General features: G+C 40.3%; 2 protein-coding genes, 1 long non-coding RNA gene and 3 other non-coding genes across 8 annotated transcripts; 4 read left to right on the top strand and 2 right to left on the bottom strand.

The window, feature by feature from the left end:
- Positions 1 to 16,917: 16,917 nt before the first annotated feature.
- Positions 16,918 to 35,479, bottom strand: si:ch211-51c14.1 (protein kinase C and casein kinase substrate in neurons protein 3). 3 transcript variants are annotated; one of them, XM_039825867.1, is made up of 11 exons: positions 34,911 to 35,479; positions 34,436 to 34,535; positions 32,563 to 32,630; positions 26,714 to 26,870; positions 26,281 to 26,516; positions 24,832 to 24,987; positions 22,275 to 22,450; positions 20,127 to 20,247; positions 19,924 to 19,994; positions 19,698 to 19,777; positions 16,918 to 19,196 (listed from the first exon to the last, which is right to left on the bottom strand). In XM_039825867.1, exons 3-11 carry the CDS (start codon positions 32,620 to 32,622, stop codon positions 19,087 to 19,089), a joined length of 1,167 nt encoding a protein of 388 aa, XP_039681801.1. In that variant the 5' UTR covers positions 32,623 to 32,630; positions 34,436 to 34,535; positions 34,911 to 35,479; the 3' UTR covers positions 16,918 to 19,086. The 3 variants fall into 3 exon arrangements, with proteins under 3 accessions (XP_039681801.1, XP_039681800.1, XP_039681803.1); XM_039825866.1 differs by lacking the exon at positions 34,436 to 34,535; XM_039825869.1 differs by lacking the exon at positions 34,911 to 35,479 and having other exon boundaries at positions 34,443 to 34,802.
- A 2,528-nt stretch (positions 35,480 to 38,007) lies between these two features.
- On the top strand, positions 38,008 to 39,857 carry LOC120574672. The gene is made up of 4 exons (XR_005641882.1): positions 38,008 to 38,139; positions 38,847 to 38,890; positions 39,504 to 39,543; positions 39,754 to 39,857. It is a non-coding gene; the product is annotated as an uncharacterized LOC120574672 (long non-coding RNA).
- On the top strand, positions 38,673 to 38,764 carry LOC120575515. Its single transcript, XR_005642006.1, has one exon. It is a non-coding gene; the product is annotated as a small nucleolar RNA SNORD88 (small nucleolar RNA).
- LOC120575514 lies at positions 39,345 to 39,436 on the top strand. The gene has a single exon (XR_005642005.1). It is a non-coding gene; the product is annotated as a small nucleolar RNA SNORD88 (small nucleolar RNA).
- On the top strand, positions 39,590 to 39,679 carry LOC120575516. Its single transcript, XR_005642007.1, has one exon. It is a non-coding gene; the product is annotated as a small nucleolar RNA SNORD88 (small nucleolar RNA).
- A 781-nt stretch (positions 39,858 to 40,638) lies between the features above and the next one.
- shank1 (SH3 and multiple ankyrin repeat domains 1) lies at positions 40,639 to 103,678 on the bottom strand. Its single transcript, XM_039825017.1, has 28 exons — positions 103,663 to 103,678; positions 99,694 to 100,284; positions 87,540 to 87,743; positions 86,688 to 86,759; positions 86,289 to 86,397; positions 83,462 to 83,616; positions 82,497 to 82,664; positions 80,805 to 80,921; positions 80,100 to 80,177; positions 79,375 to 79,441; positions 78,911 to 79,080; positions 77,332 to 77,453; positions 74,641 to 74,789; positions 73,079 to 73,192; positions 72,201 to 72,276; positions 62,334 to 62,416; positions 62,086 to 62,210; positions 61,361 to 61,496; positions 61,161 to 61,241; positions 58,215 to 58,223; positions 57,880 to 57,906; positions 57,716 to 57,772; positions 57,416 to 57,531; positions 56,688 to 56,811; positions 52,570 to 56,077; positions 52,300 to 52,311; positions 51,093 to 51,989; positions 40,639 to 44,208 (listed from the first exon to the last, which is right to left on the bottom strand). Exons 2-28 carry the CDS (start codon positions 100,231 to 100,233, stop codon positions 44,121 to 44,123), a joined length of 7,404 nt encoding a protein of 2,467 aa, XP_039680951.1. The 5' UTR covers positions 100,234 to 100,284; positions 103,663 to 103,678; the 3' UTR covers positions 40,639 to 44,120.
- Between the last annotated feature and the right edge of the window lie 13,515 nt (positions 103,679 to 117,193).

Here is a 117,193-nt window from a genome sequence, read left to right as displayed (position 1 = left end):
AAACTACTTGTTTGCATATCCTGTTGTTCAAATGCACTGAAAAAAAGAGTCAGTGGTTATGTGGTTAAACAGGAAGCTTGTGAATTAATCACTTTAGTCCAGAAGGACGTCCTCATACTGTGAGTTCTGTTGTCAAGATAGAGGCAGGCACCTTCACTTCATTTAAAGACAGTACGCTGATGAATTAATCATTCCCACAGACTGTGCCCAAACAAGACCTAATGGGGCACACAGCACAGAGAACATTCACGTCTTATTCTAAACTTTGGTATGGAAATTCAACATGCATTTGCCTCAAAAACATTTCTAAGTGCACGCTTTGTAAAAAATAGCTCTGATTAAACTTTTATTTATTCATAAAAATGCTAATTACGGCAATCAGATGGGTTTGGAAAATAAGGGTGGAGGGGCACTTGAATTACCTCAGCTTAAGTGAATCCAAATTTGATTATGTGCTTTTTACTATGATAATGGAGGGCAACGATTAAGACTGACAAGATTTAGAAAAAACGTTTGGAATCCACATCTAAAAAGGGTCACATTAAGAGAGCATTCAAGACTATTGTTCCTGCTAAGCATTTAGTGATCTCCATCAGAGATTTTATCACACTGACATAGTAATAAGATCTTGTCACTCCTTATATCTACCAATTTACCAAATGGACAAAATCATAATTCTCAAGAGTTTATTACACTGACCACATAATAATGTATTCCCAGCCCCATAATAACTTGTCACACTGACAAAAATAATATATTGTCAGTCATCACATATTTCCCTGAGAAATAATATAAAATAAAAAAACATATCCTACATAGTGTTATGAATTAACTCCAGATAAGTATTTGTCATTGTCTTTGTCACTGTTCTGGAAACAGTGATGGTAAAAGAATTATGGAGGATGGAAAAATAGCTGTGTTTGGAACCCTGCAGCTGGTTATGATTGACTGATAAATGAGAGTAAACAGTGACCTCTGTTAACTGTCACAGCGGAGCACAGAGAGAGGCTGAGACACATAACAGAAGAGGACAGGGATGCAAATAGAGGAAGGAGAGGAGAGGAGAGGAGGAGAGGAGAGGAGAGGAGAGGAGAGGAGAGGAGAGGAGAGGAGAGGAGAGAGTTAAACAAATGGGATTGAGAGAAGAGAGAACTCAAAGCTCGGCCGGCGGCAGAAGCTACTGTCAGACCAGAGACCTTGTTTTCTCTGAAACAGGCGCTGGCATTACAATATATCTTGTATATGGGGCAAATTATCCGCTCTTGCAAGTGCACACAAAACACACTGAGGCACTTGCTTTCACACATGCATACTATAAAGCACTTTGAGTAGCTACATGCATCTAAACATAACACATGTGCAGACATATTAAATAAAGTAGATCGAGAAATGCTGGAGGGGAGAAGAGCCCACAGAGTGAGATTAAGAGTGACTAACCATGGGTGTTAACTTGATAAGGCAAAATGAGTCAACATCTTAATTTAATGTTTTTAAGAATAACATTAGGAGCCAAAAGCCACATAATTTGTTAGAAGTTTATTTGCAAGAAAAATAGTGCCAAGAAAGCCACTGTTTCCACCAAGCTGTACCTAAAAATGAATCACATTGATAGCATAATAACATATTTTAATATGTTGTTGATAAAAGCAGGTTTGACAGTTTCTGGTTACAAATTATATTTATATATTTTAATTGCCAGAGCAGGGTGCCAGATAATTGCCAGAACTCATGCTGACATCGATTAAAGACCTCAAGCAGGTTTTGAAGTGGGATCGTGGGAGGACAGGTCTGTGTTATATAGTGTTATGGCCTCTTGTGTCCTGAACTTCCTCTTGCAGATAAATAGACCCGAAAACAGAGGACCAGGTTAAGGTACCAATGGTCAACAACCAACAAGTCTCTCAACAACACTTGTGAATTGTATAGTAATTACAATGGCTCTTCTAATGCATTGGATTGTTCAAATCACAGTTTTTCAATACTAAACAGAAGTACCAGTAAAGGTTTACTAATTTTGCATTTCCATTGCCTGATGGATGCACTGCCTTAAACGCTAAAGTCAGGATAAAAAAATTATTATGTGCCATACTGTACACTGGAACCCTAACACCACAGAACTGCTTTCTGAAGCAGCAGAAAGCCACAGACTATGGAAAAAATACAGAAGGGGACTGCCTAGGTCAGTTATGCTTCTCCAACTTCCACTGGTCTCTGCTGTGAGTCATCTCAAGGGGATTGCCTCTGAGTTTCAAGAAGTGTATTCCATAGTGACAACGATTGGTGTCTTTTAGTTGTTTGGTGTTGTTGCACTAAGAGGTTTCTGTAAAGATCCTTGACAGCTCAAGCTGACACCTGTTGTTATCTTAAAGGAGCTGGTTTTCTGTTTTTCTTTTGCAGTATAAGTAGGGTGAAAAATGCATCGTTGAAAAAAAGGTTGAGACATCATGATGAGCTTATGGGTGATATCAGCCCAGGGACTCACTGTATTACCTCACCTCATCAGGGTCAGTGCAGACAGGTTCGTCAGCCTGTGTGCACTGGAGCCTGGCTGTTTCTACTCTTCATCTTCTCTTACTCTTCTTTCACTTCCAACTCTTCTGTTGAGCAATACAAATGTTGTTTTTTTCACTGATTGACATAATAGAGATACAGTAGATTCTACATGGAGATCCATGACAAACCATTGTAACATAAGGGATGAATGCAACCAAGATGAATCCATGCATTGAAAACCAAGAGATTTTTATAATGTGAGCTCCAGGTGCTATGGGTAAACCTAATAAGTTCTCCAAAGCCTTCACATTTTGAGCAGCTACCACCTATATCAACCCAACATGCAGGTCAGGATTTACCCTTTTTATACCTTGGTAGGTACTGATAGCCTCTTGTGCATTGAGACCTGCTTTCTGTTCCACAATCACTAGCAATAGAGACAGAACATTAGTCCACTAATCCTCTCTGACTTCACTCTTTTGCAGGTTTGTCATCTGTGTCGTCATTTGGAACTGCTATGTACTTCCATTATCGCCAGGAGATTAATAACCCGTTGAGGCTGACTACAAACCGTTTAATATTTTCAACCAGTTGCCTCTTTTGTTGGGGTACATTTTCATACCTTTCTGCATAGTTTTCTCCTATAATTCAGCCATGTGCTCAACACATACTCATACTCAACACTATTTCTCTCACCAGAGGAAGCGGGGGGTTGTCCCTCTTGGCAAGGCAAGACAGAGGAGACAGACACAGACATCACTAAAGAAGCAGTATCTCTGTCTGTCTGTCTGTCTGTCTGCTCTGTCTTGTCTTGTCTTGCCAAAAGGGACAGACATTCAAAGTTGCCCATAGCTCACTATTTTTTACTTCCTCAGCAGCACCAACTTCTGCTTCTACATAGGTAGTAATAATTTAACTTCTTCCAAACAAAGTCCTGTGGCAAAACAATAGGACAAGGTGCTGTCCAACAAAGCGTTAAGGCCAAGTAACAATTTACTTCTGACTAACTGAGTTTTACTTTAGTAACTCTGGCCATCGTTTCTATAGGTTAGATAGCACTGGACGATACTGGACCGCTAAAGTCTTATTTACAATGGTGACCTGGCAAAAGGCAACGCCCCTTAAGGGAAGGTGGTAGGGGCTAAAAGAGAAATGTCAGAAGTTTAAAATTCAGCAGCAGACATCCATTTCCAACACATCCACTACTTACATACACTCATACCAAACATTATGTGTGACAACAAATATTACCAAGCAGTAAGATAAACAGGCAAAGCAAAATAGCAGCAGCAAAAGAATACACATATGCATAAGACAACAGTAAGCAGCAAACAGATAAAGGTTAGGGAATATTAGTCGGTCGGTAAACAGCTGCATGTTTCACAAAGAGACAGCTAGAGAAAACAAGCTGCCAGATCAGCTACCTTGCTATGTTTGGTTGTGGCACGCAACCACATCCTTGTCCCATCTTTTCGTCCTCCTTTTGCAAGTGTGTGTGAAGGGTTTGTCTTATCATGGGGTCCAAAAGTGACGAAATAGTTGGTGTCCAAGTTGCAAGTGCATGGGAAACAAGCATACTTGCTTATTTAATATCATTAATGCATTCATTATATTAATGTAATGTCAAGGAGGCAGTGTTGGTGAGAAATGTTTCAGGATTGTGGAATTTTGTGTATGGCATCCACGACATACAGGAATTTAGTGCGCGAAAATGGCTGCACTGACAAGAGCTCTGAGTCAACTCAGCAAACTTGAGTGGATTTACTTTTTACTTTTTTTTACTTGCTTTTGTTACTTTATCATATAATTGTCACTTTAATGTATGTATTATTTTGATTTCATCCTATTTGATCTTTTATGCTTTTTATTGCTGAGCTGACCCATTCTCTTGCTAAAAACATTTCATTGTAGGGTTGACCGTGCGTTAATCTAACATATGACAAATAAAACCTGAAACTTGAAACTTAATGGATCTTGCCTCGTAGTTCGTAAAATGTAAAAAGTGAATTTTGGTGGGATTGCGCCATGCCAAGTGGGACTGTGAGGTATGAGGAGTCACAGGTGGCAAAAATGAAGCAAACACAAACAAAATATACCATAAAGTTCTACTAAGCAGAACATACGGTAACTCAGGCTATGCTAAAATAACATAATGAACAAAACTGAACGGACCAAACTAACAAACTGAACACAAAGAGGAACATACTATATAATGGGTGGTCAGACAATTTTTTTGAATCAATGGAGGTCACAAAGACAAACCAGTACCACCTAAACTACAAATAAAATAGCAGTACAGTTAGTTCATCGGTATAGCACTTAACCCCAAACAAAAGCACAAACAAACTAATATAGTCTGAAGAAATAAACAAAAACTCTAAACTAGACATCCCAATCCCCCTATGATGTGGTGGGCACTTGGTACATTCTGATTGGCCACTACCTGTATTTAAAAGTTATACTTTAGGGGCTGCATGTTTTACTCTGGCCTGACAAGATGTCCCTCCAGCAGTGGCACCCACAGCACTGGTAACCTAAAGAAATAGAAATTAGAAAGACTCAAGACAAACTTATCTGAAAACAAACTAAAGTGTGACTGTACAGAAGTTACCTAGCAGTGTATTTCTACGAAGAGAAACCAACGTACTGCCAGCAATACTAAATTAACTATGACTACGATGTATAAAACAAAAGCTATGTGTCATCATGTATCTGTTTGTTTGCTTTTGTATGTGCAATGTGCAAAGTTCAAAAGGTCAAACGCAAAGAGGAGAATATGAACTATTAAGTGTAAACTATAAAAACTAAGGCGTGTGTGCAGGAGGGTTAGCGGGATTTAATCAGTGTGGCAGCAGGTGTGGGGAGTGTTGAGAAAGGCATTCTGCTCACACTATGGACACTGCATGCAACCTGTAGGCCTGCCTCTATTTAAGACAAAATATGTTTACTAATGTAATGTTTGATTTTGCAATAAAGAGTAGCACAAAGAGCCCACTTAATGAAACCGTTGATTATTTAATGAAACAATATTTCCCAGGAGAGGTGATTAGCTGTACTTCAGCTTAATCCAAAGTAAATTAAATAGTGGTTTGTTAAATCTAAAGTTTAAAACTTAACTCTAAAACTTTACTTTTGAATTAGTTCCCATCACACGTCGCCAACTCTGACGTAGTACTGTCCTGTATTGGCATTTCATGTCTGATGTAATTATGTATCATCTGTATGTATTTGCATTTTCTTGCCAAAAGTCTTTCCTGATCATTCACAACCTCATCATGATCACTTGTTACCATGACAACTCTCTCATAGGACCAATCGCCCACCTCTCTTTCTCTCTCTTTCTCTCTTTTCCTCTTTCTAGCTGTCTCTCTGTCTTTCTTCTACTGCTCTTCATTGTCTTCATCATGACAACCCCCTCACCCATCAGCCACTGGCATCACCCACTTTAATTTCTCATTATTCCATTTGCTCCTTTTACCTAATTTATTATTATTATTATTTTTCTTTTCTTTCTCCTGACAGATACCTTCAGTGGAGGAAGACTCGGTAGCCTCTCCTCTCTGTAGCATCACCCCTCCAGCAAACTCAACGAGATCAGTCCAGTCTCTCGGCCACGCTCTTTGGGGGGTTTTCCAACCTCCCTGCCCTTAGCCTGGAGCAGTTTGGACCGGCCCCCGTATGCAGTATGTGTTAAGGTCAGGAACCTCAAAGTCCTCTGGTGAACCCCAGTGGCAGCAGCTAGTGTCCGAGGTTTTAAGAAGACACTTACACAAGCTGCTACTTTCAGGTCAAGGGGGGCTGCAGTTGTGGAGCAACCAACTGCTTCCTGGCATAGCTGAGTGTGAGACAGCGTACTCTTTCTTAGAACTGTCAAAACTGGATTTTCTGTGTGATGAGTAAAGAGAGAGGCTTGCATTTTTGAAATTTTCTGAAAGTTGGACATTTGGTGAAGCAGCATTGTGTTCCTAAAAATGTTGGAACAGCCTCAATAATCTGAAGAGAGCTGAAAAGCTTGAACATAGACTCACAATGTACCTTTTATCCTGGAATTTCAAGCATTTCTATAATTTGTGTATTCTTTTGTATATTTTGTACCCCTATTTGTTCTATTTATTTCAGCATTTCATCTGAAAATGGCTAAAATGTTTTTTTTTGTTTTTTTATGTTATCAGTGGAATACATGAGTGCTTGCATATGAAAGGGGTTTATCATAGCAATGAGCCCACAGGCATTTATCACCCAACTTTGCATTTCCTCTTAGCTCTACAGAGCTTTATAAAAAAATTTAGCTCTTTAGCACTGTTTTGGTTTTTTGGCCCACAACTTTATTGTTTTGGCTCGCTCTCACCACTCTTAGTGTGTCAGCTGTTCTCAGTGAAAAGACTGTACACTACCTGCTGAGCACTACACCGTAAACGGACAGAGATAGAGCATTTAGGAGCTAAAAAGACAGATATTTGTCTCAGGAGTTGGTTGAAAGAAAAACAGAGCTAACAGGAGAGTGAATATTGCATTCACATTTGCCAGAAACCCACTCCCAAATGAATGCTGTTGCTCTGGAACCGCTGGATGTGTAAATAAACCAGTTTGCTAGCAAGTTTGTTTTGCTGCCCCCAAGTGGCCAAAAAAACTCAGTTAATGCATGCACATTAAGGGCCCTATCTTGCTATCTTGACTTTGTACACCGACGCATGTATCATTCTTATTTTGCACCCGACGCAGAGCGGACTTTTCCCTCCACAGTCTCAAGTCTGTAAATTAGGGAATGAACTTGCGCTCCCAGGAGCAGTTCAGCAAAAATAGGAGGCGTGTTCCGGTGTGCCAGTTTAGCTGGTGATCATGTCAACTGGTGATATTTGCATGAAATCAGTGAATATTCAACAAGGGCCTTCGTTCTGCTCTGCCTCCGCCCCTCGAGTGCCAGAGGTTCACATTTTCACAAAGTGTTTGCAAGTGAGACCAAATAATGGATATCACTGAAAACATCACCAGTTGATGTGTAATACATGTCCATTTAAGCATTATCCACACAAATACGACACATACTGTATAAACGAAAAAAAAAAAATTAGCTTCTACATCATCTATACCACTACACTACACACCACTGAAAGGGTGTTGTGATTTCTATCTATGTATTGGACTTTTAGTCTAAATTAACACAGGTTAACATAGTAGGGAAATATTCGCCCATGTTAACTGTTGATATTACAATTTAACATGGGCAAATGCAAACCTCCAAACAGTAAAGTAGGTTCATCTTTGCCTCACATACCGAAACCTAACTAATGTACAACAAACAGGCATGACCCCACTTAACACTTTATTCTGTTTTGGGGGTAAAAATTAGACTCATTAGACTCATATTAGGGTATGTCTGTGTCGACCCTAAATCGCGATTTTTGTCTTATGGTAGCCTATACACTATTGTTATGACCATCAGCCATTGAATATTTTGCAGCAAGGTGCTGATCCTCATTTTCTCTCGGGCAACTTAGTGTTATCTTAGTCTCGGTTAAGTTATGAAGTGAGTTGCAGCAAAAGTCTAGTGATCTGAAGTGAAGAACATATGAAGCTTATTTTCTCAGTTTGACTTTTATTTATCCCACACATCATTTGTTGGCCTACTTTGACGACACAAAATGGTCATTATGGTATATGATTACAAAACTTTGATGTACTGAGAGAGTTTGATAACATTCAGATGTTGCTGTTTCAGATTCCTAATATAGGTCTAATGAAATTAAACACAACTATAATCAGTTGACTTGTGGCACAGGTTGAAAGAGACTGTTTGTGCTGAGGTAGGCCTACACATTCTTTGTATGAGATGGCCCACACTAACAATGATAAATGATCACGTTGTGCATGACTGACATGTTTCATTTTTACCCCCAAAAAGTGTTAAGTGGGGTCATGCCTGTTTGTTGTACATCAGTTAGGTTTCAGTATGTGAGGCAAAGATGAACCTACTTTACTGTTTGGAGGCTTGCATTTGCCCATGTTAAATTGTGATATCACCAGTTAACATGGGCGTATATTTCTCTACTATGTTAACTTGTGTTAATTTAGACTAAAAGACCAAAATATAGATAGAAATCAGAAGATAATTTCAGTGGTGAGTAGTGTAGTAGTATAGATGATGTAGAAGTTAATCTGTCAACTTTTTTGTCCATGACATCCAAGGTTCGAATCCCAGCTAGATCTGTAGTGCATTTTTTTTTTCTTCAGTTTATACAGTATGTGTCGTATTTGTGTGGATAATGCTGAAATAGACATGTATTACACATCAACTGGTGATGTTTTCAGTGATATTCATTATTTGGTCTCACTTGCAAACACTTGAAAATGTGAACCTCTGGCACTCGAGGGGCGGAGGCAGAGCAGAACGCAGGGCAGGGCCTTGTTGAATATTCACTGATTTCATGCAAATATCACCAATTGACATGATCAGCAGCTAAACTGGCACACCAGCGCAAACATTCCCTAGTGCTATTTTGCAGTTTCTGAAAACAATTCCGCCACTGACCAGGGAGCCCAGTCGGGTTGGACCAGGAAAAACCTGGTCTTAAGTCAGTGGCGCGTTATTCAGATGCTATTTTAAGGGCACATGCTTGGCCGTTATGTAGAGTGTGCACACCGCGCATATACTTTGCTTCTCTCATCTCACGGACCCAGCAGTTCCCATTTTTGCAAACCATACATAAATACAAGGAAAAATATTACCTTGTTTTACACAACATTTCCATGAATCATGGATGTGTTGTTGACATAAATGAGGAAATATTAGAGGACTTAAGGAGACGTGATGTTGAATTGCATGTGCCGATGCCACTTAACCCAAATGCCCCAGCAGCAGTACGGGAGAGGAGAGACAGAAGAGCTGCATCGTAGTGAGGTAATCCCGGTCTAATGTTAGACTGAAAAAATATCACCATGCATTCATAACCTCGTGATTCAGTGAGAGTGAGACCAAAACATCGGAAAGTATGTTTTTGTGACATTTCTTTATTTACATTTTGTCAAAAAGAAAAATCAATAGCAAACGTCGGTCTCCTCGGCTGTGGACCGCTCCTGGCGTGCGCCCATGAAGAGCGTGCGCCTAGCAAATCCGCCGTTATAATAGCCATCCGCCATGGAACAAGCGCGCCTGCTTTTAAAGGGAATGTGAGATAACGCTCTGATTGGTTTATTGCAAACCACACCTATGAGTAATGCAGCTACTTCATATCAACCCATTTTAGATTTGCGTTCATTTATTCCGCCGGTATAATAGCAACAACGCCCGAGATCCTCCCACAATTGATAATTGCGTTTCAGATCGTTAAAATAGGGCCCTAACTCTTTTTTTATAACAGATTTTCGGGCCATTTGGGGACAGAGGTCGAACAGTCGATTATTTACAATTCCAGCAGTTCCAGAGCAACCTTATCATTCATTTGGAGTCATGATTGTGTCCACCTGATTAATCTAAATCCAATATTCACTCTCTTGTAGGTCTGTTTTCAGTCTAATTAACTCCTGAGGGAAATATCTGGCTCTTTAGCTGTGGCTAACTAGCTAGTCTTTCGAGCTTTTCCAATGGAACAGCCACCTGCTGTGGTCGAAAACAACACTGAGAGCAGTGAGAGTGAACCAAAACAGTAAAGTTGTGGGCCGGACACCTAAAGAATGAGCTGAAACTCACTCTAAACTGCCGTAAAGCCAAGTGGCGCTGCAGATTTGATAATTCTGGAGTCAGGCGTTCACAAACAGGACTCTGTAGGTTCATCAATACGAGCAATCCCTTTCACCCTGTCATTTGATACCTTATTATAAAAATAGCAATGTATAGCTGCTTTAAAGTCTGGGTGCATAAGCCTACCTTCTGTGTCAAATGTTTGTCAAACTTGCATTTACTTACTGAATTTAACTACTCAATTTTTACAAAAGATGCTCCTGTCCTTTATTTATTTAATTTAATTGATGATTAATTTAGTGGACCTTTCAGAGCAAGGAGAGATCTCTGCATGCCTTTTATTCTCTGACTGGATGATTATTTTTGTCTCAGTTATGAATATTTGGGGGGCTGCAAATATCAGTTGGTATGGTGGGAAAAAAGGGTCTGACTAACTGGTGGGGGTTGGTGAAGCAGATTTTAGTGATATTTTGAGATGTACACGTCTTCCTTTTTTGTCTTAACATATTTACTTGCGTTGTGTCTCTAACGTTCGTAATGTCTCATCCCATCCTGTCTTTGGCGCTACAGGAGCCAAGCAGCCAGGAGACTAATCTAATCATTTAGGGCCTGCTCCTGAGTAGTAAATAATTTTCTTGGCAAATCACACGGTTTGCTAGTGGGCATGTGTGTGTGTCTGTCTGTGTACGTGTGTGAATTTACAAGTGTTGCGTAATTCTCCTCACTCTTTCCAGCGTTTTTCACCACAGTCGTCCACATCCTCCGAGGACAGCAGCAGCTCTAGACCAATTTCTGTTCTTTTTATTGTTCTACAGTGACACACTATGGTCTATATTTCACGTCTCTCTGACTAAACTGCTCTGCTGTTGAGATGTCCACTTTAAAGCTTGATGCTCTCCTTGTGTATGGATTTGGCTGCCATGCCAGCAAAGCACTTTGCCTTGAGAAAGGAATTAAACCCCTGAGGTTTTTCTGAGATAGATTAAATAGGGAGGGGAGCTGAGAAGGCTGGGCTTATGGGAGGGGCACTACCCAAATATAGAGAATCTGCCAAATGCCAACGGTTGTGGGCGAGGAGGCTGGCCTTTCTGATGTGTGTCTGCACATGTGGGTGGGTGTTTGTGTGCATTATGAGGATGTTTATGATGTGTGACATATGCCTTTTCCTGTGTGTATGTGTATGAGCTTGTGTGCACATTATATGCAGGAAAAGAAGGCACAGTGGCAAAAAACAGTTTGACATTAAATAGACAGACATTTTGTTGAGTTTCAATTTTATTTATACCATGCCATCATAAAATGTGAAGATTTTGTGTTTGGCATTGAACTTCCTCATCTCTGCCTTTTAAATGTTTTTGCAGTGCAGGGTGAGTGAAGCGACAAATGGAAAGATGAAACGGCAAACAAAGACAGGTAATGTGCAGAAAGTCACAGGGGAGTGAGGGGGGGGGGGGGAGGAAGATGACTTGGAATGGGAATTGCAAAAACACAGCGCAGAGCCAAATGAGAGCCAGAAGAAAGTTTTGTTTCCCACGTCTCACATGTTTGGTTACACAAGCTAATGAGCAGCAATTAGACAGCAGCCAATTAACTCTGGCCATCAGACTGAGACCGAGGGAAATGAAAAGAGGAGGAGCGAGGAAGTGAGAGAAGGGGAAAAGAGTTGAGGAAGAGGGAGGGAGGGGAGATAGATGGGAAATTACCTGGGAATCTGTTATCTGCTAGAGAGTCATGTGTGCGTTTGCATGCAAATGAGGTGTGTGTGTGTGTGTGTGTCTGTGTGTGTGTGTGTGTGTGTGTGTGTGTGTGTGTGTGTGTGTGTGTGTGTGTGTGTGTGTGTGTGTGTGTGTGTGTGTGTGTGTGTGTGTGAGAGCCAGCAGGGGGAGCTGTGTAGGACCTTGTCACTGTAAGTGCTCTACATGACCATCTGGCTCTCACTGTCAGACTGGATGCCTGAACTTACACTTAACTCTTTAACTGCCAGCTGCTCCTTCACATCCATACGAAAAAGAACAAAATGAACAGTACCACATTTGACAGTTAGAGATAAGAACACCGATAAGTATTAATATATGAACTCAATAACTGAACAATTCAGACCACAGAGTTATGAATCACTGATGATAGATTGATGGAGACACTGTGTGATTGTGCATCTTCTCTGGCAGCCAGTATGCTGACCAGATTGTGTATCTGCTTCAGGCTGTGGAGGGAAGAAAGCAAATGGTTAATTTCTCATTCTGACTGCTGATGCAGTGTTTCAGCTAAACCCCTTGGAGAGTCTCTCTCTCTCTCTCTCTCTCTCTCTCTCTCTCTCTCTCTCTTTGTACACACACATACACCTACAAATACACACTGTAGTGCTTGCCATTCTTCTGAGTAGCCCGCTGCCCTCTCTTTAATTAGGCTAATTGAAATGCGAGAATAACCATTTTCTTGATTGCTCATTATTTTTGGGCTGTTTAGAATGAAAAGCATGCATTTACATTCAGAGGCCAAATGAGGGGGTCTTACCTGTCTCCTGGGTTGACCTAGTTGCCTGGGGCAAATAAGTCTGGCCCCTGCAGGATGGGGCCTGAGGGCCGCAACCCTGGCCCAGGGCAGTCTGTGGTGTGGCCTTAAGTCTGCTTACTCTCTGTACCCAGCTCTTCTCTTCTGCACCTTTGGCATTCTAACCGCTACCTTGCGTCTCAATTTCCAGGGGGAGCCTTAGTGTTGTTTAAGCAAAAGAGTTTTCCAGACATCCTTGAGACAAAGTGTGGGAGACGGTTTGTGCTTAAGTGCTCTTGGCAGGTCTACAGGTGGTTGGGCAGCTTTTCATGTGTTCTTGACCCCTGGGCAGACCCACTGTTGGCCCTAAGCTGCGACAGGAGCCTCCCCAGGGCAGCTTATAGAGAGCAAGAGGAAACAGACGGACAGAAAGAGAGAGAAGATTTGAGTAAAAGAGAGAGAGAGAGAGAGAGACGTCAAAGTACATCTGGAGCAAGGAGCTGGAGAGTATCCTTTATGATTGTGTATGACAACCTGAGAAAATGTTCATATGTTTTGTGTCTCCCTGACAAGGAGGTGAATCATTCCCTCAACAGACTCAAACACACACACACACACACACACACACCACACACCACACACACACACACACATACACACTTACACACACACTCACACATACAGCTCTCGGCTAGACTGCACGGGGGCAGATCACATGCTCATCACTAGCCCTGCAGAACCAGCTGCAGCAGTGTACAGTAATATTCACCTCATGATGTGACTTCAAACATTCATCACATGTACACATTATACACATAGGGAGTCATTTGCCTTCGAGGAGCTATGTGATTTCCTCATTAACTTCTCGAAATGTAATGAGTCATTGAACCAAGTTCTGTGGCTCTGTTAATTATGGCCCCGTTTCAGCAGCTCTCTCCATGGCAACCTTAAGTTCTGCCTGTCACCATATGAGAGATGAGGGAATAAAGACATTTTCCCATTATGCTGCCACCCCAGCGTGCATATTTCTCCTCAAGACAGGCCTGCTGAGGGTTGTGCTGCTGATCGTTTAGCTCCCTCTGCTGGAGAACAAGATAACACCAAGCTAGTTTTCTTCTGTACCAGAAAGCAAAAAATGTGATGTGTAAGTGTTGACCATTATCAGTAAAGAGCGATGTCATGAACAATCAGGAAGTCTTATGTGATAAATTAACAAGTTTAAGGGGTCAGCACTCTTGCACTAAGAGTGTGGGTCCACATGTCGACCACGCTGATCAATAAAACTGTTGAGCAGTTGGTATTTGAAAGCTCAGTGGCTTAAAATTGAATATCATGAGGCTATTAGCATGCAAATGAGCCTTTTTCGCTCATCATTGTTGTGACAAACAAGCGTCTGTTTATGGGTGTGTGTTCATTGCACCTACAGTATAAATGAGCTTTAGCTAATGGATGTAAATAAGCGTAAGAGTTCAGAGTAGAGTTTGGTGAGAAGCGAACAATTTGTTCTAAAAACTGAATGGAAGAGGGGAATGTCAAAATGTCAACAGAGCATTTCAAAACTAAAAGAAGTTGGGTACATGATGTAAATGGCAAAAGTCTCCTTTTTGCAGTATTGCTCTCATCTTTTCATTGTTCCCTTGTAAAACTGCTGAAGCATAAAAACAACTTGCTACCCTTCAGCTCTTCCTCTAATGTGACAGAAAAAGACATTGCGCCCTGGACGCCGATCAAATTTTTTGCACTACCAATTACAAGCTTCTGTGTTGTGTCTAAAGTGGCCCACAGGTTAAGCTGCCAAATAAAATGTCTAGAGGCAGCTCATAACTTTCACATCATTTGTTTCTTATGTGTTGTTTACATTAATTTGACGTATGAATGAGGGGTCAGTTTCATCATGAAAGGCTTAACAACACACAGGCAAAAAAAAGACTTATTTGAAGATAAGTGTCAGTGTATTTGTTGATAATAACCTTTTTTTTGGTGGACCATCGCCAAAACAAAATATAGTATACACCATAATACAGCTGGCACACCACTCCACTGCAGGAAACAAGCTCTCAGGTCAATGACTCGGTTTGTCATTCCCCATAAATGAAGTCTTCAGCTTGATGAAAACAAGATGACAGATGACTCATGACAAAGTGACTTTTTTCCGACTTGCCAGTCGACCACTGCCTGTGGCCTTCGTGCCACTCCTCTCACTGAAGTGCATTTTTAGGTGTCATGAGGCGTTTAGTCATTGGCGAACGTTTTTGACGGATTATTCTGGGCGACACTGCCAGTTCTTTCCTTACATTGGCCAACTATCGCTCAATGTATTCAGGGCATGCTGAAATGAAACATTGGACCAGGGGTGATCTATAAAGATATATAAAGAACACTGTCTGTTATTTTCATTTCACTTTCAAGTGGCTATGAATTTATAATTGATATCTGATATATAATTTATATTTCTATTATAACACTGACAAATGACAATGGAAATGTGACAATGTAAAAGGGGTTTCTCATAGTGATGATTCTACAGAGAAATCTACAGCTGTCCTCAGCTTTACGGTGGATTATAATGAGTTTCAGCTCATTGTTTAGCTGTCCAGTGGTGACTTCACTGTTTTGGTTCACACTCACCGCTCTCACACTTGCGGAATCCTTTCATCAGTAATGATGTCATCTTTGTCAATTTTACAGCATAGTGTATGTATAGGAGAAGTTGTCTTTCAGGGCTTTCTGACAGAAATCTATTAGGTATAGGCAACAAAACTACTTTGTTAAGTTTAAGAATATATAGTAATTTGGGTTAAAATAAACCCTTTCTGATAGTAAACTCTGAAGGCTAACTTTTCCCTTGTGCTAATGTACATAGGTTACATTACATAGCACATAGTTTGCAGGGTGCCATTTTTTTTAGATGTGTTTGTGTGTGTGTGTGTGTGCGTGTGCGTGTGCGTGTGCGTGTGCGTGTGCGTGTGTGTGTGTGTGTGTGTGTGTGAGAGTGAGAGTGAGAGTGAGTGTGTCGCTTTCTGTCAACATGCAGAGAGGACAGATAAGCTTGCGCTTATGTGCTCTCAGGTACCGAAATTTGGCACCGTTTGATTTAACGTGAATCGGTCCTCGGTAGTACCGACGTAATTCGGTCAGTACCCAAAAAAGTACAAAGTTTCGTACCCAACCCTAGGTACCAAAAAAAAGTACCAGGTACTATCCACAACTTATGCTAATGAAAACCAAGAAAGAGTGATTTGAGTTAAGTAGAGCTGTGCCATGCAGTAGAAATGTAGCATTAGAGATTAGCTGGTGAACATAGTGGAGAATTTTCGCAGCTAAAGAGCCAGATATTTCCCTCAGGAGATGGTGGATATGGCTCTAAATGGCCAGAAGATTGGTTATTTTAGGTTTAACTAAAATTATAATTGCAGGACTTAACTTGTGATGGGGTATTTTTACGTAGTATTGTTATTTTTACTACATTAAAACATCTGTTTTCAGTATGATTTATATTCTCCATCTTTTGAAGGTTTTCCAGTACTGTCTGAAATGTTATAGGCAGCAGAGGGACGTGTGTCAGAGCTCAGCTGAGACCATCTTTGTGATTACAGATCAGTCACAGCTGCTACCAGCATGAAATCTGTTGTCAGGTGAGGAAATTCCTTCCAGGGTGACATCATTATTTCCATTACTCCTGTGGAAACACACATTCCTGTCATACATCTCATACATACTCCTTTCTGCTTGTATTTACTACAAAACTGAGTGAGTGTGTGTGTTTGTGTAGAGTGTAACAATATACCAGGATTTATGACTGCACTACTAGCTATCGGCTGACTCAAAAATAAACAATGGTGAGGGACAGTTTGCTTGGCTGATGGCCATGTGTTGATGTCAGGCTGCATCTGACTCTGTGGTGGCATCATCACGATAAAGAGCAGCATTTGACCTGGACTTTAGTCTATGTGACACTGACACAAGGCTTAAAAGTGACTGAGTGAGTGTGTGTGTGTGTGTGTGTGTGTGTGTGTGTGTGTGTGTGTGTGTGTGTGTGTGTGTGTGTGTGTGTGTGTGTGTGTGTGTGTGTGTGTGTGTGTGTGTGTGACAGCTGACAGCTCTGCACTTGTAATAACATCCAGGACCTCAGGACTTCCAGAGGATGATGGCATATATAGTGATTCACACACTCAAAAACACACATACAACAATGTTTCTCTCTCACACACACACACATTCATTCTTTTATCCTAAATTCAATAACATTTATTTCGTTTCTTTAACAGTTTCAAATTTTATTTCCAAAAGGCAGGCAGTTTGAAAAAAAGTATTGTTGGGGGCAAATGCATAGTTTTTACATGACAAATAAAGACACACAGCACATACACAAATAATGTAGAAGGCTAAAGACAAGGGGAAGGCAATCCCAGCAGTTTCTGGAAGCCGTTTCTTTACTTTGGTAAAGATGCTCTTCGTGATAAGCGTCATACATACAGTATAGCAACAGATGATTACAGACAGACAGGAAAACGATGTTCCCCAGTACATATTTATCTTAAAGGAACAGTCTGACATGCTCAGAAATATGAATGCTTGGCGTCAAACTGAGAATGTGATGAAGAAGAGCAATATCAGTTTCATCTCTGAACACGCTGTGCAGAAATCGCTTTATGTCTGGGACATGTTAAGACCTGGGCCCTGTTTGGCAAAAACATCTTGATGCTAACATGAGCCCAAAATAAGATAATTTTGGCCATCATCATTTTGGATCGTTTTAAAATGTTCGTAGATAATAGGTCCTGGCTTTGTGCAAAGACCGGAAACAGGGAGAAGCTACTAGCCTCACGGCATCAAAAATTTTAAAAATAAGTGGATATGGACTGCATTTACATTGCATTTTTTTACGTTATGAACATAGTAAAGCAATTAAAGCTGTCCTATTAACACACATTGTGAGTGATAATTAGGGTTGGGTATTGTTTTTTTGTTTTTTTTTCCGATTTAACCGTGTTTAATCCAGCTGCTAGCTAAAGGTAGGCTAACGTTACCTGCTGTCAGGTGTAGTGTAAAGTCAAGCACCGAAATTTTCGTTCTTATTCGGTCTCGTTACCGTTTACGTCGGCACCGGTGCCCTATTGGCACCGTGTTTCTGTACCCAACCCTAGTGATAATGCACAACAAGGTGCCCTACTTCAAGAACATAATGAATTGAGTGGAGGCAAAGAAGCCCACAACCTAAAGTGGGGTACCGTTTCCTCAGCCAAGTCCATTATTCTCTATATACCTCAGAGTCATTATACCATGGTCTCTGACAAGATAAAAACAGGCTTGTTTAAAAGTTATGTTTAAATTTTCATTTATTTTTAATGTTTGTGATGTAGCATAAAGGATAAGTATTTTTGTCATAATTCCCTGCAGTACCTTTATACCTGTTGACAGTAAGCATTGTGGGGGATTTCCACTTTAAGATTATAACCACCACCAGCCAGCTAATCAGTATCTTCTGTGGCCATTATACATATTTTATTAGCTAGAAAACTAGTCATCAACACAATAGTCACCGGAATTTTGTTTTCACAAGTACATCTGAGATGTTGCATGCAGTCTCCAGGTCAGTTTGGCAGTTCTTCAGAAACCTTTCACATACAGTATGTGTCATAGCATAACTTGTTAATATATCTATTATTGCCACTTTAAGTAAACAAGATAACAAATAAGACAGCACTGGAGCTCCTGGAATGTGTGTTGATGCTGCTAGGCTAGCACTTCCCCCTGTACCTGACACAGAGGTGAAACTAATGTCAATCTTCCCATTTCATTGTGTATTTGAGAGCAAACAATCCTATTCCTAAGTGTTGAACTGTTCCTTTAAACCACAAAAAAAGAAGAAAAAACAGGTTATCTACTTCCATAAAGCTGACTCCACTTGTACAGCTGCTTTGGATTAATTATAATCACAGTATTAGCGTCACTTTCTCCATATGTTGAGAGGTTTTATGAGCATTTTAATAGAAATGTGTTGAGGTGTAAAATAAAAAAAGCCAGCTTAAGGAAAATAGCTGTCCTGTAATGCAATTTCAGCACCAAATGGCTCATTATATAAGAGCACGTTTTTACATTAAAGCATTGTTTATCATATGGCTTCAATACAAGTGGTCTATGCATACTGTATATATTAAAACATTTTTCAAAATCCTTCAAGAGATTACACAACCTGGATAGTTTTAAAAAAATCTCTGTATGCTAAAATATCCTCTGAAGTGCTCTTAAGTTCATACGCTCATCACAGACCAGATCTTTGGCTAACAGCTACTTGGCGTTTTGTTTTTACAGCATTGGTTTTATGTTTCTGACATTTAGTCGTTAAACCAGGTTGTGACTTCCACAGTAAAACGAAGCACATGATGTAACAAGATCTTTCATTTTTAGTTTAGATGCACTAACTACACCACCTCAACATAGTTGGCTGGGTAAAGCCCCTCACACCCGCCGTCCTTCATCCCCCGACACCAGCCCTGATCATCCTCATCCTCGATCTTCAAAAACTCCTCACCTGCCGGGAGACGGAATTAATAATTAGGGTTACCACTACTTATTTTCCCTCTCGATTAAAGTGCAGATTATTATCTCAACTAATGGTTTGGTCTATAAAACAATAACAATAAAGTTTCCCAATGCTCAAGTCGATGTCTTCAGATTGCTTGTTTTGTCCTAAACCCAAAAATACTAAATATAACATTATACTAGACAACTATTCACATTTTAGAAGTCGTAACCAGTAAATTGTTGGCAAAAAATACCTTAAACTTTTATATGATTGTCATATAATAGTTACTTATTAATTTTCTGCTGATCAACTACTTGATTATTCCACTAATTGCTTCAGCTCTAAAAACACAGAACGTTGAATGGACAAAAAATACACAATTGAAATATAAATAGATAGTATGCCAATTTACAATAATTTTACACAACAATTCTGTATAGTGTTTATAATTTATGTGATACACAGTGCAGATCAGTAAGTTTTTCAGGATGGTATGTGTGTGTTTACCTGCTTTAAATGACAGCTCATCTGTCTCCTGGCCAACATAATCATACAGAGCTCTTACTCTCACTCCTCCAATCATCACACTAGAGGAAGAGAAAGAGACAGAAAGAACAAAGAAGGGACAGAGAGACAGATCTGATCAGCTGAACACCAACAGCTACACAGCATCAAATCACAATAAAAATGCAAACTTGCATAGAACAATTTCCTTTGGGATAGAGGTACTCACCTCCTCTCTATTGTTCCTTTCTTTTCTACTTCTTTCTTCCCTTTTTTGGTTTTCTTCTCGGGCATCCATTCCTAAAAAAAACATTTGAACAAAATAATTACTAAACATTTAACCTCAGACCAAAAAACAGACTGCAAAGAATTCTACTTTGCATTGATTTTGGTAATAGAAATGGTTGTAGATGGACAAAAACGGGTAGGTACCTGAAAGTGAGGCCAGTCGGTGGGCATGCCGGGCCCGAAGGTGTTTTTCCACCAGCGAAGATCCTCATGCTCATCGATGGCCATCAGTGTGTTGTGGAGCTCATTGTATACGGCCCTCACACTAAATGAGTGGTGGAGAGTAAATAAGAGAACCTAAATTGAGATTGATACATATTTTAGCGGAGGCAAACCAGTGCAAAGCTGCACTAGATATACTGATCCAAACAATACAGAGTTGTTAACCATTACCTGTTTCAAAAAACTTCAACTAACATTTCAACTGCTTCAAGCCTCTACACAACAAGTGATAATTCAACTAATTCTTACTCTTTAACTGACAGTTTAACAGCTGTCACTGCTTACATATCAACAGACGCTTGAATTATTTACACTGCACACACTTCAACTATCTCTGGCACTGAAATGTTACTCTTACTCTTTAAATCTAACTAAAACATAAGGAGTCTCTGTCTTTATGTCTGTCCTTTGATTTTCTCGACAATCTTTATTATCTGATTGACTTCACACTTATCGGGTGTAATAATGAGGACCCAAGGAAGTGCAGTGTTGAGTGCAAGCTCTTGAGATCGACGAGACATATTTATATATATATTTTAGTAGTGTGTTTTGTACACACTATGTAGTGTATTGAGAGGGGACTCATATTACTGTTACACTGCCAAATGGCATGCTGGGTAGCTACAGTTCGCTCTCTGTTGCTCGCTACAGAAGGATACATTCAAGAATAGATGAAGAAAGAAAGATCGTAGAAACCGGAGAAGTTACATTGTAGCAAACTCAAACATTTCAAGCATCAGCAATGTAACGTTTGGAATGAGTGCTTTAGTTCCCAGAAATAGCCTGGTCCCAAATAGCTAGCTGTTAGAAAATGACGTGTATCTAGTATTGCTAAGGGACACAACTTGGCAGGTGTATTGCTCAGGACCCAATGAAGCCCAGTGTCGAGTGTGAAGTTGTTTGGATGAGCGGTGCTTGAGAAAGCTGCAAGTAGCAATAGCAGAGGCCAAGCAATCAGCCTGTTCTGAACAGGCACATTCTGAACGGGCACTGCACTAGTTATTATCAAACCGCCTTAACTTCAGTAACACTGCAACTGCTTTTATAGCTTAGACATTGACTGACATTTCATCTGCTTTTTACCGGTTTCAAGCTCTTGCTATACAACTGTTAGCTCTTTTAGCATTTGCATACAAACTTAAAATTTAACTGCGGCCCACAGGACTTAAACCTGCGAAATTTCCAATGTTACACAACTTATTTTATCAGCTTTCCACTTTTACACTTCAACACACACTTCAAAGTCAGGGCTTCCACTTAAACTTACATTTAAAGAGATTGGCATAAACCAGCAGCATTAGCTTAATCTAGTTTAAAAAAGAATGCTCCCCACTTTACACTGATTACACTCTAATGGTGAATATGTTGACTTGCCAAACACAGGTGTTAAGTGAGCCAAAAAGAAAACAGAGTAAAGAAGCTGCAAGCCAATTTAAAATATGCTTCACATTTCTGCTGTCAGTTTGTTAACAATGTTATTTTCTATATTAAAACATCACCCAATCAGCATAAGACAGAAAAATCGTGACAGTCTACTTTAAGGGGTGCTCGTAAGGTTTTACAATGCATCATAATTTGAGCATGATATAATCAACACAACATGCAGGAATTTGGTAGGATGAATATTTTATGGGGCAGCTGTATATTTAATAGCAGGGTATTCATTTTAATTTAACCTGCTGATGTTCCTCTGATGCTTATACTGTAACCTTAGTGTATTGAAACGTCTAATTGGCACATAAACAACTTGGTCTGCCATTCAGGGCATTTTAAGCAAAGTGTTGCCCCAAAATTAAGCAGATTAATAGAGTATATCATTTCTCTCATCTACCCTATATCCCCCTGTGGCCTCTGCATATTTCATAAAGTAATTAAGTCTTTGCTATTATTTCCTTTATTGAGAATGCTCATATGCCCTATGTAGTGGAACAACTTTTAATAAGGGCTCAATTACATACTTAGCATTACTGTAAATACAGTTTTACCACCACACATTGATTGTCATTAGCACATACAGCAACTTACAACAACCTTACAACCAACATACACATGCAAAGCACTGTGGTTCACCTCTCGTTGTTGGTAATGTCCAGGTGTTTGTGGATGGAGAGGAAGGCTTGCTTGAGGAAGACAATCCTCTTGCGCTCCTCATCCTGCGATTGGTCAAAGATGGACTCCATCTCCTCCATGTAGCGTGGAGCGTAGCGGTTCACCTCCTCAAGGACTTTTTCATAGCGGGCCCGAACCTGTAAACATTTAGAAACACTTTCACACACTGCTCAGGGACTCATTGGCTCTCATAGTCATACCCAAACCCTAACCCGAGACAAATGTTAAACTAAAACTAGACTGACAACTAAATTTGAATACAGGAGTTTGAAAAATCAAAACAACAAGCTCCTTATTATATCTAAAAGAACTAAAATAAAACAAAATTGCTCATGGATTGTCAATAGTTTTGTTGTGATGCAGTTCTCCGTGGAAAACCTCCTCCCAACTCTTCCTTCTTGGAATTTCACTTCAAATCTGAATTAAAATGTTACACAAACCACCATTTCCTCCCACTACACTGAAAAGTTTACATTCATTTTTGCTTGTTCTTCCCTGCCTTTTCAGAAATAAAAGGGTTTATTGCCAAGTAAGTAACACTTACAAGGAACATCCTTGAATATTAATTTGAAATGTTGTTGGTATTGCTGTAGGTTTCTTGGCGCCACAGACTGTTGGTCTGTGATATAGCCTAAAACAGGTGGCGGGAAGGTGTGTTGCATCATTGAGAACTTGTGTGTGTGCAGATACAAACAACTAGGGGACTGTACGAGAAATTGTGTTTGATCCAGAGATGGGGACTCGAGTCTGAGACTCGGACTCGAGTCTGAGACTCGGACTCGAGTCGCACTTAAGTCGCACAAACAGTGACTTCAGACTTGACTTGCGACTCGACCCAAAAGACTTCAGACTTGACTTGGACTCGAGCTTCGAGACTCGTCAGCAACCTGTTTTCATGCAATTATTGCTTTTTAAATCTAAATTCATTCATGTATTTCTGTTTTCTTTTATTGGCGCATATACGTTGGGGAAACTATGATGAGCTGCATGTCCAGAAGTCAGAGACGATGTAAGTTTGTACTCTTTCTATTTAGCTATTGTTGCAGTAGATTAATCTATTCCTGAGTTGTTTCAGTCTGCAGTGAGTACTGAATGCTAACCGTTTGACCCTGTGATGTGAAGCTGCTAGTTTATTTGTATCTTGCTAGCTTGCTAACTTTCCTGTACATCACACATGTTACTAGCTAGTGTGTGATATGTTTTTGGGGGCTTTAATCGTTACTGTGCTGGAGAGGATGTTCATTTTACTTGCACAGTGTGATCATTTTACATTTTATTTCAGTATTTGTTACTATTGGTTATTTTTAATATAATAATAATATATTTAATATTTGTTAATTCCTTTGGCTACAGCCTAAGGCTAAACATTTGAAATAATATAAACAATATGATATTCAAACTTTTGACTGCTTTCTTTAATAACTAAATAACACAATACTTGTACTTTTACTTTCAGGACTTGAGTAGTCGATTTTAAAATAAAGTACTTGCAATACTTAAGTATACAAAATTTTGAATACTTTAGTACTTCTACTTAAGTGTGGTGCTTAAAGAGCACTTCAACTTCTACTCAAGTCACTTTTTTGATAGAGCACTTGTACTTTTACTCAAGTATGGGTCTCTAGTACTTTATACACGTCTGGTAAACAGTGGCAGTAAGCGAACAGCTACATGCAAGGTGTGTGGCACCAAGATAAATGATGCCGGATCAACAACGTCAAACTTCATCAGGCATCTCAAAACGCACCCAGATAGGTCAGTCACTTGCTAATGTGAAAGAGACGTTAAATTTAGCATATATCGTCACAGGTAACAAGCTAACCATCACAAAGTGTTGTGCTAATGCTGGGAACAGGCAAATTGTATCTTTATAATTGTATCCATGTGATGTAACAGACTTAGGTTAATATTTCACCAGGTCCGAGGGCTAGAGGGATGTGTTAAGTAGCAGAAGATTAGACTATACAATGTCCTAAGTTGAAGACTTGAGACTTGACTTGGACTCGTGGCAAAAGACTTGAGACTTGACTTGAACTTCCAAAAAATGACTTGTGAACATCTCTGGTTTGATCATACACATGTAATCATGTTAACTTCCCTTGTGTTTGATCATGCTTATTCCTGATTGCATTGTTGGCCACCTGTATGTCATCAGAAGATCCTGAGCTCTCATGAGAACTTTGTCTTGAGAATAAAGGCATGCAAGATACTGACTGAAAGAAACAACCTCAACCAGAGGGGGAGGACCAAGCCAAGGTATAAGGACAGACAGCAGTTTCCCATCGCAGTGTATATTACAAACTAACCTTTGTCTTGTGTACCATGCTCTGACAATACTGTAAGAGATTATTGTCTCGTTCCTCGTTGTCAGAGTGGGATTACAAAATTGCCACGACAGGGCCCACTCACGAAAACTCCACAGAGTGCCTTTAATTATTCAACATTGCAAGTCTGCAGATGAACTGATGGAACAGATCATCATCAATCACCCCAATGAAAATGACAACATGTTGCTTACCTTCTCTGCCTCCTGTTGAGCCAGCTCTCTCTCCTCCTGAATCTTCTTCTGTTTGTCAATGGCGACATCTGGGTTCCCCTGAGCATGTTCCTCTCTTTCCCTGGCTGCCTGCTCTTTACGGCTCACTTTGTGGTATGCTCTCCTGGCTTTATCCAGCTGTGGACGAACCAAAACACACCTTATTATCTACAGTTGTGGATGGATAAGGAAAATTCAGGACAAAGGAAGGTGTATCTGTCTACATGTTTGAGTTTTCATCACACCATCAACAATCTCATCCGTTCAAAAGCAATTCAACCTGTAAAGATAATTTTGAAAACTGTGATGCAACTGGCTTTGAAAAGCATCTTGCGGATACCCAGAATACAATAATGGTGCATTAGTTCTCTGTGGTCTAAAGATAGACTTGAGACTGAATTGAGGCCATTTACTTAATGAGTATCCATTTGTGATGTTGCAGTTGATTTTAGTATGTATGAAGTATTGATTCCTTAAGAAAATATGTAATTCTGCTTTTGATGGATGTCCTCTGGTCCTTAGCTGCTCTCAAATCACAGAGAAGCACAGATTGTGAAACTACAGATGTTATTTCATCGTTACTTATTTAGACATGATTATTTAATGTAATCAAGATAAAGTTTTCAGGGACTTTAAGTATTTTATCTTCCAGATATTGCTGTTATGTACTGTATAACGTATATATTTTAGTATGCATAGTGTATTGTGGCCGAAATGAGTTTCCTCAGGAGGGTGGCTGGTGTCTCCCTTAGAGATAGGGTGAGAAGCTCAGTCATCCGTGAGGAGCTCGGAGTAGAGCCGCTGCTCCTTCGCGTCGAAAGGAGCCAGTTGAGGTGGTTCGGGCATCTGGTAAGGATGCCCCCTGGGCGCCTCCCTAGGGAGGTGTTTCAGGCACGTCCAGCTGGGAGGAGGCCTCGGGGAAGACCCAGGACTAGGTGGAGGGATTATATCTCCAACCTGGCCTGGGAACGCCTCGGGATCCCCCAGTCGGAGCTGGTTAATGTGGCTCGGGAAAGGGGAGTTTGGGGTCCCCTGCTGGAGCTGCTACCCCCGCGACCCGATACCGGATAAGCGGACGAAGATGGATGAATGGATAGTGTATTGTGTGTCAGTCATTTCCTCTTTGACAATAGGTTCTGTTGCTGCAACTTTACTTTACTCACTTTAAATTATACATTTAGATTTTTGATTTTTGTCCTAACAGGACTTCTTCTCAAAGGAGAACACAGGACAATCTACACAGCAGATATACAATATATGCTGTTACAGACATAGATAGGTAGATAGGTGCACTGCAGGTTTATCAGAAATGTACATCTTTAAATGTGACTCTGTCATCCAGAAGATCCACCTGAATTAATTTTTTTATATCACAATTTCAGACTAGAGCTTTAACACTAAACCTGGCTTTTTAATCTGAAAATTTCCGACCTTTTTAAGTCGTTTGGCCCACGGCTTCTGAGCACGCGTGAAGCCCGTCTCAATGTCCTGGGACTCCTTAAAGCCTCCAAATAACTTCTTGTGGAAGGTGTCCTTCTGCCAGGTCCTGACCCGGTCACCATCCTCCGACACCAAGGAGCGACAGATGGAGGCGTGTAAGGAGGCCAGCCGGTCAGCGGAAGACAGAAAACACTGCCAAGCCTTCAGGAGAGATCCGTATAAAGGACCTGAGAGAGGAGGACCAGGGAATCACAAATTACTAAATGTTCTTTGTACTTTAGAAACAATTCGGATGACCAGCCAATATTTACATTTAAGAACAAATCAAAACTAGAAGGTATCTATTACCATCTGTCATCATATTATATGATCACATTTTACATGCTGTGTAGACAAAATCTGGGGTTGAAGCTACAGTACTTACTGGAGTCCACTACTGGCTTCCACTTGTTGCTCCATTCACTGAGCTGCTGGGCGTACTGCCTCTCCACGCGAGCTCTCTCTTGGAAACATGCCACTATGTCATTACAGGCCTGGAAGGCATCTTCTGTTCGCTTCACAGTGGGCTGATAGTTCCCAGGCTGCCAGGACACAAAGAGAGAGGAAGATCTACTGTTCACACAAAATAAACAGGGAGATTTAATGGACTAAGTGCTTTAAACCCTGATATTTATTATCCAACAGCATAATCATTTTTGGGGGGATTGAAAAAGCCAAAGAATGGTTTGCCAATATTCAAAACAGTCTTTTAGTTTTTCCTTGTAGTTTTACCTGTTCAATTTAAATGCCAGTGAATACAAAATTGTACATCTGCTCACAGTTTAATCCTGGCGGAGTGGCAACAGCATGTAGACAATAAACTGATTCAGACAAATTAATTTAGAAACACTGAAACTGTTCAAGCCAGCATGACTCCTCTACTCTTACAACTACTACTACTGCTACTTATACTACTACTACTGCTATGTATACTGTTAACATTAATGTCAGTTCCGTGAATACTACTTTTACTTCTACTAATAATAGTGTTATTGAAATAAAGTACTACATGTACTGCTACTACAACCACAACTGCCACCACTACTACAAGTAATACAAAATCCTTTACTGCTATCATTAGTTGCAGTAGTCCTTTTATTATGATTTCTAATTTAATTAAATGTATACATTTATATATTTATAGTGTCAAATCATAACAGACATTATCTCTGGACACTTTACAGATAAAATAGGTCTGGACCACACGCTATAATTTACAGATACCTAACAATTAACCCAAAAGCATGCATTTGGTGTGACAGCGGCGAGGAGAACTTCCTTTTAACAGGCAGAAACCTCAGACAGAACCTGGATAGAATTGGTCCAAGCACAGAACTTTGAGGAACACCATGGCACATCTCGTTTGTGTGATCCGTACAAAAACTGAAGTGCAAAAATTAAATTTTCCGTTTTATGTGAGGTTATTTGCCAGGTGCAGTAACTTTCTGTAGTCTCTTCTGGAAGTCTGGCAACTGCTCTCTGTTTCCAGTCTTTATGCTAAGCTAAGCTGACAGGCTGTCGGCTCCAGCTACATATTTACTGTTCAGATGTGAGAGTGATATTGATCTTCTCATCAAACACTCAGCAAGAAACTGAATAAGCATATTTCGTGAAATGTTGAGCTATTCCTTTAATGATTGCTCTGTTCCATTTAGGTGTCCCAGTCAGTCGTGCCAGTTAAACAGCACGTACAAGTCTTTGAACTGGAACCGGCACAGCAAAATGGAAGTATTATTATTGAACATAAAGCAGTCCCTATTGGTCTGTATCACATTCTCTGGTCAGTCAGTCTTAACAAGGTCCAGCCTGCATCCTCATCTACTTTTACAGCTGTGACACTGCTGCAGCCATCGAAGGTCAAGCCCCACGTGCCATAAGTGACACTTTACTGGCATTAGGTTTCCTGTGGTAAACTTTAATGCTGGCAGCAGCGCAGGGTGTGGTCAGTGGACATGAGGACGAAGCCTGGCCATAAAAAGACGGACAGAAGAGGACAAGAGGGCAGCAGAAGGCAAGGCCCTGAGAGTAATAACACATCTGAAGCAAATGTGTTGTTTGTGGATGTGGTATTTGGAAATCTCTCTGCAATTTTCCTGGCAGCCACCGTCAGCTCCTACTCAGCACTCACTCTTACTCTCTTTTTCACTTTCTGTCAGACCCTATCTGTTTGTCACTGACACATTTAGGCAGCTGGTTGAAGGTTTCTGGACACCATATATGTTGTCATGTCGTGTTAAGTCATCTGAGGCAATGCATTTATTGTAAATACCATTAGATTAATGTATAATAAGTAAGCAGAACTTTCTCACGGCAGATGATTACCACTTGTCAAACAGGTGTATGTCTGTCTTATAAGTGATGCAAACACCATCTGCATGCCTTTCATATACACACTCAGTGTACAGCTTTTCTCAGTTCCTTTATGCTGTTTGATATTGTATGACACGATGCTCTTACTTTTCTTTTTTCTTTTCTTTGGCAAAATTATCTGCAAGATGATATTTCCCTCTTCAGAGTTGCTCACTCTCAACTACGAACAGACCGTTTGTCAGAGTATGCAACCAAAGACCTAAATCTTAATTTTTTCTACACTAGTTGTTTTTTCACAACTAATCGACAAGGTCTTCGATCCTAATGGGACTCTTAATTAGTTGTTAATTAAATGGTGCATCGGAAAGGTCAAACAGTTAAGTCTCTATGTCAAAGCATGTCGGTAATGCTAGCAGACAAATATGCAGTAGTTTTTTTGCTAGAGGTAGCTTTAGATAGATTAATCAATATGTAGGACAGTGAAGTAGTAGGCAAATGCAATTCTTAATTCAATATTGCATGTTTTAAATTTTTAGCTACTTCTGTTTCTGCTTTGTTGTCAATGCATTGTTAAGATATGTGATAGTGTATTTCCTGTATGAATAATTTTTGTGTCCATTCACACTTTTAAAGAAATATTTTTGCTTTCATTTGCTACCTGGTGTCACCTGGTCGTCAAGTAATTTAAAATACTTAGAAGTTAGAATACAGCATGTATGAAAACCTGCACCTACGACTGTAAAGGTGATTTATTTTAACAGCCTTCAAAGAAAGCATAGCACTCAAATGTGCTTTTAATGAAACACTGGTTTTCTTTTACTCTAATCAGAATCAATTGGGGTACTTCTCATCAGTGGCCCCCGTTTCTCTCTCTCTCTCTCCTTCTTCCTTACTTTCTTTCTTTCTGCCTCTGTTGTGGTTTGTACTGACTCTCCTCACTCGTCTGAGAATTAAACAGAAACAGCTGAGGAATCCAGTTTGAGGCCAACGGCAACGCTGCAGAGACCCAGTTGGCCAATCTCTGAGGCAGATGCAAATCTGCTACTAGAGAATCTGTCCAAGCAACAAAACGCAGTATCAAAGAAAATGGCCACGGTCCTCCACTGAAAAATCACATTTCACGAATATAATGGATCCTATCCAGAGTATAAAGCGTGTCAGTGTACAGAAAGAGGGGTGAGAACCACAAGCAGAATAGAACAGCATCAGCAACAGTATCAAGCACAATGGTTGCACTAAAACTATTGATATAGTCTAGCAGTAGTAGCAGTAATAACATAAGTGGTAGTAGAAACAATGGCAGCAGTAATTTAGTATGAGTAGTAGCAGCAAAGTAGTAGTATTACAATAACGGATGTAAACATAGTAGAAATAAAATCATGCCAGCTTTTATATCTATGTCCTTCCAAAGTGCTTTTAAACCAAATATAGATCAATACAAAACAAAACGGATCCATTTCATGAGACACTTCAAAGCGTTCAACAACAGATATAAAGAACAGACAGAATTTTTTTTGTCTTAAGAAAATGAAGAGGCTAATTAGTCCAGTCAAAAATTGACAGAGTCTGAAAGCAGAGATTTAAAAAAACAACTTAGAAACAGCAAAAGGATGTGTTTAGAGACACACAACATGAGAGTCTGACCACGCCAGGGTTCACAGAATGTCTCTATATAATCAGTAGTGAGTAAAGAGGACAGTAGTAGTGTAATATGGGCCCAGGGCTGAGTCTGATGCGTCACTGCAGCATGTGTATTAGTATGAATAGTACACTTGTATACTCTATAGAATGCACTGTGATTGCAAATTTCTTTAAGTGGTGGTGACTTTGCAAATCCAAAACAAAAGAGCTTAAGTTGCAGTATAATGACAGACGGCCCTTGAGCACGGCGGCAGGATGACACAGACGAGAACTGGCCTGGAAACACATCCAACACAACAGGAGGCTGCCAAAATTACAGGAGGGGAGAGATGAAAGTGGTACAGCACATCGAGGCCAGCGGGAAACAAAGCCAATATTAAAGCGGTAGCACGCTCAAATTAGATAGTCGGGCACTTTGAATGTTAGAAGTGTTTACAGCTTTAAAACATTGTGACAAAACACAACTGTGTCCTGTAAACAGAGTGCAGAGCATGGATGCTTTACAATAACTGGATACAGTGTTCAAGGCTGAATCCCGTTCATTCCTATAAGAGTTCAATGGTGCATGAAGCCAAAAAAGTATAACTTCTGCAAATAAAAAGACCTGGATGATCTATAGTGGTCTGCTAACTTGAATGGGGATTCAATGGTTTAATTGCACGGGTCTTCCAGACTTTCCAAATGTTATTGGATCAATGGATCAAATACAGTGAAACAAGTCATTTTGCAGGGGTTAAAAAAGGTATCCACTGATCTACAGACGCCTCCTTCGCCATGTAAGTCTATGGTGAAAAGTTTTTTTGGGCCAGAGTACATCACATGACAGACACGGACATTTTTATTCCACTGTTTGGCTGCTATGTCAAATTGGCTTCAAAGCCCAGCGCACTTCCTAGGAGCCTGTCCTGAGGAGTTTGTTACGGGTGCTGAATTGGAGTAAATAAGATTTAGGCAATTTAGAACTACAAAGGTTATTTATCACAACCATTTCTTAAAATGTACGCATAAACTTACTGTCAGTGTAATTCATCATGTGTTATTATGTCTTGTGAATTACTCAATGAAATCCTGCACTGAAAGCATTACTGCTGATAACACTTTTGGAATTATTGTTTATTGATGAAAAGTGATATAGGCATGCACTATTTATTTACTGTGTCACCTATTTATTTTATACTGATTCATTTCCACCTCTTTTCTTTATTTTGTCTAGGTTTGAGCTATGAATGAAAGACCCCCCACACCCCCCTTTAAATGGGTTTGTTTGAGTTTTTCCTTATCCAAAGCGATAGTTGAAAAGAACAGAGGGTGTCGTATGCGGTACAGATTGTAAATCATCCAATTTGTGATATTGAGCTATACAAACAAAATTGACTAGACTTGAACTTGATACTGGTTTTGCCCTCAGCAGTCTTTGTTCTGCCAGTAAAGTTCACTGTGTGTGTCACTTACTTGCTACATTCTTAAATCTTAATCTTTTATTCTTAATCTTAATCTTTTATTGACTGTTACTTTATACAACATTGTTGAGATCTTATTTAAGAGAATAGTTCGACATTTTGGGAAATAGGCTTATTTGCTTTCTTGCGAGAATTAGATGAGTAGATCAGTACCACTCACATGTTTTAGCTTAGCACAGACTACAAACAGAGGGAACAGCTAGCCTTGCTCTATCTAAAGGTAACAATTCCACCTACCAGAACATTTTAAATCTCCATAATCATCATTTGACTTCAGCAAAGACTTCAGGAAGTCATCGAACGTTTACTTCAAGTCACTTTGGACAAATGAATGTACTAGCAGAAAAAAGATGAAAGATCTCTCATCTCTGTATAGGATGTGACCACTTTTCCTTATCCAGCAGAAAACACAACAAATAAAAACATCATGCAGCAGTGTGCTTTACCAGAACAATGATGTTGCAGAGAGCAGTGAAAATGGAAAAAAACTTGTCCTGGATCCCCAGAGACATGACCTCTGTACTACACAGTCTACTTTGTCGAGCAAACAGACAATCAAATACCTAATGAGCTGAGCACTATCACAAAAACCTTCCTGGAGCGCAGTTAACCCAAGCAAGGCAATTCCGACTATACAATGGTTCTTATTCACATTTAAAAAGGAAAGCACAGCCTTGTTCACACTGATACGTAGCCTGAACGACAAAACAGTTTAGTCTGGTTTGACAGGAAGGTCATTGAGACTTGCAGGGGAAAAGCTATTTTGTGGATCTGTCTTTTTCTCTCTCTCGGAAGACAAACAGACAAATACACTCAGTCTTACCATCCAGAAGCTGCGACTGCAGGCATCTTCAATGCTGTTTTCTGATGGTAGCGTTGACATCCTGTTTTCTGAGAGAGTAAAGAGTATATGATTAGTTCAGATTATCTCACATTTAATATAACCGTTCTTTAATCGGCTTCTACGTGTAGGTATTAATGGCTTACCTACATTTTATAACAGTTTTATAATTCAGTTCAAAACCACCAGCAAAAATCCCTCCACATGGAATCAGTGGAGAACCAACCATGTCCTCTCAACCTTTTCTCTCCCTGTCAGATGAACTCACACCCTGTATTGTTAATTTGAATTGCTTTTAAAGTGGATATTTAAGACGTGGATAACAGTGGCTGTTACAATATTTATTTGGTTGCAGAAGTACCTCCTGGGGTACAAATATCTCTGGTTGGGAATCATTGCTCTAATGTACATCATTTCAATTCCAGGGTCTATGATATGAGAGCATTTGATATCCCCCTCAGATAAATGACTGATGATGTCAGAGACTGAATGTCAGAGACTGAATCGTATAATGGAGGCTCTGTAAGCCCATTGAAGAGTTGTAGTTGCCGTTGGAAGTTGACGTGTAAAGTAAGTTTGAACCCATGAAGTGTACAGTGAATCGGGCAGCGTCTCACATGCCGTAACAACATCAGTGAGCATGGAGAACCCTCTCCCAGCAATCTCAGCTTTGAAACATGAGCTATCCTAAAATAAACAGGGTATAAAGGTCAACACATCCCATCATTCGTGCTCACTCACAAAAGAAACATGGGCACACTATGCAATACATAAGAAGTTCTGTCTGATGTTACTTTATGCTTGTCTGGTTCCACTTCCAAAACAGAAACTTTTCCAGTTAAATATTTAAGCACACATCAGTTTTCCCTTCTGGCGTTTTAAACCCCTGATCTACCCGGAGCTGAACTCCATCCAGATACAGCCTTCATGTCTTTCCTGCTTTTCCTCCCTGCAGCCATCTTTCCCCATGGCTCTGTTAGGCACAAAATTAGATTCAATGATTTTCCTCCACATACTGCTGTTCACGGGGCATCATCACATGCTCCACTAAGAGCATAATGCCATGCCTCTCCCTGCCTGAATCTTCCTCAGCTTGCTTCTGTCGTGTCTTTGCCGCTGAAGTCTCATAGATTACACAACCCTGAGATCTGCAGGAGGTCAGAAAAATAATGAACTGCCTCCCTCTTAACCCTTGACCTGGACTTCCTGTCCCCTTGCGGGCTGGCTCTCTTCTGGGTATGATAGTGTCCGTGTTTTCAGAGGAACGTGGGGGTGGGGGAGCTCTGCTGCCTCTGCCTATCAAAAACTAGACACAAGCAAACTACTTGTGTGAATTCAATCCCAACTGTAGCCTATATAAGATTTACCCTGTACTTACAGACGCAAGTAACAGTCTTGGCTGACTTGCATGCCTTTCAGATATAATTTCATACTCTTTACAAGCATTAGGATCTGCAGATGTGCAATAGAAAGCGTGCTGTGCAACTCCACATCTACTGGAATCAATTCAATGTCACCATAGGCCTTTCAAATATTATTTCATAGACGTTATAATTAATTTAAACATCCTCTAGGGCTGGGATAGGCTCCGGTTTTGTTGCATCCTGAATATGTAAATAACCATAGTCTGAGAAATAGATATAAAATGAAAAAAATTGAAGTTAGAAAAGCCTGCTGGGAATTTCCAACTGGTTTTCTGATATTTGAGAGATATATTTCACCATATTACTAACTTGCTGACTTTCATTGAGCTACAAAAGTTAAAAGCAAGTGGTAATATATGTATTATGTACTTGCATTTGCCTACTACTTCACTGTCCTGTAAGTTCAACTCAGAGTATACTGCATAACTTACCACGTACCAGCACAGATCTAATTCCAGCATGGGTCCTCCAGACTTTTTATAGTCTCTTGGCAGGTCGGGCAGGAAATTTGTTCCCCAGTTTTTAGAAATCCTGAAGCGATCCAGTAACTTCCGTTAACCCAGTCCTCTCAGTATCTAAAACTCTAACTTTACATGTTAAAAACTTACAACTTACTAAAAACTAAATGTCATTTGAGTTATAAGATCCCATCTGGAGCTTCCAACCAACCAACCAAGCAACTCTTTCACCCCTGGATACTGCACCCACAATGGCACACACTCACTCCTCCCCCTGTCCCTGTTTCATCTGTCAGATGTAACTCACCACACACACATTGCATAGAGGAAATATATAGTAACAAGTGAACACACGGAGCAGAAATAGGAGCTCAATCACGCCATCAGATCTCTCTGAAATGCAAGTATACAGCCATGGAAGGCTAACAAGCCGCTCACAGTTGCTTACCTCTCTAAATGTTGGGGCCCTTTCTGCTTCAACCCCCTTTTCCTTATTTTGTTTGGCAGCTTTTTTTCACCCAGTTCAATCTTTGTGCAGACTCTGAGGCTCTTTCTTTTTCCCCGTCTTGTCTTCTTTACACTTCTACTCGTCTTCTCCAACTTTGATTTTCCACTCGTTCTGGACAGTGCTGCTCCTGCTCTTCCCCTTTCTTTGGCCCACTGTTGTGTCAGATGAGTTGGCTTCTTTCTTTTTTTTTCCTCCTCTTCCCTCCTTCTCCTCCCTTACACCCTCCCTTCCTCTCTCCTTGTCTCTCTCGCTAAAACAGCTGCAGGAAACGTATTCTCTTGTTCTTTGTACTTCACCACTTGTTGAAGATCGGCTCTCTTTTTCTCTATCATTCACTCGCTTCACCTCCCTCGGAGTAGTCTTAATGAAGTGTGCTATAGTGTGTTTTTTGGGGTTTGTTTATGTGTGTGTGTGCGTCTACAGTAAGTGAGTCAGACAATGGCTGAGTCACCCAGCCTGAATCTGTCTGTATGTGTGTGTGAATTGACCTATTAACTATGTTTTACTATTTTACAAAGAAGTGCAAAGCAGCATGGCCAGATTAGAATAACTCCATCCCCTCATGCATGTCTTTATACCCCCTCTTCCTCCCCTCTACACTCCCTCGGGAGAGTTCAGTAGGTCTGCCTCCACAGCTGGAGGATACATCCGGTGTGTGTGTGTGTGTGTGTGTGTGTGTGTGTGTGTGTGTGTGTGTGTGTGTGTGTGTGTGTGTGTATGTGTTTAAGGCAGAGATTCTTTGAAGTCAGAGACCCCTGAGGAAGAATTGTTCACACTCAGATATGCCCCTCTTGCTTCATGCTTTGCTGAACTTGTGAAACTTTGCTTTGCCAGAACATGCCATGTAAATAACTAGACAGCTGTTAGACGTTGCAAAGTTTACGCCCAGCTGCAACCTGCAAGAAGTAATCCTGTGTTAGTAATCCTATAATCAAATCTGTAAGGATACGAGGCAGATATCATGACAACACTGTGGAATCCTGTGATTAAAATGATAATAGCCATAAGAGGCAGAAAAAGTCAACAAGTGGATTAAGGTCCCTGTAAAGTAATGTTTATGTAGATTCACCATGCAATGGCACAGTCCAAATCCCTATAGGAAAGTTAGAGGAATAGTATAATGATTCTAACTCCAGCTAAACCCTCTTCTTCTGGTCAGTTTTTTAAAATAAAGAATCAAAAAGAATCTTGAAACGTTTAGTAAAGTAGACACAATGTTCCCTTTGTTATAATTTATTGATGTAAATGCATTTTGCTAAAGAAAATACTGTCTTAGTACAAAGGTAACTTGTTACTCTTACAGCAAAATCACAATTTAACTTAAAGGTGTCCATTATTCATATCATACTACAAAAGTGCAAAACGTACACTTAAAATTCTGTAGATTATAAATGTGTGGGAAAGTTTACTTTGATGTGAATGAAATATTAGTTTAAGAAGTTGTTTTTGAAAAGGCATATTGTAGGCCACCCACTAGGGTCCATCTGATGCAAAATAAAATTGTCTCACCTCTAACACCTGCACATTTGTACTGCATCTGTAAAGACTGATTCAATGCAAGACCGTAGAAACGGTAAGTCAAAAATGGAACTATATAAATGAACTCTCCATTTGTCAGCCTTGATATTTTGTTCATTAAGGTCATGTTATATCAACTGATCACTTTGAAACGGAGTTTACAGCTCTGCTTTCAAATACTGTGGCAGATTATATACCCCATATTTAAAACCAGCAGCATACTTTATTGATATTTGGCTGTGTTTAATGAGGCATTGATACATCTTGCATCAAAACATCAGCTTTGAAAGGGCAATACTCAGTCAAGTCGTCTGTTTCAGGTCTAGCATCACTAATCATGTTGTAGGCTAATAGGGTTTATCTAATATCTACACTTCTGCATAACTGTACGTGAGTTTTATTTTAAAAATAAATTTAAAAAAAGTATGTGAGTTTTATTTTGAAATGTATACCGGAAGAGTCGTGTTCACATTGAGTAACTGCAACTTTTGTAAATTTACAATTTTTTTTTGTAAATATCTGTAGTTACACTGTGGCCACTAGAGAGCTGAAATACATGATTGCAAATTAACACGTTATCTGCCTTATAGACATCTGTACTGTATAAGACATAAGTGCAACACAACTGTCCTTGTAAGTTAGAAATGAGAAACATCCTGTACAGTTTAATAATGAACACACTGCTTTTCTTTTCTTTTCTTTTCTTTTTCTTTTACATTTCTAGTCAATTGGTGTTTCTTCCCTCTGGTGGCCACAGTGCGTAACTGCACGCCGATTGTAAATGTTTTATTTTGAAAGTATCTTCCGGAAGTACTACTATTTTGTGAATTTGGTTTGACTTTACTGGTAGAGTACAATTGCAGGTCGTCATTGTAACCAAAGGAGGGCAGAATAATAACAATATAAAACACACAGGTTGTCCGGCTCAAAGACTAGAGGGGAATTAGTGTTTAGGTACACAACACAATTGTCCTTAAAACTTACTTTCTAATGCAGAAAGAAAAATGTTTGTTAATCCAGTTGCGTTTTCTTTACCTCAATTTAGTTGTGACAATTTCAACACCACGTATTTAAAATCACGAGTAGTTCTGCCCTCGAGTGGTTAAAGTGAAGAACTAACACTCTACTAGTAAAGTCAAACGCAACAATATAGTAGTACTTCAAGACTTTTACTAATTTTACTTTGTTTGTTAAACCTGGTGCGTTTGTCTTTTCTACTGGTTACAATGAAGTAAAGCCAAACGCAATAACATCGTATTATTTCCGGTTGATACTTTCAAAATATAACATTTAAAATTGAAATGTAGTTGCACAGTGTGGCCACCAGATGGCAGCACTACTTATTTATCCATAGATACATGCACATTTCAAGCAACCAGTTTTGTAAACTTTGTGAATGCGCGGTGGACCTAACATCTTAGCGTATTATTTGGAATTTACCAGTAAAGTGAATATTAATAGTAGTCACTTAATAAGGTAGTTCGAGGTTAAGAAGAGAGGATTTCGATTTGTTTCCGCTCCACTCCAGTCCACTAAGCGGCGGTAGTTGTTTTATAAGTTGGCTGCCAACCGCCCATATTTATAAGAAGAGGAACCAGCAGCAGTCACTTGGTTGCTGTCTTCCTCGACTGAAACATCACTTTTGAAACTGGTAAGATTATATTGAATTTCACTGATTGCTTTTCGTGATAACATTTAGACTATTAGAGTAACGTAGTAATACAACTAACGTCACTGCAACCCACGGCCTTTCTGTTCTGTGAATGAATAACGTTAACATTCGTCGCTTATAATGGTTAAACTTCAATTCGGTATGATTAACGCTAGCACTATCAAACTATGGGAGCGCATAAATTGTATGTCGGATTTAACACCGAAATGACGCTACAACTCAAATCATGTAGCCACTTGTAGGACACGTGTTGTCTGGTGTTGAACATGGTTTGGTTCGGTTACTACCGTGTTCCCCAGCAGCTGCATTAGCCGGTAACGCTGGGGCCTATTGGGTAACTCCACGTGGTAAGCATGTTAGCTAACATGGAACATTAGCATAGCTAACAGTGTTGTGAGGTAAAATTAGTAATCGCAAGATAAATACTAGCACAGCATGAATGATTGCATTTTAACGTAAATGTAATGTTTCTTGTATATGATGAGGTATCCACTTGTATGGATTTAGCTGTCCCTCTCCCCTGATGACTTGCACTGGGCTCTGAGTCTGTGTGAAGAAAAACGTGCGTCTTTGGCCCTGACAAGCCAGAGTTTCTGAGGAGAAAGTAAGCTAGTGTTAGTCTAGGTTATGGTCCTGACAATACAATAACTCATGCTTTTGTCCTTTTTTTTTTATTTTGTTTTCAGATCACTTGCAACAGTTGGAAACACTCACAGACTGGACTCCATAGGTATGTAAAATGTATGTATTCTCATAATTATAAATGTTATCAAGGCAGCCAACAGCTCTACCAACTGAACACTTTTTACAAAATCTTTTGTTGAAAATGTTAGAACAGGAATTTCATAGTGGACAAAGGTGTAGTTATGAACTGACTACCGGAGAGCAATGTACACTCAATATTTTACAATTAACTCTCACGAGCTCATTGACTCCACTAGCACTTCTATCAAGGTCATTAGAAATAAAAACTTTAAAATTGGCACCCTAAGTTGCCTTTGTCGAAAGTCAAATGTATGAAGTAGTCTGGGTTGAGCACATCAATAAAAATGGTAAGATGGCTTTGTATACTAAATGTGAATGACATTTGTTTGACTCTAGCTATACTTGTACATGTCAGCTACTGCAACCCAGTGCTTTTGTTATTCCTGCCAGTTGTTTAAACTTGAATGAATTTAGCTGTCCCTCTCCCCTGATGACTTGCACTGGGCTCTGAGTCTGTATGAAGACAAACGTGCATCTTTGGCCCTGACAAGCCAGAGTTTCTGAGGAGAAACTAAACAAACTATTGTTAAAAGTGAGAATTATAACACAATTAAAATGGTATTTTCTTCTTTCTTCAGGTGCTAAAGTGAAGCCACTTAAAGACTGGACTTAAATCAGGTTCGTCATAACTCAGCCTTTAACTAGCGGACACTGTGTGAATGCTGATCTCTTGTGATGTATAGCACTGGGCTCAGAAAACTAGTGATGACAGAAGTGCAGATCTGCCCTTGACAAGGCAGACTCTGATGAGATGATTGATATAAAAATGTTTTAACAGTGTAGGATTGAGATTATTCTGACTGCTGTTTCTTCATTTTTTTTTTTCAGGTCCTCCCACAGACATCATCAGCTTTTTATAACAATGTTGTAACTTGTTTTTTTGAAAGCAAATGTTGACCAGTATTTTAAATAAAATAAAACTTCTAAAAGTATTGTTTCTTCCCTTTTTGTGCAACTACTATACCAGAGTATAGGGACAGTATATTTGAAATGATGTAATGACTTGAGACCCTTCTGTCACTCAAGTTATTCAACTGCAACATTTAAATGCTTGATTTACAGCACTGAGAACATGATACTGATTTTGATAGTGTACATTTTTAAAACTGTTAAACAAGTGATGTTTCAATTGTAATTAGTTGGTATATGCAGGGTATTGATAAAATAGTGGTATTTACAGGATACATCTAATGTGAAAACAGGGTAATATTGCAATTAAACTGTATTTAAAAAGGATACTTACTCCATATGTCAACTTAATACTATAGTATTTTTTTACACTTGCTGAAGGGAAAACTGTCTTGTGTTAAGACTGAAAAGCAAAGCATTCCCCTTTTTAGGTGTGGATAATTCAAATCAATCATTTTCACTACATGATTACATTGCTTTTGTGAAAGGACAGGAAAAAAAGGCTGTTGGTTCACTGTCTGTACCCTGTAATTTACAGGAGGGTGTAATGTCTAGGTCCCTCCTAAATATTAAATCATCACCTAGTAATTATATTATTGGTACATCGTATACAATGTACTGCAGCACTGGGCAAGCTCTATGCGCAGTGTTGTATGATGTAGTTTATTGTATGAATAGATTTGAAATGACCTATAATCCATTTCATCTCATGTAGGGTTACATAAACAATACACCATTCCCAAATTCATTTGGAGCATTGTCTTGCTCCACGGTAAATAGATTCAAGAAGTCGCAAAACATAAATTACAACTTTATTTCTGTATCTTTATTATAATTCTAACAATTTATGATTTCTTAAAACATTTGAAATTCATATGTTTATATGAATGTATATGCGTATTACATATACATATATATTCTGTAAGTTAACTTTCATCAGCTCATATTCTCTTTTTTTTTTTTTAAAGATCTCTTAAAGGAAAAGAAATGCTTTCTATAGAGTCACACCAGTTCCCTCAGATCTTACTTTATCTCCTGACAGCAACCATGAGCCTCTATAAATTATAACTATCAAATGCAAAGAAAGGATTGAAAACAATTCTCACCAGCCACTTAACGAGAACATCATTGTATCAGTAAGATATGTTTTTAGAATGTCTTATCCAAAGAATTAATTGGCCCTATTTACACTAGCAAACACTTTTGAGACCTGATAGAAACAAGTAGAAATGAGTTTGGACAGGAAGCCACATTCTGCTTGTTCACCCTTTCAGAAACATGCCCTTTTTGGCTGAAAATGACTTCAAAACCTTTAAAGGGAAATGTAAAAAAAAAAATAAAAGTTGCTAATGGAAATAGGGTCATTGCATAATATGCTGGTAATAAACAATGAGCTGTGAGCATACTGGCACATGTCAGCGATGGCAGAAGGTGCTTTGTACAAACAAGGAGATGCAAATGATGAGCGAAAACAGACTGGAGCTCTTAATACTGTCAGGTCAATAACAGTAGAAGGGGGCAGATGTAGAGAACGGGTCGAACTGTAAAGAAAGCAGAACAGTTAAATAAATACATTGTACCTTTTCATGTTAAACATTATTTGGAAGACAGAGATTCTTTAGAACTTTTTTTTACAACCTAAACCATAATTAGATGACCATTGTTTTCATCGTCCTTATTGCTATTTCCCTTCCATTCAAATATAATCTCTCATTGACCACCAGCACAAAACAATTACAGACAAATCCACCTTAATGACCTTTGTTCAGTCACATGCCTGTATGTATGAGCACTTTGAGCGAAATGATCTATGAAAACTTTTTGCAAAAAACAGACAAAGACAGCAGGACCCGAGAGAAGAGCAAACTCCCCCAGACTACGCCTGATGTATAGCGTACGTTTGATATGTGTTTGAGGACTCAAAAGCGGCAGGAGAGGTGAAGCGTTGTTCAAGGTAGAGAGGTCATGAGAGAGCCCTTATATTTGATCTCAGCAGCAGTGAGAAAAGCAGGACTGTGGTTATAATGAGATGTAAATGTGCAGTGGAAGCTGATAGGAAAGTAAAAAGACTGCAGTGCAATATAGCACATCAAGATGCAGAAAAAGAATGAAATGTGTGTATGTAATCAATCAAAAGGGGCTGTCTGTTAGCCAGAATTGAGAGGAAAAAAAAGAAAAGAGGACAGCTTAAATAAAGTGATACATCATTTTCATTTATGTGTATCGTGGGCATCCCCAGAGTAACAGTTGCTACACTTTTAGTGTCTGCATATTAAGTGGCAACTAACTTTTAAAAAGAGTGAGGAAATAATATTTTGAGGCCATAAAGGTCAACATGATTTTGATTAAAGCTTCACAGTCTGTTGAAAGAAAAACAGAAAGGAGAAGTGTTTCTAAAAATGTGCTTCACATTAAGTTGCAATGCTTCTTGTCACATAGAAGCAATGTTAAGGGTACCGTGCAAGAAATAATATGCATCTTTCTATTCAAAAATACCTATATATACATACATATATATATTTATATATATCACCAACACCATCTTCATCGCAGTCAGAAAATACACTGACTGCACAAGAGCACCATATCAGGAACTCTCTGAAGCTATAATAACAGTAAGGACGATGAAGTAATGATAAATAGTAACAATAAATCTCTTCATATCAATATCAGTATTCCAGTATTCCCATTTGAAGTTTAAAAATTGTAAGAACAATCATAGTATTAAAACTCGATATAAGCTATGTCTCTCAGATCCCCTCGGCTGGGTGGCTGCTTGTTTCCTCTTGGATTTTGTCGAGAGAGAAAGGCCACTCCTGGAAGGAGCAGGGGCGATTGGGTGGGAAAGAGCAAGAAAATGGCAGTTTTTCCTCTTCCCCTCCCCTCTCCTTTCCAGTCTCCCTCGGACGGAAGGTCTGAATGGTTGAACAACAGTTGCCTCAACGCTGAGGAAGTCTTTCTCGGTAAATCAAATCCTCTGGGGTATTTCTCCTCACATTGTCACATATCCAGTCTAACAGTTGAAAGCAGTCTGTCTCCTTTTGTATATCTTGGATCCAAACATATAGTGTGTCTATATATAAGGTGTCCCATAAACTCTTAACACAATCACTTGCAAGTGTGTGTGTCTACATGTTGGTGTATGCATGCAGGCATGTATAGTAGTAACTGGGGTGTGTGTGTGTGTGTGTGTGTGTGTGTGTGTGTGTGTGTGTGTGTGTGTGTGTGTGTGTGTGTGTGTGTGTGTGTGTGTGTGTGTGTGTGTGTGTGTAGCGGTGTGATTCTTCGTTATTTTTTTATTTTTATTTTGTTGGTCTGGGCACTTGTTTTTGCTACAAATTTGTGATACAGTGACCAGTCTGTATATATGTCATTATAAGACTTAAGATGATAAAGAGCTATAGAGAAACACATACGATCCTGATCACAGGACCTGCGGTGAGGACAGAGCCCTATCAGTGGTGAGGTAAAAACAAGACGTAACTAATCAAAGCTGAACACACAGACAGCCTCCTTGGTTTGAACCAAGTTATCGGTCTGAGCCCTCGTCACCTCTAAAAGACGTGGAAGCTGTCCTGATATACTGCCCTGCGTCGTCCTACGTTCACCATGCAGACAGACAAAGCCTCACATTTGCACACATTTACCCCCATTCACCCTCAAATATTCATCCTCAATGATATTCAGACACAATTTAAAACTAACATCCAGTCACACGGGGAGGGGTTGTCATTGATTGCACTCTTGGCGGGTGCCACTCGTAAACCTGAACAGCCGGCTGAGGGGGTAAGAAGACTGCACGATGAAGGACACCTTTATCTTTTTCTCTAGCTCGCCAACAACACAACCCGCTCTTCTTCTTTTTTAATCAAACTGGCTATAGATTTAATCCTCTCTCAGAAGTATTTTCTTCGGTTTTATCACTCATAATATCTGTCTTCGTATGATTTTGTATGATTTCTGGATGAAAGTTTTTGTGTTACTTGTTTGTTGATTGGTGTGACCGTGCATGCATGTGGGGAGTGTACTTGTGTAAATCAGCCTGCCACAACTGGGGAGCGCCAGCCGGTGTCTTTATGGATCGTCAGCCCTTCTTCCATCCCATCTTTCCATCTCCCTTTGGGACTTGACTCCCTCTTTCTGTCCTCTCTGTGTGAAATCTGTTCCCCCCTCATTTGTTGTGTGAATCCTCCATGGATAGCAGCAGTTGTGTTTTCCTCCCTCATTGACTCCAACCCCTCCTTCTTTCTCACTCTCTCTGTCTTTATGATTATATGTTTGCAACCTCAGCTCCGACTCCCGTCGTCCCTCCTCCTCTCAGTCTGTCCATCCCGAGGTGAGAGAACAGAGATGGGGAATGGACTGCTGGACATCCTGAGGACAGAAGAACAGACATAGGACACAAGTGATGTTTGGTGTTTTTTGTGAAATGATTATGAATGGTGTTTGTTGTTTTGTAGCATAGTAGTGAGTTGTTTTCCCGTGACTCATCCATGTAAAGGACATCCTGGCCTTTACACAATATTTTCTTTGTGGTAGGGGGGTGGAGTTCATCACAACAGGAGTTGATGATGTGCACTAAACTTTAACCTCTGAATAGGTTGTGGTGGACAATTAATCTGTTTTTGTATGAAATGCAAGGTACTTCAGGAGAAAGGTATAATTGTTTTAGACTTTTTAACCTTTAGCCTTTGACTGAATTGCAGTCCACAGTACACATGCAGTTGTCTGGAGAAGTTTGTTGATTTTGTTGATTGGTTAGTTGACCTGAGCCACGCCAGCGGCTGTTGTAGATTTGTACAACTGGCTATAGGGATGGGAATTCTATTTGTTGCTTCAGAGTGTATTTTAGTCTATTCTTATATTATGTATTTTATTAATAAAAAGAAAAATATTATATATAATTTTGTTCTTGAATTCTGTATTGAGCTATTTTCAATTATTTTATTTGTTGTGTTAATTTTATATTTATGTATATTTTCCAGTGCAGTGCCTGGATAACCTGCTCTGTAATATAAGGATTTTCAAATTTCTTATCAATAAAGTATATCAATTTATCAATCAATCTATCTATGCACTGTCTGTCTGTCACAAAAAGTAATGGAAAAAGTCATAGAATAGCATGTGATTAAACAAATCATAAAAATTCATAGTCATGAAAAAGTCATAGTATTGTATGCGATGAAAATGTCATAAAGTCATAAATAAATCATAGTATAATAATATGTCATAATAAAGTCATATAGTATGACGAACAATGTGTTAAAAAAGTCATAGTATGTCGAAAAAAGTCATAGTATAGTATGTCAAAAAAGTCAGTGTAGTATGACAAAAAATTTGATAAAAAAAGTCATAGTATATTATGTCGCAAAAAAGTGATTGAAATGTGATAGTATAGTATGTAAAAAAAGTCAAAGTATACATGTGTCGAAAAAAGTCATAGTATAGAATGTTGAAAAAAGTAATCGTATAGTATGTTATAGTATAGTACTTTTTTTTTAAAGATAATTTTTTGGGGCATTTCTGCCTTTAATGGATAGGACCCATTAAAGGCAGAAATGCCCCAAAAAATTATCTTTAAAAATAAGTCATAGTACAGCATGACATAAAAAAGTAATAAAAAAGGCATAGTGTAGTATGTCGAAAAAATTCAGCATAGTATTATATGTCATGAAAAAGTCATGAAAAAGTCATAGTATAGTATGTCGAAAAAGTCATAGAATAGTATGTCGAAAAAACTAATAACAAAGTCATAGTATAGTATGTCGAAAAAAGTGACAAAAACGTCATAGTATAGTATGTCAAAAACTTTGATAAAAAAGTCATAGTACAGTATGTCGAAAAAAGTCATAGAATAGTAGGTCAAAAAAGTGACAAAAACATAATATTATAGTATGTCAAAAAATGTGATAAAAAAGTCATAGTATAGTATGTCGAAAAAAGTTATGGAATAGTATGTCGAAAAAAGTGACAAAAAACGTCATATTATAGTATGTCAAAAAATTTGATTAAAAGTCATAGTATAGAATGTCGAAAAAAGTCATAGGATAGTATGTCGAAAAAACGTCATAGTATAGTATTTTGAAAAAAAGTGACTAAAACGTCATAGTATAGTAAGTCGAAAAAAAGTGACTAAAACGTCATAGTATAGTAAGTCGAAAAAAGTGATCAAAAAGTCATAGTATAGTACTTTTTTTTTTAAAGATTATTTTTTGGGGCATTTCTGCCTTTAATGGGTCCTATCCAAAAAAAGTCATAGTACAGTATGTCATAAAATGTGACAAAAACATCATAGTATAGTATGTCGAAAAAATGATAAAAAAGTCATAGGATAGTATGTCGAAAAAAGTCATAGAATAGTATGTCGAAAAAAGTGATAAAAAAAGTCATAGTATAGTAGGTCAAAAAAATTCGACAAAAACATTATAGTATAGTATGTCAAAAACTTTGATAAAAAAGTCATAGTATAGTATGTCGAAAAAAGTTATGGAATAGTATGTCGAAAAAAGTGACAAAAAACGTCATATTATAGTATGTCAAAAAATTTGATTAAAAGTCATAGTATAGAATGTCGAAAAAAGTCATAGGATAGTATGTCGAAAAAACGTCATAGTATAGTATTTTGAAAAAAAGTGACTAAAACGTCATAGTATAGTAAGTCGAAAAAAAGTGACTAAAACGTCATAGTATAGTAAGTCGAAAAAAGTGATCAAAAAGTCATAGTATAGTACTTTTTTTTTAAGATTATTTTTTGGGGCATTTCTGACTTTAATGGGTCCTATCCAAAAAAAGTCATAGTACAGTATGTCATAAAATGTGACAAAAACATCATAGTATAGTATGTCGAAAAAATGATAAAAAAGTCATAGAATAGTATGTCGAAAAAAGTGATAAAAAAAGTCATAGTATAGTATGTCAAAAAAATTCGACAAAAACATTATAGTATAGTATGTCAAAAACTTTGATAAAAAAGTCATAGTATAGTATGTAAAAAAAGTCAAAGTATACATGTGTCGAAAAAAGTCATAGTATAGAATGTTGAAAAAAGTAATCGTATAGTATGTTATAGTATAGTACTTTTTTTTTAAAGATAATTTTTTGAGGCATTTCTGCCTTTAATGGATAGGACCCATTGAAGGCAGAAATGCCCCCGTAAATTATCTTTAAAAATAAGTCATAGTACAGCATGACATAAAAAAGTAATAAAAAAGGCATAGTGTAGTATGTCGAAAAAATTCAGCATAGTATTATATGTCATGAAAAAGTCATAGTATAGTATGTGAAAAAGTCATAGAATAGTTTATGTAAAAAACTAATAACAAAGTCATAGTATAGTATGTCGAAAAAAAGTGACAAAAACGTCATAGTATAGTATGTCAAAAACTTTGATAAAAAAGTCATAGTACAGTATGTCGAAAAAAGTCATAGAATAGTAGGTCAAAACAAGTGACAAAAACATAATATTATAGTATGTCAAAAAATGTGATAAAAAAGTCATAGTATAGTATGTCGAAAAAAGTTATGGAATAGTATGTCGAAAAAAGTGACAAAAAACGTCATATTATAGTATGTCAAAAAATTTGATTAAAAGTCATAGTATAAGTCCGGAAAAAGTCATAGGATAGTATGTCGAAAAAGCGTCATAGTATAGTATTTTGAAAAAAAAGAGTAACAAAACGTCATAGTATAGTAAGTCGAAAAAAAGTGACTAAAACGTCATAGTATAGTAAGTCGAAAAAAGTGATCAAAAAGTCATAGTATAGTACTTTTTTTTTTTAAGATTATTTTTTGGGGCATTTCTGCCTTTAATGGGTCCTATCCAAAAAAAGTCATAGTACAGTATGTCATAAAATGTGACAAAAACATCATAGTATAGTATGTCGAAAAAATGATAAAAAAGTCATAGGATAGTATGTCGAAAAAAGTCATAGAATAGTATGTCGAAAAAAGTGATAAAAAAAGTCACAGTATAGTATGTCAAAAAAATTCGACAAAAACATTATAGTATAGTATGTCAAAAACTTTGATAAAAAAGTCATAGTATAGTATGTCGAAAAAAGTGACAAAAACGTCATAGTATAGTATGTCAAAAAATTTGATAAAAAAAGTCATAGTATAGTATGTTGAAAAAAATCATAGTATGTCGAAAAAAGTGACTAAAACGTCATAGTGTAGTATGTCGGAAAAAGTCATAGTACTACAGAACTCAGCATAGTATTATATGTCATGAAAAGGACTTGAACCCTCAACCTTCTGTCTTCGAATCAGTCACTTATCCCTCTAAGATATCTGACCTGATATAAAAACTTGGCCTGTAGCATATTTGTCTCTTCCACTCAGTGTATCAGACCTCTAAAATTTACTGATAAACATAGAAAGAACACTCAACCTTCTGACTTCTAATCATTATCTTATCCCTCTAAGCTATCTGACTTGACAGAAGAAACTATGATTTTGGCATATTCATCTCTTTTACTTATTCTATATTGGACCCTTAAAACCTTCTGTATATTGAAAAAAGTGACTAAAACGTCATAGTACAGTATGTCGATAAAAGTGATCAAAAATACAAAGTATAGTATGTCAAAAAAAGTCATAGAATAGTATGTCGAAAAAACTAATAAAAAAGTCATAGTATAGTATGTCGAAAAAAGTCATAGTATGGTATGTTGAAAAAAGTCATAGTATAGTATGTCGAAAAAAGTCAAAGAATAGTATTTCGAAAAAAATTAATAAAAAAGTCACTGTATAGTATGTCGAAAAAAGTGACTAAAACGTCATAGTATAGTATGTCAAAATATGTGATAAAAAATCATAGTATAGTATTTCCATTAAAGGCGGAAATGCCACAAAACAAAATCGTAGTACAGCATGTCATGAAAAAGTAATGAAAAAAGTCACAAAAGTCATAGTATAATATGTCATAAAAAACGAATGAGAAAAAGTCACAGCACTGTGGCCAGGTAAGCTCAGTTGGTAGAGCAGGCGCAGATATATATATAGGTTTATACCTCAACGCAGAAGGTTCAGGGTTTGAGTCCGACCTGTGATGACTGCATTCTTTCCCTTATGAAAAAGTCATAGTATTATAGTATGTCATCAAAAGTTATAAAAAATTCATAGTATAGTAAGTCAAAAAATTTCATGAAAAAGTCATAGTAGTATAGTGTGTAATAAAAGTCATGAAAAGTTATAGTACAGCATACCATAAAAAGTCATGAAAAAGAATTAAGGAAAATATAGTATGTCATGAAAATGTCATGAAACAAGTCATAGAACAGCATGTCATTAAAAATTCATAAAAGGTATAGTGTAGTATGTCAATAAAATGTTATTGTTTGTCATAAGAAATTCATAAAAGTCATAGTTTAGTATGCCATGAAAAGAATGAAAGAAGACAGAATAGCATGTCATTTAGAAAATCATAAAAGGTATAGTGTAGTATATGTCAATAAAATGTTGAAAAAGTCATAGTATAGTATATTATTAAAAGTCGTAAAAAGTTATAGTATGTCATAAAAAAATCATAAAAGTCATAGAATAGCTTGTCATGAAAAAGTAATGAAAAAAGTTATTAAAAGTCATGAAAAAGTCTTTTTGTATAGTATGCCATAAAAAAGCAAAATAGCATCCAAACACGGATTGACTGTAGCTTTAGCCATACTGACGTTTTATGTTCTTCTGGAAGTAACTTTTTTATGACTGCTAACCTTTTTCTCTCCTGTTTAGCTGAGTTAGGGAGGTTAGTAGTTGTATTTTGGTTTACTTTATTTCTTCAGGTTAGATTGGTTGCTTCTTACATTATATTTGTTTTGTTGGCCTTGCTCACCCTGAAGTCTGACCAGGCTCCCAGTATGTTTATCTGAATCTGTAAATAAACTAAATCCTTTCATATTCAGTGATCCTTCTCTGTGGCTGCTTGGGACTTGGGGAAGATGGGGCTGGTTCTCGTTGTGTCTCGGCCACCCATAGAGAGGGCATAACAATGTCACATAAAATTCACAGTAAAGTATGCCATAAAAATGTCACAGTAAAGTATGCCATAAAAATGTATAGTACAATATAGTATGTCACAGTATAGTTTGTCATAAAAATCATAAAAAAGTCATTTTATAGTATGTCATAAAAATGTCATAAAAAAGTCATAGTATGTAATTTGAAAAAGTCATAGTAAAGTATTTCATAAAAAAATCATAAAAAAATTGTAGTATAGTATGATTAAAAAGTAATTTAAAAAAAAAAATCATAGTATAGTGTCATGTCATAAAAAATATCATAAAAAGTCATAGGCTGTGTCTCATGTCTTTTATTTGATAGCTCGTCGCTCCTCAGTACTCGGCTGAACCAGAAGTCTTTCTCAAAGCCTTTATTTCTACCCCGAGGAACGAGCATCGAAGAGGGATCACAGAGGAGCTATAAGCGAGGACACATGAGAGCAGCCTTTCTGGAAGCCGTGCAGCTGAAGGAGCTGCTAACTCCCCCCATACAGCTGATGAATTCATGTGACGCATCCCTCTAAACACATTTGCTCGTTCCCTCTCTCCTCCCATGATTTGCTTGCGTCTCTCCTGTGCTTCCTCGGTGGGATGGACTAAGACACGAAGAAGGCAAGTGAAGGAGCCGGGGATGCAATTTAAGAGAACTGTACGTATGGTATATAGTATGTCATACAAAAAGTTGAAGTACAGTAATGTATGCCATAAAATGTAAATGTAATGTATAGTATGTCATCTTTGAACATTAGCTTGAATCACAATTAATTGCGTGAATATTCATCAAATTATTTAAATTGGCAGGCTAATAATGAGCAAAAGGCTAGTGCGAGGGTAACAGCAGATTTCTACAATAATATCTAAATCATGCGATCACAATGTTATAATAAACAAAACAAAAAACGTTCCAACACCACTGATGGATAGCCAACTTTAATAACTTACTTGCAGTAAAGTGATACCATTCTTTTTATGCAATGGAATCTCATTTTATGCAAAAAAAAAAAAAAAAGAGTCAAACAAAAGCTACTTCAAATTCAATAGTAATACATTTTGTAATGCTACTGGTTGTTAGTGTATTATATTTTTATTTTTGAGAAGTGTTTTGATTACATCAGGGCATTTTAGATTAACTGTTGTGTTGAGTTGCATGTTGGTAAAAAAGTTTTTGAAAAAGTTTAAAAGTGAAGTTAAAATGCATGTAACCAATTGTAAATATTCCAAATAATTGAGACGGTCAGTGATGATAGATAATTAAAGCCATACCTGTCCATAACAGTCCTCAGGGCCCGTTCTATGTTCATGCGGTGGCCTACACGTGTCACACCCAAATCCAGATAGTCGTCCTTGGTTAGGGAGGGCAGGTGGGTGCCGTCAATCTCGTTGTCCAGGAAACGCTCTCTGTGCTCACCCAAGTTCAGGTATCCTAGCCAGTCTGCAACGTCATACTTGGTCCAGTAGGGCAGCGGCTTGGAGGCAAAAGGCTTTGTAGGGGAAGGGGGCGGTAGATGGGGATAACTCAGGCATGTAGGCGGAGGGTGAGGGTGCAGGGGCGGAGAGGAGGTCCCGGAAAGGAAGTGAGTTGGAGAGAGGGATCGAGAGACAACTAAAGTAGAGTTTGGAGGAGGAGGGGCACCAGAGGGGGCAAACAGGGGAGGAGAGGGCGAGAAGTAAGGATCTCCAAGAGGGTTCCCGGGTGATGGCGGGGTAATTGAACCTCGGAGGTCGTACATGGCACTGTATAGAGGTGTGGTGGGGAGGAGTGGAAGGGATGATGGCCGGGGAGGACCCAGCTTTGGCCTCTCTGATGGAGAGATGAGGGGGCTGGGTGCTCGCCTACGCTGTAACATGTGTGATTCTGCTTTACGGGAGTCGCGACTGGGGATGAACTGGAATTCTAGGGCTTTGGTCCGGTAGACAGGTCTGTGTTTGGGGGAAGTGGGGTAAGGGGCATAAGATGTCGGAGACAATGGGGAATGTGAACGTGGAGGCTGGCAGGCAGCTGGAGGTTGAGGTTGAGGAGATGGGGATCGTCCCCAGTTGGGGTACTGGGAGGCAGGGGTGGGGGACGGGGATAACGCTGGTTGCGATAATGAAATCGGAGACGGTGACAAGGATCGAGCTGAGGGGGGGCTCAAAGCTGAGGCTGAGTCTTCTGAAAATCTGTGAATGGAGAAGGAGAGAAATTTACAAGAGAAAAGCATGATAGAAAACAGAAAACGATACGATGAAAAACATGCACACACATTAAGGAAAATGTTGGTCAACATTGACCAGCAATTTTTAGAACCCATGGATTTAAATGATTTGATACTGTCAACATCGTGATTACGTACAACATTCTAAATGAATCAAGTTTAACAAGGTTTCCTCTCCTTCCTTACTGTCTCAAAACCGGCTGTAAATTTAAGCAGGTGTCAAGGTTTTATGCTCTTCCTGACAGAAAAAAGGAGTGTGGAAGTGGCTCTATTACCTGTTTCTGCTTCTGAGAGAAACACATGGAAAAAGCCAGAGAAATAAAAGGAGAGGTTTACACAGTATAGACACTTACACAAGACATACACAGATAGTTTTTCAAAGAAGGCCTGAACATCAAGGTACAGAACTCACAGGTGGCACACTAATACATTCACACAGGTGAGACATTAATAGAATGACAATGCCGTGCATCAACAACAACAAAAACTGTAGTTCATGCTGTGACACTGAAAAATATAAAGCCAAAGTTTTCACTGATGTGTACCTGTGTCTGCCTAGAGGTCTCTGGGTGCTCCAGCTGTCCTTGGTTCTTTGCTGCAGTTTGCTGCTCAGCTCGTTTATGATGCTGGGCTTCATACTGGATGCAGGAGGGTAAATCTTTTTCCCCTCTAAAAGTGACCCAGACTGGTCACCGGCCATCTGCCCCTCGCCCCATAGAGGCTTCATCTCAGGAGTGCGAGGGCGATCAAAGTACGGTGAAATAGGACGTCCCAAATTTTGCACGTCCCTCACTCCATACCCATCCCGGCCACTTTCATCCACTCCTTCCTCGACCTCATCCTCTTCCTGCTCGTCTCTTCGTCTGTGTGAGTGGAAGGATGCAGGAGCAGTGCTGGTCTGTCTGTGTAGATCACTGGTGCGACCTCCTTCTCTGAACCTGTTGGTTTTTGGATAGGTGGAGGCTGCTGCTGTGGCATTCTGCATCTCAAAAGTTTGTCCGTCCAGATAGCTCATGTAAGACTCCAGAAAATCTCCTCCCCTTTCTGGTTCCCCTGTCCCGCCTCCCATTCGTCCTCCTCTCTCCCCTCGGTCCAGCCTGTCTCCACGGACACTGGCCAGGATGCTGTCGAGGTGGTGGTCACTGCTGCTGCGGCTGTCCAGTTCCTCAATCCCAGAGTCCACCACCGTCTCTTGGGACTCTCCTTTCTTAGTAGCGGGGGGAGGACGATGGTGCTCCCCTGTCCTGCGACTGCCGGTGATGGCGGTGGAGGATGTTGTATGCATGGTATGTGTGCGCTCGTGGTAGAGCTGAGTGGAGGTGTTTGTTGTGGTGGCAGCAGCAGTGGTTGTAGCGGCACAGCTAGCGGTCGTGGCATGTGAGGCAGTGCCCCTAAGTGGAGCAGAGGTGGCAGCAGTGGAGGAGGGCGCTGGGTGACCACGGTAGGCCGGGGGAGGCGCGACTGTGTGCGGTGGAGGCGTGGGGGAAGAGCGCCCAGGAGTGTGAGAGCTGTTATAGAGGTGGTGGGGGTGGGACATAGAGAAGGGTCTGTGATAAGATCCGGGAGGAGGCGGTGGTGAGACTGACGGGGGAGGCGGAGGTCCCGCTATCGAGGTGGGCTGCAGAGTAGAGGGAGAGTGAGGGGGAGGGGGGTTGGGCGACGTTTGGGAGGGGGAGGTAACGGACTGAGTCAGGTTAGCCACCTCACTGTCGTAAGATGTAAGGCTGGAGGCAGTGGAGTCCCCTGCCTGAGGTGAGGGCAGGGGTGTATGAGCAGGAAACCCACTTACAAATGATTCTTTTTGGGGGGGTGGAGGGGGTGGTGGTGGAGGAGGAGGTGGAGGTGGAGGGGGTGGGACCTGCTGTTGGCGGGATGTCAGGCTGTTGGGGCGCATCCCGTGTTGTGAGTACCCTGATATTCCTCTGTCGAAGCTGTTAGCAAACTGTAATGGAGGTGGGAGAGGGTCTGCGTAGACAAACTCATCGTCGGCATCAACTGAAGGGGCAGGGGGAGGAAGAACCATTATACCAGTCCCAGTGCTCCCAGTAGTGTTCGCTGTCTGCTGAGTACTGGTAGGTGGAGGAGAAGGAGGGGTGAGGGACAAGATATAGGCATCAGCTTGACTTTCCATCCTAAGAAAAGTGGGCCTCCGAGGCTGCTGAGACTGAGACGCCTGCTGAGCAGAGTTATCAGCGGCTGCCGAATTGGCAGCAGCCTGCTCTGCTCTCCTCATGTAACCCTCTCTCTCTTTGTCCCTCTCTCTTTCTCTTGACAGCTCCCTCTCCCGTTCCCTCGACCTGTCCCGCTCCCTTTCCTTGTAGGTTGGCTGATACGGCTGAGACTGGTAGTGGTGTGTGTGGACCGTTTTGTCCTCAGAGAAGCGAACTCTTAGCCCCTCACGAGCCCCTCCTCCTTCCCGCTCCCGCTCTCCTCCACCGCCTTCCTCACTCCACACACTCCCAACTCCTCTGAGGATTCTGGGTGAGGGTGGGCGTCCAACAGTGGCTGTGGTAGCAGCCAGAGAAGACGAGGTGACCAGGTAAGAAGAGCTGGAGGACTGGGCGGTTGACGACACAGGCTGAGAAGTGACAGTAGACGAAGGAAACATCCCACTTGACATCTGTCGGGTAAAGTGGTGCTCGGTTCCCCTCCTTAACCTGCTGTCATCCCTCAGAGCACGCTCTCTGGCAGCCAGGGCGAGGCCTAGTGGCGACGTGGGGTCAAGAGCCTTTCCTGTTAGAGGGTGAATGAATGTGGTGGTACTGGAGGGTGCTGGCTGCCTGCCTGCTGCTGTGTACAAGTCAGTAGGCACAGATTTAGGCTGATAGTCCAGGGCAGGGGAGGAGTACTCAGGTAGGCCAAAGGCTGGAGGCATACTGCGGGTGTGATGGATAAAAGTATCCCCAGAGAACATGCCCTCGTCAATAGACTTGGACGGGCGCAGCCGTGTTGATGAACTTTCACCCTGTGTGTTAAGCTGTTGCTGTGACACTTGAGTCCTTGTTATTCCATCACTCACTCCCCCAAGACTTACATCCTCCTCAACAGACATGAACAATGAGGCACTCTTTCTGCGGGCTTCATGAAACCGTTCCCTGTCTCGGCGAGCTGCGCCAACAATGGCAGCCCCAAACTGGCTGGTAAAGTCCAGATTATCCTGGGCTCGCATAGAAGGCAAGGATGGAGGCGGCGGCGCTGGGATGGAAGGGGGAGAAGGGGGCTGTGGAGCAGGAGTGGAGGGAGGAGGACCATGAGGCATTTTGGCTTCATCTGTCTCCCCTGATGCAGGAGCGTCGGCCTCCACACTGCTGCCCTGGCTGCTGCGTCCACTGCTGCTGGTTGAAGGGGCCTTGACGATAATGGTTGGTATGGGGATGGAGCTTTTCTCCACCGAGCCTTTGCCCCCCAGTGTACCCTGGGCCATGCGCAGGTCCTCTACCTTGGATTGCTTCACCAGGGGGCCCTTGCCTCTCCGGGCCCCTCCTTTAGGACCGCCTGCTCCAGCCCCAGCTGCACTGCGTTCTGCTCGCTGGGGTTGACTCTGGGTAGTCTGTTGTTGCTGGGGCATTACAGTGGCAATGCTGGATGGGGGGATAGCGGTGCTGTAGCCTCTCCTAAGACCTGCAGCCTTGGCCCCTCCACTAGCCCCAATGCCAGCTCCAACAGACTCCCCAGTATACGCAACCTTCCGTGTAGCAGTCCTGCTTTGAGCAGTATGGGCAGCTGCGTGTGCATACGAGGTTGTGTTGTCCACCGCTCCATCACTGGGGCCAGTGCTGGGACCACCGGCCCTTTCCCTGCCACCATGTGTGAAGTGCACTGACTGGGAGTAGGGCTGGTAGTGCGCAGAGGTGGATGTGGACTGTGAAACGGAGACAGAGGGCTGCTGGGATGACTTTGCTCTCCAACCTAGTGGCGGAGCAGAGGAGAATGGAGGGTCTGGTGGAGCTGTGGTGGGAGGAGGAGGGATTTCGTCTGGGCCAGGCACCGACAGACTGCGAGCAAACTTCATGGCTGGAGGATGCAGGTACTGCCTCTCCTCCTCAGGCACCCCTGCAGTACAGCATTCACAAATGGAGAAAAAACAAATTGGGATGAAATAGGGATTTACAGGTGGTAAGATAGAGAGTGAGATTAAGAGAGGCTGATGAAGAAGAATAGAAGAAAAGTTTTGGGGTGAATAAAAGTAGAGAGGAAATGGAGCCAGAAAAAAAGGAAAGCTGAGGGTAATCTATGAGAGTGTCTGTCTAAATCTGACTGCCCATCTACCTGCCAGCGAGTCTGTCCTCAATTCTTAGGTCTGTTAGTAGGTAAGTCAGTTAGTGCGATATATAATTCCACAAACAAGTAGCAACTGGGCAGCATTTGTTTACAAACCAGAAAATAATCCATCAGAATAAAATAAAAATAGGAGATTATTGGCACTACTGTGAATAATAGTAGTTGGGTGAGTAAAAGACAAACAGTACAGTACAGGTATAGTAAGTTAAACAGGTAAGTGTATAACATACAATCAGCTACAGATACAAAGTGTGCACTTTGGCCACAGACAACACGTGGTTGGCCACAGACAAACATGTCAGCACAGTGTAGACCTCTACTGGTCCAGAGGACAGACAGACAGGCGAAAGGAGGGGCAGACAGAAAAAACAGACAGCCTCACCGATGGATTTCTGCCGCAGCATACCGTGCGGTGGGCCGTGACCTGAGGTGTACTGGCCACGGTCGTAGCCAAGGCCCAACCCAGACGACATCATCCCCATCCCGGAATGATCCCCGTAGTTTGGCTGAAACGCCAAAAAGGAGCATGTGAAAGAAAGTGGAGAGTGACACGAGACTCACAATCGTACAGTACATGTGTAAAATAATAAGCTAAAAGAAACTAAAAATTGTGTATGAGGGACTCCTTCGCATGACTGGTTCAAAGTTAGTGTCACATGCCAGTTAATGCAGGTTTAAATGAGTCAACAATAGAAGACTGAAAATAATAAAATATGTTTTATCACATGACATACAATTATCATGTAACAAATCTTCGGACTACACATTCTGCTCGACACAAATGTGAAAATGCCTCTTGTGCTGTCCTTACGTTGGTTCGTGTGTTGTTCATAACAGGCCAGGTGATAATATCTGTCTAGAGTGTATGTTTATGCAAATCTATTTGTCTCAGTCAATGGGGATCTTTAACTTTTCAAGCCTTTTTATGTAGGAATGAGGAGAAACTTTAAATTAAAGTCTTGCCCAAGTTATCTATATTCCATATTCTTTGCTGTCTCTTACTAAAACTCAATGTCATGTTAGACAGGCACTCTTCTCAACCTGATGACAGTCCCAGTCAACACAGTAACACACACGTAAATATAATGTAGTACGTTTCACAATACACACCTCATTTCCATAGAAACTTCGCCCCCTGTCTCTTTTTGGCCCCTGTCCCCGTGTCCCCGGCGCCTCGTTGGTGCTGATTGTCTGCTGAGCTGCTGCAAGAATTTCATCTAGTTTATCTGAGAGAAAAAAGACAGCGAAAGAAAGAGAGAGAGAAAAGGGACATACAGCAATGAAACAGAAAGATGGACAGCAACAAAATGAAGGAAACAATGTGTGGAAAGGGACACACTTGATGAAGGATGATGAGAAAGAGTGGAAGAGATTCAGGAAACATCCACTGACAAACATGAGCTCCCTTACTCAAAGCCATCTGATAGACTGTCCTCTTCTTCTCTGTAACTTGTGAGGATTCGAATTCTAAAAAAGAAAAGATACTCAAAATAAACCCAATAAGTCACTGAGTGCCAAGTCTTTTTGGACAGACATAAATACAATGCCTTAAGTGAGAGTGTACCAGAGCATACCTGATTTTTTTTTCCAAGGGGTAGCAGCTGGAGGGAGGACAAAAGGAGACTTAAGTTTTGGCAGGAGTGGAAGTGTGATAGCATTGTTACAGTGAATACTAATCATATTCACCGGAGCCTGACAAACTGAGTCACCACGGCAGGCTTTTCGATCTTCGATGTTAAAGAACATACATCACACCCACACTTTTAGACAGCTAAAGCATGCACACTTATGTTACAGTACACAAACATACAGTATGCTGTTACTCTCTCTAACACACTTGAAAACACACACACACACACACACACACACACACACTTAAATGTGGAATTAGTCTAAAGCTGACTCCCACCTCTCTCCACTGTTAAATGGTCAACATTCCGCCAGCAGTGGGGACAAAGGAGACAAAGAAAAGACAGAGTTAGTGGTTAGACAAGTGAAGAGTAAAGGGACAAGTCTACAGGAGAGTAAAAGAGGAGGTATTAAAGGTGACCCTTTAGTTTTGTATCCACACGTGTGAGTGAGCTTGTGAATGTGGACTGAATAGGAATAGGGTTATCCGCCATACTTGTACTCAAGGTGGTATATTTCATAATTTGTAGTTTATTGAGCTTAATTAAACAGAAATTAAATTTTAATGTCCGATGGTTAAACCAAGCATGAACGGTTCTGAACTTGTCTTCATTTCAATGCAACTCCAATGCACAAATCCTTCAAAAAATAAGCCATAGTTTTTGTCAAAACACACGTCCAAAAATATTTGAACAATACTTTGCTTGAAATGAGTGTCTGGGAAACAACAATTTGTAGACTTAAGTGCACTGCAGGATCATTTCTATTTTAATGTCCTTGTTATCTTGCAGCATGACTTCTAGGTGAACTGGGACACTGCACCAATCACAGAGGTAAGATAGTTTAATAGGCGTCACGGCTAAATGAATTCTAATGCATTACAATAGGCATATGGTAGGGGCTGACATGGCTTCATCACACACTGTGCTTCTATCACCTTGATCCAGAAGGAGGCAAAAGCAAAGAGGATCTAAGTTATTACAAAGGTGTGTGACTACAGATTAAGCACCCACATCTCAAAGAACTTAAGATTTTAATTGATAAATGCAGTTCATCTTGAGTGAACTGACTCTTTCGTTTACAAGTATAACCCTAACAATACTGAGAGTTTTGAGGCAGATGCTGGTATCGATATTTGGGACTTTTATAAAATCTGATGAAGATATATATCTGCCAATAGTAATTTTCTATCTAAACACATAATATAACAAAACATTTGTTTTTGTTTTTTTAAGAATCGTTACCAAGATACACACTTAGTGGGATATTTTAATCCACTTGTAAATTCTCTCTGGTATAATGCTCTCTGTAATGGTGACACTGTTTCTGAATTACCTCAAACCTAGTTTGGCATTTCTGTACAGCAATTTTTTGTTACTTATTGTACGAAATATACACGATATGATACATCTGCAAAGTTACTATCACCCTAGCTGATTTAGCTCTAGTACTGTGGTGCTTTTACATTTATATCACTTCACTTAATGGTATGATGATGATGTGGCTAGTCCTTCACACAGTTTCAAAACAACATGGTTACTGCTATTTTGTCTGCAAAATAATGACCACACTCTCTCTAAAAACCACGACTTCCTTTTGCTTTGCTTAGGATTAAGTGTTTTGCTTCATTTGTGGTAGAAGAAGAGGACCTTTATGTGTTTGCCTAATCCAGTAGATGTTCCTACAAAATTTCAACACTGTATTGTAAAATAGTTTAATTTGTAGCACCTTTAGGCTTGTTGGAGTGATACTCTATGTAGTGAGATAATGAAGACGTTATCACTGCAAACATACAGTGCTAGTAGTAAGATAATAGTGTATATAGTGAGTACTAATGGTGGAAGGGAGGTGGGTTGAGGGTTCAGGAAACTGGCACCTGTGTTTCAGACAGGGCGCTCATGCTTTGTGCTGGTAAGGTCACACCACAGAGAGGAGGCAGGTGAGGGGAGGAGATGGGGGAGGAATAAAGCAAAGGGCTGTTTTCTACACTCAGCATGAACTTTATTCACATCCTGACGGCAGAGCTGGACACATGGTAGTTGCTGTTGTTTAACGGTTTTGGCAAGTTTAAGATATTGTTTGTATAAGAGAAAGTACTGGAACCTGATCTGAGACCAGATCTGACTAAGCCCCGCAGATTCCCCTTTCCTTCCAGCAGCTCCACATGCCATACATGTTCATACATCATCAATTACTCACGGGGCATGCTCAGAACTAAACAGCAGCGACAGCTACAGCGATGGCAAACGCCGTAAATGTTTAGAAAATTAATCACCAATAAAACACTGGCCAACATTCTGATTTGAAATGGGGGTGTTGACCCTCACCATGCACTCTCCTCCCACTATTTTGCCTCAAATAGAGATGGCAAAAGCATAGCCACACATAATGCTGTTACCATAGCAACAGACCTGGAACAAAGTTGCTTTTACTCAAACATTACTCATCTCAATCATTTTCTCCTGGTTGGGATTTCTTCCAAATGAATCAAAGACATTCTAAACAAAAAATATCAACAAAAAGGACATATTTTGCAACTTGCTAACTAATACATGAAGACCAGATACTTTGCCATGATGTTTGTGGCCCCCAGAAAACTCTTCTCAGGTGACAACCATTTCCCTGCAGTGTTACCTTGGTGTGTGTGTGTGTGTGTGTGTGTGTGTGTGTGTGTGTGTGTGTGTGTGTGTGTGTGTGTGTGTGTGTGTGTGCGTGGCGTGCGTGTGTTGAGCAGAGGGGCTGGTAGACTGCTCTGTGGCCGCTGGGGTTAAAGCTGTGGGCAGGTCAGGGAGCAGTGGGGGGTGCAGGGGGGTAAGAGGTAAGAGAAGCGGGCAGTGAGAGAGGGATCACAGGGTGGATTGCGACACTTTTTCTGCATGGGGTTACCTGTAGTGGGGGTGCTGGAAGTGACAGTGTGGAACTTCTGAAAGAACAGTGAAATGCATTGAGACTGTCATCCACGGCGGTAGCCAATCTTTTTTTTTTCTTTCTTTCTTAACTATCTCCCTTTCTACGTTGTTGCTGTCTAAATCTAACCCCAGCTCAACTACCCTGTTTTTATCATCCCTCATAACCTCAATCTATTTCTCCCAGAAAGATTTTCTTCTCCCCCTCTTTAGCTTTAAAGCACTCCCCTTATTTGTCTTCATCTCACTGTCTGTCTGTTTCTTTATTCTTTGTAATACTCTTTTCGCCCCCCAAAAGTTTATCTAAGCCCATTTCTTACCCATCTCCTCCAGTTCAGAAGTCATGGATTTGGATCGTAGGGCGATAGCCGGAGTGCTCAGCCTCTTACTCTGCTGTGGGACTGTAAGGGAGGGAACACACAAAGGCAGCAGTGGTCGGCAAGCTGTTCAACAACACGGTTCAGCTATCACCAGCAATCACCTACAGTACCACCCCAGGGTGCAGTAGATAGACTCTTACTTTTCTTCCTCGAACCCTCCTCCATGTCAGGGTTGCGGGTTACCATGACAACCTTGACCATGAGGCTGTTGCCACCTTGGCGGATCATGTTGACGACCTGTCGGTGACCAACCTTCACCACATTCTGACCATTGACCTGGGACAGACACAGAGACAGAGAGGGACAGAGAATTTATTGAGTTTAATACCATGGCTTATTATTGCCATTTTCACTTTTTTCCCTCTATTGCATTTATGTTGTCAGGCAAATAAAGTCAATAAATGATGGAAGTGAAAACTGACAGTAAAATACAGAGCCAAGTGATTACTTGTAGTTCAGGATTCTTGGACATTCATATCAGCCAAACTTTATTCATTAATATATATGTTGTGTAATAACAATGGATCTATAAATTAATGAATCTTGAAGTCATATGTGCTGGTAGAAAAACCTACAAACAGTTTTCGATGAACTTTGGTGGAAAGTGAGGCCTTGGGTCATGGAATAAAATATTTGATCTGGAGATCTGGATCCATGTGTGAATACAGAAGTTGTATAATATAAACCATTTTGACCATTTAGATCCAGATGCAGATCCAGATGAACTATTTCCTAAAACAAATCCCACATTTCGAGGACTGTACACTTTTGCTATCTGTTTCTGTATAGGTCCAGGAACCTCTACATATAATCTGTCAGTGCGCTCAATTTCAACTCATAATGCAGTGGTAAATCATGGCAGCACCTCTATCAGGAAATCCCCCATCCTGAGCCCAGCTCTCCAGGCGACGCCTCCCTCGTCCACTGACTCCAGGTACTGCAGGGCAGGGAAAGCCGGGGTGGGGGTGAACTCCTCGATAGGAGTCTGAGCTGGAGACACCATGAAATGGGAGAATGTATGAGAATGTATTATGGATGTGATACAGTATGATTAGAACTCCACAATGTGTGTGGTTGCAAGGCAGGATGTTTGTGTTTTTTCACATTTCTTACCTTTGGCTCCTCTCAGCACAAAGCCAAAACCCTCACTGTCTTTTTTCTGCAGAAGCACTGTCTTCTCCTTGATTATATAGTCACTAGCATAGAGGAGACAGAGAAGAGACACAGATAGAGAGTAAGTTAGAAATAACACAAAACAGAAGACAAAGACGACATACTGTGCATCATGGAACGTTATAAATCCATAAATCACAACATTTACATTGCTGGTGTTACTTTTCCCTTCCCTAACTCACTGATGTATAACCCCAACTACATCACTCCTCTCCTCTACTGTCTGCTTCCCATTTCCTGTGTCCCCCTCTGATGACATCACCACCAGTACTATGCAAAAACTCATTTCAGCAGTGTATTGGATTAAAGCTGGATCCCCTGTGTGTATATATGTGGGAATTTACATATGTATGTAGATGTGTATACTTGCTAATATACAAGTTTATTTCATTATTATATTCCTCATTAGAGTTTTTTTTTTGCTTTTGCTTTGTTACTTATCTTGAAATGATAATACATTGTAGCCTCCTGTTCTTATTTCTGATTTTTATAATAAACTCTTTACTCTTTCCCTTTCCTTTGTGTTATGTATACATTGTTAAAATCTTCAAAAAAGTTAAAAAATAGTGTATTGGATTGATATTTGTCTATTAAGAAGCTGATCGAGGACAGGAAACCCAAATAGCTGATTGTCATCCAACTCTAATCCAATGGAGATGATGCAGTTTGATTAATTTATATTTTTAGAACTGATCTTTACACTTGTGGATCTATGGGTAGCCTGATTTGACCTACCTTACCCAAAATATGTTATTGTTTTATAATAATTTAAGTATCTAAGACTAAGCATTAGTCGTAATATTAGTAGCAGCAATGTAAAGTGCCCCATGTTCTGAACACTTAAAAGATTTTCTGAAATATTGACAATACATTTCTGAAATGGAAACTACAAATACTCCAGAGTGGTCAAATCAAAAAACTGAATATTTATTTTAAGAAATATTGCAGCTTCAATTTCAAACTACTGAGATCAGTCTTAAAGATTGTGATTGTAATTTATGCCACATTGCTTCACTTTGCTGTATGTTTTTGACAGTGAGCCCAGAGCTGGTTTCTACCAGAACTTCAGTGAAGAATTGATGCTATATACAGTATGATGGTGCTGCTTGTTGCCTAAGCAACAGCTAGATCTGGACGCAGGGAAACTTGCTTGGGTAGGTCCATACCAGAGCCAAGCTGTGATAGTACGCTATAGTCAATGTCAGCAGAGAACAGGCACTGCATGCTCACAGGTGGAGCCTGTACAGTGTAGTGTACTTCCTGTTGTGTCCCGTGGCACAAACAGATGGGAAATATGCAACCAGAGGTTAAACGTAACTAAATATATTTACTCAAGTACTGTAAACTTAAGCACAATTTTGTACTTCACTATTTCCATTTAATACTTCATATTACTATTTCATATCTCTACTCAACTGAATACCAGATGGAAATATTATATTTTTACATAATTACATTTATTTGACAACTATAGGTCCAGGTTACTTTTCAGATTAACATAAAAACATATAAGCTTAAAACATAATATTAAACTAGTGGTTCCCAACCTGTTTGGTTTGTGAAACCAGTGTCTCGTTAAGGCCTCCTAGGCATACCAGATTGAATGACGATGGTTAAATTCACACATTTTACTTATGTTACTTTTAAAAACAAAAAAGCTACCATTAAATGCTTGAAAAGGTGTTAAAAAAAATAGGTGTGTTGTATCTGCCCAAGACAGAGGCTTTTCTCATCCTACTAGCATAAGAGTTGAGGCACAACACACATGGACGCTCGGCCACTTCAGTTTAAACCACTTGGTGTGAGAAACAGACTCCTGCATGAATGAAAGACCCTCCAAACAGCCATTCAGTCAGTCAGAGGGGTATATATACAGTGTCAGCTGTAACATACTGTAACCACATGCTGATAATCCCATTGAGCACCAAAATAGTCCCAGCCCGCTCCATCTGTTCATCCCTTTCTCTTTTTCTTTTCACTGGCTTTTCTTCTTTTTACATTTTTCCATCCTAATGACCCTGCCTTCTCCATACCTCTATACTGGCTTCCTTCCCTTGTTCTTCAAACTTCTACTAATTTTTTCCTAATCACATTTCCCCCTCAGTCTATTGAGTGTATGATGCCTTCCACAGGCTGTAAGAACCTCTCTGTCTCTGCCAAGGCTCTGTCTCTTTGATATTTTTGTCCTCTTTTGTCCATCTCTGTTGCCCAGCCCAGACCTCAAGCACTCTGAGGGACCAAGTGAATACATGATCACATACTGCAACAAGTCGCTCCATGAAAAATCAGCATGTGTGCATTCAAGAAACATATTGGTTCAGGAAACTTTACCACTAACAGCAGATCATATTTTTGCCTACTGATGTTGCTTAGCTTCATGGATTGTAGTTCTACCCAGTGTACATATAGATTACTACTGAAGTTTCCTAGTTTTACACAAGCTTTATTTGAGGGACAGCATGATTAAATGCCTCAAACACAACACTTGAAGAGCTATTACATCTGTGGGGCAGATGATGAACTGTGAAGTCTTGGTCTTGACTTTTTAATTTCAAACAAACAGTGCCTTATAGGTGCCTGGTTGGTACCCAGCAATATTAACTCATTAGAATGGCAAACCACTATGAGAGGTTATAAAGCAGCAGCAGAAAATGCAATATATGCCTGATGAAAACTTTACGGGCCACTGCAAAGATGCACTTAAAGCCTTTTGCACAGCCAACAATCAGTGAGATTAGAGTGACACTCTCGTATCCTATATTCACTCACCGTGTCTGTGTGGGTATGCATGTCCACTCAGGGTTGCATAATATATACTGTAACAATATTCCCTCGAATCCAAGCCAACCAGCCCCTACAATTCAGGCTTTGCTGTCTTCAAGGATGTCATCAACTTTAAGTGACATTAGCTGTGTCCTAGTTCAGTGGCTGGATCCTCTGAAGTCTGAATAATTTCTGGACTGAATGCTCATCCAAATGCAGCCTACATTTGCTCATGACCAGTGCATCATTTAAAGCCCCCATTGGCCCCAAATCCGCTGTGCACTGGTCAGTTGTTTAAAAGAGTGTTTGAGCGATCCTCTTCAACTTGTAAAGTCAGGTAATATTACATGACCAGGTCATATTTAGCAATTGTTTGTGGTCAGACGGTCATCAATGAATAGTGCATATATTACATGAACAAGATTTAAAAAAGAACACTGTAGAGTGTAAATCATGAAAGCCAGGCATAAATGTCACTGTTTTGTTCTTGTTAGCGGTTTGGTCATGGGGGTATTACAGAACAACAGAACTTAAATGTTAACACTAGTTGATAGGTAACTTGTAATGCAACTTTGGGATTCATTGATATTATCCCAGTTTATCATTCGTATTTACACGTATTTATTTTAACTTTGTTGGGTGTTTAAGAGAAATGTCCTAATGACTTTGAAGATTGTTGTGAGGCTCAACCTCTCTCATTTAGAGAGAAGAGCAGGTTCAGCCTCTCAGGTCCACCTTTGTGAACTGCATCCTTCACAGGATTAAGCCACTTAACTGGGACACAGGGGTAGAGCCACTTCCTCAGTACTGCTTCCTCAGTATTAGCGACCCAATGTTGTCATCAGTATGTTAGATGCAAGCGACTGAGCTAGACAATCCAACACAGCGTACAGTGAGTATGTCTCTAACTGCGTATGTGAGAAGCCAAGATAGTAAACAGGTTTGTCCACGCAGGCTTCCATAGAGGTGTCAGAAAGAAGCTGGAACTTGTCATGCATGCTGCATCGTTAAAACTCCCTCACCTTGCGCTGTTTCCAATTTGTCAGCAGCCTCCCTCCTTCTCTCTCTCTCTCTCTCTCTCTCTTTCTCTCTCTCTCTTTCTCCCTTTATGCTTTTGATGGACAACAGCGAACACACCATCAAGGCACACAAACGCACACAAACATACTGTAGGCATGCATGCACACAAACACGCAATCAACCTGCACATCAGCAAAGGCAGCAAGCATCACTCGTGCCGGTGCAGCATTGCTAGAGGACATTTGTTCAGAGAGCGATTTAAAGCAGAGAGAAAGAAAAAGACACACACACATGTTCATAGAGCGAAACACAGAACGGCTGCCCTGCTCATACAGTACACTGGGCTGTGCAGCAGCAGCAGCTCTCGTCCATCTTCACACACATACATCACACAAACACACACACACACACTCAGATTCACAATGAGACACACTGAATCAAACACATTGGTCTGCAAACATGCAGTGCAACATCTGTCAATCTATCAAATCGATTCTGCCCTGCCATCCATGATGTCCACATGCATGCATCCCTCCCTCCGCCCCCCATCTCCCCAGGCAACTGGAGGAAGAGAGGTAGAGAGAGGGGGAGTGGAGGGTAGGGGGGGTTTAAAAAGCCATGGCAGTTACCTGTAAATGAACCAGATGCTCCTATTCACAGGGCCGAGCGACGGCCAGGAAGAAGAGAGGGAGAGGGAGAGGGAGAGATCCTCCTCGCCGCATGCCCCCATCGCCATTTCCTCCCCTCCCTCTCCTCCTCCTTCTCCTGCTCCTTCTCCTTCTCGTCTTCCAGCGAGACAGCAGCGAGCGCGAGCCGCGAGAGAGGAGAAGGAGGAGAGGAAGAAGAGGAGGAGAGAGAGATGGAAGAAGGGAAAGGGAGAGGGCCGAGCTCTCCCAACCCCTTCATACTTAAGACAGAGAGAGGAGGAATGGGAGAGAGAGAGAGATGGAGATGGTTCATTGTGACTGCGACAAGAGAGAGAGAGAGAGAGAGAGAGAGAGAGAAAGGAGCATGGGGAGAGGGAGAGGGAGAGGGAAAGAGAAATGAGGTAATTTAGAGAGAGAGTGAGAGGTGATTGGGTTTGTTCGCAAGGGGTATCATGCACACAAACACACACACACACACACATACACACACACACACACATACACACAAACACACATACATACATACAGTCCAAACATGTACAGTCCAAACATGCATGCATTCATGCAATCAACTCATACACAACCACCAACACCACATACCCTTCCTCTTTCTCCATCCTCCTCTTCCCTTTAATCCATTCTCTTCACTCCTCCACTAGCTATGGTTTAAATGTATAGTATTCACTCTGCCCATCCATCAGTCTCATGATTTCCCATTCATAAAAACGGATGTGACTGAGATAAGTCTTTGCTATACAGTCCTATCTGAGATAATGAATTCAAAGTGAATAATAGGAGGGTCTTGAAGTTTAAATGACTGAACAGGTATCATCATCATCATTATGTAAGATAATGAATGAAGAAAAGTCAAATTACTGTGTTGTAATATTACAAATCTGACTTTGTGCAGATCCTTCTGAAGCCTTGGCTGCTGTCCTTTCCCTGCTGTTATGGACCCCACATGCCTTTAAATCACACTTAACTAACCTCACCCACCCCATTTTTTGGCTTTCTTTCTAACCTCTAACATGCACACATGCACAAACACACACACACACACATACACACTATAACCTCACAATTGCTGTAAACAAAGCATGAATGAGAGGGAAGAGCAAGGGAAAGAGGGGGGAAGGAGGAGACGCATCGACGCAGACAGGAAGAGGAGAGAGGACAGAGAAACAGCTGGCGGGTGAGTGGCGGAAGGAGGAAGAGGAGGAAAAGGAGCGAGAGAGAGAGAGAAAGAGAGAGGTACAGAATCTCTCATATAGGCACTCACATCATCTCTTAGTCAGAGCCTTCTTCCACGTATGTCGAAGCTGTCCTCCATCGACTTACTCCACTCCCTCCTTCCTTCTACGTCTCTCTCTCTTGCCTCCCTCCTGCATCCGAGGACGATCACAGCTCTTGTCCCCTCTCTTTTCACATCTCTGCCTTTTTGTTTCTCTCCCTGCATGTCAGGCTATACCGCTGTGATTCTGTGTACAGTGTGTGTGTGTGTGTGTGTGTGTGTGTGTGTGTGTGTGTGTGTGTGTGCATGCGTGCGTGATAATAGAGAGAGAGATAAAGAGAGGGTATGAAAGAAAGAAAGCGAGAGAGGGAGAGAGAGAGAGGGAGAGAATGAGAGAAATAGAGGGAGAGAGGGGGGAGGGGGGAGGGAGCAGGAGAGCAAACAATTGTTGACAGAAGGTCCACATGATTGTGAATGATTATATGTATCTGCATGTCTGCCTAATCCAGTATGTGTGTGTGTGTGTGTGTGTGTGTGTGTGTGTGTGTGTGTGTGTGTGTGTGCATGCATGCATGCGTGCTTGCATGTGTGCGTGCGTGCATGTGTGTGTCTGTGTGTGTGCATCTGTGTATCTATCATACGATGGCCAAACCTGAACACGCACTCTTTGATGCTATTGTCTATCTATTGTTGTAAATTCCATCCAAAAATTCAAGTAAGGTGAAGGTATGCAAGTTGGAAAAATATGGAAAATCATATCAGACGATTTTATGTTGCCTCTGCACAAGCAAGAAGCAATGCATGTGTCTTACGAGACATAACTACCCACCACAGCAGTGTTCAAGGTATTCTGCCTCTCTCCTCCAAACTGTGTGTGCTCACTCGTCCTTATGTGACCTGCTGTTGGCCCAGAAATGGTCTCATGTGGGCTGGGAGAGAAGCAGCACCATGTACAGATTGTGTAGAGTTAATCAGTGCATCTGTGGCAATGACACAGAGAGCTGATGAACTATCTGTTTATAGCTTTCATCTCATTGTATTGAGAACAGCAGTGTAACAAGTGTTTTGTAAGCTAGCAAAGGCTGCTATAACAGCAAAGGTAGAAACCAAATGCTTACAGAACTGACCAGATTTGTTAAAAATATTTTCACCAAACTGTGATGAGGTGTGGTACAGTAGCACCCAAATATCCAAGCATGTCTCCTGACTGACTGACTGACTGACTGACTGACTGACTGACTGAATTAATGACCAGAATATCGCTGTTAAATATCTTTAGACCATAATAAAAAAAAAAAGTAATACAAATAAAATCCAAGGAAGAAAAAGTCTGCCGGGGTTAGAGGAGGAGGAGCCGAAGGGAGGAACGAGGATGAGTAGGATGAGGACAACATCTGAGGTGGAGGGGAATGGAAGAGAAAAAGTTCTCTATTTGTTTGTCTTTGTCACTGCTTGTTGTTCCCAAGTCATAATATCCCTCACTTCTTGTGTTCTTATTATTGACACATTATCAGTTAGAGCAGTTCATCTCATTAAAAGTCTGATTTGTTTTTATCACGCCTTGTTAAATTGTCATGGCTTGTCCCGTACTGCAGGTTACCAAATATAACAGGTCATGGGTGGGACAGAAGGTGAGGATCAGAGTGGCAGATAAGATGACTCTGTTTATTAGGGATGGACCATACAGAACATTATGTTGGGCTTATCAGAATACTGGATATCAGCCCATCAGTCATGTCCATTTCAAAACTCTTTTATTGTAACTATAACCATCTTCAGGTCTAAAGTAAGACAATGTAACTGTTAAAAAAAGAAATAAAATTGTTTGGCATTAGATTAAAAGTCAGGGGATCACAGACATCATAGGATTCATCATCTGGGAACCATAAATGTCTGTACAAAATTACTATTCTTAATTTAAAAAAAATCAGCATCAGAGTCTTGAAAATTCATATCGGTCTTACTTTGGTCCTCACACTCTATTCGATTATAAAAAGTTAAAACATGGCAGAAAATAAATAAAAAAAGAAGGAGACACCACAGGGGAGAGAGGGTGATAGAAAGAAAATTAAAAAGTACAGGGGGGTTAGCAATATAGTGATGAATAGAAAGTGAAGGAAGGATGCATCAATGGTCAGGAGATGTAAATATAGAGGGATGAAAGGAGGAATACGTGAGATATTACATGTAGTCTTAAAGGCTGTGAAAGTAGGCCTATGTGAGGGCGGTACTGAGTCCGCCATGCCTGCCTGCCTGGCCAAACAAATAGTCTTGGGCTCTGTCTGTGCTGCAGTACACAGCTTCAATTATCCATGGTGTGTGTGTTAGAGAGTGTGCACAAACATGTGTGTGTGTGTGTGTTTGCATGACTGAGTGTGTCACTTGTATTAAATGTCACTGTTGATGAAAAACATGTTAATAATAAATGATACTGTGTGCATGTGTGATATACAGAGGGAGTTGAAGAGAAAGCAACACATGGAAACAAAAACAAAAGCAGGCCTGAAAGAGAAAGTTGAGGAATGATAAAGAATGATGATGAGTGAGTGAATGAAACAAGAGGGAAAGAGAGAGGCAGAAGGCGGGATTTTGTTTAAATAATACATGATTGATAATGGCTTTATTTCTATGTAAATAATTCTCTCTTTGCTCAGTCCAAGTCATGGACACTGAAATGAGTTTGCGTCAAGGCAGTGCCGTGCTCGCCATGATGAAGATGCAAGGCATTAAAGGGAATGGCATTATATTAGGCTGAGTTAATGAGGAGAAGTCACACTCCCAAAGTCAACACAGGAGAGTTTTCCCCACTCATGTGTCAACAGTTCTCCCCCACAGAAGATCCAGCGAAGTTTCAGTTCCGAGTCTATGCTCGAAAAGCTCAATGTTTTCTGGCTCATGCTGATGAGGTCGCAGTAAGTGGATGACTGTCTGTATCAGCACAAGAAGCAAAATGACCTTCTATCAAAAGTGAATAATCTCTGCTGCTGTTTTAAGATTATTTATGGTGCATCCCATGGAATAGTATTATATATGCCTCAGTTCAGATAGTTTGGTCATTAAGGGCTGTAATGATGACGGGTGATTATATGACATCGGTCAACACAACAAAAATCTTAGTCATCAGAGTGGTCTGAAAAGCAGTATCACCATCACAGACAAGTATAGCCCACTTAAAAACTACAGCCTGGCAACACAGCTTTGCACCTCAGAGCCAAAAGGCAGACATACTACTGGAAGGAAGGAACTTACTCTGAAATCCTGATGTGACAAAAATCTGCCTGTCTGCCAAGGTTAAACCCAGCAACACAAGCTAGTCAAAACACATCTGCTAAGGATGCCACGAGGATGGCTCCAGTATGAAAGCAGGCGGATCAGCTTCTAGACCTGAGGCAGTGAGCCCTCACACATCGTCATCGAAGGTATGAATCACTCACAACACATCACATCACACGAATCAAAGTACCACTGGAATGTATGAGTCATCTCATCTCGATAGATGTATACAGTATGTTACCATACAAACAAATCCTGTCTCAACATGTGCTATGTGTCTAAAAATTGGAGCAGCAGGGTCATAACAAAAAGGTTGTCACTTTGATTTAGATTACCCACTGGGCGGATGGACACGTTACTTCATGCTCTTTAGCAAGGCACTGAACTGAACCTCTTCTTGCCTCAGTAGAGCTGTTCTGTGGCAGATGGTAGAAAACAGCGGTAGTTTCTACCATCTCTTAGGAGGAACAATATTCTGAATGTAAAGCTGCCCTTCTCTTAACCTTTATTTAACCAGGATGTCTCTGTATCATAATGGGATACTTTCATGCTTTATTCCGGTCCTTATTTCACACCAAACAGGCACTGAAGCATTCAAATGCCTCTTTTGTCAGCCCAAGTGCCCGAATGTGCCCTTGTATTCAGCTCAAATAGGTAATCTGGTAGGTGAAGTACCACTCTGGTGTGACCTTACCCTTATAAATGAACAATAACCATAACCCTGTGAGGTAAAGCAGAGCCCCTTAGTCATCCTGCCCCCCCCCCCGCCCCCCTCAGCTTAGAATCTGTGCAGGTTGTTGCTTCTTTGGATAAAACTGGCAGTCGTTTAGTTTGCTGTACATCAGTGATGGCTCACGGCAAGGTAACTCTTACCTGGGAGCGTCAAAGCTGTCATAGGATCCCACAGTGTAATGGCGGAACAGCCTTTTGGCTCGTTCTCCCCGGCTCTCTGAAACACAAAATCACAGGGACATCAGCATGGTCAGACCTGCATTAAATCTATTTGCAACGCTTATTATACAGCAGGCACTGTTTTTTTGTATAATATAATATATCACAGGAGAATCTCTCTATAACTGGTGGCTTTTCTCCACTGACCTGCAACCTAAACCTAAGTTAAACCATATGTGTATTGGTGCTAAAACAATTACTCACTTGACTGACTGACAAAACATTTTTATAATCTATTAATGGTTAAAAAAGCAATTTGAAGATTTGGACTTGGGGAAGTTGTGATGGGCATTTTATTTTTTTGCCATTTTATTGCCTGCAAAATCAATCAAAAAGTAATACTCAATAGATTAATCAATAATTCAAATAATACTTTGTTTATACAGACCTAATGCTTATAATGTTAAATTTACAAGAGAACAAATGTACATTTTACATCTTGGAAAATACACTTATTCACGTTCTTGCAGAGTTAGATGAGAAAATTTATACCACTCTCATGTCTGTACAGTAAATATGAACCTATGGCCAGCAGACGGTTAGCTTAGCATAAAAATCTGTCTACCAGCACCTCTTAAAGCTCACTAATTAACAAGTTATACTTTGTTAAGGGTAAATATGAAACTCCTGATGGTGATGCTGGTTATTTTTCAGAATGACAGCACTGCGTGTGTGTATATGTGTGTGTGTGTGTGTGTGTGTGTGTGTGTGTGTGTGTGTGTGTGTGTGTGTGTGTGTGTGTGTGTGTGTGTGTGTGTGTGTGTGTGTGTGTGTGTGTGTGTGTGACTGGTGATGATCACCTGATCGGTTGTCTTGGCTTCGAAGCATTACTTCCTCCACACAGTCAGAGGGGAACCAGCCTGTGCGACCTCTGACCGTCCCCTCCCAGTACCCGCCCTCGCCAACACTCAACACTAGAGGAGGGGGGAGGGCAGGAAAGGGCAGCATATCAGGAAAAGGCAATACAACATGCACCAACACACAGACACCAATTAGAAATGAACACACGCAAAAAGACAACATACAGACAGAAAAGAAATAATGTCACACAGACATGCAAACCTCCTACATACTCACCAAGACATACATACCTGGCGACACCTTAGACTTACTCACAAACACACACATATTCATACCTGCAGACATTGAATACAAACATATATAGAGAACTTACACTCATGTTAGGACATGGCCATTTTACAAACTTTTCTGATGACACTTGGATCTGGCATGTGTGCTGATCGTCCTCTGAGACTAACACACAAAAGTCAATTTGTTGTCACGCTTGAGTAAAAGAAATTTAAAGTACCGGTAATAATTTTGGTGTTGTTTATCAATGCTAGTCAATTCAAAGTTTTCTCAAGAGATGCCTAAAGTGATTGTTTGACATTTTGGGAAATTTGTTTATTGCTGCTGGTAGTGAGATGAGAAGATTGATACCATTCTCTCTCTCTCTCTCTCTCTCTCTATATATATATATATATATATATATATATATATATATATATATATATATATATGAGAAACTCTGCAGCTCAACACAGCTTTCAGCCACTTTTAGCTCATTTATTTATTGTTTTGGTTGTCCCAAATGTTTGAATCTCACCATTGTCTTCAGCTGTGTCACCATATAACTTGTAGGCAGAAGCAAAACACAGATAAGCTGTACCAGAGCTTATATTGGACCTACATTAGTCAGGTAGCTATAAATAAAACAGCAATGGAATGCTCACTATGCCCTGTGTCTGCTGGATGTGTAAGTAGGCATTTGTTTGGTAAGACGTGAGCCGTAACACCTTAATAAGCCAATGTAAGTTTTGGATGTATTAGCTTTGGTGTTGTGATTAGCTAATGGTAGATAAAGTAAATGTTCTTGTGATGCAGCATCTCACTTTGTGTCAAAAATACTTATCAGTTAGATAAATGGTGTTAGCTTAAAAACTGCTAATAAATCTCAACTCTGGAATTGTTAAACCCCTGCAGTCAGCAGCTTACATATCATATAGGAACTTGCAGGAATTTGCAAGCCTTAAACAGAGAGGGATTCTGCACATGTAACCTTTTGTTAATTTTTTTAAGAGATGTCTGTAATATTGCTTTGCATGTTTCTGAATTTGCCTTCAATTCACTTTTACAAGTGTGTGGATGTCAAAGCTGATTCATGTGGAGATTAGTACCAGCCTAAACAGCCTCACAAACACTGACTCCCAAGTCCCAGTTTGCATTCACATGGAAGACAAAATGCAGTATGACACACACACACACACACACACACACACACACACACACACACACACACACACACACACACACACACACACACACACACTATGTATCATGACATGAAAATGCACATACTCACCTTTGACCCTGTCTCCTTTACTGAAGCTGATTTCTCGCTCTCCTTGGGCAGAGTTTGATCGAGTAGCCACAAAGACTCGTCCTGGGACAGCGCTGTAGAGGCGTCTCCGCTGGCCTGCGGTTTGTCCAGCTGCACTGGCAGTGACGGGCCTGGATGGAAGGGAGCAGAAGGTGAGGCAGATGATTTGAGACTGAAGCTCTCTATACATATGGGTGACCAAATTACTGAATGCAATACTAGCCAAGTTTTCCAAAAATGTGCCTAAACAGTCCAGGGATCTCTGTTAGGTCACATGTTAATGGTTTGATTTATGACCTTTGTAGGTTGTTACACTCATTTAAATCTGTTGTTATACACCTTAAATATTAAACCTTTTAAAGTCAACTCTGACTGAACAGAGTAATTCCTTTTAACTAGGTGCCCTTTAAGTTGTACAGTATGTCTGTATTAGCTTGAGTTAAGTGTAATGTCTTGTTTGTGTTCTAGTATGTATAGTGTATGTATAGAGATTTGTGGTGTAGTATGTAACCTTTGTCCTGTCTTTTATATATTTTGAAACTTTTTGCCGCCAGTCTTGGCCAGGACTCCCTGGGAGAAGAGTTACTGTAACTCAATGGGACTTTTCCTGGTTAAATAAAGGTTGAATGAATTATTGTGGTTTAATACAGATCTTAACTAACCTTAACTAACACAAAAAAAGATTCTCACTGAAGGATTACCTATATTTTGCACCACAAAAACAGACATTTGAAGACCTAAGAAACCATATTTAAGACTAAAACCTAAACATTTAAGCACCTTTACAACCTTTTAAAGGTCCCATGACATGGTGCTCTTTGGATGCATTTCTATAGACCTTAGTGGTCACCTAATACTGTATCTGAAGTCTCTTTCCTGAAATTCAGCCTTCATGCAGAATTACAGCCACTAAGGCCAGTCCCACAATATGAGCTTTCCTTAGGATGTGCCATTTCTGCGTCTGTAGCTATTGAGGAGGAGAGGGGGGGGGGCAAGGTGGAGGTTGGGAGTGTGGCCCCGTATTACAAAAAAATCACTTTTTCTGGGATTTGGGGTGTTATTTTGTGCCTCTGGTGCTTCCACACACAAATTTTGAAGAAAATCCATGCTGTTTTGAGTGAGATACGGGCTTCTGAATATCTTCTGCCTTCAGTCTCCGGGTGAGCTGTTCAAAATCTGCAGGGCTTTCTACGTCAGGAGTTGAGACGAGGTGGCTAACCGTAGCATGCTAGCGCTAGAATGCTAGCTCGTTCTCAATGGCAAAACACCTCTACAACACACACTAGTTCACCATAATCTACAAAAGAACTACTTACATGTCCCTGTTCTGCAGGTATTCCACGCAAAGTTGGAAGTGTGCCCTCGTTTAGAAGAAGTCTCCCGGCTAATCCTGCCTTGTACTAACCAAGGGGGTAAGCCTCTCTCCACAACGCGTACCTCCTATGGCGCCATTTTGATGCTAACAAGCACTCACCCGCCGTTAGCATTCCATTGACTGCCATTCATTTTGACGTCACTTTGACAGTGAATAACTTTACATCTGAAGCGTTTAAAGACTTTATTTGTCCATTGTTAATTTCTAAAGAAACATGAAAATGTATATAAGGCTCCATTATCTTGTAAAAATAGGCTAACGATTGTGTCATAACCACGTGACTTACTGTCGCACAGTAGAGGAATTACAGTATAGTACAGGAGAAGCTCGCAGGCAGTTTTGACTAACATTAGCTGTTTAAATTTAATTACTAATTTAACTAGCATTTTAGTTAGCAATAATTAGCCTGTGCTTATGTTATCTCCTTACATATACCTACGCTCTCCGTCTCTGCAAGATACAGAATGATTGAGATTTCTCTTGGCACAGCTACCAGAAGACTTACAACTTTCAAACAGGTTGCTCACGTCACATCTACATCTTCAAGCTCAGTTGGAGGCTGTGCAGTAACGCTCAGCCCTCACCAGAAAAGTGCTTCTAATATCCTTCATTGGTCTCCGTCCAGAGCAACGGGATCTGTTGTTCCTTTTCTTTTACTGTCTATGGTACTAACTGAAGTTGGAGAAACAAACAGCTAGCTGATGTAATCCTTACCTAGCTACTGCGCATGTGCGCTTCCCAACAAAGATGGGATAGAAGTGCGATGCCTCACTCTGTAGCTAAAACAGAGACCTGAACACACAGGGTGAAAAGAGGAGCTGCAGCAATGTGCAGTACAACAAAAATATGGTGTTTTTTTGAAAATTAAACCATGTTACATTACATGTCATTTAGCTGACGCTTTTATCGAAAGAGACTTCCAATTGCTATATACGTCAGAGGTAACATGCTGGAGCAATTAGGGGTTAAGTGTCTTGCTCAGGGACACTTTGGTTGATGTATCACAGTGGGAATCAAAGCCAGGTCTCCCACACCAAAGGCATGTGTCATATCCACTGCGCCATCACCACCCATGTAAACCTATTCTGGTACAACCTCAAAATACAATTATGAACCTGAAATGAGCATAATATGGGCACTTTAAGGGACTTTTTTGGGATGTGCAGACATCCAGTAGAAGTTCTCAAACGTACTTCAACCAGCCTAGATGAACATGCAGTAGTCTACACTTAGAAAAGTAGAAGAGAGGTTCTTGTTTAGCAGCATCTTGTTTTCAGATGTCAGCCTTTGCCACTCACCCCTGTCTCCGACTCTGCCGGCTCCTGTCCTCCTTGTCTCCGATCCTTCCCCGGGACGGGGAACGCGTCCTTGCCCCTCTGGGACTGCTGGAGCTGCGCAGGGTTCCTGTATGTTTATAGCCCTGAGAGAGACAGACAGGGAGAAAGGCAAGAAAAATATATTTCATGAAAGATATTTACAGCATATCAGCAAAGAAATGTATTATATATATAATTCCGTAGGGAGTTGGGTTGGGAAACGCAGGTTTGCCAGTTCAAGTCCCCATACGGACCAAAATATGGAGTTATAATATCTTTCTTGAGCAAGGCACCGACATCCCTCCATTTGTGCATAGGTCCTGAGTATGTGTGTGTATTTCGCTGTGCACATATTTGTTGCTACATATAATATTATGCATATATTGTGTCACCATTATAAATTATATATCACTTTAGGAATAATTGTACAAGGTACGAGTGTATATTTATGCAAAGCTGTGATTACAGGTATTTTTTTTTGGGATATTGCTGTTTCTGTTTTGGTTTTAAGTGTCTGTATAATTCGAAATAAATTTACCCAACTTAAACTAACTTCAGAGCATTTTCCATTTTGCTATTCAGTTATTGTTAACTACTTTATCTTCTTCTCGTCACTGTGTAACATTTTTTTATGACTTCCATATCTATAATTAATTATAAAAACTCTCCTAATGCTATTGATTGTGGACAACATTAATATTATGATAAATATAATGCATATAAAATGCATGTTCAAATATCTCATAAATTATGTTTTATTCCATGATGTTGTATGTTCATGGGCTATCACTCAACATGATTACTTGTCTGCAACATTGCACATAACTGAAATATATGTACATAGATAGCTTATGTGAGAAAGCAAAGAAACTTGCTGCAATGAGTACTGTTCACCACTAGAGGCAATAAAGGTCATCCATTATAAAGTATAATGTCCCTTCAAATTTTATAATTTGTGTATGAATAATTGAGATGCAATTGCTCGAGCTTCCACTTGTGCAAGGAAACTATAGTAGTATATATCTGGGTATTTACCATTACCATGTATAAGGTCAATTATACACACATGCAAATTTGTCAAATACATTCAATACCTTCTTAGATGACTTCTGAAGGAGTCAATAAATAAATATCCAGGAGCAGTTTGTACTTGAGAGTAAGTATCTACAACGTTATGTAAGTATTTTTTGTAATAACATTATTCAGTCATTCAATGTGTGTAGGTTGAGGAGTAATTCTAAATTCTTTTGAGAGGTCAAAAGCACCAGAACACTTATTAACTGGACTTCAAGGTGAGGTTGTTTTGTCAACTGCTGTTTTCAATGTCAATAATCAATTTGGAAACTCAACTTGTAAGTCAACATGGTTGAGAAGTCTTTGAGGTTCTCAGGATCTTGGAAGGTTTTAATTATACTACAACTGAGCAAATTCAATCTGCTGATGACGAGTATTTGTGTGATCCAGTTGACAGCTAAAGAACAGGTACTAAATGGACTTTTCCAGTTTCCAGTGTCAAGAAAACTTTGAACCAAATCCTTTACACACACACACACACACACACCTGCACAGAGACAATATTGGTCCCTGGGGCGTTGGGCACCGCCATCCAGTCTGGCAGGTTCATGCTGCTGTCACTGTTGGCCCGGAGGAAGGGATGAGGGTTGGGTATCGTCAGTGTCCGGGTGCTCTCCCGCCTCTGGGGGGCGTACTTTGGAGACTCCACAAAGGGAACTGGAAGTTGAGGGAAAAAAAGGTGATCGTAATATCAGATTTTCTTTGTTACAGTTTGTTTTCTTTGCCACTGCTCCTGTTTTGCACATCCACACAATTTCAACATGTTGTCTAGAGTATTCCTTATATTCTATTTTTCATTGCTGCTCCCTTTTACTTGTTGATTCAAGGCCTAATTTCCCCCTTGAAGACCCAATCATGTATATTTTTAGATCAACAAAATATCTAAGATTACAGGACATTACACATCTCCGAACTGGCATGCCAAATTCAGACCATACATCAGCTACTTACCCACATCTGTATCCCGGTGGTTTTTGATAATTTCTCCCAGCTCAAAATGGCCGGACATAACAGCCACCTGATGAAAACACACATGGACACACACATACAATCTTTTTGAATACAGTCATATGGCAAATAAATGCACAAAATGTAAGGGTGGAACAAACTGTTTACTATTTCTCTTGTAATTACAGTATGTAGCTATATGGGTGCTTTTACTGAAGCAATATTCTTCTGTATTTTATAAATGGCCCCATTTTGTCTGCGCTCTAAACTTACACCTCTAATATGCAAATTTATAAGTGATGAAATGCTGTTTTCTTGAAAAATAATAATACAGCAAAAACATATGAATACTCTGGCATGAGACCATATTTTTTGTATTCTTTTCACTACTGCACAAAAGCTTTTGACCGCTTCTTTTTTACAAACTACACAGGTCAGCACACAATCTGGCAAATGCTTTCTCCATGTTATCTCATCTCTCCACACACACAAACACAAAACACAACAAATTGTCTCAGCTGGCTTTTTCTGCACTGACAGAGTTAATATATCTAGATTAAGGGGTCACACACAATCCTGCCACCTGGGACCTCAGTGTTCATCGCAGCACAATAATGGTTTAAAGTGAAATTAGGCCCTGGCACTTTTTGCTACGTTAACTTAATAAGACACTAAACCATACAACCAACCAACACGCATAATTACCGAGCTAGGCACTCAGCCATTACCTGAAAGGGGGTTTGCCCACTGTTGTTCTTTGTGTCTTTATTTGCTCCCCGGTAGAGCAGAATTCGTGAACAGCTTTCCTGCAACAAAAAGGACTGATTATTGTACATTAGTCGTAAAATTGTTTAACTTAATGTAGCAAAGCATGTTATCTGTTCACATGTATGCATGGCTTTAGAAAGCACAGTATTCTCTTCTTTTGACTTTGTGTGCATTCCCTTGTGCTATAATGATACTGCAAATATGTTGAATATTAAATATTCTACTGTATGAAACATGCTTTTGAAACAAAGTGGGGTTAAATTTCAACAATGTTATATAAAAATGGAATCAAAATCTAGTTTGTCTTAAATTAAATGTTTGCTGACAAAAGGTTTATAATGTATAATAGCATTCACACCTAATCAAATAAAATGAAAATATACAAATAAACAGATTTAGGTTAATATCTATTTTAAATTGCTCTGATTTCACCTATTTTAGCTGAGAAGATACATATTTTATTTGGAATTGAGGAATGATGGAGTTTTTAGGTTCAGGGTTCTGAACTTTAAAAGGTGTATCAATTATATTGCAAAGATAAACAGCATTTATGTGTCTTTCACCTTGTTACACTGTATGTACTGTGAGATTTAAGGTGATTTATCGTAACATTTTCTCAACTTTGTAGAAACTGGCATTTGATCTCCATGAAAAAGAGTGTCTACCTTGTTGTATAAAGCACAGATGTGCAAGGCAGTGTTTCCAGAGGCATTCTGGGAGGAAGAATCGGCCCCGTAGAAAAGGAGGTGCTCCAGATGCTGCGAGTTACCATGCTGACAGGCCTGAGAGAGGATGAACAGATTGTTGAGGAGCGATGGAAGGAGAAGATGTGCAAAAGGCAAAGAGTTTGTTAAGGAGGAAAACAAGATATAAAGAAGAGTGAAAATGGACAGATTTATGTGGTTGTTTAATAAAGACAACAGAGAAGCCGAGAAGCAAACAAGGATTAAGAACAGACGCAACACAGGGAGAGGAACAAGGTGACAGCTAAATGACACCACATTTAATTAACACCACCACCTCCAAACCCAAAAAACAAAACAAACAACCAACATCCACAAAAAACTACCCTCCCCCCCCCCACACCCCCACACACCCCCCCCCCCCCCCCCCCCCCCCCAAAAAATAATATTTATTATTTTTTTTTAATTTTTTTTTTTTTTAACTAATCCCCCAACCCCCCCCCCATGTTTATTTCAGATTGACTGGCAGCTCTCCATTGCAATCACACATAAGGACACTTATTTACAATAACTTAAAGGATCAATTTGTGGGGAACGAATATTAAACTACAGGTAATCATAGCAACAGTACTTTTGTCTTGTGCTGTATTATATGCCAGTTAACTCTCTGGTGCACTACAAATGTTTTAAAAAATGACTATTTCACCTTTTTATCCTTTGGTAAGGGACAATAGTATACATTTGTCAATGAACACAATCTGAGAAAAACATGTATTCACTGGAGTAAATCTTCACCTATACCTCATTCGTTATTTTCTTTCAGATGGCCTTGAGGCTGATTCAATCCTGCAAAAAAACTGCATTCACAGAGAGAATTCTTCTAATTTTAGAAGGTGTTGGGGGGGCATGGGAATATCCAAATTTCAAGATATCAGTCTCAGTAAAAAATATAGACTTTTGGTGGATCCAATCCAAATATCAATGCTAAACATGTAAATCAAATCCAACTCAACAAACAGACAAACAGAGAATAAGATGGAAGCTAAAGAGACGATGCTGATGAAGTGTGGGTGATCACACTGAGAGGAAGAGACTGATACCTTTTCTGTCCACTTCACTGCTGGAATATGAGGCCACAGAAGCAGGGTGGGTGGGATGAAGGGTGAAAGTTGTCCAAGATAAAAGATGAGAGGTGTATTGTTCATGGCATGAATGGTTTTTGACGTAGACACAGATGCTGTACATACGCAGACACTGGAACACAGATAACACTGACTCATATATATACATTTACTGGTACATTTATACAAATAGGATGCATGCACACACACGCAATACAAATAACATAAACTAAACCCCAAAACCCAAAGGCTGGACTTTATTCTGGTGCTTTCAGATCACAATCTCCAAATAGACACTTTATTAAGCCACTGACCCATTAGATTGAAATATTTTGCTCCAAGCATCCTCTAACAAAAGATTTGCTGTTGATTTAGTGGAGAATTTACTGTATACACAGCACATTAGAGATAATACAAGAAAGAAGAAACCTGTGATAAAATACTTTCTGTAGTTGCATTCATCTTCTCTTATTTTTTTTATCCAAAATCTCTGGAAAACCCCTTTGAAGACCCTTGAAGTCTTAAGGGACCCAAATAATGCACACACACATACCTGATGTGTCTCGTCCCAGCCGTTCTCGTCCCTGATGCCCAGTTTGGCGCGGTGGAAAAGCAGTGTTTCGCAGCAGGAGGTGTCCCCCCCTGTCAGCACAGTGTGATAGAGCGGCGTCAGCCCTCGCCGATCCTTATAGTCCGGAGATGCACCCAGAGACAGCAGGACCTGCAGAAACACACAGTAGAGAAGGTACACCTCATGTACAGGCCATTCTCAAATACTGGCAGTAATGATAACAATAAGGGAGTATAATAAAATATGCAATTATTACTGTGCAGTAAAATAATGATGAGCTAACAACATCATAATAAAAAAGGCAGCAAGGAAAGATATCTTAAGGTGGTTTTCAACTTCAAGTCAAAGAATATTCATGGGATTTTAAATCAGGATGGGAACACATAGCCGGGGGTTCAGAGAAGTCATGCAACACCTCAGGCTAGAGAGCATTAAGTATTCAATCAGAGTCTGCAGTAAATCTTTTTGCCGTTTAGCAGCTGTTTCTTTCCTTTGTGGAAAACATGGACTCTGACAATGTAACACATGCATTATCTCCCCCTGAATACGTTTTCCCCTCTACAGGTACCTGTCTTCTTGGTGATATGGGAGTTCTGGACAAATGCCTAAAATGTAAATATACCACACACCTTTAAAGCAGGCAATCTGAATTTTAATGTATTTTTCTTCTCTTTAGTTCAATACTGTACAATATTAGATTGTTTTGTGCATTTTGTGTGTGGGTGGGTGTGGATCGCTGCGTGGGAGGGTCTGTTTATTCTTTCTCCTGCTTGTTTGCTTATACAGTAACACAAATAAATCAGATGCAGGGCAAGTATCCATCTTGCAGATACATATCCTGGTGTATGTTTAATTTATCGCCTTGCATGGCATGACAATGAAAACTCATAACTTGTGATTAGACACAGCATTTCTATCAAAGGACAATAGCGTGTGTGAATGTTTACCAGCAGGGCTGTATGGCGGTGGCCTCGCACAGCTTTGTGTAACGGTGTGAGTCCATCTTTGGCGCGGAAGTCAATGTGAGCCCCTCCCTCCACCAGGACCCGGATGGCCTCACCTCCACCCGGCTCACACTGCACCGCCAGGGACAGAGCAGTCTCTGGCGGACACACACATAGAGATTCAAATAGAGTTTTTAATGTTCAGAAGGATTGGTTTGAAAGTTTATTTATTTGGAGGGCCAGATTGTTGGCTGCCAGGGGGCTGCTTAAATACTGTTTCAACAATGAATTTCAACTATTTTCCAACTCTTCTTTCCTTGCTTTGAGGTTATGTTCTTAGACACCTGCAGCTTTCTCCTTGCAGGTTAGACAGAAAACAGATATATAATAAAAAAATAATCAAAAAATATTAATAAAAAAATAGTTTACCTCAAAACTGCTTTGTTAAAGATACCGTGTGGAGCTTTCGTGTAAACAAAAGTTATGTTTAGTTTCAGTGTTTCTAACAAAAATGCATTATGTGTCCTTGAGTTTTAACAAACATGTTAAATGCATTCCCTAACATGTGCAAAAGAGAAAAACAAAGTCGCTAAAGGTTGTTTTTTTCAATCCTCAGATTTTGCAGCCTTAATTGAAAGATTGTGATTCAGTAAAACAATTATTTGCAGCAACTTTTATATTTATTTATATTAAATTCTCAGCATGTGGGTGGCCTTGCAAAATTGTCTTGTGAGCCGGCCCCCAGGCTGGTAGTTTGAAATTCCTGTTCTAGAGTTTTACACAGAAAAGATGTAAAGGGAATTCTCAGGTACAGTTTCTGACAGTCACAGTTCTGACAGAAGAGTTTAAAGAAGATTCACTCAATGCAAACATTGTTATTAAATCCACCCATCATAGGAGGGATTTAAGAATGAAATAGGTTACATTTCCTCGTTACTCAACTGCAAGCAAAAATGCAATGCAAAATTAGAGATTTACCTTTTGGTTTCATCATACTGATAGCAACGCTAGCTTCCAAGTAAATACTAAAGCTTTTTTTCTTACTGATGCTAGCTGCATGGTACTTGCCAATTATGCTGGCATCAAATAAAGCAACGAAGAACGAAGAAACGAAGAAACTCAATAATTTAAAATAAAAGCAATGCTGTGTCAAAACATGTTCAACCTGACTTAACATACTTGAATTTATTTAGCAAGAAGGTCCAATGGCACCTAGAAGAATAAAAGCATTCAAAGTGTTCCCGGTAAAAACAGGGTGCACAGCACTGGCTGCCATGGCGACAAGAGAGTTTTTGGCAAAATGACTAAGGGCTTTTATCCTCCTGTAGAGCTCAGGTACAAATAATCTGGGGGAATGTTTTGACTCCACTTCCTCTGAAGTTACCATGTCGGGACAACTTAGGGAATGCCCATTAAACGGTTTCCTTGGCAGAGATGGAAGTGAGCCCCCACTGACAGGAGCCACGCCAATATTGTAGAATCATTTTATAGCCTATTATTAAAGGCACCCAGAGTGAGCCTACTGCTGGGTGGGAAGGCATGAAGAAAGAGTTTCAGAGAGACAGGCAGGTCAAATGTTTTTGCAGGGTTTTGATTGTCTCTTTGCCATGCACAGACCTAATACCTAGCAGGATAAGACCTAATATTTCATAGGTGAACTGTCAGAACACCTTGACACAATCTCACAGTTAAGAAAGAAGAGGAAACCATTTAAAACCATGAAGAAGCAATAGTTACATTTTCTGTAAATTTCGATTTCGAGTTTTAGAGCAAACCTAAGCTTTTTTAATTTAAAGTTATTGTAGCAAAATAATTATTTTAATGAAATTAATAAATTTAGCTATCCAAATTTAAAATGATCAAGTCACCTTTGGCTCCACCGATTTTTGTTTGTATCATTAGTACAGAAGCACAGAAACCAGGTCCAACATCAAACCCTGATGTCCACAGTAGCAATAACCACCTCAAATATAATTTCCAGGTGTGTATGTGTATGGAGGGATATGTGGTTTGTCTTTTCCATGAGATATGAGTAGAGCATGTTAGTGAAGAGGCTTCACCAGGGCTCTCTGTTGACCCCCAGTGTTCTGAAGTGGAAGTGTGTTTCCCACCCGCCTGTGTCTTGTTTTGTGACACTTTGCTTCCACAGCGCCTGGAGTGACACAGAGCAGCACACCCAAACTGTAAATGGGCCGTCTGCTGCAGACCCTAAGCACTAACAGGATCTGAGAAAAGACACCAAATTGTGAACAGCATTGGCCCAGATCCTCGACAAAGTGTTAGGCCAACATACTGCAGAGCTGAGAGCAGGAAACGGAGGGGGAGAGAGGGGCAGAGCCACAGGTCACAAAGCTGTTGGCCACCAGCGTGCTAATTTAGCTGAGAGGAGATGGTTAACCAATTGGGGATGTTGAATCTCAAATACATGTTTATATGTTTGACGGACACACAGAATAATTCAATAAATATAGAGAGACAGGTTAAGGAAGAGATTTGATGATATTTGAGTGTGTAGCTGGATGTATGTACAGTATATATAATGGATGGAGGAAATGAGCTGTAGCAAAGTAAATCAGTATCACTGTCAACTTCAACCTTATTTAGTCCTTGTTTTAAGCCATTTTATTCATCTTGTGAATGTGATGAATTTGATGTGTAAAGATTTTTGTAAACTATGCTTTTAAATAACTGCAATACAAGTGTAGTCTGTAATTGTTATGGATCGATGATAGACAGAAAATGACTCTGTGGATGAAGTGGATGGAGCTCAGGAAAATGCTAAATGACAGAGGAGAGGTGACAAATCCTGAGGCTCTGAGGCACTCCTCACCGCCGGTGTCAGCGTCCTGAAAGTTGGGATCGAGGCCTTTGTCTAAGAACTTGACCATCTTGTCCACAGCGCTGGTTTGGATATAATCCATGAATTTCTTCAGGCTAGCCTGCATGTGGAGAGAAATGTGCTGCTGTATTATAGGGAAAATATAGAACTCCTGCCTTTGAAATACTGTATGTGCAAGCGAAGGACAGTACAGTGACAGCATACAGTAGTATAGTATGGTATATTAACAAGGAGAAAATATACACAGATTCACATGCACAAATACATGTATGAATATACTTACACTGCATACTGTACAGTAGTGATTTTAAATCCACTCACTCTGTGTCAGTACATTTATATGACTGAATCCCTTCAGAGATCCAACTTCAGGACAAATGGATTTCATACCTTAGTGTGCAGTTTTGCCAGTTGCTTCTCATCCAGATTGGTCTGTTTGTATACCCTGGTCTTGTATCGAAACTAAACCCGAGAGAGAAGAAGGAGAACAAAGAGTTAATCCTAACACTTTTGGCCTAGATACACAAAATGGGGCCTGTAGATTTATTGTACAGACAGAGAGCTTTACCTGGTTTACTATACAACCCCCTCTTTTACTTCACTGAAGACAAGAAATGTGGGAAAAAATGCTTGCTTTATAGCAGTTTAAAGATGGTTTAGAGCCTCCACTGGGTCATAATATAACATGAAAACAAGATGACTGTACAGAGTGGATAAGAGATTAGGAGATAAATAAAGCAGGGAAGCTGAACAGTTCAGTGACATTCCTCTAAGAAGAATGTATGAAACTTCGTTCATAAACCAGGGTTTTTATAACCTTAGATATCACAAGGAACATTCACAGTACAGTTAAAGTGCTGCTCTTTTTTACTTCAGTCATCTGGGATCTGGACGCAAAATACCAAAAGTTGTAGAGTAAATCTTGGGCACACAAACCAAAAACGACAATCCTCATCTACTGCACTTATCTTAATGCTGTAATATACAAGACTCTTTGTTAGGATTCAATTGATTGGTCCAACGGCACCTACGGAGTACGACTTTAAACTAACTTTTCTGACAGTTTCTCAAAATGTATTGTAAACTTTAAAACTTTCAAGAGGAAACCATTGCATCTAATTCTGCTTTTGACCATTGCATTATTGAATAACAGTTACATCTTGAGGATATGCAGGCTACATCACTTCTCTATTGTGCAGTACTATGCCTTACAACTGTGTCAAAGGAAGACTGGAATCTTACCTCTAAATATGGTACCCCTTTCTCAAAGGACTGTGGGTACTCTTTGAGCAGCCTCTCCTCCTCCAGGAACTTGGCATCATGGCCGTCCGTTGCGGGCTGGAACAGACCGTAGTTCAGGACGTCCCGAAGAGATTCAGTCAGGGAGCAGAGCACCTGCTGCTTGGCCTTCCACACAGTGGCATCTGGGTTAAACCGCAAACATTTCTGCAGGAGAGACAGAAGGCGACATAGCTCAGCTTTAGTTTATAGAGCAGTGATTGTTGGTTAATTGGTATACTCTAAATGTCAAGGAATAAATATGACCATTTAAAGAATCTGAACAACATTTGTGGTTTACAAGAGATTACAGCAGGTAAAACAAGGTAAGAAATACAGTGGAGCTGCTCAGTGGCCAGCAGATCAGACTGTGGTTGTACTGGGCAGCTTCCAGGTATGAATGTGATCAGGGCGTTCCTGCAAAAGAGAGGCTGCCTCTCAGTGAACCTTCCCTGAATAAATAAAGGTTAAATAAATAAAAATAAAAACAGTATAAAAGGCAGCAAAAGTGAAGTCAACGACAATCACATTAAAAGGAAGTCAGTGAAACTAAGTTTTAAGAACTGATTTTAAAGATGATAAAGCAGCCAGACTCACTTCCTATGCATCAATCAAAACATCAGAGGCAATGTTAGAAAACTGATCACTTTTAGTTAATCTAAACTAAGAAATAGTCGTTAGGAACGGCATCATTTTAAAACTGAAACAGCCAAAAGGAAATTTAAGGAAACTAAAGGAAAGTAAACTAAATTGTGGAAAAGCCACAATTATTCTTAAACTAGATTTAAGCCAAGCCTTGCCTGAGGACCTCAGGCTGCAATCTGCCTCATGAAATGATCTGTCATTTTTGGTGGCAAAACCATCTGTGCCTTAAATACAAACTATAACTAATGCTAAGACACTCAAATTAGGATGTTTTTAACTTCCTGTTGCAGAATGAACCACATTTTTCTTCAGAAATAGAACTTTTACTTTTTCTTATAGTACACCTGTACATTTACTTCAGTAGGATTTGAATGTTTTTTTCAAATTGAATGTTTTTTTTGAATGTCAACTTTTATTTGTAATGCAGTGTTTTTAGATTGTTGTATTGGCATTTTTTAAGTTAAAAAATTGAATACAATTTGAATAATTTGTAGAAACATTGACCTTTATTCTGATTAGTCTGGGGGGCGGGGGCACTATACATTTCATTTATCAGAACAATATTTTTCTTATCTCCTTTTCCACAAATCATCTATTGAACCCTTAGGTTTATCTTTTGACCCCTTGTAGAGGTCACCACTGTCCCAGAGACAATCCTGTGCCAGATGTTCTAACTGACTGACTGCAGCATGACGAGCAGTTCCCCCTGTAAACCAGCAGGGGGAGACAGCCTCAGAGTAAAGTGGGTGATTCCCAGTGGCCTCAGCAGAGAGGATATGAATGGCAGTTTGGTGCAGTTTTAAGTGTCTCCGGTGGGGTCGTGAATGGCCAAATGCATAACGGCTTAGAGGCTCAGTCAGCAAAGTGGGACGTACCTCACTACACAGATGGCTGACAGAAGGTTTTTGGCACCGCTTTCTCTCCCCTCTCTCTCTCTCTCTCTCTCTCTCTCTCTCTCTCTCTCTCTCTCTCTCTCTCTCTCTCTCTCTCTCTCTCTCCATCTCCTTGGCCAGAGTGGAGTCGGGTTGTTCTCTGACCTTGAGGCATCAGCAGCAGGATGATTGGCCCATGCAGAGTACAGCCAGCTGCAGGATCCCTGCCTCTTACTGCATTACTGCATGGGCTCTTGTCTCCAGCCAATACGGCTTCTAACCCAGAACATTCACTCAGTCATTGTAACTCATCTTAATCTCTTACATACATACAAGTAGACACACATTTCTGTGTGTGTGTGTGTGTGTGTGTGTGTGTGTGTGTGTGTGTGTGTGTGTGTGTGTGTGTGTGTGTGTGTGTGTGTGTGTGTGTGTGTGTGTGTGTGTGTGTGTGTGTGTGTGTGTGTGTGTGTGTGAGAGAGAGATTAAACCCTGCATGGGGGTTTGTGCAGAGGAGTAACATCACATTTTCTCCGTCTATTTTATTCTGCAAATCGTTCGTGCACAGCCAACCCGGTCGCCGAGGCAACCGATATTCATTAGTGGAGCAAGCTGCTTGTTGCCATAGAGACATCCCTGTGTTCCCTAGGAGATGGGGTACTGGGAGGCTGTGTGTGTGTGTGTGTGTGTGTGTGTGTGTGTGTGTGTGTGTGTGTGTGTGTGTGTGTGTGTGTGTGTGTGTGTGTGAGTGAGTGAGTGAGTGAGTGAGTGAGTGAGTGAGTGAGTGAGTGTGTGTGTGTGTGTGTGTGTGTGTGTGTGTGTGTGTGTGTGTGTGTGTGTGTGTGTGTGTGTGTGTGTGTGTGTGGGTTACAGCAGCAAGGCAAAAGCGAGTGGAGTAATAAGGAAGGGAATGTCTAAGACTTTGAGTATGAGAGAGAATGAGTATGAAAGGGTGTGTCTGTTTGTATTAGATTAGGTTTCACACACACACACATACACAGATGTACACACAAGCATACTGTATACACGGCACTTACAGTCCCAGTGAACAATAAAGAATGCAGGCAAACACTGTAATATGAATCACAGCAGGGGAAAATGAAGGTTAAGGATTCAGTTATCATGCTGGAGGAAAATTCCCACAGTCAAACTGAACAATTATAAAAAACTGATAATCATCATAAAATAATAGAGATGAATATGTGTGTAATAACTTTGCTTTTGGCCTAAAAAGCTTTAGATAGATGGAGATTTTACTGAGGTAGCTATGCTGTTTATTGATCTGTATACCTCCACGAATAAGATTGATCTTATAGTTTCTAACTGGCCAGGGTTAGGGTTTATCACAGATTCCTCATCCCTATAAGGCCTTCAAAATGCAACTTTGTTATTTAAAGTTTTCCCACTTATTCACTCTATATTAAAGACATATTCATACTGTTTGTAATGCAACAGTATAGTCTGTTAACTGTGTTTTATAAAATTAAAAAAACATGTCTATATAGTCACAGACAGCCTTGCAACTTAAACCTCCAATTGCGTACTTGCAGTTGAGTGTGGTGCCCTCTAGTGGTCAGATATCTTTGTTTGACTAAAGGGCTACTGAGCACCACTGAGTTGTTGGTTTGTAGAATGTTTCTGTACAATGACAAAATTGTTTCAGTGTCAAAATATAAAAAATATAAATGCCAAGATGTTTGTTTCCCTTCAAATTCATGCTTGTCCATGCTGATATTCTGGCTAATCAGTGTTCATAAAGAACTTTATAGCTGGGACTTCCACGCAGCCTCACCAGCGCAGCACTGTATGGAACCAGTAACATACTGCAGCTACCATTCAGTGGCCTCACGGAGGAGTTTATGGTAGCTCGCACAAGAGAAGTCCTACACTACAGGGATTCAAGGGACTGCAAGGTGTGAACTGGAAGGAAATGGAGGGCAGCAAACGCAGTGGAGGTGGCAGCGTCACGCCGAAGGCAAAAGGCACCGGTGGGCATCATGGGTTGGGCTACTTCCCAAAGACCCAGGTGGGCAAGGCCCAGGGCAAGGAGAGACACCTTTACTCCAGGAAGCGGTCCGAGCAGGTGTGGAGGAAGAGCGAGTGAGTAGGGCGGTGGGTCTCCGGCAGCAGGGAGCTTGGACAAGGTGGGAGAGTATACTCCAGCGCAGGATCACCTGGGCAAACATCATGCAGGCAGACTTGTAACACGTCCAGTTCCTTGTGCAAGCAGTCTACGATGCCCTACCAAGCCCAGCTAACCTCCACACCTGGGGGAAAAGTTTCCTTCCTGCCTACTTTGCTCTGGAAGAGGCTCTCTAGAACATCTCCTAAGTAGCTGCCAAAGGCCCTTGCAGATGGCCGCTATCGTTGGCACCCGGACCAGATGCTAAAAGCAGTTGCTGAGACTGTAGCCGCAGCCATCCGCACCAGCAAACACCACCACGCTCCAAAGAAGGCAATCTCCTTTGCCAAAGCCGGAGAGAAAACCCGGCCAAGACCAAGCACTCCATCAGCAGGTCTCCTCTACACAGCTTCTGACTGGCAGCTGCAGGCTGACCTGGGAAAGCAGCTGAAGTTTCCACAACACATCACAACAACATCACTCCGTCCAGATATGATCATCACCTCCGAGGCTTCAAAACAACTGATCATACTGGAACTCACAGTGCCCTAGGAAGAGCGTATAGACGAAGCCAATGAGAGCCTATAGAAGTCGACTGTAGAGGCTTTGCAGGGCGCTCACTGTGCTCAACTGGAGCGGCCAAGAAAAGGGCCATTAAGTCCGCAAGTGATGCAGCAGAGAAAGCTACAAGGTGGATTTGGTTGAAAAGGGGTGATCTGTGGGTTGCTGCTGGGACGCAAGTCAGGGCCTGAGCAACCCTGGCTGGGTCGCATGGGAAGAGGGTGTCTGATGTTGTGAGACTCAAAACACCTGATGACCCCATGTCACATCACTGAGGATGCGTCCCAGTGCATCCAGGGGATGTTTCTTGCATATTAAGTATCAAAAGAAGAAGTGATTGTTCTGCTGAGAGATGAGAGATATATTATTATATATGACATTTTTTGATTTTTTTTTCACATTTCTCTAATCTTTAAAATCTGTAAAATATGGTATTATATGATCTTGAACAGCCTCAAACAGTTATATATTTATATAAAACTAAGAGGTTTAGAGGAAAGTTGGAAGTAGTGGAAAGGTGCCCAGGCCATTTAAGGCAGTAATGACTGAGGGCACAAAACTCCTCCCAAAGCAAGTTATTTTTTATTTTTTTTTGCACAGTAGTTGTCTGTATCTGCAGCCAGAGGGAAGGAGGGTGAAACATAGGTTGAGGGAGTGGAAGGGGTTGTGTGCTATGGTCAGTGCTCTGCGAGCGGTGGCAGTGTCATTGAGGTTGTGGGGAGGCCAATTATTTGAGATGATCTATAATAATACGACAATCAGAGCCAGGGGACATTTTTCAACACATTTTTTTATGTTTAATAGCCTACAGTAAGTACATTAGCTTACTTAAGTATTGTAGTATTAAGTATTTTTACTGCGGTGTATGGCTACTTTTTACTAAAGTATAAGATCTAAATATTTTTCACAACTGGACATGGGTGAAACATAACAAGGATACTTTATCCCATAACTGGGTCACATATAAATGCACTAAATGTCAAAGCTTTTATAACCTTTATATGATTTTCAGTTTTACAATAAAATCTTAACGCAACTATAAGCCCTTCTGTTTCTCTTGTGGTTTTATCTTTATGCAGACCAAAAATTCTGTCTTGTCTCTCAAAGCTGTGATAACACTTTCCCACTCACATTCACCCACTCACTCTGTCCATACTGCTCTTTATCTTCCCCTGCCTATCTCTATCTTATTCTACCTGCTCCTTCCCTCTCTCTTCATCTTTCTGTATCAGCTCTGTGACTTATCTATGCAGAAATAAGAGTCACTCCTCTCTCTCTCACTCTCTCTCTCTCTCTATCTTTCTCTCTCTCACCTCTCTCTGTGTCTAGCTCTCTCTATCTCTGTCCCTCTGGCCTTTTCCTGCAGGCCATGTGCAGGGGGACTAGAAGCCTTTAATGAGATCTATGGGGAAATAACCCCCTACTAAATACACATACACACACATATACACACGCCAGCTGGCCATGTCACCATTTAAGTCAACTTCCTCTCCATATCTCACTCTCTTTCTCTCTCTCAACCACTCCATCCACCCCCTTCCTCTCTATAGCAGTTCAAGAGAGTGAATTAATTTCTTTAAAGCATTCCTGTCATCCCTTCTTTGCCTTGTTCTCACTCCATTGTCTTTGTCTCACTCACCCATGCTGAACTCGCTCCTCTCCTCCTCCCATTCTTCCCTCTCTTCCCTTTCTATTATCTCAGTCCCTCTGTTAACCTTTGTGGCTCATCCTATCATTAACATACATCTCCAGAACTGTACAGGGGCATGGTGGACACTGACTGTCCCTTGTAGTTTGAGAAGTTCACACATCTTAAGTAGGCGCTGAAATACATGTGTGTGCACGCGCGTGCATGTTTCAATTTAGAAGGGTTAGTGAGGCCAATCCTGCCTGACGGGCGGCAGCTTATACTTCAGAGTTTGCACGACTTAAGTCAAACTGTGGAGAAAAACTCATTTGTTTCACGCTGTTTAATGTGCTCAGTAGGCAAACGCCAACCAGACTGCATATGCGTGAGTTTGACAATCTAATAAACCTTCAAACAAAACTGCCTAGACCTCCTGCTGCTGCAGGATCATATCAACAACTAGTGAAACACATAGCTGACTATTGCTGTGCACACAAATGAGTTAATGGACCAGTGCCTTTTTCATCAGCTACCAGTGGAAGAGGAAGGATCAGCGCAGAGTGCACATGTCCACAAGCAAAAATCCCCTCATCAATGTCATTAGTTGTCAATGAGTTGGTTGGAGATGTATAGGCTACATTTGGTTGAAAAGTGGAAGTGTTTTAGAAGCATTTTAATGAAAATATGACACGACAATACAGTGTGAAGCAGGAAACACGTTGAAATAAAGTCACATCGCCTGTCTTTGACAAAAAGTTGCACTTGAACACACTGCAATGACTACAGTCACTGACCAACTAGCACATACGTCCTGCGCCTACAGCAGAGGAAATAACTCTTTATACCAGCAGGCAGCGGTAATCTATTCATCATACAAATAGGGAGACCCAAATGCAGGGAGAGGCAGGCAGGCAGGAGAAGGGTTGAACACAAAGATTTATTGAAGGAACAAACCAACAAAAACTAGCAGGGCAAGGACACAAACTGACAGAGTAAAGACACAAAACAATGTGACAAGAGAAACACAAGGACTAGATACACTGGGTAATGAGGTAACGAGGGGCAGGTGACACACAGGTGAAACATATTAGGAGAGACAGGGTAATCAACAAAGGCGGGAAAACAGGAAGTAAAACTAGACAAGACAAGACAGAAAACAGGACTATCAAAATAAAACACGTCTAGAGCGACATGCTCTACTGTCGGCCAATGATCTCTCTGGGGTGTCAGGGCCTTTAAGAGTGAGAATGGGTTGTTCTGGGCTACTGAAGAAACATAGCGGGATCCGTGGAAGAGGACTCGCTCCCTATTTAGATATGAAGGGCTCATTCTATAAAGTAATGAAAACATGTTTATGAATATTATATATCATTTCTGCCAATAGTTCACACTTAATCCTACACACTGCTCCTTTAAGTATAAATGCGGCCTGATGTGCAGCAGTCACTGGAACCATAACATAAATTGCCATATCAAAGTCAACTGGCGAAGGTAAATCTATAATTTAACTGCATCAAATTGGATCATTTCAAGACAACACTGATTGGTGAACCTCTGACATAGACCATATAGATTTATATTTAGCAAAAACTAATTGACACTAATTGACAGTGTTTGTGTGTTTATGTGTAGTCTGCATTACGGCATGTGAGTGCTCTTACGTCACTCCTCCCTCAATTCATAACATTTGCATTTGCGTGCTACAGTCACTCCCTTGTCTCATTACAACACAGCTAACAAGCAATTATAGTTTATTGAGGGTGAATTAGCTGACATGTAGAACAGACCTGATGTACTGGGAGTGCAAAGTGATATTACTCAACACCAGTGAGAGAAGGAGAAGGAGGACAGGAGATGAACCAAAAAATGGCCTGAGGAGGTTGAGTCAGGACAGGAAGAGAGTGAGTGAGTGAGTGAGTGAGTGAGTGAGTGAGTGAGTGAGTGAGTGAGTGAGTGAGTGAGTGAGTGAGTGAGTGAGTGAGTGAGTGAGTGAGTGAGTGAGTGAGTGAGTGAGTGAGTGAGTGAGTGAGACAGTAAATGTCAGAGTGATGGTCTCTCATGGCCTCATGAACTGAGTGAGTGCATCTTGGCAGGAAGTCTATAGGGTCATGTTTTAGTGCTTTCATATGTCAATGTTTATATGTCTGAGTGAGTGAGTTCATGTAACTACTCAACTCACACATGTAGAGCGAAGAAGAAAAATATAAGAGATTAAAAAAGATCAGAAGAAAAATATATTTAAAATACTGTACAGTTAGAACACAAATTGGCTCATTATTGCCACTTCTTTGTGAAAAAATATATATTTCTCCGTCAGTGTACATCTGCCAGCCAGTATTCTTGCAATCTTGAGGGTCCACAAATAGAGACATTATAACAAACAAAGTGTATACTTGAGAACATTTAAAGATTCTGACATTTTATTATTATTTTAGTTTTGAGTCAAAAACCTGAGAATTGAATTTAAAAAAATACATTTTCATTATTTCATTTCCACCTCCTTGCTACTCACAAAGATAAAAAAGATTTGCATAAACATCTTTCCTGTTAAAAGAAGGAAAGAAGAAGAGAGAAAGGTGAATGTGTCCTCCCACGATGACTATCTTCTTCAATAATGTGGTATTTTTATTTTATTTCATAACTAGTGCAGTGCCCGTTGAAAATGTGCCTGTTTGGAACGGGCCAATTGCTTGGCCTATGGTATTGCTGCTTGTAGAATTCTTCAAAACCAAATTGCACCCCAAAATACTTACAGAAGGACCCCAAACCACTTCAAATGCAACTCCCCTGTATACCCTACTACTAACTTACTGATTTACCTGACAGAGAACGTTGCAGATTCAGAATGTAATCACAAAATCACAATGAAAATGTGGAGTAATCAGACATTAGCGTCATGGACTCATGGCAGTGCGCTACCCACCTGGCCTGTTATTTCCATAAATCAGCACATATGCATTAATCGCCACCAGAACTGGACTGTTTGTGTGTGTGTGTGTGTGTGTGTGTGTGTGTGTGTGTTTTTGTGTGTGTGTGTGTGTGTGTGTGTGTTTTTATAGAGAAGAGATAGAGAGAGAGAGAGAGAGAGAGAGAGAGAGAGAGAGAGAGAGACGGTGTTGTCTCGTTTAGTATGAGGACTCATTAGTTAATTTAAAGAGTTGGGTGAAAGATCTGACTCAAACAGGTTTAGTGCTCAGTCAGTGTGCATGCAGTGTGAAGGGGAGCGGCTAGAGCAGCAAAAGCCAATGTGTGCTTCTTTTACGATATATATTTAACGATATCTTTTGCATTTCTAATCCAAACAACGTCAGACTTGGCACTGCACTTACTCGTGCCCGTAGCAAGACACCTGTGAAGTTTGAAATCCATCAGACTAACGGTTCAAGAGATATGCGCATACACCCACACAGACAGACAGACAGACAGACAGGCAGACGTTCCTGCAATTTATAGATAGATGATGAGCAGGGAAAGACCAAGGGGGCCTTGATTTTGTTTGTGTTACTCTTCCTGACAAAGCACATAAGCAAATTTGACAAATCTTACACATTTATTTTAAGGGATGAATACTGTCTCTACTGTAAATGTCTACGAGATACACATATTCCAATTAATATTTAGCACAGTACTTATTATAAGACACTTATTTTAAACAGGAAATATTTACAATTTTGAAGGTACCATCTAAACTATACTAAAATATCATTCCACCTTTATTTATTTCTGTCTGCTTAACTTTATCCATCTGGATCCCGTTCTATCTAACTTTGTCTTCTTAAATCTACTCTTATGTCTTTTACCTGCCTTTCTCAGCTACCTTCTTTCTACATTAATCTGTCTCCCTCCACTTACCTTTATCTCTATGTTCTTATTTGTAGTTTGATCTACTCTGTCTCCACCTCTTTCCCCCTCTACGTCCAACCACCCACGTCTTTGTTGCACATTCTACCTCTATCTATCTGTAATGTGTCTTCATGTGACTGTCATGCAATTTCTGAGGTTTTGACCCTGAGCTTGAGTGAGCATTCTCTTCCCAAGCGATCCCATTTATCCATTTTTTTTTTACAATCAAATTTTGATGTCTATTTGTTAGAATAAATAGGGAGTGGTGAACTATTTATGGTTGGCTTTAAAAACACTGAATCAAACACACTTGTGTATCCACACACACACACACACACACACACACTGCTGAAAACACCCATGCACAGATCAATAATAAATCACACAGCAGCAAGAGGGAGGAAGAAGCGTTGAGCGATGCATTTATAGTGCACTGGGATGGTAAATATAAAATATGGACACGCAAACAAACTGGCACTCAAAAAATACATTTATTTAATTTGCAGTTTCATTCTTGCTGATGATTTATAAAGCAGACACATCACAGAAGCCTCGGATCCTTATAGGAGAAAGAGAACAGAGGACAAGCCGCTAATGTCTGAGGAAAACCAACGGCCTTCTGTTTGTTGAACACAAAGGCCGTCTGGTTCAGCTTTAATCTGGCAATGAGCAAACTCTCTTCTCTATTTTTTCCTTTTCCTCTTCTTAGTCTGTTTTTTTTTCTCTTCTGCACAAAAAAAAACACACTTGGATGCAGCCTCAGTCCCTTGCATCCCCTGCACTTCATAATTCAATTATCAGAATAATTGAGTTACTACTGATGATTCACTCATCAGAAAAACACAGAGGGAAAAAAAGACGTGTCTGGCGTCTAGCAACTGCCTAATTTTTCAAGAGTGGGAGAACAGCGCACTGTACATGGTGGCAGCTGAATCTCCAGCCAGTGAAGCCGATTTAGACACACTTCTGATAGAAGTTTTCGCACTGATTTAATAAGTCTGCATCTGGGAAATTGAGAGCGATGGCGGATCATGATTCTGGATAGCCCTCTTAAAACCAGTCACACCAAAAAGGGCTTTTCACAGCATGCTTTATAGCACCTTTTAGAAGCTTTTTGGTGACATTAAACCAGAGCCCCCCTCTTGTAGCCTCCTCTATTCACTTCAACTACCCTCTCTTTGACTCTCTCTAAATCTTTTCTGGCTTGTAGGGTTTTTAAAATCAAATTTTTGCCCACATATTCTCATCGTGATTGTGCTTGTATGCGCGTTGGCTCTGTCTCTCTCTTTCTCTCTAAAGCTGGGTCACCTTGAAAGCCTCTTTCACCCTCTCAGATCAGTCACTTTGCTGACAAGTATTCGCGCTTCGCTCAGTTTTCCATTGGTGATGCAGTGTGAGAGAGAGAGAGAGAGAGAGAGAGAGAGAGAGAGTAAGAAAAAGAAAGTGAATCTAATTAATGTAATACGCCCAATCTTTGGAGACTTGCAGTGTTTCTGGAGCACTGCACAAAGCAGGTTTCGACTGACCTGACCACACATACTGTCATACACTCATGGTCAGATTATCAAATGATGTGCCACAGGGCACAGACACAGAACATAGCTCCATCCTACCAAACAACACTCCTCCAAGTCCCAGAGTCCATACTGCACGATGTCAGTATGGAGGCATAAACACCCACTCCTTTTCAAAGTGTCAGAAAGGCTTCATTGTTGTGACATCTCTAAAGTGAAAGTGAAAGCTATTCCTTCAGTTTTTCAGGCAGACTTCTGAGCAAGGCTCTAACAAAATAATCTATCCATTCATCCATTTTTCATAGCCAATCATCCTGTGCAGGGTCACAAAAATGACAGAGGCCCCTGAGCACTTCAGGCATGTTTTAACATAATATATGTGAAAGGAAATTTAGGATGTTTTACACTTTGGTTTTTATACAGTATAAATACGAAAGATAAGATACAACGTGTGAATTTAGAGGTGCTTGTAGGCGGATTTTGTTACCTTTGGACAGAGCCTGTTTCCCCCTGTTTGCACTCTTTGTGCTAAGCTAAGCTAAGCTATGCTATGCTAACTGGGTGCTGGCTCTGGCCTTATTATCTTCTCATCTTACTCTCAGCCAGAAAGCAAAAAAGCATATTCACAAAAATTAAAACTATGTCTTTAAAGACAACGCCAACTGATGCAAGCTATACTGCATATGGTGTGTTTTAGAATAAACAGCAAAAACTAGACAGATCTTGACGAGTATACAGGCATGTATGCACTTATATGAAATACAAATGGCTTTCATTAGTAGTGAAACTGATAGCAAAAACAGATTTAACTGATCATGAATGTGTTTAAAAAAAAACTGAGTTGGGATTGAGGCCCTTTGTGTTTGTGAATTTATCAGGGATTGTTGCCATGATGTTGGCAGATTTTGGGGGTGTGTGCGGTGACAGCACTGACCGTTTGCTTTATGTCTGGGATACCGATGCGAAACACCATCATGGCAATGTGGGTGTCCTCAGATGGCACAGTGCCTGTGCTGCGCTCCTTCAGCCTCCGCTGCTGCTGCTGCTGCTGCTGCTGCTGCTGCTGCTGCTGCTGCTGCTGCTGCTGTATGTGATTGGCTGGCTGTTGGTGAGTGGGTCCAGGATTGGACGAATAGGGGTTTGTGGTATGTCCAGGGTTCCCTGAACGGACCTGTCTGTCCCCGGTGGGTCTTCCGGACAGTTTACCGGACTGCCTGTGTCCCTCACCCCTGCCCCCCCGCGACAGGCCTCCTCGCCTGACCTCCTCCACCGTCTCCTCTTCATCGTCTTCCTCTTCCCCCTCCAGCTCGCCGTTCTCCTCCTCCTCCTCCTGGTCCTCATCACGCTCCTCTTCTTCCATTTCTTCCTCTTCCTCTTCTTCCTCGTCCTCTGCCCCTGGATAGAGATGTCGATTGTTTCCCAGCATCCTTTGTTGCTCCTCGTCGCTGGACAGGGGGCTGAATGGCATCGTCATGGCGACAGAGAGGGCGGCACAAGTGGCAACACCATCATTCCCAGAGAGACACTGCAATGTGGGGAGGGAAGAGAAGACTTGATCAAAACCGAGACAAAGAAAAACTACAGAAAAAGTTTATAAGGAGTAAGTTTATTCTCTGACCAGACCTCCATACCACCACACTCAAGTGACTGCTGCACTTAGAGACAGTAGTACTTCTAACCCTCACTGCATGATGACATACTATTCACACCTCATGTATAAAAGAACCATGTATAAAAGATGTGTGCTGTTTATTTTCAGCTTCCAGACTCTCACCAGACTTTCAGACATCCTGCATGTGCTGTTAAACTCAAGATTTGCAGAACAGTGTGTAAGTTAGCACTGTGTACAACTGTGAAGAGTAGTATTATTGAGGGCCCACATCGTAACCTTGAGAATAAAACCTTTGAAGAAGTAATTCCTCTGTAGATATAAAAGACACTAGACTAACAGTTAGCAGAGAGACCCAATAATAATGATATCAACTGGTCTCTCTGTCCATCTTTCTATTTGTATGTCCACAATTTGTGGCAATTACCATCATGGGCTGTCATGAAATTTGGTAAGTACCCAAAGGATAAATTGTTGTGTTTTGGTGACATCCTGACCTATAGCTTAGCACAACCATCAGGCAAAAAATGTCATACCATTTACACAAGAAATATCAAAATCAGTTTGACAAGGATTTCCATGACTTTCATTGAGCACATCTGGAAATTGACTCTTTACATTTTGGATACTTCGAAAGCTCTCTTCAGCCAAATACTTCAACTTTGCAACATAATGTCATTATAAAATAAGCAGGTTTCTCCTTGAAGGAAAACCTTTTGATTTGAATGATGCCATAACCTTTCTTTTAGCACTTCCATCAGGACAAACCTAACCTCAACACTGGTAAAGCTCTAAAATAGAAAACCCAACAGTGGTTTGTCCAGCATATTGTATTGTATATTATGTATTGTTGGTTTTAATCAACAAGGATCTCAGACTTTAAATATTGTTACAATAAAGCTGCTGAGTACAATCAACAATTTAAATGAGTTCAGTTCCTGTGTGAAAAAGCCAACATGGCCCTCAGTAGCTGATATATTGGTCTAACTATACACAGCAGACTATTCATCACTGCACATCTTCTATGCAGACACTCTTAATGGACAACAGCTCTTCATGTGATAAACTATACACTCTTATGCTCTTGCCATCACCCCTGAGAGAGCCAAGAGGCCACTTTAGAGCATCAGTGATGCAGTGCTGCATTCAAGTACAAGCTGAGCAAGATAACAGATCTGTCCCTGGTGGCTCCTGGTTGGCTCTGCTTGCTGTTTCAGGATTTTCAGCACCACTACATTCTGGACAGCTCCACACAGAACCAAAGAGCAGAATAACAAACGGCAAAGAGACAGGGCTTAAATTCACACCAGAGGACTGTAGAGACCTCAAATACACACTTGATCTGAAAGTAACAAGAGTGAAGCTGAAGTACAAGTTTTAGGCATTTCTACTTGAAGTGCTAGTTTATAGTTCTACTCCATTACATTTATTAAATAGTCTACTTTTTTTTAACACTGATTGCACCCATGATCTGAACACTATGCAAACACAAAACTGTATAAAACAAAATTTCAATTGAAAGTTTCTCATCTAAACATTCATCCAGAAACAAAATCCATATTGAGTAGCTGTTTGTTTTCATTTTACTTCAATGAATATATAGTACAGAATAATGAGCCAACTTTAAATTGTAAATGGTGTGTGTGTGTGTGTGTGTGTGTGTGTGTGTGTGTGTGTGTGTGTGTGCGTGCGTGCGTGCGTGCGTGCGTGTGTGTGTGTGTGTGTGTGTGTGTGTGTGTGTGTGAGTGTGTGTGTGTGTGTGCGTGTCTGCTTGTGATGAGGCAGCTAGAAGACATAGCGGAATCAGAGCCATGTTGTAAAGGGGGGGAGGGAGTGTTCACAGAATGTCAAGACTTTCCTCATGGGACAAATTACCAGTTTCCCGTTAGACAAGAAACATGAAGGGAGAATAACGAATGAAGAAATGCCACAAGAAAATGAAAAAGAAAAAGTGGACAACAGGACCTAGCAGATGGCAAAGAATATCCCTTTCATGTCTCACATCTTATTCCACATGAAAAATAAAAGCATTTCCGTAAGGAGAGATCATTACAACTTTCTATCATGCAACTTGCTCCAAGAATGTTCTTGAATAACGTATCATTTATTGGATTCCAGGGGCGCAATATAGTATATACGTACAGTAGTTTGAGCCATTTGGAGGCAATACCTAAAATAAATTAAATTGCTTTACAGAAAATTGGAATTCTTACCACAATTCTTCACCTGATCTAATAAAAACAAAAGATTATTTATTTGTGTTCAGAAATTATGTGTCTTCTCTCTCTGTCTCTTTAATTTCCCCTCACTTCTCACAAAAACACACACACTCTGTGAGTGCATGAGTAGTTGTGACGAATACTGACTCTCTGGCAGCATTTCAGCCTACAACTTTTGAAAACCTAGCAGGCAAACTCCTGTTCAGAGTCATGAAGAAAGATGGAGATGGCAGACAAAGTGCAACAAACTGTAGAAGTTTAACAGACACAACATTCAGATTGCATCACCCACTAATACAGACAAGCATCTCAGAGGACACATACTTGTAACACTTGACAACCAAGCACAAATGATGAATCATTATTATTACTTTGTAATAGAGTATTATTTATCATTATTGACGCATTAACCTGTAAGTGGCATAAATTGTACTTTTACTACTGCATGTGCACTGTGTCTTGGGTTGTTATATCCAAATCAATATTATTTTATAATCTCAATCTATGTTTTGGTTGTAAAGTATTTATGTGTAAATAGTGAATAGTAACTTCAGCCATAAGATAAATGTAGCGGAGCAAAAAGTGCAGTATATGTCAAGTATAAAGTTGCATAAAATGGAAGTAACTAAAATTATACCAGTACTTGAGTAAATGTTAACATAAATTAGTATGAACTGGGCTCTTGTTATAAAGTTTCTACAGCTAGATAAAGTGTATTTTTAAAGTGCCCATATTATGAAAAAATCACTTTTTCTGGGATTTGGGGTGTTCTTTTGTGTCTCTGGTGCTTCCACACACATACAAACTTTGAAAAAAATCCATCCATGCTGTTTTGAGTGAGATACAGTTTCTGAATGTGTCCTGCCTTCAGTCTCCTAGTGAGCTGTTCAAAATCGGCGTGACGTCACAGTCCGAAATGAGCTGGCTAACCACAACCGTTAGCTTGTTAGCATGCTAACAGTTAGCATTAGCATGCTAACGCTAATGCTAACGCTAGCATGCTACGTCGTTCTCAATAGCAAAGCACTGCTACAACACACACAAGTTCACCATAATCTACAAAAGAACTACTTACATGTGCGCCCTCATTTAGAAGTCTCCCAGCTAATCCTGCCTTGTAACTGACCAAAGTTGGAGAAACAGGCTTTCTTTTACTGTCTCTAGAGTTAGCTAGCTGACATGCTCTACATCTGAACTACTGAGCATGTGCGAGTACAATCAAAGATAGTACAGAAGAAGAAGATGAAAAGAGGTCTCACTCTGTAGCTAAAACAGAAACCAGGTGAAAATAGGATCTGCAGCAGTGAGAGAGAGCTGTGCAGTACAACAAAAATATAGTGTTTTTGGAAAATTAAACCATGTAAACCTATTCTGGTACAACCTTAAAATACAGTTATGAACCTGAAAATGAGCATAATATGGGCGCTTTAAAGCTTCGGAAAAGGTTAAAAGCAGGGCTCCAGGCTAACTTTTTTCACTAGGAGCAATTGAAAATGTTAGGGGCACACACCGTAAATCAACATGCTAACCAAATATTCACATTTCTACTAATTTCCACTGTCTTATTAAAAAATACTTTGATAATAGATGCAGAAATTACAATGTGCTGTTTCAAATTCAGTGTCACTTTTGAAGATCCAACATAGAAAGTAAACTGACAGCCCCATCTCTGTCATGCCAGTAAAAAAAATATACTGTATATATATATTTTTTTTATTATTGTATTTGTATATAATTTTTTTTTATTTTCATCATGACCGTTTTTAATTGCTCTTTAATGTTTCATGTAAAGCTCTTTGAATTGCCTTGTTGCTGAAAGGTTCTGTAGAAATAAAGTTGCCTTGCCTTACAACCTCAGCCTGTCAGTCAGTAACCAGGGCATAGAAACCACTGTTGTGCCTGCTCGTCGCCGAGGAAGTGAAACGTCAACCGCACCGCGACCGCTTTCGGCTCACCATTAATATCATATCGCAGCAAACACTGTCTGCGTGAAGTTATGAAAAACTGTAACCACATTTGAAACCACTTTATCCGTACCGAAATTTCGACGTTTACCGTGTAAAAAAAGGGGGCAAATTTACTGGTCGCACATGTGCAACTGGATGTAAAATTCAGTCGCACACTCAAATTTTGGTCTCAAAATGCGACCATTTGGTCGTGTTCTGGAGCCCTGAAAAGCCTGTCTTAAATGTAAATAAAAATGAATGTGGCCCTTTATATAAAGCTGTTTCTGACAATTTAGAGGAGTGTTGGAGGAATTTAAGAATAACAACCAAATTAAAGGTGCAGTAGGTAAGAATTATAAAACTAACTTTCTGTCATATTTGCTGAAACTGACCCTAAGTTTGAGTAGAACTCAAGTGCAATTTGCAAAAAATCCACAGCTCCCTGTTCAGATGCACCAATCAGGGCCAGAGGAGGTGTCTAACTGCGTGTCAATCAATGCTCATGCACAAACATTTATTCTCCCTTGTGGGGGGAGGGGCTTAGGAGACTGTTTTGGGCTTTAGCGGAAAGGGGGAAGGGACTGAGAAGTTGTCGATGTTTAAATTTGTTGGCTAAGTCCTGGATCTTTGCAATCATACCTACGGCACCTTTAAAGCAAGCTTGTCAGACTAAAGAGAAAGAATAGACGACAGGGGAGGAGAAGAGGGATGGAAAACAAATTGTTGGACGAAATTGATTAATAAAAGAGACAAGGGCACAAAGACAAAGACAAAGAGGGGGAGAGGGAGAAAGAAGCAACGTCCGTACAATCTTGTCAGAAAGTTGACTAACCAGAGAGGGGTACCTAAAGCAGATATGATAATAAATGGAAGTGAACAATCCATATTTTTGCATAGTGCTGACTTATCAAAGATAGGGGAAGCTAGAGAGGAAGGAGAGGGAAGAGGACAAAGGGGGAAGCAGTCAGGTAAGGGGGTGTTATTAGAGAGAGAAAAAGACAACAGTAACAGACATGAAGAAGAGGATAAAAAGAAAGGAAGGAAATGAAAATACAAGTGCTTTAACAAAGGGGAGAAGAAGCAAATTGCAAACAAGAATCAAAGCGTAATGGTAACAGATCTTATATTTAGCATCTTAGCATGGTATCATTTGCTAATTAGCAGTAATCACAAATTACAACTGAGGCTGGTGGGAATGTCATTGGTTTAGCAGGTATTTGGTCAAGATATGTCCCTCTGAGCCACAAATGTCAACCTCACGATGACGGAAAAATGAGAGAATGAACAATAGGATGTGTCCTCTGGGGACCACGAATGTATCTACAAAATGTCATGTCAATCCATCCAATAGTTATCGAGATGTTTCAGTCGGGACCGAAGTGGTAAACGGCCGACCAACAGACCGACATAGCATGGCTAAAAATGTGAGGAGGGGAGTTAAGGGGAGAGAGGAGCACATTATAAGGGAAAGGTGCCAGAGATACAAGAAAATGACACGCATGGATGGATTAGAGAGAGTGATAGTACAGTAAGAGACAGGAGAGGGAGGATAGAAAAGAACAAAAACAGCAGCGATATTGTGATGGAGCAGGGAAACAAAAGAACATTGAAAGAGAACAACGAGGAAAGGAATTGAATGTGAAAGGTGGCTGTGGAATCAGAGTTGGAGATGGTGGAGAGCAGAGAGTAGGCAGAGATGATGAATCTGGGCTTGAACCACGATACCACCAGCAAAAAATGTTTGGTTGAAGCTGCCAAAAGCCAGAGCTAATATTGATAGTCATTGTATTTAGATTTGGCCTTTTTCCATATTTTCATGCCAAAAGGTTTAAAGGAGTCCCTCTTTCTTGTAGAATTTGTAGAAAAGACTCCGAAAGAGCATTTAGACCCTCACAGGCTGCTATAACACTCCCCTGAAGTCATAATGAAATTTATTTTATGGCGAGAAGCTCCTTAAAGCAGGTAGAAGTTGCTTTCATTGCAGCTTTTACTGACTGACACTTTGAAGCTATTGAGTAAATTCCACCCACACCACACAATGATCACCAGCCCTCTGAATATGGCTGGTGTGACAGACCGGTTTGTCACACATTCTAAGTTATCTATTCATATTTTTTCCAAGGCTATATTAGCCAAATATTGGCTAATCCTTTGTGGATCCAGGCAGCAGAGAAAATGAAAACAGAGTTAAAAGGCTGAATCCAAACTTTTGAGAGAATCACTTATCGTCAATTAAGCTGGAACAGGTCAGGACAGAGGGAAAATTATGAGAGAAAGTGATTATCAGTTCCCGAGAGAAAAGTCATGACTCACACATAAAAGACTGTCATAATGAATGCTGAGTGTGTGTGAGCTCATGTGTGTCTTTCTGAGTGAAGATGACGAGGGCGATGGAGCGATTAGATATTGCCCTATGCCAACAAGTGATAATCATCTTCTCCGCTTCATATGTCTCTGTCATAAATCTTTATCTCTCGCTCATTCTCTGTCATTCTCCTTGGATAACTGTTTCAGTTTCAGGTCATACTTTCAGTCAGCTTGGCAACTTAAAACTATATTAACCCTCCTGTTGTCCTCGGGTCAAATTTGACCCCTTTTCAAAAGGTTTCTATATCAGAAATTTTGGTTTTCTTTCAAACAAATTGTCAAAAAGAAATAACGTGGATGGTTCCCCTCAACGCTCTTCACAAGTAAAATAAATGATCAGTTCACTACTTTCATTGAATTTGGGTGTTTTATTCAATTTTATAGCATTTAAAGAAAATAATTGATGAAATAACGTTGAAAAGAGCTTCAAAAATGTTGAAAAAAAGGACAAAAACATCTGGAAAATCTTCAAAAACACACACATCTCATCAAACTTGACTGAGCTGCTGATAGGTGAAACTCAGTTTTGGTACCAGGTGCTTTTTTCTATTTTGTTTTCCACTGCAGGAAGTATCCCCTTAGTGTAGGCAATATTCTCAGTTGATTGCCATAGTGATGCTGCGTGAAACTGCCGTGACATCATCTTCAATGTGACACCTTTCACATCAGCAATGATGTCTGAAAATGTCATACTGTTCCTTGAAAGAGGGGCAGGGTAAATCTCCTAAACCTAATATGCATGCTAAGCTATACAGATTGGTAAATTAATGGACATTAGAAAATGGAAAACTTAATTCATTTCGCTGGTACGCTCACAAACATCTGACAGCTTTAATATGTATCTGTTCTGTCGGCTGTGTCGCTTTCAATAGTGTTTGTTTTTGAGTCTCAGATTTAAAGTGATGGTTCGGAGTAATTTCACCCTAGGGTCCTTTGCACCATGACCTCGAGCCAAACACCCCCCCAGAAGCTTTTTTCACCTGGGTCGAACATTGGGAGAGTTAGCGTACAGTAGCGTTATCAGCTGAATAGCTTAGCGCAGGGGCTAATGGACCCACGTTTGTATCTCGTAAGTTACCCCACTAATATTTGCCCGAAATGATACCAAGCTTCTACACTAGTACAAATAGGTTATGCACTCATAAAACAATGGATTGGAAAGTTTGTAAGTACACCAGAAGTTTATGTAAATAGCACTTGCCTGTTGACTTCTGCTCTCTGCTGTTGCTGCTGCTGCTACTGTTACCGGTAGTAAGAGCGCTTAGTCACGTCTACAAATTACAACACCGAAAAGAGATACAACAAAAATATTTATTAATTTAATGATTAAATAAGGTAATGTCTCCAAACTTACCTCAATTATTACTTGTCTCCTGCTAGTTATACTACAGCACTTACTTAAAAAAAAAAGTTAAATTAATAAATATTTTTGTTGTATCTCTTTTTGCAGCAGCAGCTAGCAGAAGAGAGCAGGCAAGTGTTCATAAACTTCTGGTATACTTACAAACTTTCCAATCCATTGTTTTATGAGTGCATAACCTATTTGTACTAGTGTAGAAATTTGGTATAATTTCGGGCCTTATTAGTGGGGTAAGTTACGAGATACAAACGTGGGTCCATTAGCCCCAGCGCTAAGCTATTCATCTGATAACGCTACTGTACGCTAACTCTCCCAATGTTCGACCCAGGTGAAAAAAGCTTCTGGGGGGGTGTTTGGCTCGAGGTCATAGTGCAAAGGACCCTAGGGTGAAATTACTCCGAACCATCACTTTAAGACACAGTAGTGTGTTATGCAACCCAAAGGCTATTTCCTTGCTTTTTATGATGTGTTGATATGGTGTTATGTAGCTATATCTGAATCTTAATCATCTGCAGTCTTTTACAGCATGTGACACAGCATTTTGGGCATTCATTGTTGCTCTGTTGACTGTAAAACTCTATATAGGATACACATGGTTCTCATGGATTTGTTTAATTGTCTATTGTGTCCCTATAAACACCTGGAGCTCATCCATCAGATTCGTCCTGGGATTAACCCTGACCTAGAAAGGAAAGACACATCACCACTAGCTTATTTTTGGCCATACTAAAATGTTTTACTTTCTATTAACATGCATTGTGCATTATTGTATTGTAATCATTTGTAGTAAATTGTGAACTCCAGTTGTAAATGTACCGAACATGCACTCAAATCAGCAAATGAAACAGGTGGCTGGCGGCTCGGGTGGTAACACACTTGAAATGTTAAGATATTCATGAATAGGGAATAAATGAGATGAGCCATTTAACATCTGTTTTAAAAGACGCAAAGCTCAGGAGGAAGTGGCATGTTTAGCAAATCTGTGTTTTGGCAAGGGAAAGATGGATTTAATGTTTGTTTGTTAACACACAGTTTCCAGGTGTAAATGTAATCCAAATAAATCCTGTTTAAAAATCCTGCAGAGGGAAATGGGGTTAAGAAACAGCATTTCTACTTCTACTTAAAGGGGTTTTAATATCACAGAAGTGAGAAGGAAAATGAGGTAACTTTGCTGGGTGACTTGCTGGATTCTTGACCTGGTTCTACTAAGCTTCAATCCATCTATCTGTTTGATGCCAGCAAACGACTGATATCCCACCAGCACAGTGACATTTAACCTCCCTCCCTCTCTCTTTTTATCTCTCCCAAACTATCTTCATGTGCTCTCTCACTGCCTCACACTCTCTCCTCTCTGGTTCACCCTCTCTTTTACAGTATGTAGGACATTGCGTGGATATAGAGAGATATTTTCAGTGTCTTGGTCCCCAGGAAATTTCACTGGGAAACTTCCAAAGAACAGATCGCCCCACTTTCCTGCCACTAAACTGGAACGGCCAATTTCCTTCCCTCCTTGTTTGACATCTACACACAAAATGGCACTCTGATGCACACAAATGGACACAAACCTTCTGTACAACCTGTTTGGTGTGTGTGTGTGTGTGTGTGTGTGTGTGTGTGTGTGTGTGTGTGTGTGTGTGTGTGTGTGTGTGTGTGTGTGTGTGTGTGTGTGTGTGTGTGTGTGTGTGTGTGTGTGTGTGTGTGTGTGTGTGTGTGCGCAATAATTCTCACCCACAACCACAATCCTCTATCAACCTGTGCATACAGATGGATAAAGGCTAATAATGTGTGTAAACTTTGATCCTCCAGCACTAAGGCGTTTTCTGTACGTCACAGAAAATATCAATCTAAGCTGCAAGGACCCAGGGGATCTCAAGCAAAGGAGAACGAAGCCACATGTTCTACGCACGTTCTGATGTAACCATCCCTGGTGCCAATAAACTAGGGTGAGCACCAGTTAAGGAACCTGGTTTGAGTTTGAGAGGAAAGGATGGGGTGAATATCAGCGTCACTGGTGTTCTCATCATGGAAATTTCACAGAATTAGGCCCAGGACAACTGTAAAAGACGACCAGCACATTTTGTATCCCAGAATCCCCCTTCTGGGCAGCTTACACTCACCCATCTTATCATATCTACACTCAGCATGCCAACAGGATCACAAACAGCAATGCTAGCAGCTCTGTGAGACTATTTTTACAGCAGTGATTTGAGCTAAATGCTAATGTCAGCATGTTAACAATGATAATGCTAACACGCTGATGCTAAGCAGGTATAATATTTAACATGTTCCCCATCTTTGTTTAATGGGTTAGCCTGAAAACATTTGTTAAAGCAACAGGTTGGAAGCGGAATTGTCCATTACATTACATTATGCAAGATTGCCAGATCAGGTAGCGGATCTGTAGTTCGAATGAGACATAAAAGGACATTACGACAGCGGAAATGGACAACTCCTCTTCCAACCTGTAGGGGGACCGAAGCGGGAAAAGTTCTTTAGTGTTGCTTTAACTGGAAGGGCACTCAGAGAACGCAGACCTCCGCCAAGGCATGCACTCTCATCTCACAATGTTAACCTTTCAACTTGAGGGGGTGTTCACATGAATTTATTTTTCCGATTATCACAGCCCCATATGAATACAGCACAAATGCCATCTCACAGTGTGAACCAAAGTGAAGAATTTGGATCCACTGAAAATGTAATGGGTTCTTCCCTGGCCAATGCTACAAACATCCACCCAAGTTTCATGAAAAGTTGGGCCAGTAGTTTTCCGTAATCCATAATTCTGACCTGAAGATGGTGCTACAGATGATGTTAAGGTATCACCAAATTTGTTACATTTAAGATTCATCATATGGCAACAATGAATGTCAAATTTTGTGCCAATCCATCTAGTGGAGTGACACATTTAAATGGTTGGTGGTACTGCTAAAAGAAACACAAGTTATTAGGATTCATCTTCTGGGCACCATGTACAAAATGTCATGACAATCAATCCAGTAGTTTTGGAGCTGGACTAAAGTGATGGACAGAGCGACTTTAGTCTTCATAAAAACCATAATTTATCATAAATGTATGGCCTCCTACTTTCAAACATCCTACTGTGGGACTATAAATTTACCTTACCCATATTGTAATGTATGCAATGTAAGCAAAAACCAAAACACTCCAACTGCAAACCACCCGCCAACACATTCATGCTTACAAGAAATCAAAAAGCCTTCACACCGACAATAAGCCCAAAGACATCTATCCAATTCTGCCTCTCTGATTTTTGAGCATCAAAAGAGATGGTACAGTAGTACAGGAAGAGGATTTAAAGACATGTTGCGGAATAGCAATAAAACTAATTCCCAGTGGGCTTCCCATATATAGACAACGTTGGATTATAGTGAAGATTTGAGTGGGTGTATGAAGCTACATAAAGACCCAAGAAAGAAAGATCTCTTGAATGAGCTCTTCCTGAGGGGTAAGAGTGACCTCGTAGTTAATTTCCCTGTGGTTCAAAATGGTGTTTATCTCAGGCTATCAAACACTGTGACTAATAGGGTATATTATCTGTTCAAATCATGTTTTCCAGAGTATTAGGCTCAGTTTTAATAAATGTTAGCCGGAAGCAGCACCAGTCAAATCTGAAAAATGATCATCAGCACTAGTAATTTCAAAAAACTTATCTTTCTTACCTGACTTAAGGCTTTCTATTCTCTCCCCCTTTTGTGGACTGCATAGGTCACCTACAGTAATAATTTGTATACAAATGTTACTACAAGGTTGCTGATGTCCCTTGAGCCAGAGGATAGCTCATTTGCTTAGCTATTGATCAAACAAAGGTTGAGTTCTTCACAAAGAGCTGTCAAATTTTGACAAAGAGCAATAAGCTACAAATCTTATTTTGGAGAGCTTTGGCAGTAATAGTATAGCATACTGTAAAGAATATTATAGTTTTGTTTTTAACCTTAAGAGCTAAAATGTCACTGAATGCACTGAACCTAGAAATATTCAGTTATTCCAAAAGTGGTGTATCTACACTGCATTTCCCAGTGACAGAAGGAAATGTAAAGAAGCCACAGTGTTTGTTAAAGCTTCTCTATTCTCCATAGAAGAGACAAAGACAGTCAATCAGCTGGGGAGCCAGAGAGCCGAGATCACATTCAAATAGCCTGCTAATTAATCAACTTTATTAGTCATCGTCACTAGATCTCAGTGGGATGCATATAATCTGTACTTGTTTTCTGTTAGCAGCTACATACGCTGCTTGTTTCAGAGAGCTGAGTATAATATTATAATTCACACAGACTCATCTTGTCTGGGTGAAGAGCTGAAGTGGTTCGGCTCAGAGTGGCCAGACCCACTTGCGTCTATCTAGGGCCATACTGAGGGCCAAGTTGGGGCTATTAGTTGGCAGTGCATGGGGAGCTAATGAATAAATAAGCCACAATGGGAGTAGCTGTAGGGGAGGAGACTGCCTGAACATACGAGGGGCTGTGAAATATTAAAGGTGGATGCTGTTTCATGGCTGCAGGCACCAAATAGGAGCCTGACCATGTGGTCGTCCCTTTTTGTTTTCTACAGGCCAACAGCAAATCACCCATCCAACTACATGTGTCTCACTGGTTCACATTCACAAGAGCCTGCTGGATTTCTATTTTGCTTCTCTCTTTAGAACAATGTTGTTTGAAGTCCTGTCAGAAGCACCGACTGTCAGCAGAGTCAGCGTAGCAATGCAAGTTTTGATCTCGATTCACTGGGAGTTGACCAAAGCTGGGATCGTAATGAGCATGCAATGCAACAACGACAATATATATATATATATATATATATATATATATATATATATATATATATAGATAGATATGGTGGTTGATATTAAGCACCAGGAGACATGATGAGAGCTGTGATTTACACTCACTCATACACTGTAATGAGGTAAAAAGAGCAGAGGGCCAAACACTGGACAAAGCTGTTGTGGTTTGAGAAAGCATTGTTTGACCAAGGGAAGAGGAGTTTTTTCTTTTTCAGCTCCCTGCGGTTCAGCAGCGGCTGAATCAGCACTTCTTCCAGGAGGGTCTGTGGTTTCACATTGCAAGGCTTTTGAATGGAAAATCTATTTCCTCAGATAGATTCAGCATCCCAAATAGACACATCACTTAAACACTTCTTTCCCCCCACTCTATACTTAGCTGTTTCTCAGGATGGGATTCTTCAATACAGACTAAACAAATGCCAGTTCATTATCAACAATGAGTTAACAATAAAAAATCAATATCAACTCAGATTTGGTACAACTTAGCTACACATTTCTACTCTTTTCTCATAAATGACATTCACATGGCATGGTGGAAAGTAGCTAAGTACATTTACTCAAATACTGAATTTAATTAAACTTTAAGTTAATTGTGTTTTACTTGAGTATTTCTATTTTATGCTACTTTATACTTATACTTGCCTTAAAGAGGCAAATATTGTACTTTTTACTCCACTACATTTATGTGGCAACTATATATATATATATATATATATATATACTACAACACCATTAAAGAGGCCATTTTCTGAAAAAACAAGTACTTTTACCTTTGATACTTTAAGTACATGTGGCTGATAATTGCAACAACTGTTTATCTACTTGGAATTGCTACTTTTACTTAAGGAAAAGATCTTAGTTCTTCCTTCTTGACTGATCACAGAAAAGGCACGTGTTATGGGACAGTACAATCTTTATTTCCTCCCATCCCTGCTCTCTTGTGCAAAAACAGGTTCACCACCTTGTCCTTCATTTTAATAATTCACTGGGACTCGGCCACTTTTGATGTGCGACTGTCATCTGTTTCTTATTATCTGCCCTAAAAGTGAGAGATAAGTAACAAAAGAAGCAGAGGAGCCGAATGACTGTGAGCCACAGATTCAATCAGACTTCACAAACTCCAACCACAGAGGGGAAAGCCATCACATGTTCACTGTTTTAATCTAAGCTATGTAGGCCAATCAATGTCTCCTTTTGCTACTATCCATGCATTCCTCCCTCCATTTCCAGCTTTTGTCTACTTGTTCTTCTCTCTCTCTCTTCTGCTCATTCGCCTCCTATAGTTAGGGCCGACAATCTTAACAACCTTCGAATCATCAGCATCACTTCTTTCTGTTCTCCGCCTCTGATAAAACACCTGATCTTTGCAGAGATCAGAGTAGGACATGTGTTGTATAGTGTACAAATGTATGCATGCTGTAAGTCTGAGCGTGCTATCGTGAATGTGTATGGGAGTGTGTCTGTGCACATGTCACCATCAGATCCTCCCCCCTCCGTTGGCTAATTTCACATCCAGCACTGCCTATGAGGGAACTCACACTGTCAGATGTCCAGGCGAGCTGGCAGGATGCTGTATCTCATATATCACCACCATTCACGCAGCCACAGCCCCTTCCACTGTTACTATAAATTCTGCCAGCTGTGCTTCCATTATTAATGCAGCAAGACTCCCAAACCTTCCCTGGCCCGAACATCGCCGATTCATCATCTCCCATAAACTTTAACACACCCACTGCTGCCTACTGCTGGTGCAAGGTGACACAGATAAGCAGGCAGATAACCACACCAACACACACGTCTGTCCATGACAAGTTCATTGTTGGAGGAGGAGGCAGGCAGAGAGGGAGAATCAGTATGAAAACCAAAAATAACACATTGCATCTTGATGACAGATCAGTTACTGTTTAAAAAAGACTTTAGTTCAATATGGAAGCAGAGGACCGTAGCTCAGTGAAGGTAAATTTACCTATTTTCTTGCGCTATCTTCTTTTTAGCAACAAATTGAGATATAATACTGGTATTTAATGAGGTTGCAGGGAGAGAAAAAGAGAGGGAGAGGAACACATAAACACTCTTTGTAATGTCAAAGCAAATCATTACATTAGAAATGTAGAGTCAAAAGCTAAACCACGCAGAATGCATTTTCCGTCAGCTGAAGTTTTTTTCTGACAGGGCTTACTCAGTGACGAAAACAAAGAGATGTACCTGACACCTTTCAGTCACAAAGTAGCAAACCTGACACTTTGAGTTTGCACAAAGTGCCGAATCACACACAGTGACAGTAACGTCAGCAGAAATATCAAGAACACCACAAAGATCCTGGAATGAACTTGACAAGCTTTTCGACATTCATTTTAACATATGGATGAATTAAACTACTGAATGATAACTGAAACATCATGGAACTAAAAGATCTAAAATTATAATATTTATTAAATGATATGAAGCAGGACAGATTGATTTACAAAAATCTTCATAAATATCTAGTTGAAAGTGCAGTATGCATTGTCAAACAAGATCACATACAAACCAAAAATTTATTTGAATTCAATATATGGCACAATGCCTCCTACACCTTACACAGATCTTATGCGTTTCAGTTTGGTTGAATCAAATGTGCCCCTCACAGATAAAAGAACGTGAAACACTCGCTTTGGTTGGATACTCTTTGACAGCTGCTCACGATAGGATATCAGGCTGTAATGCTGCTCTCAACGCTTATGGGAATAACGGTGAGAACAAATCCTGAATTTCCAGCAAAAAACATGGAAGTGTTTATGTGTTTGAACTCATTTGATGTCAAAAAAAAAGAATTAAAATTTAGTTTTTTTGGAGACTTTGTTGGTGAAACATTGGAATCAACTTTATACAGCAAATTAATCATTGCATCACAAATCCACCTACCATAGCATTTATAAATCATAAAATTGAAGTTGTGGCCAGTTAGCTCAGTTGGTAGAGCAGGTGCACATATATAGAGGTTTACTCATCAACACAGCAACCTCAGGTTCGACTCTGACCTGCGGCCCTTTGCTGCATGTTATTTCCCCTCTCTCTCCCCTTTCATGTCTTCATCTATCCTGTGAAAATAAAGGCCTTAAAATGCTCCAAAAAATAATCTTTAAAATCGAAGTAAAGATCAAAGACTAATGCTCTTAAAAGCTAACAGTATGAATTACCAATCCTTAAATATCTAAGTTGTATTTACCACCTGAAAGCTGATATGAACAGTGCTTTCAAGTATGAAGCTCATATCTACTGTCTTTCCCACAGGACCTGAAAGCAGCATTAGATCCTGTGACTGATGCTTATGCTGCTGCCTTCAATTGTGCACAAACACACAAACATACACATACACAAACACACTGATCATCATCCCGGGCCAGCACTGCTCTGCTGCCACCATGCATCTGCTGCTGCTAAAAATAGCAACCCCACTTTGATGATGCAGCGGTGGCTGTAGGGAGAACTAAAAAAAAACCACTCTACCCCAATGGCGCACTTAGCACTAATAAACTGAGAGTGTATTCATGATGTATGGAGGAGTCTGGCCAAAGCCCTCTAATCCCCCACCCCCATCCCACAACATCCTCGCCTCTAATTACCATGAATAAAGACTTTGCAACAGGACAGATGTGATTTGATGATTTGAAGAAACGATGTAGGAGAAAGTGCCAGAGCAATTGCATTAAAGATAAATTATAGATACTGTGTGTGTGTGTGTGTGTGTGTGTGTGCGTGTGTGTGTGTGCGTGTGTGCGTGCGTGCGTGCGTGCGTGCGTGTATGCGTGCGTGCGTGCTGGTAATGGGAGGGGGTATCCCTCTGGGAATCAAAGCCTGGCAGGGCATCGTTTACACATACAAACAAAAATGATCTCCATCCACACAAGCGTTTTAGCTCCGTAGCAGAACTAGTCTCTGCCCGTATTAACACGTCTGACAACGCATTTCCCATGACCATTCGCATACACTGGGCATGCACGTGCTAGTGTAAACAGGAAGCAGTTTGTCTAATGTTACTCTGTGGTTGAAAATGATGGATGTATAAGTTGAAAATACAGAAAATACTTTGGAGAAAGAACAACAATGGGGAAAAGTTAGACCAGGGATTTATTTGCTTGAAAGGTAGGCA

Source organism: Perca fluviatilis, chromosome 15 (genome assembly GCF_010015445.1).
Source record: "Perca fluviatilis chromosome 15, GENO_Pfluv_1.0, whole genome shotgun sequence".
In the NCBI taxonomy this organism is placed as follows: Eukaryota; Metazoa; Chordata; class Actinopteri; order Perciformes; family Percidae; genus Perca; species Perca fluviatilis.
This window is presented reverse-complemented; position numbering and strand designations above follow the sequence as displayed.

Excerpts from the sequence above, each read along its gene's own strand:
- si:ch211-51c14.1 (XM_039825867.1), bottom strand. The coding sequence starts at position 32,622 with ATGTCAACGCTACCATCAGAAAACAGCATTGAAGATGCCTGCAGTCGC. Across the intron at positions 24,988-26,280 it reads GGGCCAAACGACTTAAAAAG|CTGGATAAAGCCAGGAGAGC; the intron begins GTCGGAAATTTT and ends GTTCGTCCACAG. Across the intron at positions 22,451-24,831 it reads CTCAACAGGAGGCAGAGAAG|GTTCGGGCCCGCTATGAAAA; the intron begins GTAAGCAACATG and ends AAATGTTTACAG.
- shank1 (XM_039825017.1), bottom strand. The coding sequence starts at position 100,233 with ATGACGATGCCATTCAGCCCCCTGTCCAGCGACGAGGAGCAACAAAGG. Across the intron at positions 83,617-86,288 it reads TCAGGACGCTGACACCGGCG|AGACTGCTCTGTCCCTGGCG; the intron begins GTGAGGAGTGCC and ends TGTGTCCGCCAG. Across the intron at positions 57,532-57,715 it reads AGTCTATCAGATGGCTTTGA|ATAAACTAGATGAAATTCTT; the intron begins GTAAGGGAGCTC and ends TTTTTCTCTCAG.